General features: G+C 58.7%; 14 protein-coding genes and 2 long non-coding RNA genes across 21 annotated transcripts in view; 11 read left to right on the plus strand and 5 right to left on the minus strand.

The window, feature by feature from the left end:
* Positions 1-622, plus strand: part of EPO (erythropoietin) — a 3,036-nt gene extending 2,414 nt beyond the window's left edge. Inside the window, exon 5 of the mRNA XM_059490645.1 lies at positions 481-622. Coding sequence (XP_059346628.1) covers positions 481-606 — 126 coding nt within the window. The 3' untranslated portion in view covers positions 607-622. The remainder of the gene's footprint in view (positions 1-480) is intronic.
* Positions 623-2,304: 1,682 nt separating this feature from the next.
* TFR2 (transferrin receptor 2) lies at positions 2,305-9,351 on the plus strand. Its single transcript, XM_059490602.1, has 18 exons — positions 2,305-2,317; positions 2,906-3,012; positions 3,122-3,311; positions 3,422-3,611; positions 4,610-4,744; positions 5,060-5,165; positions 5,254-5,376; positions 5,452-5,502; positions 5,548-5,664; positions 6,205-6,341; positions 6,626-6,792; positions 7,239-7,358; positions 7,615-7,697; positions 7,774-7,837; positions 7,927-7,994; positions 8,093-8,168; positions 8,870-8,954; positions 9,314-9,351. Coding segments are annotated over exons 2-17 (1,662 nt in total). The 5' UTR covers positions 2,305-2,317; positions 2,906-2,979; the 3' UTR covers positions 8,872-8,954; positions 9,314-9,351.
* A 1,569-nt stretch (positions 9,352-10,920) lies between these two features.
* EPHB4 (EPH receptor B4) lies at positions 10,921-21,127 on the minus strand. The gene is given in 20 exon segments (XM_059490628.1): positions 10,921-11,520; positions 11,815-11,940; positions 12,341-12,513; positions 12,737-12,886; positions 13,235-13,306; positions 13,412-13,558; positions 13,786-14,033; positions 14,244-14,357; positions 14,788-14,843; positions 15,268-15,367; positions 15,852-16,017; positions 16,298-16,419; positions 17,099-17,375; positions 17,377-17,465; positions 17,764-17,919; positions 18,327-18,821; positions 19,416-19,531; positions 19,598-19,665; positions 19,966-20,036; positions 20,376-21,127. Coding segments are annotated over 20 exon segments (2,877 nt in total). The 5' UTR covers positions 20,428-21,127; the 3' UTR covers positions 10,921-11,441.
* Positions 21,128-22,510: 1,383 nt separating this feature from the next.
* Positions 22,511-34,854, plus strand: SRRT (serrate, RNA effector molecule). Its single transcript, XM_059490624.1, is given in 21 exon segments — positions 22,511-22,579; positions 22,910-23,035; positions 23,304-23,429; positions 23,947-24,102; positions 24,503-24,691; positions 26,879-27,048; positions 27,808-27,977; positions 28,108-28,224; positions 28,577-28,664; positions 29,417-29,529; positions 29,531-29,629; positions 30,029-30,090; positions 30,318-30,396; positions 30,840-31,094; positions 31,292-31,483; positions 31,762-31,915; positions 32,487-32,680; positions 32,928-33,087; positions 33,327-33,419; positions 33,847-33,952; positions 34,624-34,854. Coding segments are annotated over 20 exon segments (2,718 nt in total). The 5' UTR covers positions 22,511-22,579; positions 22,910-22,916; the 3' UTR covers positions 34,700-34,854.
* A 237-nt stretch (positions 34,855-35,091) lies between these two features.
* Positions 35,092-37,096, minus strand: TMEM256 (transmembrane protein 256). Its single transcript, XM_059490625.1, has 4 exons — positions 37,000-37,096; positions 36,834-36,871; positions 36,648-36,728; positions 35,092-36,240 (listed from the first exon to the last, which is right to left on the minus strand). Exons 1-4 carry the CDS (start codon positions 37,073-37,075, stop codon positions 36,097-36,099), a joined length of 339 nt encoding a protein of 112 aa, XP_059346608.1. The 5' UTR covers positions 37,076-37,096; the 3' UTR covers positions 35,092-36,096.
* A 4,278-nt stretch (positions 37,097-41,374) lies between these two features.
* NLGN2 (neuroligin 2) lies at positions 41,375-50,609 on the plus strand. Its single transcript, XM_059490636.1, is given in 18 exon segments — positions 41,375-41,480; positions 43,690-43,730; positions 43,732-43,747; positions 44,848-44,897; positions 44,899-44,967; positions 44,969-44,999; positions 45,632-45,735; positions 45,738-45,819; positions 46,194-46,489; positions 46,491-46,544; positions 46,546-46,842; positions 46,844-46,903; positions 46,905-46,990; positions 47,619-47,758; positions 47,761-47,879; positions 47,881-47,976; positions 47,978-48,160; positions 48,162-50,609. Coding segments are annotated over 18 exon segments (2,277 nt in total). The 3' UTR covers positions 48,609-50,609.
* Positions 50,610-51,341: 732 nt separating this feature from the next.
* AGFG2 (ArfGAP with FG repeats 2) lies at positions 51,342-54,162 on the plus strand. The gene is given in 10 exon segments (XM_059490603.1): positions 51,342-51,574; positions 51,848-51,872; positions 51,875-51,943; positions 52,026-52,141; positions 52,222-52,513; positions 52,602-52,714; positions 52,904-52,975; positions 53,115-53,173; positions 53,266-54,031; positions 54,156-54,162. Coding segments are annotated over 10 exon segments (1,752 nt in total).
* Positions 54,163-59,230: 5,068 nt separating this feature from the next.
* On the minus strand, positions 59,231-64,249 carry PCOLCE (procollagen C-endopeptidase enhancer). Of its 2 annotated transcripts, XM_059490631.1 has the most exons (9): positions 64,043-64,249; positions 63,586-63,703; positions 63,059-63,317; positions 61,690-61,767; positions 61,304-61,428; positions 60,851-60,987; positions 60,206-60,474; positions 59,533-59,709; positions 59,231-59,453 (listed from the first exon to the last, which is right to left on the minus strand). In XM_059490631.1, exons 1-9 carry the CDS (start codon positions 64,168-64,170, stop codon positions 59,311-59,313), a joined length of 1,434 nt encoding a protein of 477 aa, XP_059346614.1. In that variant the 5' UTR covers positions 64,171-64,249; the 3' UTR covers positions 59,231-59,310. The 2 variants fall into 2 exon arrangements, with proteins under 2 accessions (XP_059346614.1, XP_059346615.1); XM_059490632.1 differs by lacking the exon at positions 61,690-61,767.
* Positions 64,250-64,518: 269 nt separating this feature from the next.
* On the minus strand, positions 64,519-73,608 carry KIF1C (kinesin family member 1C). The gene is made up of 23 exons (XM_059490614.1): positions 73,288-73,608; positions 72,233-72,356; positions 71,901-71,977; positions 71,605-71,784; positions 71,454-71,519; positions 70,874-71,052; positions 70,677-70,788; positions 70,315-70,392; positions 70,160-70,225; positions 69,990-70,065; positions 69,111-69,189; positions 68,768-68,889; positions 68,251-68,369; positions 68,055-68,134; positions 67,854-67,929; positions 67,669-67,748; positions 67,488-67,585; positions 67,119-67,202; positions 66,609-66,771; positions 66,449-66,506; positions 65,990-66,277; positions 65,574-65,723; positions 64,519-65,238 (listed from the first exon to the last, which is right to left on the minus strand). The coding sequence occupies exons 2-23, from the start codon at positions 72,336-72,338 to the stop codon at positions 64,753-64,755; spliced, it is 2,823 nt and encodes a 940-aa protein (XP_059346597.1). The 5' UTR covers positions 72,339-72,356; positions 73,288-73,608; the 3' UTR covers positions 64,519-64,752.
* Positions 73,609-74,361: 753 nt separating this feature from the next.
* CAMTA2 (calmodulin binding transcription activator 2) lies at positions 74,362-83,137 on the plus strand. Its single transcript, XM_059490604.1, is given in 25 exon segments — positions 74,362-74,416; positions 74,881-74,970; positions 75,068-75,171; positions 75,499-75,566; positions 75,647-75,782; positions 76,215-76,286; positions 76,379-76,556; positions 77,031-77,171; positions 77,586-77,852; positions 77,907-78,373; positions 78,468-78,594; positions 78,693-78,821; positions 79,012-79,118; positions 79,321-79,523; positions 79,631-79,709; positions 79,889-80,123; positions 80,481-80,650; positions 80,783-81,039; positions 81,483-81,591; positions 81,593-81,688; positions 81,785-81,856; positions 81,967-81,987; positions 82,414-82,556; positions 82,642-82,716; positions 82,826-83,137. Coding segments are annotated over 24 exon segments (3,351 nt in total). The 5' UTR covers positions 74,362-74,416; positions 74,881-74,939; the 3' UTR covers positions 82,890-83,137.
* A 306-nt stretch (positions 83,138-83,443) lies between these two features.
* On the plus strand, positions 83,444-86,290 carry SPAG7 (sperm associated antigen 7). Of its 2 annotated transcripts, none has more exons than XM_059490605.1 (7): positions 83,444-83,601; positions 84,013-84,080; positions 84,195-84,283; positions 84,478-84,562; positions 84,891-84,980; positions 85,618-85,774; positions 86,103-86,290. In XM_059490605.1, the coding sequence occupies exons 1-7, from the start codon at positions 83,511-83,513 to the stop codon at positions 86,231-86,233; spliced, it is 711 nt and encodes a 236-aa protein (XP_059346588.1). In that variant the 5' UTR covers positions 83,444-83,510; the 3' UTR covers positions 86,234-86,290. The 2 variants fall into 2 exon arrangements, with proteins under 2 accessions (XP_059346588.1, XP_059346589.1); XM_059490606.1 differs by lacking the exon at positions 83,444-83,601 and adding an exon at positions 83,748-83,929.
* A 2,360-nt stretch (positions 86,291-88,650) lies between these two features.
* Positions 88,651-91,450, plus strand: PFN1 (profilin 1). The gene is made up of 3 exons (XM_059490610.1): positions 88,651-88,904; positions 90,275-90,467; positions 91,219-91,450. Exons 1-3 carry the CDS (start codon positions 88,773-88,775, stop codon positions 91,314-91,316), a joined length of 423 nt encoding a protein of 140 aa, XP_059346593.1. The 5' UTR covers positions 88,651-88,772; the 3' UTR covers positions 91,317-91,450.
* A 1,870-nt stretch (positions 91,451-93,320) lies between these two features.
* On the plus strand, positions 93,321-96,864 carry SLC25A11 (solute carrier family 25 member 11). The gene is made up of 8 exons (XM_059490608.1): positions 93,321-93,582; positions 94,224-94,376; positions 94,552-94,758; positions 94,844-94,934; positions 95,234-95,324; positions 95,426-95,525; positions 95,627-95,678; positions 96,141-96,864. Exons 1-8 carry the CDS (start codon positions 93,506-93,508, stop codon positions 96,294-96,296), a joined length of 927 nt encoding a protein of 308 aa, XP_059346591.1. The 5' UTR covers positions 93,321-93,505; the 3' UTR covers positions 96,297-96,864.
* A 68-nt stretch (positions 96,865-96,932) lies between these two features.
* On the minus strand, positions 96,933-99,312 carry PSMB6 (proteasome 20S subunit beta 6). The gene is made up of 6 exons (XM_059490609.1): positions 99,202-99,312; positions 98,637-98,704; positions 98,265-98,396; positions 98,049-98,178; positions 97,656-97,800; positions 96,933-97,135 (listed from the first exon to the last, which is right to left on the minus strand). Exons 1-6 carry the CDS (start codon positions 99,289-99,291, stop codon positions 96,999-97,001), a joined length of 702 nt encoding a protein of 233 aa, XP_059346592.1. The 5' UTR covers positions 99,292-99,312; the 3' UTR covers positions 96,933-96,998.
* A 2,020-nt stretch (positions 99,313-101,332) lies between these two features.
* On the plus strand, positions 101,333-102,092 carry LOC132085239 (uncharacterized). The gene is made up of 3 exons (XR_009420172.1): positions 101,333-101,413; positions 101,659-101,787; positions 102,026-102,092. It is a non-coding gene; the product is annotated as an uncharacterized LOC132085239 (long non-coding RNA).
* A 22,605-nt stretch (positions 102,093-124,697) lies between these two features.
* Positions 124,698-128,875, plus strand: LOC132085272 (uncharacterized). 4 transcript variants are annotated; one of them, XR_009420185.1, is made up of 5 exons: positions 124,698-125,501; positions 126,126-126,189; positions 126,887-126,962; positions 127,730-127,847; positions 128,442-128,875. It is a non-coding gene; the product is annotated as an uncharacterized LOC132085272 (long non-coding RNA). The 4 variants fall into 4 exon arrangements; XR_009420187.1 differs by having other exon boundaries at positions 124,699-125,501; positions 128,531-128,875; XR_009420186.1 differs by lacking the exons at positions 127,730-127,847; positions 128,442-128,875 and adding an exon at positions 127,080-127,611.
* The last annotated feature ends 3,474 nt before the right edge of the window (positions 128,876-132,349 follow it).

The raw sequence follows: 132,349 nt of genomic DNA on the forward strand, positions 1-132,349 counted from the left end.
AAATTGGGGTTTTATGGGGTTTGGAGCCTGGCGCGGCTGCTGCGGGGGCTGCCCGCGCCGGTAACACCGGGATTTGGGGCGAAAATGGGGGAAATTGGGGGTTTATGGGGTTTGGAGCCTGGCGCGGCTGCTGCGGGGGCTGCCCGCGCCGGTAACACCGGGATTTGGGGCGAAAATGGGGGAAATTGGGGGTTTATGGGGTTTGGAGCCTGGCGCGGCTGCTGCGGGGGCTGCCCGCGCCGGTAACACCGGGAATCGATGGGAATTTGAGGGATTTGGGAGGAATCTGGGCGGATTTGGGGTTCCTGGGGAGGTTTAGGGGGATATCTGGGGGTCTTGGGGGGGAGCTGGGGGGTCCTGGAGGGGTCTGAGTGGGATTCGGGGGGTTTGGGGATTTTTGGGGGCAGTTTTGGGGGGGTTTCGGGGGTTTTTGGGTTTCGGGGGGCGGTCCGCGCCCCCCTGACCCCGCCCCTCCCTCAGGCCCCGCCCCCGCCGTCGCCCCCCGCCCCCGTGCGGGTCCGGACCCTCCCCCGGCTCCTGGGGGTGCTGAGCCGCTTCGTGCGCGGGAAGGTGCGGCTCTACCTGGCCGACACCTGCCCCAGGTGAGCGCTGGCAATCAACGGAGACAGCCGTCAATCAACGCTGGAGACAGCTTTCAGTCACTGCAGGAGACAGCTGTCAATCAACGCCGGCCGACACCTGCCCCAGGTGAGCCGCCAATCAATCAACGGAGACAGCTGACAGTCATTGGATGCAGCTGTCAATCATCGCCAGAGACTCTGTCAGCCACCGCTGGGGAAAGTTGTCAGTCATTGCTCGAGGCAGCTGTCAGTCATCGCTGGAGACAGCTGTCAATCATCACCAGAGGCAGCTGTCAATAACTCCCCGCAGCTGTCAATCATCACTGCCAGCAGCTGTCAATCACCGCCAGAGACAGCTGTCAATCATCACCAGGCACAGCTGTAGTCCAGAGCAAGCTCTCTTAGTCAGCAGCTGTCAATCGGCACCGACAGCTGTCAATCATCACGGAGCACTGCCAGCCATCATTGCCATCAGCTGTCAATCACACACAGCTGTCAATCATTATCGATAACTGTCAGGACTGACAGCTGTCAATCAGCATGGAGAGATGCCAGTCATCAGCAGCAGCTGTCAATCATCACCATCAGCTGTCGGTCATCAGCAGCAGCTGCCAATCATCACAGACCCGCCCTTATCACCAGGTCTGTCAGCTGTCAATCACCAGCTTTGACAGCTCTCAGTCACCAGGACTGGCGGCTGTCAATCACCAGGACTGTCACCTGTCAATCACCAGGACTGTCAGCTGTCAATCACCAGCACCAGGAGCCATCAGCACCCCCTCCCCTCCCCCCGGCACGTTGCACGTGCCGGCAGGTGATTGACAGCTGTCAATCATCCCCCTCCCGCCTGAGCGCCCTGGGCTGCCCAGGCCCTGCGGGTGATTGATTGACAGCTGTCACTCAGGGGAGACCCCGCCCCCTCCCATGTAACTTAATGCAAACACGAGAATATTTATGAGAGCCCCGCCCAGCCCGAGAGAGCCTGCGCCGAACGGGACCCCAAAAATAACCCGGGACCCCCAAAATAACCCGGGACCCCCAAAACAACCCGGGACCCCCGAACGGGACCCCCAAAATAACCCGGGACCCCCCAAAATAACCCCGGGACCCCCAAAATGACCCGGGACCCCCAAACGGGCCCCCAAAATAACCCGGGACCCCCAAAATAACCCGGGACCCCCCAAACCCCAAATGGGACCCCCAAAATCACCCGGGACGGCAAATTGGGACCCCCGAACGGGACCCCCAAATCAGGACTCTCAAATCTTTTTGGGACCCCCAAAATCACCGCGACCCCCAAACCGGGACCCCCAAAATCTCACGGGAGCCCCGAATCGGGAGCCCCAAAACCTTCGGGACCCCAAAACCGGGACCCGCAATAACCCGGGATCCCCAAAGCGGGACCCCAAAACCGAGACCCCCAAACTCCACGGGACCCCAGAGGGGACCCCCAAACGCTCGGAGCCGCCCCCCGGACACCCCTGAGCCCCCCAGAGCCCCGAAATTCCCCCAAATCCCCCCAAAATCCCCCGAAACCCCCGCCCAGGCTCAGCCAATCCCCGCCGGGACCGGGCGGCGCCGGGGCGGGGCTTTCCGCGGTCCCGCCCCTCGCCGGCCACACCCATTTATTATCAAACCACGCCCATTTCCCAGCACCGCTGGCCCCGCCCCCGCTCAGGCCCCGCCCCTTTTTCTCACCTGTGTGGGCGGGGCCAGTGCGGCTGCGGCGGCTGCGGGTGAGCGGGGCCGGGGGCGTTTGGGGCAGTTTGGGGATTTTGGGGGGCCCAGGGGGGGTCGGGGTCACCCCGGGGGGGGTCGGGGGGAGTTCGGGGGCGGGGGGGGCCCCGTTTGGGGTGGGGGAGGGGCAAAATCCGCCCGGGGCAAAGTCTGACCGGGGGTGGGGGGAGGGGAAGGGCGGCACCTGCGGAGCCCCGGGACCCCCAGGGAGCCCGAAATGGCCCAAAATACCCCAAAATACACCCGGGGAGCCCGAAATGGCCCAAAATACCCCAAAATACACCCGGGGAGCCCGAAATGGCCCAAAATACCCCAAAATACACCCAGGGAGCCCGAAATGGCCCAAAATACCCCAAAATACACCCGGGGAGCCCGAAATGGCCCAAAATACCCCAAAATACACCCGGGGAGCCCGAAATGGCCCAAAATACCCCAAAATACACCCGGGGAGCCCGAAATGGCCCAAAATACCCCTAAATACACCCAGGGAGCCCGAAATGGCCCAAAATACCCCAAAATACACCCAGGGACCCTGAAATACCCCGAGAGACCCCAAAATACCCCAAACCACCCCAAAATACACCCAGGGACCCCGAAATACCCTCGGGACCCCTCCAGAGACCCCCAAACAGCCCCGCGCCCCCCAGACCCCCCGGTTGCCATGGAGACGCTGCGACGCTGCCTCCACGGACGGGTAAAGCCCCGCCCCCTCCTCCCCCTCCCCCATCTTGGATGGTCGTGGCCCCTCCCCCCCCTCAGTTCGGGGGTCCCGGCCCCGCCCCTCCCCAATTCGGGGGTCCCAGCCCCCCGGGGGCGGCCCCGTTTCCTATTCCCGGCACAGGAACCCCCGCGGCGAGGAGGAGGAGCAGGAGGAGGGGGCGGAGCCAATGGTGCGGCTGCCCCGCCCCCGGACACGCCCCCGGCGCAGACCCCGCCCCTGGCTCCACCCCCTGGCCACGCTGGCCCTGGGCTCGGCCACGGCGTTCCTATTGGGTACGGGACTGCGAGGCCACGCCCACTGCGGGATCCGCCCCTCTCTGACCCCGCCCACTGTGACCCCACCCCTTTCTGACCCCGCCCGTCCCCTCTGTCCCCGCCCCCAGGGCTGTTGGTGGCTGCCCTTGGCCACACCCCCTGCAGGGGCGGGGCCGTGGGGGCGGGGCCTCTGCCAGGAGGCTCCACCCCTGATCTGGTTTGGGGCGGGGCCAGCGCAGAGGCTCCGCCCCCCCGGCCCCGCCTAAGGGAGCTGCTGAGGCGACACCTGAGGGAGGAGAGGGTGGAGCAATGGGCCAGGTGAGTGACCAATGGGTGACCACTGAGTGACCACTGAGTGACCAATGAGTGACCACTGAGTGACCACTGAGTGACCAATGAGTGACCAATGAGTGACCAATGGGTGACCACTGAGTGACCACTGAGTGACCAATGAGTGACCACTGAGTGACCACTGAGTGACCAATGAGTGACCAATGAGTGACCAATGGGTGACCACTGAGTGACCACTGAGTGACCAATGAGTGACCACTGAGTGACCAATGAGTGACCACTGACCACTGAGTGACCACTGAGTGACCAATGGGTGACCACTGAGTGACCACTGAGTGACCACTGCCCACTGAGTGACCACTGAGTGACCAATGAGTGACCAATGAGTGACCAATGACCATCACTGACCACTGAGTGACCAATGGGTGACCACTGAGTGACCACTGACCACTGAGTGACCACTGAACATTACTGACCAATAGTGACTGTCACAACCATCACTGACCACTGAGTGACCACTGAGTGACCACTGAGTGACCAATGGGTGACCACTGAGTGACCACTGAGTGACCAATGAGTGACCAATGAGTGACCAATGAGTGACCAATGGGTTACCACTGACCACTGAGTGACCACTGAGTGACCAATGAGTGACCAATGGGTGACCACTGAGTGACCACTGAGTGACCACTGACCACTGAGTGACCACTGAGTGACCAATGAGTGACCACTGAGTGACCACTGACCACTGAGTGACCACTGAGTGACCAATGGGTGACCACTGAGTGACCACTGAGTGACCACTGCCCACTGAGTGACCACTGAGTGACCAATGAGTGACCACTGAGTGACCACTGACCACTGAGTGACCAATGAGTGACCAATGAGTGACCACTGAGTGACCACTGACCAATAGTGACCATTATTAAACATTGTTGACCATGAGTGACCACTACTCCCCCCTGTGACCCCTGTGACCCCTGACCCCTGAGTGACCCCTGTGTGAACCCGCCCCTCCCCCGCAGGGAGGTCAGCTCGGGGCCGCACGGGGCGGGGTCGGGGCGTGGCCGAGCTCTCGCCCAATCAGTGCTGAGCGCCCTGGCGGGGGCGGGGCTGAGCCGGGCCTGGAGCCGCCCCCAGCCCCTCCCCCTCCCAGTACGGTAACGGGGGCGATGGGGGGCGGGGTCAGGGGTCATCGGGGGTCATGGGGGGTCACCAAGGGGTCATGGGGGTGTCTGGGGGGGTAAGGGGTCACTGGGGATTATGAAGAGGTCACTTGGGGGGGGTCATCGGGGGTCACCAAGGGGTCAGCGGGGGAGATGGAGGGGTCAGGGGTCACTGGGGTCATGGCGGGGTCACTGGGGTGGGGGAGGGGCCAATTGGGAGGGGTCAAAAGCTCAAAAGTCCCTGGGGTCAGTGGGGAGGCAGAGCTTCTCCCCGACCCCTGACCTTTGCCCTTTGCCCTTTGCCCCCAGGGGGGCGGTGTCCCTGCGCTGGGTGGGGCCGGGGGGGGAGGAGCTCGAGCGGCTCCCGCTGGACCCGGAAGCGTTCTGCGCCTGGAGCGCGCCCGGGACGGCCACCGTGAGTGACCCCTGACCCCTGACCCCCGACCCGTGACCCCGCTGACCCCGCTGACCCCGCTGACCCCGCTGACCCCGCCGGCCCCCAGGGCGGGCTGGTCTACGGGCACTACGGGCGCCCCCAGGACCTGGCGGAGCTGCGGGCGCGGGGGGTGGAGCCGCGGGGACACCTGGTGCTGCTGCGGCTGGGGCGGGGCCGCCCCGCCCAGCAGGTGAGAGGGACACGCCCACAACACGGGGGACTGGGGGTGGGTGTGGGTGGGTGTGGCTCATTGCCCCTCCCCCAGGTGTCGGCCATGTTTGCCGCGGGCGCTCTGGGGGTGGGGGTGGGGGTGGGGGTGGGTGTGGCTCATTGCCCCTCCCCCCCTGTGCCCCTCCCCCAGGTGTCGGCCATGTTTGCCGCGGGCGCTCTGGGGGTCCTTTTCTACCGCGACCCCCGGGACACGGCCGGGCCGGGGGCGGGCCCCGCGCTGGGGGGGGGAGCCACGCCCACCCTGCACGTGAGTGGGGGCGGGGCTACGGGGGGATGGGGGCGGGGCTACGGGGGAGGATTTGGGGGGAATTTGGGGGGCTTGGGGGGCAGTCTGGGGGTGGCTTAGGGGGGTCTCAGGCGTGTTGGGGCAATTCGGGGGTGTTTGGGGGTCTCTGGGGTATCTGTGGGGACATTTGGACGTCTCTGGGGGCATTTGGGGTTTTTTGGGGGTGTCTGGGGTACTTTTGGGGAGGGGTCTTGGTCTCTGATGTCGTGGCAGCCATGTTGGAACAGCAGCCATGTTGGATGGGCAGCCATATTGATTGGCAGCCATATTGGGATGGCAGCCATGTTGGATTGGCAGCCATATTGGAACAGCCGCCATATTGGGATGGCAGCCATGTTGGATTGGCAGCCATGTTGGAATGGCAGCCATATTGATTGGCAGCCATATTGATTGGCAGCCATGTTGTCCTGATGGGGGTCGGGTCAGGGGGATATTTTGGAGTTATTTTGGGGGTCTCGGGGGTATTTTGGGGAGGGGTCTCGGTCTCATCTGCCCCCGCAGGTGCAGGATGGGGCGGGGGACCCCTTCAGCCGGGGATTCCCCTCCTTCAGCGGCCACGCCCCCCCCGGCCCCGCCCCGGGCGTGGCCCCGATCCCCGCCCACCCCCTGAGTGCAGCCACGGCCATGAGGCTGATGAGGTACCAAGAGACCCCTCCCCTAATTAACATAAACTCCTCCTCTAATTAACCTGGGACCCCCAGATTAACACAGACCCCTCCCCAAATTAGCATGGATCCCTCCACTAATTAAACATCAATCCTTAAATTAACCCAGGATCCCTCCCCAAATTAACGATTAACCCTTAAATTATTCATTAACCCTTAAATTAACCTGGGACCCCTCCCCACAACCCCCCTGACCCCTCTCCCCCTCCCCATTTGAGGTTTTTGGGGGGGTCTCACCCCATCCCCCCCCATTCCAGGTCCCTGGGCCCGCCCCTCGCCCCCCCGCGCTGGGGGGTCCCGGGGGGGTTGCTCCAGTTCCGGCCCCGCCCGGGGGGGCGGCGGCTGCAGCTGCGGGTGGGGGCGGGGACGCGCCCCGGGACCCTCACCAGCGTCTTCGGGGCCCTGCGGGGGCGCCTCGAACCCGGTGAGGGGCGGGGCCGCAAAGGGGGCGGGGTCAGGGTGGGCGGGGCCCTGCGGGGGCAAAGCGGGTGTGGTCAAACGGGGATATGGGCAGGGTGGGTGTGGTCAAAGTGAGAGTGGTCAGAGGTGGGCGTGGTCGGGGTGAGGGGAGGGCGGGGCAATGGGAATAATGGAGGAGGGTGGGGCGTGGCTGATCGGGTGTGGTCAAGGTGGGAGGGGCACTAAAGGGGTGTGGTCAGGCTGGGTGTGGTCATGCAAGGGGAGGAGCCATGGGAGGGCGGGGCAATGCAAAATGGGGGTGGTTGATGTGGGTGTGGTCAGTGGGGTGTGGCCAATGCAGGCTCGTTATGTGGGCGTGGTCAGAGCGGGTGGGACAATGAGAGGGCGTGGCCAATGGGGTGGAGAGGTGGTTGCAGGGGGCGTGGCCTTGCTGACCCCAGCCCCGCCCAGACTGTTACATCATCGTGGGGGCCCAACGTGATTCGCTGGGGCCGGGGGCGGCGGCCTCAGGCGTGGGCACCGCCCTCCTGCTGGAGCTCGCCCGGTTCTTCGCCGCCATTGGCCGAGAGGGTGAGAGAGGGGCGGGGCTTGGGCTGGGAGGGGCCGGGCGGAGCTGGGCGTGGTCCCTGATTTAGGGCGGGGCTGAATTTCGGAAATTTGGGGAATTTGAGGCTCCCCAAATGGAGGGGGGTTTGGCTTTACAGGGTGAGGGAGGGGCAATCAACAAGTGTGGGGGGGTTTTCAAAGTGGGGCGGGGCCTTCATTACCCCACCCTGTGTGGGGGTGTCTCCCCTCCCCCTGACCCCGCCCCCTGCCCCGCCCCCAGGGTTCCAGCTCCGCCGGACCCTCCTCTTTGTCAGCTGGGACGGCGCCGAGTTCGGACACTTGGGGGCCACCGAGTGGCTCGAGGTGACCCCGGTGACCCCGCTGTGACCCTGCCCTGACCCCAGTGACCCCTCGGTGACCCCCTCGCCCCTCCCCCCAGGGCTACCCCGGCCTCCTGCACACCAAAGTCGCCGCCTACGTCAGCCTGGACCGGCCCGTGCTGGGTGCGGCCCCGCCCCCTCCCTCATCCGGGGACTTGGGGGGGGGTCTCGGCCCCGGCCCCGCCCCCGCCCCCTGACCCCGCCCCCCCCAGGCGCCGATCGCTTCGTGGTCCGGACCAGCCCCACCCTGGGGCCGCTGATCGAGAGCGCCCTGGAGCAGGTGGGGGAGGGGCCAGAGGGTGGGGGAGGGGCCAGAGGGTGGGGGAGGGGCAGCCCCTCCCTCCCCCCCTCACGTCACCGCCCCTCCCCCAATGGCAGGTGGAGAGCCCCAACGAGGGCGGGAATCCCTGCTGGAGCAGCTGCGGCGGCCGGGGCGGGGCTGGGAGAGCGACGTGTGAGTGGGCGGGGACACACCTGGGGACACACCTGGGACACACCTGGGACACATCTGGGGACACCTGAACACACCTGGGGACAGCTGGGGGGACACACCTGGGGACATTGGGGACACACCTGGGGAGGCACCTGGGGACATTGGGGACACACCTGGGAAACACCTGGGGACACACCTGGACACACCTGGGCACACGTGGGGACACCTGGGACACACCTGGGACACCTGGGCACACACCTGGGGATACACCTGGGGACACACCTGGGCACACACCTGGGCACACCTGGGACACACCTGGGGACACACCTGGGCACACACCTGGTCACACCTGGGGACCACCTGGGAACACACCTGGGACACCACCTGGGGACATTGGGGACACACCTGGGGACACACCTGGGGACACACCTGGGCACACCTCGGGGACACACCTGGGACACACCTGGTGACAGCTGGGACACATGTGGGGACACCCCTGAGGACAGCTGGGGGACATTGGGGACACTTTGGGGACACCTGAACACACCTGGGACACACCTGGGGACACACCTGGGGACATTGGATACACACCTGGGGAAACACTGGGGACACCTGGGGGCACACCTGGGCACACCTGGGCACACCTGGGGACACACCTGGGGAAACACCTGGGGACACCCTACCGTGTCCCCCTGTCCTACCCGTGTCCGTCTGTCCCCCAGGATCCGCCCCCTGGCCCCCGAGAGCGGCGCCTTCCCCTTCACGGCGGCCGCGGGGGTCCCGGCGCTGGAGCTCGGCTTCGATGAGGTGAGACCCCCCAAAGTGTCCCCAAAATATCCCCAGGGTCTTCCCAAGGCATTCCCAAAATGTCCCCAGGGTGTCCCCCCGGCCCTGTGGCCCCTCTGTGACCATGTCCTGTCTCTGTGTCCTCCCCGTGACCGTGTCCCCAATGTCCCCAATGTCCCCAATGTCCCCAATGTCCCCAATGTCCCCGTGTCCTCTCCCTGCCCATGTTCCCTGGCTCTGTGTCCCCTCTCTGTCCCCATGTCCCCCATTGTCCCCGCAGGCCCCGGGCAGTGTCAGTGGCTCCAGGGCGGCCCTGGGGACACCCGAGGACACTCTGTCCCCATGTCCCTATGTGACAATGTCCCTCGATGTCCCTGCAGGCTGTGGGGGGCAGTGGTGGCTCCAGGGCGGCCCTGGGGACACCCGAGGACACTCTGTCGCGCCTCGGGGCACGGCTCCGGGGCCGCCTCCCAGCCGTGTCCCGCGCCGTGGCCGCCGTGGCCGCGCAGCTCCTGCTCCGCCTGGGCCACGACCCGCGGCTGCCGCTGGAGCCCGCGGCCATCGGGGACGCGCTGATGCGGCAGCTGGCACCGCTGCAGGTGGGTACGGACCAGTACGGACCAGTATAAACTGGTACGGACCAGTACGGAGCAGTACAGACCACTATATCCCAGTATATCTCAGTCCCTCCCACTCCCTCCCAGTCCATCCCAGTATAAACCAGTCTAGCGATTTCCCCCCCAGGCTCGGGGCCTGTCGCTGCAGTGCCCGTAAATCCCCTCCCAGTATAAACCGGTATAAACCGGTATAAACCAGTATAAACCAGTATAAACCAGCATAACCTTTCCCCCCCCAGGCTCGGGGCCTGTCGCTGCAGTGCCTGTAAATCCCCTCCCAGTATAAACCAGTATAAACCAGTGTAAACCAGTATAAACCAGCATAACCCTTTCCCCCCGCCAGGCTCGGGGCCTGTCGCTGCAGTGCCTCTCCTCGGCCAGAGGGGGCGTTGTGCGCGCGGCCGCCGCGCTCCGTCGCGACATGTCGGGATCGGACGGCGCCAACGAGCGGCTCAACCGCGGCTTCAACGCGCGCCTCATGGCCGTGAGTGTCGCCTGCGTCACCTGAGGGTCACCTGCGCCATCCCAGCGTCACCTCTGTGCCACCCCTGTCCCCGTGTCCCTCTCACAGTGTCTGTCTGTCTGTCTGTCCCTCACAGGCCGAGGCGTCGCTGCTGTCCCCGTTCGTGTCCCCTCTCGCGTCCCCATTCCGTCACGTCCTGCTGGGCCGGGGCAAGCACACCCTGGCGGCGCTGGTGGCCGAGCTGGGGACACAGCGGGGGACACCGGGGGACAACGAGGGGGCACGAGGGAACAGCACAAGGACACACAGGGACAGTGAGGGGACACTTGGGGACAGCCAGGGGACACCTGGGGACAATGTGGGGACACCTGGGGACAATGTGGGGACACCTGGGGACAACCAAGGGACATCTGGTGACAATGAGGGGACACCTGGTGACCATGGGGGGACACTTGGGGACAGTGTCCAGCTGCGGCTGGCGCTGCTGGCCTGGACCCTGCGTGGCACGGCCGGGGCGCTGGCAGGGGACAGCGGGGACATCGGGGACATCGGGGGCGGCCTCGGGGACAGCGGCGACTGCGGGGACATGGGCGGTGGCCTCGGGGACATTGGGGGCATTGGGGGTGGCCTCGGTGACATTGGGGGCCGTGGGGACATTGGGGGTGGCCTTGGGGACATTGGGGACATCAGGGGTGGCTTTGGGGACATTGGGGGTGGCCTTGGGGACAGCTGGGACAGCGAGGACAGGTGGGGTTATGGGGACAGCTGGGAGTGGGGTGGCCCTGGGGACACTCAGGGGCACCCTGGGGACAGGAATTGGGATTTTGGGGACCTTGGGGACACTCAGGGCCGGGTTGGCCCTTGGTGACACCTTGGGGACAGGTCGGGGCACAGCCACGCCCCCTCATTTGCATCAGCCACGTTTATTGGCTGTGACCAGCATTGGGACAATAAAAGCAATGAGGCCACGCCCATCAATGACCACACCCATTTATGGCCACACCCACATGGCCACACCCGTGTTGGCCACACCCACTCGTGTTTGTCCTCTCCCATTGGTGGCCACGCCCACACGGGCTCCACCCCTGAGATTGCCCCACCCATGAGTCATTGGTGGGTGGAGCTTTATTGTCCTGGCAGCCATATTGGAAAGGCAGCCATGTTGGATTGGAGGCCATATTGGAAAGGCAGCCATATTGGATTGGTGGCCACATTGGATTTGCAGCCGTATTGTCCCTGGCAGCCACATTAGATTGGCAGCCATGTTGTTCTGGTGGCCATATTGGATTGGCAGCCATATTGTCCATGGCGGTCATAGAGTCCTGGCAGCCATCTTGTCCTGGCAGCCGTCTTGCTCCCCCATCCATCTGCATCCCTTGGCGCCTCTCCCCGGCGGCCATCTTGCCGTGGGGGTGGCCAGGGGCGGTGTCAGCACTGGGGGTCCCCTTTGAGGGGGCTCTGCAGGCTCTGCTGCCCCGGCAGCGCCACCCCCATGCGCAGCAGGTCCCTGTGAGGGGACACGGGGGTCACTGCGGGGTCCTGAGCCCCCCGTGGCCCCCCCAGTGCCCCCAGACCCCCGGTGCCCCATGGCCCCCCAACTCCCAGTGCTCCCCCCCATCCCCTCCATATCCCCCCAATGCCCCCCAATGCCCCATTTGCCCCCCCAGTCCCCCAATGCCCCCCATTTCCCCCCATAGTCTCTGCTCAGGTGGGGCAGCAGCTCCAGCCCCCAGTCCCCCAATGCCCCATTTGGCCCCCATTTGCCCCCCCAGTCCCCCAATGCCCCCATTTCCCCCCGTACTCTCTGCTCAGGTGGGGCAGCAGCTCCAGCCCGGTGACCCCGAGGGGCTCCAGGTGCCCCCCCGAGGGGGGGGTGGGCGTGGGCTCGGCCTTGGGGGGGGCGGGCTCCAGGCAGGAGGGGGAGGGGCTGCGGGGAGAGAGGGGAGGGGTCAGAGCCACGAGCCGGAAACCCCCCCGGCCCAAAATCAGGTGTGCTGAGACCCCCCCCCAATGAACTCAGGTGTGCTGAGACCCCCTGCCCACAAATTCAAGGTGTTTTGGGACCCCTCCCCACAATGCACCCAGGTGTGCTGGGACCCTCCCCAAACTCAGCTGTGCTGAGACCACAACACACCCAGGTGCTCAGTGCCCCCCCCACCCCCCCACCCCCCAGGTGTGCCCTTCACCTGCGCCGGTCCAGGGCTCCCCAATGCACCCAGGTGTCTCAGGTGTGCCCCTCACCTGCACAGGCTCTAAGGGTGCCGGACGAGGCACACCAGGTACTCGCTCCCCCCCAGGTGTTCACTCCCCACCAGGTGTGCCCTCACCTGCGCAGGCTCTGCGGGTGCCGGATGAGCCGGTCCAGGGCGCGCACCAGGTGCGGGAAGGTGGGGCGGGCGTGGCGCTCGCGCTGCCAGCACTGCAGCATCAGCCGGTGCAGCGCGGGCGGGCAGCGCGGCGGCGGCGGCAGCCGGTAATCCTGCTCGATGGCGTTGATCACCTGCACAGGTAAATGGGACAGGTAAGTGGGATAGAACTCATAACAATGCTGCTCGATGGTGGTGATCACCTGGGACAGGTGAGGGACAGGAAAATGGGGCATTTATAACATTGATAATAATCCTGCTCGATGGCGTTGATCACCTGCACAGGTGAGAGGGTTCTGGGGGCCATTTGGGGGTTTCAGGAAGATCTTGGGGGTCCCAGATTTTTGGGTAACTCACGTCCTGGTTGGACATGTCCCAGTAGGGCCGCTCCCCGAAGCTCAGCACCTCCCACATGACGATGCCGTAGCTCCAGGCGTCGCTGGCCGAGGTGAAGGTGCGGAACGCGATGGCCTCGGGCGCCGTCCAGCGGATCGGGATCTTCCCGCCCTGACCGGGGCCCAAAATCCATCAGGGGGACCCAAAATCCATCAGGGGGATCCAAAACCAGCCAGGGGAACCCATAAACCGACAGAGGACCCGAAAAACCACCAGGAAAACCCTGAAACCCTCAGGAAACCCCAAATCCCATCCAGGAAACCCCAAATCCACCTGGGAAACCCCAAATCCACCTGGGAAACCTCAAGAAACCCCAGGAAATGCCAAAAACCCTCTGGGAAACCCCAAACCCACCCAGGAAATCTCAAACCTGCCAGAATTCTCCCAAATTCCCCCAAAACCTGCTGAAATCCCCCCAGAACCGACCAAACCCCCCAAAGCCTGTTCCCAGGGTCTCACCAGGGAGCTGGTGTAGGTGGGGTCGTTGTCCCTGTCCCCGTCCAGCGCCCGCGACAGCCCAAAGTCGGACACCTGGGGGACAGGTGAGCATCCAGAAGGGGGTTCCACACCCCAAAAACCAACAGAATGCCCCAAAACATCCGAAAATTGCCCCAAAATTCCCCCAAACCCTCCCACCTTGCAGACCAGGTGTGCGTCCACCAGGATGTTCCTCGCGGCCAGGTCGCGGTGCACGAACCCGGCCTCGGCCAGGTAACGCATGCCGGCCGCGATGCCGCGCAGCATGGCCACCAGCTGGAGCGGGGACAGGGTCCCCTCGCGGCCCTGAGGTGACACAGAGTGACACAGGGTGACACAGGGCATGGGGACATCACAGGGACATCGCACACAGAGCACGGCCACCAGCTGGAGCGGGGACAGGGTCCCCTCACGGCCCTGGGAGCAGAGAGCGTGACTCCGATGTCCCCCTGTCCCCAACGCCCCTGACACCCCCAACGTCCCCAATGTCCCCAATCCCCCCAGGGTCCCCAATGTCCCCCAGGTGTCCCCACCCTGAGGAAGGCGTCCAGGGCCCCGTGCATGAGGAACTCGGTGACGATCATGGCGGGGCTCCCCGCGCTGACCACGCCGCGCAGCCGCAGCACGTTGGGGTGCAGGAACTGCGCCATGCGCGCCGCCTCGCGCAGGAACTCCCGGCGCTGCCGCTCGCCCGCGCCGCCCTTGAGCGTCTTCACGGCCACCTCGGCCTCGGGCTGGCCGGGCAGGGAGAGGCGGCCGCGCCACACCTCGCCGAACTCACCTGGGGACAGGTAATACAGGTAAGTGTACCCAACATCCTGATAAATGCACTCAAAACCCCAATAAATGCACCCAAAATCCCACCCGCACCTCCCGGAACTCACCTGGGGCAGATGAGAACCCTCCAAAACGCCCGAAATGCCCCAAATCCCCCCAAACTGGAACCCCAGCTGTCCCAGGTGTGTCCCCCCAGGTGTGTCCCCGGTGCCACCTGCGCCGATGACCTCCTCGATGGTGACGCAGGTGACGTCGATCTCCTGCGCGAAATCCCTCAGGGCCACCTCGGGGTCCTCGTACGTCAGGGGGTCGATGTAGAGCTTCCCACCTGGGGACAGGGGACACACCTGGCTCACACCTGGGAGCACCTGGGGACACACCTGGGGACACCTGGGGACACACCTGGGGTCATTTGTGGGGATATCTGGGGACATTTCGAGGACATTTTTGAGAACAGTTTTGAGGCCATTTGGGGATATTTTTGGGGTCATTTGGGGACACTTTTGGGGTAATTTTTAAGGACTTTTCGGGGCCATTTGAGAACATTTTTTGGCGCCATTTGGGGCATTGTTTCAGGATGCCTTTAGGGCCATTTGAGGACATTATTGGGGAAATTTTTGAGGATATTTTTGGGGCCGTTTTTGGGAACCTTTTTAGGGACATTTTTGAGGCCTTTTGGGGCCGTTTCTGGGGTCATTTTTAGAGCCATTTGGGGCCATTTTTGGGGCCATTTGGGGCCATTTTTGGGGTCTCCTTACCAGCCCCCCCGGGGTTGGGCTCCCGTCGCTGCTTCTCCGCCCGGAGCCGCCAACGCCTGCGGGGACAGGGGGGGACACGGGGATGGAGACCCCAAAGGGACCCCAAAACCACCCCAAAATAACCCAAAACACCCCAAAATCCACATCAGGGACCCCAAAATACCCAAAACCACCCCAAAATAACCCAAAACAACCCAAAATCCACCCCAGGGACCTCAAAACCCCCAAATCCACCCCAAAACCCACCCCAGGGACCCCAAAACACCCAAATCCACACCAGGGACCCCAAAAAAAAACCCAAATCCACCCCAAAACACCCCCAGGAACCCCAAAACACCCCATGGAACCCAAATCCTCCCCAGACCCCTCCAGAGACCCCAATTCCCCCCAAATTCCCCCAAATCCCCCCCAAATCTGCCAAAATCACTCCAAATCCCCCCAAATCCCCCCAAAATCCCCAAACCCCCCAAATTTGCTCACCTGAGGGCGAGCAGGGCCCCCCCCAGCAGCGCCAGCACCAGGAGCCCCCCCAGGGCAGCGGCACCGGCCACGACCCCCCCGGGACCCCCCCGGGACCCCTCTGCGGGAACAGAGCGGGAAATCGGGGTGAATCGGGGGGAAACTGGGAAAATCGGGGTGAATCGGGGGGAAACTGGGGACATTGGGGTGAAAACTGGGGGGATTTGGAGTGGCTTGCGGTATTTTTGAGGTATTTTAAGGGTGTTTCCGGGGTTGGATCCAGGGCAGGTTTGGGGTGATTTTAGGGCAGTTTATGGGGTACTTTAGGGGTATTTTTGGGGTCGGTTTTAGGGCAGTTTTTGGGGTATTTCAGGGCAGCTTTTGGGGTATTTCAGGGTATTTTAGGGCAGTTTTTGGGGTATTTCAGATCTCTCACCGCTGCCCGAGGGACTGACCGTGGTCTCAGGGGTTATGGGGGTAATTTTGGGGTATTTCAGGGTATTTTAGGGCAGGTTTTGGGGTGGTTTTAGGGCAGTTTTTGGGGTGATTTCAGGGGTATTTTGGGGGTGTTTTTGGGGTGATTTAGGGGTATTTTGGTCTCTCACCACTGCCCGAGGCGCTGACCGTGGTCTCGGGCCCGAAGTCGCCGTAGCCGCCCTCGGAGCGGGCCCTGACCCGCACCCCGTAGAGGCCCCCCTGGCGCAGCCCCCCCAGCTCCGCCCGCGGCCGCGCCACCGTCACGAACTGGGGGGGCCCCTCCCCGCCCCCCACCTGCAAAAAACCCACAAATAGCCCAAAACAAACCCCAAAACACCCCCAAAATAAACGCCCCAAACACCCCCAAAATAAACCCCAAAAATAGCCCAAAACAAACCCCAAAACACCCCCAAAATAAACACCCAAAAATAGCCCAAAAATTAGCCCAAAATAAACCCCAAAACACCCAAAAAATGCCCAAAAAATAGCCCAAAATAAACCCCCAAAAACCAAAAAAAAACCCCAAAATAAACCCCCCAAATCCCCCCAAACTCCCCCAAAATCCCCCGCCCACCTTCTCGTAGACCTTCACCTCCCAGTCCAGCACGGGGGGTCCCGGGGGGGGGCTGGGCCAGGCCAGGGTGACCCCCCCGGGCCCCCCCCCCACCCGCACCACGTCCAACACGGGCGGCGGCACTGCGGGAAAACGGCACATTTTGGGTTATTTGGGGGGATTTTGGGGCTTTTTGGGGCGATTTGGGGCGTCCCAGATGGAGTTTGGGGGTGATTTGGGGGGTCTGGGGAGGTTTGGGGTGACTGGGGGGGAATTTAGGGGGGATTTGGGGGTCCTGAGTGGGTTTTGGGGATGGTTTTGGGGAGCTTTTAGGGTAATTTTTGCGGTAAGTTTGGGTGGGTTTAGGCTGGTTTGCGGCGAGTTCGGGTGATTTGGGAGAAGGTTGGGGTATTTTTGGGGTGATTTTGGCTGTTTTGGGCTGGGTTTTGGGGTGATTTTGGGGTGTTTTTGGGGTCTCACCGTCAGCCCCCGCTGTGACGTTGATCTCGGCCGCGGGGGCTCGGGGGGCGGTGACCCCGGGGGGGTTTTGGGGGTGGTTTTTGGGGTATTTTGGGGTGATTTTCACTGGTTTTGGGGTGATTTGGGCTGTTTTGGGCTGGGTTTCGGGGTGATTGTCACTGTTTTTGGGGTGATTTTGGGGGTTTTTGGGGTCTCACCGTCAGCCCCCGCTGTCACGTTGATCTGGGCCGCGGGGGCTCGGGGGGGGGTGACCCCGGGGGGGTTTTGGGGGTGGTTTTTGGGGTATTTTGGGGTGATTTTCACTGTTTTTGGGGGGATTTTGGGGTGTTTCTGGGGTCTCACCGTCAGCCCCCGCTGTGACGTTGATCTCGGCCGCGGGGGGCTCGGGGGGCGGTGACCCCGGGGCCGTGACCCCGCTGCGGGCAGTGACCCGGAAGCTGTAGGTGACCCCCGGCCGCAGCCCGGCCACGCTCACCGATTGGCCGCGCAGCCCGCGCGGGTCGGGGGGCGGCGCCCAGGCCACGCCCCCGCAGGGCCCGCACGCGGAGGGCGGGGGCGGGGCCTGGCCGCGGGGGGCGGGGCACGCCCGGCACGTCACGTGGTACCGCAGGTCCGCACGCTCCGCCCCCGCGCGGGGGGGGGCTCCAGGACAGACGGACGCGGGAAGCGTTCACGTGGGCCGCCAGCGCACGGGGGGCTGAGGGGGGCGCTGTGGGGCACAAAGGGATGGGGGGGTCAGGGCCAGGGGGGACAGCCCCGGGACCCCCCGGGTGAGAAACCCCCCCAGGAACCCCCAAATACCCCCCCGAGACCCCCAAACCCCCCAGGACAGACGGACGCGGGAAGCGTTCACGTGGGCCGCCAACGCACGGGGGGCTGAGGGGGGCGCTGTGGGGCACAACGGGGGTGTCGGGGTCAGGGGGGACAGCCCCGGGACCCCCCCGAGTGAGAAACCCCCCCTACTACCGCCCAAATCCCCCCGAAATGCCCCGGAACCCCCCCGTTACCGGAGCAGGGTTCCGCGGGTCCCTCCCCGTGCGCCCGGTACGAGCCCGGCCGGCAGCGGCACCCGGCGGCCCCGGGGGAGGGGGCTTCGCTCTGGGGGGGGCAGGGCCGGCACCGACCCCCCCCCGGCTCCGCCTTGAACGTCTGGGGGGGACACGCTGGGGACGGGGGGGGGACACAGACGGGGGGGGTCAATGGGGATGGCCAGAGACCCCCCAAACAGACCAAAACACACCAAAACACCCAAAAATGCCCTAAAAACACCCTGAAACACCGTAAAACACTCCAAAAAAAGCCCCTAATATACCCCATAACGTACCAAACACACCAAATCCACCCAAAACCATGCCAAAACACCCCGAAAAAACCCTAAAGGACACCGAAACACCTTGAAACACCCCAACACGCCCCCAAACCACTGCAAAAACGCAACAAAACCACAGCAAAAACACCCTAAACCACCTCAAAACACCAAAAATCCCACAGGGATTCCCCAAATACCTAAAACAGCCCAAACACCACCCCACAAACCACCCAAATTCCCCATAAATCACCCCAAACTCACGCCGACACCCCGTTCCTTCGCTCGGCTCCATCCCGACCCCGCACACGCATCCCAGCGCGGGCGGCTCGGCCCACTGCCCGTCCTCGCGGCAGTACATCAGCGGCGTGCCCTCGGCGGCGGGCACGGCGCCCGGCACGCACTCGCCGGGCACGGGCGCCACCAGCTCGGCGGGCACGGTGCCGGGGAAGCGGGCGAGGCGCGCGGTGGCCGCGGGGCAGCGGCGGAAGAAGAGGCGCACCGAGAGCAGCGCCATGCAGGCGCCCAGGTCCTGGAAGGCCAGGTAGAAGCCGGCGCGGCGCAGCGGGCCCAGCCGCAGCACCTTGCGGTTGACGCGGCCCCGGGGCCCGCCCGGCCGCGCCAGGTGCTCGGCCGCCACCGTGTCCACCTTCACGTAGGGGTTCTCCATCCAGGGCGGGGACGTGGCCGTGGCCGTGTCGGCGTCCGACTCGTGGTAGAACACCGAGAACGTCTCCTTGCACGTGCGGGGGGCGCCGCGGCGGCGGCGGGCGGGGCCCAGCGGGTGGAACGGGTGCGGATCGAGGGGCTCGGGGTGCTTGTCATGGAGATGGAGGGGTTCGGGGAAATTCCCATGGAGATCGAGGGGCTCGGGGTGCTTGTCATGGAGATTGAGGGGTTTTGGGTGCTTGTCATGGAGATGGAGGGATTCAGGGTGGGTGCCGTGGAGATCAATGAGCTTTGGGTCATTTCCATGGAGATCCAGGTGTTTGGGGTCATTGCCATGGAGATCAAGAGTTTTGGGATCACTTCCATGGAGCTCAATGAGTTTGGGGTAACTTCCATGGAGATCAACAGGTTTGGGGTGGTTTCCATGGAGATTGAGCAGTTCAGGGTCATTTCCACGGAGATCGAGGTTGCCACGGGCATCCCCATGGCCCGGGGAGTGCCGGTCACTGCCCGGTGTGCCCCGTGTCCCCCTGGGTCTGGCCCGTGTCCCCGCTGTCCCCGCTGTCCCCGCTGTGGCCCCGAGGCTGTCGCTGTCCCTGTCGCTGTCGCTGTCCGTGTCCCCGTCCGGTATCCCCCGTGTCCCCCGTGTCCTGCCCGGTGTCCCCTGTCCCCCCGGTGTCCCCCCGAGGCTGTCGCAGGCCATGACGGTGAACCGGATCTCGGCCATCACGGTGGTGGCGGCGCCGCGGGGCACCCAGCGCGACCGGAGCCAGCTGTTCTGGGCGGGGCCCTGGGCAGGGCTCCAGCTGTGCTGGGCGGGGCTCCGGCCCCGCGCAGGGGCGTGGTCCCGCTCGGCCCCGCCCCGCCCCGAGCACACCTCGAAGGTGCGAACGGCCCCGCCCAGCTCCGCGTCCAGCGCGCTCAGCTCCTCCCACTGCCGGACGGACACACGGACAGGGGGGACACAGGGGGACAGACAGACAGGGGGACACGGGGGGGACAGACGGTGAGCGGTGCTGATGACCTCCTGTCCCCCCCAATGTCCCCAGGTGCGTCCCCAATGTCCCCAGGTGTGTCCCAGGTGTGTCCCCAGGTGTGTCACCTGTCCCTCCCCAGGTGGATGCACCGTCCAGCGCTGGTCGCTGTCCCCAGGTGTGTCCCAGGTGTGTCCCCAATGTCCCCAGGTGTGTCCCAGGTGTGTCCCCAGGTGTGTCCCTGTCCCCAGGTGTGTCACCTGTCCCTCCCCAGGGGGATGCACCGTCCAGCGCAGGTCGCTCGTCTCCAGCCTCGTGTCCAGCAGCGTCTCTGGGGGGGGACAGAGGGCATCAGAGCGGGACCCAAAATATCCCCCAAAAACCCAAAATATCCCCCCAAAACCCAAATTATCCCCCAAAACCCAAAATATCTCTCGAAAACTCCAATTCCAGCCAAAACCCCCTAAAATCAGCCCAAACCCCCCTAAAATCAGCCCGAAACAGCCCAAAATCAGCCCCATACCCCCCCAAATATCCCACCAGAAACCACAAATCCGCCCTAAATTTCCCAAATATCCCCCCAAGGGGCTCCCGGGGGGGGTCGCAGGGGGGTTTTGGGGGGTCTCAGGGAGTTTTGGGGGGTCCCGGGGGGTTTTTGGGGGTCACTCACCCTCCTCCGCCAGCCCCAGCGGGACCCAGAGCCACAACAGCCACAGCCCCATGGCGGGGATGGGGGTCCCCAAATCCGGGCGGGGGTTCCAACAATCCAGAGGGGGTTCCCAAAATCCACAGGGGGGGTCAGAAAATCCGGGGGGGTCCCCAAATCCAGAGGGGGATCGTAAAAATCCGAGGAAATCAGAAAATCCAGAGGGGATCCGAAAATCCAGGGGGTCCCAAGAAAAATCTCTGGTGGTCCCCAAAATCCGAGGGGGTCAGGAAATCCACGGGGGTCCCCAAAATCCGGGGGAGATCCGAAATCCAGGCAGGCGTCCCAAAAATCCAGAGGAGGATCCCAAAAAATCCCGAGGAAATCCCAAATCCAGGGGGGGTCCCAAGAACCTTTTGGAGAGACCCCGAAAACTCCTTTGGGGGGGGGTCCCCAAAAAATCCCTGAGGGTCCCAAAAACTCCCGGAGGATCCCCAAACCTCCGTGGGGTCCCCAAAAAATCCACGAGGACTCCAAAAATCCGGGAGAGAGCCCAAAAACCCAGAGGAGGATCCCAAAATAATCCGAGGAAATCCCAAATCCAGGGGGTCCCAAAACCTTTTGGAAGGACCCCAAAAACGCCGGGGGGCTCCCCAAATTCCCCGGGGGGGCCCAGAGCCGGTTCGGGGGTCCCTTCTCCTCCGGGGGTGTCCTGGGGGGTCCCGGGGCGTCCCGGCCGCCCCCCCCCCCGCGCGGTTTGGGGGTCCCGGCGCCGTTTTTGGGGCGATTCGGGCTCGTTTGGGGCGGGCGGGGCCGCCCCCGCCCCTCCCCCCCCCCCCGCGACCCCCGCGACCCCCGGCGGGGGGGGAGGGGCGGGGTCCCCCCCCCACAGGAAAGGAGCCCCCCCCAAACCCCCCCCACAGGAAAGGAGCCTTTGTTCGGGGCTTCCCGGGAGGGACCGGGAGGAACTGGGAGGGACTGGGGGGGACTGGGGGGGCTGAAATGGGACTGGGAGGGAATTGGGAGGGACAGGGAGCACTGGAGGGGCGGTAAAATGGGACTGGGCAGCACTGGGAGGGACTGGGAGCGACTGGGGGGGAACTGGGGTGGCCTAAAGGGGGACTGGGAGGGACTGGGATCACTGCGGGGGGGTGGTAAAATGGAACTGGGGGGGACTGGGAGGGACTGGGGGGGACAGGGAGGGATTTAGGGGACACTGGGGGTCAATTTCTGACCTATTTTTGACCAGTACAGACCGGTACAAACTGTAACGGGCCTGCGCAGGCCAGTAAAACACCAGCACAAACCAGTACAGACCAGTACAGGCCTGCATGGGCCTGACAGACCAGTACCCAATGTCACCAGTCCCTGTGAGCATTCCAATGGTTCTGGGGGTGCACTGGGGGGGCACTGGGGTGATACTGGGAGCACTGGAGTGATACTGGGAGGGCACTAGAGTGATACTGGGAGCACTGGGGGGGGGCACTGGCAGCACTGGGGCTATACTGGGAGCACTGGGAGGGTACTGGGCACACTGGGGGAGCACTGGCAGCACTGGGGCTATACGGGGAGCACTGGGAGGGCACTGGCGTCACTGGGGTGATACTGGGAGCACTGGGGTGTTACTGGGAGGGCACTGGAGCTATACTGGGAGCACTGGGAAGGTACTGAGGGGGGCACGGGCAAAATGGCGGCGCCCTTGGCGGCCTCAGAGCCGCTCTGCGCCTGCGCGTAGCCCGCCGACGCAAAATGGCGGCCGTCCCGTGTCACGTGATGCGCGCGGAGAAGATGGCGGGGCCCGGGGAGGGCGGGGCCTTCCCGAGCGCGGGAGCGGCGGCCAACGGGAAGGCGGCGGGTGCGCAGGCGCAGTCGGCGAGGAGCCATTTCCCCCCCCCTCAGGGACCATAGAGAGGAGCGCGGGCGGAGCGGTCCCCGCGACCATAGAGAGGAGCGCGGCGCCGACCGCTCCAACGGCTCCCGGGAGCGCCTTGAGCTCCGCCTGGGGCCCCGACGGTTCCTTCGCACCGGAGCAGCCCCGGGTGAGGCTCCGCGGGCGCGGGGCAGCCCCAGAGGCGGCTGCGGTTCTCCCCCCGCCTCCACTCCCCTCTTTCCGCCGGCGCCATTTCGGCGGCGGCGGCGCCGCGCGACGTTACTTCCGGCGGAAGCGGCCCGGGCCGGAAGCGAGCGGGCGGCGAGCGGCGCGCGCGGGGCCGGGAGCGCGCGGGCAGGTCCGGGGGGTCCCCGCGTGACGTCACGGAGAGGGGCAGTGACGTCATAGAGGGGGGTGAGATGGGGGGGAGTCCCCAGGATCGGGGGTCTGGGGGAGGCCGCAAAGCATCACGGGAGGGGGTCCGCGGGGGGCTGGGGGGGTCCAGGTGGTCACTCCGGGGGTCTCAGCGACCCTTGTGGTGTCTCCATGTCCCCCCAGCATGGGTGGCAGTGACGATGAGTACGGGGCGGTCACTGTGGGGGTGCCTCAGTGCCCAGTGACCCCGTGGCGACAGAGCGGTCACTGTGGGGGTCCGTGACCCCTCGGTGACCCCTCGGTGTCCCCCCAGGCCAGCCATGGGTGACAGTGACGATGAGTACGACCGGCGGCGCAGGGACAAATTCCGGCGGGAGCGGAGCGACTACGAACGGTCCAGAGAGAGGGACGAGAGGAGGAGGGACGACTGGAGCGACCGGTACTGGGGGCACTGGGAGGGACTGGGGGCACTGGGGAGCGACACTGGGGGAACTGAGAGGGACTGGGAGGTCCCTGATTGCCGGTGTGAGGGTTACTGGTGAGTCCCTCACTCCCAGATTGCCCAGTTCAGATTCCGGGGGGTTCCCTCACTCCCAGTTTAACCCAGTTTTTTTGCAGGGACTGGGAGCGCCGCAGCCGCGATTACCGGGACTGGGAGGGTCCCTGGTTCCCAGTTTGCCCCAGTTTAACCCAGTTTGCTCTCACAGGGACTGGGAGCGGGGCCGGGAGCGCCGCAGCCGCGATTACCGGGACTACGACCGCACCCGGCGGGAGCGATTCTCCCCTCCCCGTCACGAGCTGAGCCCGCCCCAGAAACGGCTGAGAAGGGATTGGTGAGAGACCCCCAAAATACCCCAAAATCGCCCGAACATTCACTCAGATACACCCCAGAAATGCCCGCGCAGGGACTGGTGAGAGACCCCCAAAACAGCCCAAATTCACCCCAAATTCACCCCAGAATTATCCCAGATACAGCTGAAATACACCCCAGAAACGGCTGCGGAGGGATTGGTGAGAGATCCCCAAAACAGCCCAAATTCACCCCAAAATTATCCTAAATATATCCTGAAACTGCTCCAGAAACGGCTGCAAAGGGATTGGTGAGAGACCCCCAAAACAGCCCAAATTGACCCCAAAATTACCCCTGAGTGACCGCTGTTCACTCTCAAGTGACCAGTGTCCCCTCTGGGGCTGCGGGGATGACCACAGCACTGACCCCTGAGTGCCCCACCGTGACCAGTGTCCACTCTCGAGTGACCCCTGTCCACTCTGGCCGCAGAGATGACCACAGCAGTGACCCCTGACCCCTGTGTGACCCCTGTGTGACCCCTGACCCCTGTGTGCCCCCAGGGATGACCACAGCAGTGACCCGTACCACGGCGGGTACGAGCTGCCCTACGGGGGGGGCGGCGCCGGCCCCACCTACGGCCCCCCCCAGGCGCCCTGGGGACCCCACGAGATGCAGCAGCAGCTCCTGCAGCACCAGCTGCTGCCCATACAGGCCAGGTGAGCCCCAAAATGCCCCAAATTCACCCCAAAAAATGAGCCCAGACACCCCCAAATCCCCCTGAGAAATCCCGGAACTCCCAGAGCTCCCTGAGCCCCAAAAACCCCAGAATCCGCCAAAACCGGGCGGGATGCAGTCCCAGCTCCTGCAGCACCAGCTGCTGCCCATACAGGCCAGGTGAGCCCCAAAATATTCCAAATTCACCCCAAAAACTGAGCCCAGACACTCCAAAATCTGCTCCAAAAACCCCAGAATTCCTGAGCCCAAAACTGCCCCAAACGGCCCCACAACCGTGCGGGATGCAGTCCCAGCTCCTGCAGCACCAGCTGCTGCCCATACAGGCCAGGTGAGCCCCAAAATGCCCTGAATTCACCCCAAACGCCACTGTGGCCCCCCCAGGCTGGGCACCATCGCGGAGGTGGACCTGGGCATGGCCCCCCCGGTGATGAAGAGCTTCAAGGAGTTCCTGCTGTCCCTGGACGACGCCGTGGACGAGACGGAGGCCGTGAAGCGTTACAACGACTACAAGCTGGACTTCCGGCGGCAGCAGCTGCAGGAGTTCTTCCTGGCCCACAAGGACGAGGAGTGGTACGTGATGGAACGGGTTCCGGAATGTTCCGTGAGCCAGAAATGGTCAGAGAGCCCCCAAAAGTCCTGGGAGACCCCAAAAATCCGGTTCTGCGTCCCAAAAATATCCTGGTTCACAAGGGGCGGTACGTGCTGGAGGGGGTTCTGGAATGTTCTGTGCTCCAAATATCTGATTCTGCACCCCAAAAATGTCCTGGGAAACCCCAGAAACCCTGAGAGACTCCAAAAATACTGGCCCATGAGAGGCGGTACATGCCAAGGTGCGTTCCAGAATGTTCTGTACTCCAAGAATGTCCTGGGAACCCCAAAAATCCAATTCTGCACCCCAAAAATGTCCTGGGAGCCCCAAAAATGTCCTGGGAGCCCCAAAAATCCTGGCTCACAAAGAGAGGTATGTGCCAGGGGGTTCCGGAGCATTCTGTGCCCCAAAAATGGCCTAAGAGCCCTCAGGACCATTTAGGAGTGAATTTGGGGTGGATTTTGGGGTCTCTCCAGGTTTAACACTGCTCTTCTCCCCCAGCACCCTCAGGACCATTTTGGGGTGAATTTGGGGTAGTTTTGGAGTATCTCCAGGACTAACGCTCCCCCACCACTCTCGGGGCAGCTTTGGGGCAGTTTTGGGGCAGTTTCGGGATATTTTTTGGAGTCTCTGTCGGTTTAATGCTTCCCTTCTCTCAGCGCTCTCAGAGCTGGATTTGGGGCAGTTTTGGGGCTGGATTTGGGGCAGTTTTGGGGTATATTTTGGGGTTTATTTTAGGATGGATTTTTGGGGTCTCTCCAGGTTTAACTCTTCTCTTCTCCCCCAGCGCCCTCAGGACAGTTTTGGGGTGAATTTGGGGCAGTTTTGGGGCTGTATTTGGGGCAGTTTTGTGGTGGATTTTTGGGATTTTTAACACTTCCCTTCTCCCCCAGCACCCTGAGGAGCCGCTCTGGAGCTGCCGGGCGGGGCAGGCAGAGAGGGCAGATTTGGGGCGGTTTGGGTGGATTTTGGGGCAGTTTTGGGGTAATTTTGGGGTGTATTTTTGGGTTTAACGCTTCCCTTCTCCCCCAGCACCCTGAGGAGCCGCTCTGGAGCCGCCGGGCGGGGCAGGCAGAGAGGGCGGGGCCGCGCACAATGCGGCGAGGTCTCAGTGCAGGACGTAGCCAGGGACTTTTGTTATTTTATTTTTTTTGGGGGGGTTTGCCCAAAAAAAAACCGCAAAAAAACCAAAAAACCGCGGCCGATTTTCGGGGTTTTTAAAAGCGCCGCAGTTTTCGGGGCCCGGCGGACGGCGACGCTCGCGGCGAGTGTAGGTATGAGCATCCCCCCCGACCCCCCACGGGACACCTGACAACACCTGGAACACACCTGGAACCGCCCTCAGAGAGCCCCAAAACAGCCCAGAAACACCCCAAAAACACCCTGAAAACGCCATCCCAAAATACCCTAAAAGAGCCCAGAAATGCCTCAAAAGCGCCCTAGAAATGCTCTCAAGATATACATCAAAAACAGCCCAGAATCCACCAAAAATTATATTGGAAGTTACACTAAATTGCATCAAAATTGTGCGTAAACAGTTTGAAATGACCCCAAAATATGATAAAAACTGTAAAAACACCCAAAAGTGTACCTGAAAGCATCCACAAACCTGCATTCAAGGCAGGAGTAAAAACACCCCCAAAAACGCAAAAAGTAGCACTAAAAATGCCCCTGAAATGTCTTAAAACACCCCCAAAAATGCACTGTTAACAATGTTCCTGAAAACATTTCAAAACACCCCCAAAAATGCAAAAAACATCCCTGAAAAACATTCCTGAAAACGTCTCAAAGTACTGCCAAAGACGCAAAAAATCGGCCTGAAAAACATCCCTGAAAATGTCTCAATTCATCTCCAAAAATGCAAAAAACATCCCTAAAGAAGCCTCTGAAAATATCTCAAATTCAGACCCAAATTCTCCCCAATTTCACACCCAAATTCTCCCTATTTCAGACCCAAATTCTTCCGGTTTCAGGCCCAAAATTTCCCAAATTCAGACCCAATTTCAGACCCAAAATCGAGTCCCCCACCCTCCCCTCTCCCCGTTCCCCAAACTCTCCCTCCCCAAACCCCCCAATTTTGGGGGCTCCCCTCCATCACCGTGCGGGCTGGGGGTGTTCCTTGCAGCCCCCTGAGCCCCATTTTCGCCATTTTTCACCCCAATTCCCAGGTTTCGCTCCAAGTACCACCCTGACGAGGCCGGGAAGCGGCAGCAGGAGGCCCAGGCCGCCCTCAGGAACCGCCTGGGCGTGTTTCTGTATTTGTGGGAGCATGGCTGGTTCGACAATCTGCTGCTGGACATCGACCGCGCCCAGCAAATCATCAAAACGCTCGATGCAGGTACCCCCAGGGCACCCCCAGACTCAAAATCTCATTTTGGATCCCCCCAGAGACGCACAGTGGGGGTGGTGGCTGAAAATAGCTGGAGAAATTCACAGCGATGTGCACCAAATGGGTCATGAGGGGCATGGAAATGGCCACAAAGGGCCTTTGGGATGCACCAAAAATATCCTTGATGGCCCAAATATAGCCCTGATGTCCCAAAAATATCCTTAATGTCCAAAATATCCTTCTCTGACACCCCAAAAATCCCTTCCTGCCACTCCAGAAAAATCCCTTAAAATCTTCTTAAAAGCACTCCATAAAATCTTCCTGATGCCCCAGAAACATTTCAGACCCAGACTTCGGGGTTTTGGACCGATTTTGGGGTGGTTTTGCTCAATTTCTGAGTTTCTTGGCCTATTTTTGGGTGTTTCTGCCCCACTTCTGAACTTCCTGACCCATTTTTAGATGTTTCTAAGGGATTTGCAAGAGTTTTGAACTTACTTTTGGATGGTTTTAGTCCATTCTGGAGAGTTCTTGAAAACAGAAGCTGTGAGGGGGAAAAAAGGCGGGAAAACGTGAGGGGAGAAAAAGGCGGGAAAACGTGAGGGGAGAAAAAGGCAGGAAAACGTGAGGGGAGAAAAAGACAGCATGAGGGGAGAAAGATGAAATGTGAGGGGAGAAAAAGGGAGGAAAACGTGAGGGGAGAAAAAGGTGAGGGAATGGTGTGGAGGGAAGTCATGAGGACTTTTTCTCCACTTTTCCCTTTTTTTCCAGCGGTGATCAAGATGGAGGGGGGCACAGAGCACGACCTGCGGATCCTGGAGCAGGAGGAGGAGGAGGAGCGGGCTGAGAAGGCCGAAGGCCCCAAAAAGGAGGAGCCGAGGCCCCCAGAGCCCCCTGGGAAAGGCCCGGCTGAGCGCCCCGACGGCGACGACAGTGCCAAGGTTGGAGGGATTTGGGGGTCACGGGGAGATTTTGGGGTCCCTTTTGCCTCTGGGGTATTTTTTAGGGGTCTCTACTGGGGTCTCTTGTTCTTTTGGGGTCCCCTTTGACCCCCATGCTCTCTCCCCACAGGCTGAAGGGGCGGAGCCAGGAGCAGAGCCGGCAGCAGGGGCGGGGCCAGAGGAGGAAGAGGAGGGGCCAGACAAGGGGCCCAAGGCTGAGGAAGGTGACAAGGAGGGCGGGGCCAAGGTCAGTGACCACACCCCCAAGTGACCACACCCCACAAAGCTCCACCCCTGCCATTACCACAATGAGGCTGGTGAAGCCCCACCCCTTTCATAAAAGGCCACCCCCCTTTTATAAGAAACCACCTGTTCTATCAAACCACACCCCTTTTCTGTTAACCACACCCCTTTCTGCTAAGCCCCACCTCACCAACAGCCCCTCCCTATGGCAAGCCCCGCCTCAGTACACAACCCACACCCCTTGATGTGCTCCTCCCCTTATAGGCCCCTCCCACCCTCATTAAATCCCTTCAGTCCCTCCCCTTTATGCAAGCCCCGCCCCTTATTCAAGCCCCGCCCTCTGGCGCCCCCTGCAGGCGCGGCCACGTCAGCGCAGCCGGGACAGCGAGGACGGGGACAGCGACAGCGGGGACAGCGAGGGGACACGGAGAGAGCCCGGGAAAGGTGAGGGGACACTGGGGACATTCAGGGGGACACGGGGACAGCGACAGCGGGGACACGGAGAGCGCCCGGGAAAGGTGAGGGGACACAGGGGGCACACAGGGGACAGCGAGGGGACACGGAGAGAGCCCAGGAAAGGTGAGGGGACACTGGGGACACAGGGGGACACAGGGACAGCGAGGGGACAGCGAGGGGACACGGAGAGAGCCCGGGAAAGGTGAGGGGACACTGGGGACATTCAGGGGGACATGGGGACAGCGACAGCAGGGACACGGAGAGCGCCCGGGAAAGATGAGGGGACACAGGGGGCACACAGGGGACAGCGAGGGGACACGGAGAGAGTCCGGGAAAGGTGAGGGGACACTGGGGACACAGGGGGACACAGGGACAGCGAGGGGACACGGAGAGAGCCCGGGAAAGGTGAGGACACAGGGGGACACACAGGGGACAGTGACAGCAGGAACAACGAGGGGAGGGCACACAGAGGGGGCCTGGGGGGTCCGTGAGGGAACACTGGGGACAGTCAGGGGGTTTGGGGTCTCTGGGTGGGGTTTGTGGTCTCTGGGGTGAGGTTTAGGGGCTCTGGGGGTATTTGGGGTCTGTGGGGGGGTTTAGGTTCTCTGGGGGTGTATTTGGGGTGGGGGTCTCTGGGGTCTCTGCTATCCCGATGATTTGGGGGGGTGGGGGGGGGTCCATGCTGCATTTCCGGGGCGTCCCCATGACCCCCCGCCCCCCCCCGTCCGTGTCCCCCCCAGAGGAGGCCAAGGAGGACAAAGCCCCCCCCGAGGACACGGCCGGGACCCCTCCCCCCACGGGCAGCGCCCCCTCCCCTCCCCCCAAGGCCAAGGAGGGGCCGGGGGGGGCCCCGGGGGGGGGGTCCCGAGGCCCGGCCGAGACCCCTGCACAAAACGTGCTCGTTGTTCATGAGGAACATCGCCCCCAACATCGCCCAGGCCGAGATCGTGGCGGTGAGAGACTGAAAAAACACCCAAAAATACCCAAAAATCAGCTCTGGGACCCCCAAAAACCACCCCAAAATACCCCAAAGCAACTTGGGACCCCTGCACAAAACATGCTCGTTGTTCATGAGGAACATGGGAAAAATTACCCGAGAATACCCAAAAATACCCAAAACCCACCCAAAACAGCCTTGGGACCTCCAAGAATCCCCCAAACCACCCCAAAATAAGCAAAAACAGCCCCGAGACCCCCAAAAACCCCCTGGCATGCCCCAAAAACCAGAGATCATGGTGGTGAGGGGGTGTCCCGGGGAGGCTGGGACCCCCAAAATCCCCCTGAACCCCCCCAAAAACCCCAAAGGGCCCCCCAAAAAGCTCAAAAACCCCAAAACGCCTTTTTGCTCCCAGCTGTGCAAGCGCTACCCCGGGTTCATGCGCGTGGCGCTGTCGGAGCCGCAGCCCGAGAGGAGGTGAGGGCGGTTTGGGGTGAATTTGGGAGAATTTGGGGTTTTTAGGGGGGGTTCAGGAGGAGCTGGGTGGACTTTGGGGGATTTTGGGTGGATTTTGGGTGGAATTTTGGGGTTTTGGGGGCTCACAAAGGATCTTTTTCCCCATTCCCAGGTTCTTCAGGAGGGGCTGGGTGGATTTTGGGTGGAATTTTGGGGTTTTTGGGGCTCACAGAAAGTTTTTCTCTCAGGTTCTTCAGGAGGGGCTGGGTGACCTTCGACCGCAGCGTGAACATCAAGGAGATTTGCTGGAGCCTGCAGAACATCCGGGTGCGTTTTGGGGCAAATTTCATGGATTTGGGGTGCTTTTCATAGATTTTGAGGTTATTTTGGTGGATTTTGAGGTGATTCTGATGGATTTTTGTAGTTTTCAGCTCCATGAGTGCGAGCTGAGCCCCACCATGACCCAGGCTGGGTTTTGGAGTGGTTTTGAAGAAATTTTAATGGATTTTGGGGTGGTTTCAATGGATTTTGGTGTGATTTTGATGGATTGTGACATGATTCTGATGAGCTTTGAGGTGATTCTGATGAATTTTGGGGTGATTCTCACGGATTTTTGTGGTTTTCAGCTCCGTGAGTGTGAGCTGAGCTCTGGCGCCTGCCGGGACCTGACGCGGCGCGTGCCGAACATCTCGGGGCTGGGTTTTGATGTATTTTTGGGATGTTTTGATGTATTTTGATGGGGTTTTTTGGGTGATTCTGATGTTTTTCAGCTCCGCGAGTGCGAGCTCAGCCCCGGCGTGAACCGGGACCTGACGCGGCGCGTGCGCAACGTCTCGGGGCTGACGCAGCACCGGCCCATCGTGCGCCACGACATCAAGCTGGCCGCGCGCCTGGTGCAGGCCCTGGACGCCCGCGCGCGCCTCTGGAGCCCCCCTGGCGCCACCGCGGCCGGGGACAGCGCCGGGGACACGGCCGGGGACAGCGCCGGGGGCGACAGCGAGCCCCCGCCCGCCACCGAGCCCGGGGTGAGACGCGCGGACACCAGAGTGTCACCGGGGCCCTTCGGGGTGTCCCCAGGGTCCCCAGGGCCCTTCAGGGCGTCCCCAGTGTCCCCGGTGGTGTCACCAGGGGATCCCCGCTGTCCCCATTAATGTCCCCAGTGGTGTCACCAGGGGATCCCCGCTGTCCCCATTAACGTCCCCGATGCTGTCCCCCAATGCAGGCCCAGAACCCGGTGCTGCGGCACATCACGGATTACCTGATCGAGGAGGTGAGCGCCGAGGAGGAGGAGCTGCTGGGGCAGGGCCAGGGCCAGGGGCAGGGCCAGGGCCAGGGCGCGGCCCCGGCCGAGGACGCCGCCCGCGAGACCAACCCGGCCGAGGTCACTGTGGAGCGCGACGAGAAGCTGCTCAAGGTGCGTCCCCAGGGTGTGTCCAGAGCATTCCCAGAGTGTCCCCAGGTGTCCCAAAAGTGTCTTCAAAAGTGTCCCCAAAAATGTCCCCAAGGTGTCGCCAGGGTGTCCCCAAAAGCATCCTCAATGTCCCTCCTGTCCCTGATGTCCCCAATGTCTCCAATCCCCCCAGTGTCCCCAATGTCCCCAAGTGCTGGACCGGCTGCTGCTGTACCTGTGCATCATGCACTGTCCCCTCAGTGTCCCCAAAGTCCCCTCAATGTCCCCAACTGTCCCCCCAGGTGCTGGACCGGCTGCTGCTGTACCTGCGCATCGTGCACTCGGTCGATTACTACAACACCTCCGAGTACCCCAACGAGGACGAGATGCCCAACAGGTGCGGGATCATCCACGTGCGGGGCCCGCTGCCGCCCAACCGCGTGTCACACGGAGAAGGTGAGCTGAAAAATCCCAGATTTACCCCAAAAATAACCCCAAAAATCAGCACTAGAACCCTCCAAACCCAACTGCGTGTCACACGGAGAAGGTGAGCTGAAAAATCCCAAATTTACCCCAAAAATAACCCCAAAAATCCGCACTAGAACCCTCCAAACCCAACCACGTGTTACACGGAGAAGGTGAGCCAAAAACCCACAAATTTACCCCAAAAAAACAGCCTAGAAATCCCCCGAACCCAAACGCACGTCCCATGGGGAAGGTGAGCCAAAACCCCACAAATTTACCCCCAAATAACCCCAAAAACCGGCCTAGAAATCCCCTGAACCAAACCATGGGTCACACGGAGAAGGTGAGCCAAAAAATCCCAAAAAATAACTCCAAAATGCCCCAAATTCACCCCAAAACCTGTCCCCAGTGGCAGAGTGACAGCGTGGCTTTGAGGCGCGCCTGGCCCCGCTGCTGGCCCTGGCTCTGTCCCCGGGGAGGAGGCACAGTTTGAGGGGGATTTTTGGGGGTTTTTCGGGGTTTTTTGGGTTTTTTGTCACTCTGAGTGTCCCCGTGTCCCCAGTGGCAGAGTGGCAGCGTGGCTTTGAGGCGCGCCTGGCCCCGCTGCTGGCCGGGCCGGGCTCTGTCCCCGAGGAGGAGGCGCAGCGCCTCGGCCGCAAGGACCCCGAGCAGGAGCTGGAGAAGTTCGTGAGCGCCAACACGCAGGAGCTGGGCAAGGACAAGTGGCTCTGTCCCCTCAGCGGGAAGAAATTCAAGGTGGGGACACTGGGGACACCCTGGGGACAGTGGGGACAGCATGGGGACACTGTCAGGATCATTGGGGACAGACAGGGGACACCCAGGAGCTGGGCAAGGACAGGTGGCTCTGTCCTCTCAGCTGCAAGAAATTCAAGGTGGGGACACATTGGGGACACTGTCACAATCATTGGGGACACCCTGGGGACAATGGAGGGGTGATGTCCCCAATCCTGTCACTGTCCCCAATGTCCCCATGTGTCCCCAGGGCCCCGAGTTCGTGCGCAAGCACATCTTCAACAAGCACGGGGACAAGATGGGCGCCGTGCGCAAGGAGGTTTTGTTCTTCAACAATTTCCTGATGGACCCGAAACGCCCGGCCCTGCCCGAGGGGGGCAAGGGGGGACCCGGAGGGGGGCCCAACGCAGGTGAGTGTCACCTGAGTGTCACCCGAGTGTCACCTGTGTCAGCCCTGTGTCACCTGTCACCTTCTGTGCCATCCCTGTGTCACCCCCTGTGTCCCCCCAAGCGCCCGGCCCTGCCCGAGGGGGGCAAGGGGGGACCTGGAGGGGGGCCCAACGCAGGTGAGTGTCACCTGAGTGTCACCTGTCACCTGAGTGTCCTCTGTGTGACCCCTGTGTGACCCCATGACCCCTGTTTGACCCAGGTCTGAGCCCGGGGGGGCTCCCGTACCCCCCCCAGTCCCCCCAGGGGTTGATGCCCTACGGGACCCCCCGGCCGCCCATGCTGGGATACGGAGGTACCAAAACGGGGAGAATTGGGGAAATTTGGGGGAGTTTGGGGGGGCTTTGGGAGGACTTCAGGGAGTTGGGGGATTTCAGAAAATTTTGGGGGGGGGTTGGGAGGATTTTGGGGGCTTTGGGGGATTTTTGGGGTGGTTGGGGGGTTTTGGAGGGAGTTTGGGGGGGACATGGGGGATTTGGGGGTGGTTTCAGGGGATACTTTGGGGGACGTTTTGGTTGGTTTTTTTAGTTGTATTTTCGGTATTTTTGGGTGTTTTTAACCTGTTTTCCCCCACAGGATCCCACCCATATCCTCCCAGGCCCTATGGGGGCGTTTGGGGTTTTTTAGGGATATTTTTGAAGATTTTTTTGGGGATATTTTTGGGATATTTTGGCCGGTTTTGGGGATAATTTTGGGTACGTTTAACCCCTTGTTTCCCACAGGGTCCCACCCATACCCCCCCGGGCCCTACGGGGGTCGTGGCAGCTACGACACCTTCCGGGGTCAGGGCGGGGCCGGGGGGGGGTACCTGAACAAACCCCGCAGCAGGTGAGGCACGGGGACCCCGAAATTGGGATTGGGGGCACCGAAAATGGGGAGGGGGACCCCAAAAATGGGGGGGTGGGAATTGTGGGGTCCCTATTTGGGGTCTGGGGATGGGCCAGGGTGGATTTTGGGTTGGGTTTGGGGTGGATTTTGGGGTCGGGGTGGATTTTGGGGTGTAATTGGGGTGGATTTTGAGTGTATTTTGGGTTGTATTTTGGGTGATTTTGGGCTGTATTTCAGGGTGTATTTGGGGCTGTATTTCGGGCTGTTTTATGGATGGTTTGGGATGTATTTTGGGGATTTCTGAGCTTTATTTGGGCAGTATTTTGGGCTTTATTTTGGGGCGCATTTGGGCTGTATTTTGGGGCGTACTGTTGCTGTTTTGGGGAGTATTTTGGGATGATTGTGGGGTGATTTTGGGCTATTTTGGGGCTGTATTTTGGGTGTATTTCTGGTATTTGGGGTGTATTTCAGGCTGGTTTTAGGGTAGATTTCAGGCTGTATTTTGGGCTGGTTTTGGGTTGTATTTTGGGCTTTATTTTGGGGCTGTATTTCAGAGTGTATTTTGGCGTATATTTTAGGGTGTATTTTAGGGTGTATTACAGGTTATTTTGGGCTGGTTTTTGGGTGATTTTGGGCTGATTTTGTTCCGTTTTTGCGTTTTCTGCCCCCAGGATGGTGCGGGGCGACCCCCGGGCCATCGTCGAGTACCGGGACCTGGACGCCCCCGAGGACGTCGATTTCTTCTGACCCTCCCCCACCCGGGCCCCCCTTTTGATACGGCCCCGCCCATCCCCCCTTTGTATGGCCCCGCCCCCAAACCCCCAAAAAACCCCAAAATTCCCCCAATAAAGTGGCCCCGCCCACCCGGGGACACGGCGCCTTTCTGGGGGATTTTGGGGGAATTGTTTGGATTTTGGGTTAATTTAAAGGCAGTTTTGGGGTGATTTTGAGAGAATTTTTGGGATTTTGGGTGAATGTTTGTTTAATTTTGGGGAAATTTTGGAGCACTTTTGGTGGGATTTTGGGTGAATTTTTGAGATTTTGGGTAAATTTTGGGGGGATGTTGGGTGAATTTTGGGGTATTTTGAGCTCACTGAAAGCAGGGCCATCCCCAAGCCCCGCCCCATGATGAAACGCACTGTGACTAAACTCGATTGTTTATTGGTTCATGATTAAGGCACCGCGGCTAATCAGCGGCGAGGCCCCGACCTTCAGCCAATCAGGAGCAGGAGGGTGGAGGAGGCGGTGCGCCATTGGCTGTCGCCCAGCAACAGCCATGACGTCAGTGGGAGTGCATCACCACGCCCAATCAGCAGCGAGGATGTGGCAGGGAGTGCTCCAATTGGGTGGCATCTCCACCAATGGGAGGTGGGGGGTGGAGCCTTAGGTTTTAAAGGGGCAGCGCCCAAATGGGAGCGGTGACCTCCCGGTGACCCCGATGGTCACTTCCGGTCACTCCCAGTAACCCCCGCGGTCACTTCCGGTCACTCTCAGTGACCCCAGGCCCTTAAAAACTCTTAAAAAACCCCAAACCCCTTAAAAACTCCAAAACACCTTAAACATAAAAAAAAATCCTTCAAAAACCCCAAATCCCCTGAATTTCACCCCAAAATCCCTTCAGCCACCCCAGGGCTGTCCGAGCCCCCTTCCCCCCCCCCCCGATGAATTCTGGGGTCCTCCATGCGGGTTTGGGGTGATTTTGATGATTTTTGAGTTCCCATGGATGATATTTGAGTGGTTCCGATGATTTTTGGGCAATTTTTAAGATTTTTGGGTATTTTCGATTATTTTTCAGGCTCCTTTGACAGGTTTCAATGGTCTTGGTGGATTTTTTCGATGATTTTGATGATTTTTTCAGCTCCCTTGGCGGTGTTTATCCAATTTCTGGGCATTTTTGATAATTTTGCCCATTTTCAGGTGGTTTTGATCACTTGTCCTCCTTTTTTGATGATTTTTTGTCCATTTTTGGCTCTCAGAGGGCCATGGTGGCCCAGCCTCAGCAGGGTCGATTTTCAGGCAGTTTGGGATGATTTTTTGGTCCATTTTTGCCCTTTTTGATTATTTTTTGCCCATTTTCGTCCATTTTTTTCTCTATTTTTGCCATTTCTTGTCCGTTTTTGCTGTTTTTTTCCCGTTTTTGGCTCTCAGAGGGCCATGGCGGCCCAGCCCAGGATGAGCAGGGTCCCCCCCAGCGGCGCCGCCCGGTTGAATTTGGGGTCCCCGGTGAGGCCGTGGAAGTAAAAGGGGCCACAGAAGAGCCCCAGACCCGCCACGAGCAGGGAGCCGGCCTGGGCAGGGGAAATTGGGGAGAATTCAGGGATTTGGGGGGTATGGGAAGGATTTGGGGGGGAATTCAGGGATTTTTGGGGGGTTTGAGGGGAGTTTCGGGGGGATTTTGGGGGCATTCGGGGGATTTGGGGCAGATTTGGGGGGGAGTTTTGTGTTTTGGGGGGAATTAGGGAGAATTGGGGGGGTTGAGGGGAGTTTTGGGTGGGATTTTAGGGACATTTGGGTGGGATTTACGGGGTTTGGGAGGAGTTTTGGGGGATTTGGGGGGGTCGGGGGCATTTGGGGTGGAATTTAGGGGAATTTTGAGGTATTTCGGGGGCTTTCACCAGGTGTGGGCGGCGGTAGTGGGGGGCTGATTTTTGGGGTGAATTTAGCACATTTTGGGGGTAATTTCGGGGGCTCTCACCAGGTGTGGGCGGCGGCAGTGCGGGGTCGCCAGCAGGGCCAGGCTGTGCAGGAGGTGGAAGCGATTGGCGGTGTCGTAGAGCTGGGGGGGCGATTTTGGAGTTATTTCGGGTGATTTGGGTTTTTTTGATGTTATTTTTATGGTTTTTTGGGGTTTTTGGGTGGTTTTTCCCCCCTCCTCACTCACCTCTTTCTGATACTCGTCCCGGTCACTGCGGCGCATTCCTGGGGGGGGGGGGGAAATGAGGATCAAGGACCCCCAAATCCCCCCAAATTCCCCCCCAAATCCGCCCGAAATCCTCCCCAGGCCCCCTCAGAGCCCCCCGGGCCTCCCCGTTCCGCCCCCGCCCCACCGTGGGCCCCGTAGGCCGCGCCCGCCATGGCGGCGGCTCCGCTGAGGGCCCCGAGCCTGCCCCAGGCCGCCGCCATCGCTGCTGCCCCCGCTCCGCTTCCGCTTCCGCCCCGAGCGCTTCCGCCTTCCCCCGCGCTTCCCATTGGGCGAGCTACGCGTCAATCAAACGGGAGAGTGACCAATGGGAGCGCGCGGAGCGGGTCCCGCCTCCGGCGGAGTCACAGCGCCCCCTGGCGGAGCCGGGAGGGAGAGCAGCGACCCCCGGAGGGGCTGGGGGGGTCCCGGGGGGAGATTGGGGGGGAATTTAGGGGGAATTTGGGGGTCTTGGGTGGTTCTGGAGAGGATTTGGGGGGATTTTGGGGGGTTTGGGGGATCTGGGGTGTCCTGGGGGGATTTGGGGGAATTTGGGGGATTTTGGGAGTCCCAGGAGAGTCCTGGGGGGAATTTGGGGGGTCCTGGGGAGGATTTCTGGGGGGTCTCGATTTCATTTTGGGCAGATTTGGGGGTTTTTGGGGGGCTCCAACCTCCCCCAAAGGATCCCGAGTTCCCCCAAATGTCCGAACGGGAGGGGGAGGAGGATGATGAGGATGGAGACAATGAAGATGAGGATGATGAAGATGAGCCTGGGGAGATGCTGGGCTGGGGGAGTTGGGGGAGGATGAGGATACGGATGAAGATGATAATGAGGATGAAGAGGAGGATGATGAAGATGACGAGGAGGGCTGGGGATGGTGCTGATGCTGAGGATGAGGAGGAAGGCTGGGTGTGAGGATGATGAGGATGACGAGGAGGGCAGGGGCTGATGCTGTGGCTGCTGATGAAGATGATGATGGGGATGACGATGGGGATGATGATGAAGGCTGGGGATGAGGATGATGCTGAGGATGAAGATGATTCTGTTGATGATGAGGATGATGAAGATGATGAGGAGGGGCTGGGGATGATGATGCTGATGATGAGGAAGGCCAGGGGCCAGCCCTGGTGCTGGGATGATGCCGAGGATGATGAAGATGACGATGAAGGCCAGGGATGATGCTGATGAAGATAAGGATGCTGTTGACGATGAAGATGGTGATGAAGATGCAGGGTGCTGATGAAGGCCGGGGGGCCGTCCCTGTGCCGGTGATGGTGAGGATGCTGCTGATGAGGATGATGATGGTGAGGATGAGGATGAAGATGAAGGGAGGCAGCGATGATACTGAGGATGAATGTGATGAAGATGAAGATGATGAAGATGAAGATGCGGGCTGGGGATGGTGCTGGGGATGCTGCTGCTGACGATGATGATGAGGATGACGGCGCCGAGGAAGGCCGGGGGGCGGTCCCAGCGGCGGCGCCGCCCCCCGGAGGCGGCTCCCGGCGGGAGGGACCCGCGGCCGCTCCCGGTTCGGCTCCGTCGGCCCCCGCCATGGCCCCCCCGCCCCCCCCCGCCCGCGGCGCCCCGGTGAGCGCGACCCCCCCCGCCCCTCCCCCACCCCCCCCGCGACCCCCGGGACCCCCCCGGGGTGGGGGAGGGGCGGGGGGGGGGGATGGGAGAGCCCCGGGCCCACCGTGAGGGGGGAGGGGGGGGAGGGGCGGGATGGCCCCCCCCGGATGGGGGTGGGGAGGGGCGGGGGAGGATGAGGGGGGCAGAGACCCCCGAATTGGGGAGGGGGGAGGGGCCGGATTGGGGGGAGGGGCCGGGATTTGGGGGGGGGGAGGGGGCGATGCTGAAATTGGGGCAGGGCCCAAAGGGGGGGGAGGGGCGGCAAGGGGGGGGTCCCCATCCCCCCAGCGCCCCCCCCCGGGACCCCCGCGCCCCCCCCGGGATGCTCCGGAACTCCTCCGGTTGCCAGGGCGACGCTCCGGGCTTCCGTTCCCATGGCAACGGGATGGGGGGGGGCGCATCCCCTCAAACCCCCCCGGACGGGCCTGGGGGGGGAAATTTGGGGGATTTTTTGGGGAATCTCGGGAGTTTTGGGGGTTTGGGGGATTTTGGCGGATTTGGGGGATTTTTAGGGTTTTTGGGGGGGGGGGATTGGGGCTGGGGGGGTTCCGGGGTCGCGGGGGGGGAGGGCCAGGACCCCCCCGCTGATTGGTTCGTTTCGCTTCTTCTTCTCTCCCCCCCCTCCGCTCTCGCCCCTCCCCCCATTTCCATCGTCCCTTTGGGCACCGGACCACCCCCCCCCCCCCCCCCACGGCCTCCCCTCCCCCCCATCCCTGACCTGGGACCCCCCCAACTCCAAAATTCCCAAATCCCAAAATTCCCCAAATTCCCAATTCCCCAAATCCCAAAATTCCAAAATTCCCAAAATCCCCAAAATTCCCATTTCTGTCCCCAAATTTCTGCCCGAATTTCTTCTCCAATTTCTCCCAATTTGCCCCCAAATTCCCCCATTTCTCCCCCAATTTTCTTGTCCCATTTTCCCCTCATTTCCCATCTCCCCAATTTCCCCCAATTTTCCCTAAATATTCTCCTCAATTTCACCCCGTTTATCCCCAAAATTGCCCCTCAAATTCCCTCCAAAATTCTGCCCCCATTTCTTCCCAACTTCTCCCCAATTCCTTCCAAACTTCCTCCCCAATTCCCCCCCCTTTTTTTTCCCCATTTTCCCCCAATTACCCCCTAAATTTTCTTCCCCAATTTCTTCCCAATGTCCCTCACATTTCCCTAAAATTTCCCCCAAAATTTCCCCCAATTTTCTCGCCCCATTTCCCCCCCATTTCTTCATCTCCCTCTCCCCATTTCTCCCCAATTTCTCCCAAATTTTCTCTCCCATTTCCCCCCCTCCAAATTTTCCCAATTCCTCCCAATTTTCTTGCCCCCATTTTCCCCCCATTCCTCCCCAATTTCCTCTCCCATTTTCCCCATTTCCACCCCAAATTTCTTTCCCCAATTCCCTCCAAATTTCTTCCCTAATTTTCACCGATTTCTCCCAAATTTCCTCCCCATTTTCCGTGATTTCCCCAATTTTCTTCCGCCCATATCTCCCCTAATTCCCCCCTGAATTTGCTCCCCCATTTCCCCAATCCCCCCCAAATTTCCTCCCCCATTTTTCCCAATTTCCCCCCAAATTTCCTCCCCTTAATTTCTCCCAATTCCTTCCCCAATTCCCCCCAAATTTCCTCCCCCATTTCTTTCCCATTTTTCCCCAAAATTTCTTCCCTCATTTCTACCAAATTTCCCCAATTACCTCTGAATTTCTTCCTTCCTTCCTCCCCATTTGCCCCCATTTCTCCCAAATTGTCCTCAAATTTCCTCCCCCATTTCCCCCATTACCTCCAAATTTCCTCCCCCATTTTCTCTCCCATTTCTCCCAAATTTCCCCCCCAAATTTCGTCCCCTATTTCCCCCCCAAATTTCCCCCAAATTTCGTCCCCTATTTCCACCCCCTTTTTTTCCCAATCTCCCCCAAATTTCATTTCCCATTTCTCCCCCATTTCTTCCCAATTTTCCCCCAAATTTCTTCCCCCATTTTTCCCCATTTTCCCCAAATTTCTTCCCCTATTTTCCCCAATGCCCCCCAAATTTCTTTCCTCGTTTTCCCCCATTTTCCCCCCAATCCTCCACAAATTTCCTTTCCCATTTTCCCCCATTTCCCCCATTTCTCCCAATTTTCGTCCCCCATTTTTACCCAATTCCCCCCAAATTTCTTCCCCCATTTTTTCCCAATTACGCCCCAATTTCCTTTCCCATTTTCACCCATTCCTTCACAATTTCCTCCCAAATTTCTTCCCCCATTTTCCCCAAATTTCTTTCCTCACTTTCCCCCCATTTTTCTTCCCCCATTTTTCCCGATTCCCCTTATTTTCTTTCCTCGTTTTCCCCCAAATTTCCCCAATCCCCCCCAAATTTCCTCCCCCAATTCCCCCCCATTTTTCCCCAAATTCCCCCCACCCCACAGCCCCCCCACCACCACCACCCTCCCCCCCCCTCCCCTCCCCATAACCCCCCACCCCTCCCCCACCCCTCCCCCCCTCCCCCCCCCCCCCCACCATGCCCGCCCCTCCCCCCCTGGCCCTGGCCTTGGCCTTGGCCCTTTGGGCAGCGCCGCCCCCGGCCCCGGCCGCGCCCTCCGGCCCCTCCGGCCCCTCCGGCCCCTCGGGCCCCTCGGGCCAGCCGGGCCCGCCGCCCCCCGAGCCGCCCCCCGAGCCCGACCCGCGCTTCCCGGTGGTGCCCACGCAGTACGGGCGCCTGCGGGGCGCGCGCCGCGACCTCTCCAACGAGCTGCTGGGGCCGGTGCAGGCCTTCCTGGGGGTGCCCTACGCCGCCCCCCCCGCTCGGCCCGCGCCGCTGGGCGCCCCCCGAGGCCCCCGCCGCCTGGGGGGGGGTCCGCGACGCCACGGCCTTCGCCCCCGCGTGCCCCCAGAACCTGCGCGCGGGGCCGCCGCCGCTGATGCTGCCCCTGTGGCTCAGCGACAACCTGGAGGCGGCCGGCGCCTACGTGGCGGCGCAGAGCGAGGACTGCCTGTACCTGAACCTCTATGTGCCCACCGAGGATGGTAATGTACCTGTGACACACCTGCGACACACCTGTGACACACCTGGGTACACCTGAGATACATGGGATATACCTGGGGATGGGTCTGGGTGATACAGAGCAAGACGTGCCCACCGAGGATGGTAATGTACACCTGGGGTACACCTGGGGACAGGTGTGATACACCTGTGACATACCTGAGATACACCTGGGAGACATGGGATATACCTGGGGATGGATGGGAAATACCTGGGTGTGAGTGTGGGGCTGCGCAGAGCGAGGACTGCCTCTACCTGAACCTCTACGTGCCCACCGAGGATGGTAATGTACCTGGGGACAGGTGTGATACACCTGGGGATGTGTGTGACACACCTGGGAGAGAGCTGGGGTCCATGGGGTACAGCTGGGGATGGCTCCGGGGTGATACAGAGCGAGGATTGTCTGTACCTGAACCTCCACGTGCCCACTGAGGATGGTAAATTACCTGTGACACACCTGGGGACAGGTGAGGGGCAGGAACACACCTATGGACAGGCACAACACACCTGGGCACACCTGGAACATACCTGGGGATGTGTTTGACACACCTGGGGGCAGGTGAGGGGCAGGAACACACCTGGGGCACACCTGGGGACAGATGAGGGAGGGCTGGGAATGGCAGGAATGGGCGTGGCTATGGAAATGGGTGTGGTCAGGTTAGGGGAGGGGCTCTACCTCAGCTCTGCACCCATTCAAAGAACAGACATGTGGGCGTGGCCAGGTTTGGTGGGCGTGGCCAGGTTTGATGGGCGTGGTCAAGGAGGGAGGGGCGTGGCCAGCCCCACACAGGTGAGGGAAGGAATGGGGCAAAAAATGAGAAAAGTGGAGCAAAATGGGGAAATTGAGGAAAAAAGATGGTGGAAATTGAGGAAAGGGGCAGGGCCAAGGGAGGGGGAAGGGTGGCTCCACCCCCAAATCTCAGTCCAAAAAATGGGGAGAAAAAAGAGAGATTTGGGCAAAATTTAGTGGAAAACGAGTGGGAAACGGATAAATCAGGAAATGGGGCAAAATCCAGGGAAATTGGGAAAAACAGGCGGGAAAACAGGTGAGGGGCGTGGCCTGGTCTGGCCCCACCCCCAACTGGGGGGAAAAGAGCGGGAAAAGGGAAAATCTGGATGGGAAAATCTGGAAATTGGGATTTGGGGGAAAAAACAGCAAAATTGGGCAAAAAGGGGGCGGGGCAGCCCTTCTCAAGCCCCGCCCACAAACCACAGCCCCGCCCCCTGCTCGGGGTCCACTCAGTGTCCATCCCAGTATCCACTCAGTGTCCACTGAGTGTCCATCCCAGTGTCCACTCAGTGTCCACTCAGTGTCCATCCCAGTGTCCATCCCAGTGTCCACTCAGTGTCCACTTAGTGTCCTCTCAGTGTCCACTCAGTGTCCACTCAGTGTCCACTCAGTGTCCATCCCAGTGTCCACTCAGTGTCCATCCCAGTATCCACTCAGTGTCCTCTCAGTGTCCATCCCAGTGTCCATCCCAGTGTCCACTCAGTGTCCATCCCAGTGTCCACTCAGTGTCCACTCAGTGTCCTCTCAGTGTCCATCCCAGTGTCCACTCAGTGTCCATCCCAGTGTCCACTCAGTGTCCACTCAGTGTCCACTCAGTGTCCATCCCAGTGTCCACTCAGTGTCCTCTCAGTGTCCATCCCAGTGTCCATCCCAGTGTCCATCCCAGTGTCCGCTCAGTGTCCACTCAGTGTCCATCCCAGTGTCCACTCAGTGTCCACTCAGTGTCCATCCCAGTGTCCATTCCACCCCCCTGGCTCCTTCCCCAGTCCCATTTTTGGGCCCTTTTCCAAATTTTTCCCATTTTTCCAATTTTCCCCATTTTGGGGCTTTTCCCACCATTTCCCTCCATTTCTCCCATTTTCCAATTTTCCCCATTTTTCCCCCATTTCCAATTTTTCCCATTTTCCCCAACTTTTGGGGGCTTTTTTTCCCCCATTTCCAATTTTTCCCATTTTCCCCAATTTTGGGATTTTTCCCTCCATTTTCCCCTCCCCATTTTTTAATGGGGGAGGTTTCTGGAACGTTCCAACTCCTCTTTTTTTGGGGGGGTGGAATTTTGCCCCTCCCCCCCCAATTATTTTTTAAATTTTAAATTTTTTTGTTCTTTCCCCCGCCCCCGCCCCCAACCCCATTTTCGCTCCTTTTTGCCCCAAATTTTTTCCTTTTCTCTCCCCCCGGTCCAGGTTTGCTCGGCAAAAAGCGCGAGGACGGCGCGGCCGGCGGCCCCCCCCCCGGACTCAGGTATTTTCTGCATGTTTTGGGGCAAATTCCGACGTTTTTGGGTCTTTTGCATTATTTTTCTGCTTCTTCCCCCCCCCTTTTCTTTTTGGGTTTTTTAGGGTTTTTTTGGGTGTTTTTTTTCTTCCCCCTCCCCCCTTTCCCCTCCCCCACCCCCCAAATTCTCTCCAGTGGGGGGGGGAGGGGGGGGAATTTTTAGATCTTTTTTTTGTGCCTTTTTTTGGTTCTTTGTGGAATTTTTCTGGGGGGGGTTTGGTTCTTTTCTTTTTTCTTTTCTTTTTTTTTTTTTTTCTTTTATTGTCATTTTTTGTTCTTCTTTTTTTGTGGTTTTTTTTGGCTTCTTCGCAGGGGGGGTTTGGGGCAGATTTTTGGTTTTTTGGTTTTTTTGTTGTTTTTTTTTTTTGGTGTTTTGGTGGTTTTTGGGTTTTTTGGTGGTTTTTTGGATGCCCCTCCCTTCCCATGTCCCCCCCTCCCCCCTTCTTTGCTCATTGTCCCCAAGAGGGGGGGACGTTGCCATGGAAACGGCCCCGAAAAAGGGAAAAAAAACCCCAAATTACCCCAAAATTACCCCAAAAATGTCCCTAAATTGACCTCAAATGACCCCAAATTACCTCAAATTGACCCAAAGTGTCCCATGTGACCCCAAAGTGACCCCAAAATGACCCAAAATGTCTCAAAGCGACCCCAAATGACCCCAAAATTACTGCAAGGGTGTCCCCAGGGATGTCCCAAATCCCAGAGAGGTCCCCAAGGGTGTCCCAAGGGTGTCCCCAAGGGTGTCCCCACCCCCAGAGATGTCCCCAAGCTGTCCCCGTCCCTGCCCTGCCCTGTCCCTCGATGTCCCCAAGGTGTCCCCACCCTGTCCCCTGCCCTGATCTCCCTGATGTCCCCAATGTCATTTGGACGTCATTTTGATGTCCCCAATGTCCCCAGACATCCATGACAGCGGCAAGAAGCCCGTGATGCTGTCACTGCCCTGTCCCTGCCCCAATGTCCCCATATCCCCAATATCTCCAATGTCCCCAATGCCCCCAAGATCCCCAATATCCCTGATGTCCCCAGTGTCCCCACAATGTCACCTCAATGTCCTCTCGGGTTCCCAGACATCCGTGACAGCGGCAAGAAGCCGGTGATGCTGTTCCTGCACGGCGGTCTCCTACATGGAGGGGACGGGAAACATGTTCGATGGCAGCGTCCTGGCGGCCTACGGCAATGTCATCGTATGTCACCATGAACTACCGGCTGGGGGTCCTCGGTAAGGGCACTGGGGACACTGGGGACATTGGGGACACTGGGGACACTGGGGACACTGGGACATTGGGGACACTGGGACAACTGGGGACACTGGGGACATTGGGGGCATTGGGGACATTGGGGACACTGGGGACACTGGGGACATTGGGGGCATTGGGGACATATGGGGACACTGGGGACACTGGGGACATTGGGGACATTGGGGGCATTGGGGACATTGGGGACACTGGGGACATTGGGGACATTGGGGACAGGGAACATGTTTGATGGCAGCGTCCTGGCGGTGTATGGCAATGTCATTGTCACCATGAACTACAGGCTGGCCATGCTGGGTAAGGGCATTGGGGACACTGGGGACATTGGGGACATTGCGTGTCCTGGCCCTGTCCCCCAATGTCCTGGCACCATGTCCCCGATGTCCCCATGGTGTCCTGCAGTGTCCCCAATGTCCTGGCAGTGTCCCCAAACGTCCCTGAGAGTGTCCCCACCTCCCTACCAGTGTCCCCATGATGTCCCCAATGTCCCTCGGTGTCCCCAACATCCCTGGTGGTGTCTCCAACGTCCTCGGTGGTGTCTCCATGGTGTCCCCACGATGTCCCCACGATGTCCCCAATGTCCCCTCGGTGTCCCCAGGGTTCCTGAGCACGGGGGACCAGGCAGCCAAGGGCAATTACGGACTCCTGGACCAGATCCAGGCGCTGCGGTGGCTCCATGAGAACGTCGGGCACTTTGGGGGGCGACCCCCCAGCGCATCACCATCTTCGGCTCCGGCGCCGCCGCCGCCTGCGTCAGCCTCCTCATCCTCTCACACCACTCGGAAGGTACCGAAACTGAGGGAAATGGCCCCAAAATTCATATCAGGGACATATCAAGGACAAATCCAATCCCTGTGACCCCAATGACTCCAAACCCTAGTGGAACCCCAATCCGCACATCCCTGATGACTCAAATCCTGATGGAACCTCATCTCAATCACCCCAAACTTTGGTGGGAACCTCATCCCTATGACACCAAACCCTGGTGAAACCCCATCCCTATGACCCCAAACCTTGGTAGGACCCCATCCCCACATCCCCCATGACCCCAATGACCCCAAACCCTGGTGAGACCCCATCTCAAACACCTCCCATGACCACAAACCCCAATCCCACCCCACCCCACGCCCCCACTGACCTCTCCACGCCCCTTCGCCCAGGCCTGTTCCAGAAGGCCATCGCGCAGAGCGGCACGGCCATTGCCAGCTGGTCGGTCAATTACCAACCCCTCAAGTACACCCGTTTGCTGGCGGCCAAGGTGGGCTGCGAGCGCGCCGACACCGGCGCCGCCGTCGAGTGCCTGCGCCGGCAGCCCTTCCGCGCCCTGGTGGACCAGGACGTGCAGCCCGCCCGCTACCACGTGGCCTTCGGGCCGGTGGTGGACGGCGACGTGGTGCCCGACGACCCCGAGATCCTGATGCAGCAGGGCGAGTTCCTCAACTACGACATCCTCATCGGGCGTCAACCAGGGCGAGGGGCTCAAGTTCGTGGAGGACTCGCTGGAGAGCGAGGGACGGCATCTCGGCCTCCTACTTCGACTTCACGGTGTCCAACTTCGTGGACAACCTCTACGGGTACCCCGAGGGCAAGGACATCCTGAGGGAGACCATCAAGTTCATGTACACAGACTGGGCGGACCGCGACAACGGCGAGATGAGGAGGAAGACGCTGCTGGCGCTCTTCACCGACCACCAGTGGGTGGCACCGGCGGTGGCCACGGCCAAGCTGCACGCCGAGTACCAGTCGCCCGTGTACTTCTACACCTTCTATCACCACTGCCAGACGGACGCGCGGCCCGAGTGGGCGGACGTCGGCGCACGGCGACGAGATCCCCTACGTGTTTGGGGTGCCCATGGTGGGAGCCACCGACCCTCTTCCCATGCAACTTCTCCAAGAACGACGTCATGCTCAGCGCCGTGGTGATGACCTACTGGACCAACTTTGCCAAGACAGGTGGGTGGGGCAAACGGTTCGTGAAGGGTTGGGCAATGGTTGGGCCAGTTGGGTGGTTGAGTGGTCAGTTGGTTTTTGGGTGGTCAGTTGGATGATTGAGTGGTCAGTTGGGTGGTTAGATAGGTGGTTGAATGGTTGGTGGTGTGACTGGTCAGTTTGGCAGAGAGGAGTTGAGTGGTTGAGTGGTCAGTTGGGTGGTCAGTTGGGTGGTTGAGTGGTCAGTGGGTGGTTGAATGGTTGATTGGGTGAGTGGTCAGTTGGATGAAGAGTTGAGTAGTCAGTTGAATAGTTGGGTGATCAGTTGGGTCGTTGGGTGGTTGAACGATCAGTTGGGTGGCTGGGTGATCTCTTGGTTGAGTGGTCAGTTGGCTGGTTGAATGGTTGGTTGGGTGAGTGATCAGTTGAGTGGTTGGATGAACCGTTGAGGGGTTGAGTGATCAGTTGGTTGTTGATTGATTCCTTGGGTGCTTGCTCAGTCATCGGTCGGTCAGTTGGTCACTCAGTCAGTTGGGTGATCTGTTGGTTGGTATGGGTGATCAGTTGGGCGAGATTGATCAATGCGTCAGTCATTGATTGGTCACCTGGCTATGTGCTCAGTTGGCCGGCTGGTCAATCGGTCACTCTGCCCGCAGGGACCCGAACCAGCCGGTGCCGCAGGACACCAAGTTCATCCACACCAAGCCCAACCGCTTCGAGGAGGTGGTGTGGACGCGCTTCGACGGCAAGGACAAGCGCTACCTGCACATCGGCCTCAAGCCGCGCGTGCGCGACCACACCGCGCCAACAAGGTGGCGTTCTGGCTGGAGCTGGTGCCGCACCTGCACAACCTGCACCAGCTGCCGCCCTCGTCCACCACCACGCGCCTGCCGCCGCCCCCGCGCCGCCCCCCCGCCCACGCGCCGCCCCTCGCCCACCACGCCCGTGCAGAACGGCGGATTTGGCGGCGGCGAGGATGACGACGATGACGGCGACGGGCGCCGGCGTTTCGCGCACCTTCCCCGGAGACTCGCGGGACTACTCCACGGAGCTCAGCGTCACCGTGGCCGTGGGCGCCTCCCTCCTCTTCCTCAACATCCTGGCCTTCGCCGCGCTCTACTACAAGCGGGACAAGCGCCCCGTGGGAGAGGGGCTGCGGGGGGGGTTGGGGGTGGGGCCTCGGCGGCTGAGCCCGCCCAACGGCGCCCACGTCATCGTCGGGCCGCGTGGTGGCCACCAATGACCTGCTGGGGGGTCACCACGGCGGGGGCGGGGCGGAGGAGGAGCTGGTGCAGCTGCAGCTGAAGCTGCCGGCGGTGGGGGGAGGGGTGGGCATGATGATGGGGGTGGGGGGGATGGGGGTGGGGCTGGGGGGGGAGGGGAGCCCCCGAGGTGCCCCATCGGGCCCCCCCGATTACACGCTGGCCCTGCGCAAGGGCCCCCGAGGACGTGCCCTCCCCCACCGCCGCCCACGCCCCGCCCCCCCTCCAGCGCCGCCCCGCCCCCCTCGCTGCTGCCCCCGCCCCCCACCACCATCACCATGGTGCCGGGGGGGGCTCCCGGCCCTGCACCCCTTCGGGGCGCCCTTTCCCCCCCCGGGCCACAACAGCGCCCTGCCCCACCCCCACTCCACCACGCGCGTATAGGGGGAGGGGCCAGGGAGCCCCGCCCCCGCTCCTGCCCCGACCCCCGATCTTGCCCCGCCCCCACTCCCCGTCCTGCTCCACCCCCACCGCTCCTGACCCCGCCCGGAATGGACTCAAGGGGGGGAAACCCCTCCCCCACCCGCCCATCCCCCACCCATTCCCCTCCCCCACCCCTAAAATTGCGGGGGAAAACCCCAAAGATGGGGGTCACCCCTCCCCCACCCGCTGATGATTTTTGGGGACTCCACTCCCTTTCCTGCCCCTCCCCCCACCCCGTGGGGGGGCTGAGCCGCATGGGGACCCCTCCCCCACCCTGGGGACCCCTCCCCCACCCTGGGGACCGCCCCTCCCTCACCCCCCAAAAATAAACAAATCCCGCATGGGAATCCGCCCCTCACCCCACCCCAGCCGGAATTATGGGGGGGGGGGGGGTCGCCCCTCCCCCCATACCCCGCTCCTCCCCCACCCCCCCCAAGAAAACACGGGGGAGCCCAAAATGGGGTGGGCGAGGGGCTGACCCAGTGGGGGAGGGGATTTGGAGACCCTCCCCCCAAAAAAGCTGCATGATCCTGATTGGCTGGGCCAGAACGAGGCCAAACCCTGGGGGGGGGAGGGTCCCATCCCCGCCCCTCCCCACCCACGATTTTTTTTCCAATTTTAGATTTTTTGGGGGGGTTTTTTGCCGCTTTCTTGGACGGAGAAATTGTGCCAAACGTGGGGGGAGAGGTGGCCCGGCCCCTCCCCTCTTCCCCTCCCCCCTCCCCCACCCAACCGCTGCCCCTTCCCCACCCCGGGGACCTCTCCTCCCCCACCCCCCCCATAAAAATGGCCGTGACCTTTGACCCCAGAACGTCGCCATGGAGATGGGGGGAGGGTGGTGATGACGCGTCATCGTGGGGGGTGTCACCCCACCCCCTGTGACGTCACTGCTTCCCCATGGTGATGTTACTGCTGTGACGTCATCAGTGGCCCTATTATGTCACCGGTTGCCATGGTTATGCCATCCTGTGATGTCACTGGTTGCCACAGTGATGACATCTTGTGATGTCATCGGTTGCCATTATGACATCATAGATTGGCATGATGACATCATCCCATGACCCGGCACTGGTTATCATGGTGATGTCATTGGTGACACTGTGTCGTCCTAAATCATTGTGGTGGTATCGCCCGATGATGTCACTGCCCACAATTGTGATGTCACTGCTATGACGTCATTTATCTCCCTGTGACGTCACTGGTTGCCATGGCAACAGCGCCCTCTGGCGTCAGTGGTTGCCATGGTGATGTCGCCCCTGTGACATCTTATGTTACCCCAGTTGCCACGATAATGTCGCACTATGACATCACTGGTTGCTATGGTGATACAACCACCGTGAGGTCAACATTGCCCTGTGATGTCATTGGTTACTCGAGTGATATCACCTGATGACGTCACTGGCTGCTATGGCGACATCGCACTATGATGTCATTGATCCCTATGGCGACATCATCCTATGATGTCATGGGTTGCCATGGTGACACCATCCCTGTGATTTCACTGGTGACCCTATGACATCACCAATGGAGTCAGTGATGTCACCTCATTGCATCACCCATTGCTACATTGACGCCACCCAATGATGTCACCGGTTGCCATGGAGACCGCCCCGTTGCTCTGGCAATGTCACCTTGTGGTGTCACCGGTTACCATGGTGATGCAACCACCGTGACGTCATCGGTATCCCCTATGACGTCATTCATCTAATGGGTGATATTGCCTGATGATGTCACCGGTTGCCATGAAGACCACCCCCGTTGCCGCGGCGACATCACTGTGACCCCTCCCCGGTTGCCATGGAGACGCCCCTCCCCCCTCCACCTTCTCCCCCCGCCCCTCCCCCACCCCAGAGCTTCTATTTTTATTCCCGGGGGGGCCGCGGGGGGACGGGAGGGGTGGGGGAGGGGCGGGCGGGACCCCCAGCGTGAGGGGGGAGGGGCGGGGGTTTGGGGAGGGGCGGGGGGAGGGGCGGCCCCGCGGGCGTTTTTAATTAAAAAAAAAAGAAAAAAAAATTCCGGAAAAAATCCTAAAATTCGGAACCCTAAAGTGATGGACATGTGTGCGCCTGCGCTGGGGGCGGGGCTGGGAATGGCGAGATCCCATTGGCTGAGAGGAGGGGGGGTGAGGGGACTGGGATAAACTGGGAGAGACTGGGGGGACTGGGATTGAACTGGGATAAATTGGGACGGACTGTGGGAGACTGGGATTGAACTGGACGGGGACATGGATTGAACTGGGGCGAACTGGGATAAACTGGAAAGGGCCGTTTTTCCGTGAAATCAGCCCAAAATGAGGCGTTTCCAGCCAAGGGGCGGTGAATCCCCTCTGGGCGATGGGAGGGGCGGCGCTGAGGGGATGGAAAGGGCAGGAAGAGCCAGAGGTGGGAGACCCCCAAAGCCCCGTCCCTCACCGCGGGAGCAGCCGGGACGCGGCGCTGGTGGAAAATGCTGGTTTTGGTGATGAAAAATGCCGGTTTTGGTAGTGGAAAATGCCGTTTTTCCGTGAAACCCGCCCAAAACTAGGCGTTTCCCGCCGAGGGGCGGCGAATCCCCTCAGGGCGGTGGGAGGGGCAGTGCTGAGGGGACGGAAAGGGCGGGAAGCGGAGGCGCGCGGGACGCCAGGGGGCGCTGCGTCAATCAGCCAATCAGCGGCGGCGCTGCGGCGGAGAGGGCGGGGCCTGCGACAGCGGGAAGATGGCGGCGGGCAGCGCCGGCACCGGGCCGGGAGCGGGGCCCGGCGGAGGCCCCGGGGCCCGCAGGGGCAGCGCGAGCCGGGACGCGGAGGCCGAGGTTTGGTGCCGGCGAGTGCGGGAGCTGGTGAGCGCGGTTCCCGCCAACCGGCTCTGCTTCGAATGCGGCCAGCGCGGCGTCACCTACGTGGACATCAGCGTGGGCAGCTTCGTGTGCACCGGCTGCTCGGGGGCGCTGTGAGCGGGGCGGGGCCGGGGGCGTGAGGGCGGGCCCGGGGGAGGAGGGGGGCGGGGCTAATTCGCACTGAGCGTGGTGGGCGGGGCCGCACTTCGTCAAGGTGTCATTGATTGGCTGTTCCTTTTGTGGGCGGGGCTCGGCGGAGGGGGTCGTGGCCGTGGGCACGTGGCTTCACACGCTGCGCTATTCGGGCGCCTCTTTTGGGGTAGAAAAAGCTCATTTTGGGTGTTTACGGGCGCAGGGGGGCGCTGACCCCCCGAATCCCCCCGCAGGCGGGGACTGAACCCCCCGCACCGTCGTCTAAGTCCATCTCCATGACCACGTTCAGCGAGGCCGAGGTGCTGTTCCTGCAGGCGCACGGCAATGAGGTAAGGGGATGGCTGCTGGGGTGGCTCTGCCGTGTCCATCCCACCCTGTCCCCGTCCCCACGGACCCTCCCCGGCCCCCCAGGCCTGCAGGAGGGTCTGGCTTGGGACCTTCGACCCCCGGACATCGCTGCTCCCCGACTCCCGTGACCCCCAGAAGGTGAAGGAGTTCCTGCAGGAGAAATACGAGAAGAAGCGATGGTAGGAGAGGGGCTGGGGGCGTTTTTACGGGGGGCAGCACGGGTGGTGACCCTGAGATGATGTGTTCCCTCTCATGGCAGGTACGTGCCACCAGAACAAGTGAAAGAACAAGTGAAAGAACAAGTGAAGCCCTACCAAAGCACCTCAGCAGAGCCTGGGCCCCCCAGCTCCTCCACGGGGACACAGGGACGCTGCCACAGGTGGGACCGGGCCCCTCCTTGGGGTGCTGAGGTGGGAACAGCCCCCCCTGACCCTGCGGTGCTCCCCAGCCTCGCCCAGCTGCCCGAAAAGCCAGCACCGACCTCCTGGCTGACATCGGGGGGGACCCCTTCGCCAGCCCAGCCCCTGCCCCCGCCTTCGCTGCCTTCCCCGGTGAGCTCGGGGTCTGGGGGACTCGGGAGGGGAGCACGGGGGTCTCCAGTGACCTGGTAACCCCTGAGTGACCCCAGCTTTGTCCCAGGCCCTGCCCCCAGCCCGGTCTGCCTTCCTGCTTTTGATGCCTTTGGAACCAGTCCTGAGCACCCATGTTTGGGGGGCTGTGCCCCCCTTCCACATTCCCCCCCAGCACCACAGGTACCCAAGAGCCCCGGGACTCTTGGAGAGGGACCAGGGAGGGGTTTGGTGCCCCCCCCCCCAGGTGTTTGGGACACCTGGAATTGATGGGCAAGGGTGGGATTGGGGTCTCCCCATCCCTTGGGGTGCTGGGGAGGGGGCTTGGGGTCCCACCATCCCTCCACGGTGACACCTGTGCCCACCCCCCAGGCTACACCAACCCCTTCACGGCTCCTGTGGCCCCCAGACCCTCCACGAACCCCTTCGAGATCAACGGGCCTGGTGAGTGACCCCCCTGAGCCTCCCCAATTCCCTGAGCCCATCATTCCCTGACCAGAGTGGGGTCTGGGACCCCCCTGACCCCCCAGTTCCCTGACCAGGGTGTGGTGTTTGGGTCCCAATCCTCTGTCCCCTCTCTCAGGTGCTGCTTTCACCTTGCCCCTGTTCCTGGGGGCTTCCCCAGCCCCTTCCAGGCCGATGGTAAGAGCCGGGCAGGTTAAATATTGTTAAATTTTATATATTTATAAACTGTCCACCCTCCTACTGACCCCTCCCCATTTTCCCCCCCTCAGGTTTGCCTTCCTCTGGGTTCAGCGTTGCCAAAGCTTCCACCAACCCCTTCGTGGTGAGCACCGGGGGGTTGCGGGGGGGTCCGGGCCCCCTTTCCCTGCCGCTGACACCCCCTGTGCCCCCCCAGACCGTCCCCGGCCCCCGGTGGCACCGTTCGGGATCCGGCACCGGGCCACCAACCCCTTCCTGTGACCACAGCTGCTCCTGGGGGCCCCGCAGGGCACGGCCCCTCCGCCGGGACCAGGTTTTATTTTTGTTCCGAGAGATTTATCGCGATCTTAATATATATTCGGTAAAAACGGCTCCGATCCCCCGTCCCGCCTGCGTTGCCGCGCCGAGACCTCCCCTCACGGCTGTGCCTTCGGTAAAGATGGCGGTCAAGGGTGAAGCCTCCCCTCGCGGCTTTGCCCTTATTAAAGAGGGTGCCCCTATAGCTCCCTATCCGCCCTCAGCCAAGATGGCGGCCCAGGCCCACCCCCTGAAGGGGCGGCCATGGCAGCCTGCCCTCAACAAAGATGGCGCCAAGGGAAATTACCGGGACACCGGGGGTGACAGGGGGAGAACGGGCATTAACGAAGGCACCGCAGGGGGGTGGGGAGGGGAATTAACGGAGGCACCGGGGGGGTACGGACGCCCCCAGCCCCTCCTGCGGGGCTCGGGCCCGGCTCGGCTCCTCCCGCACCTGCTGGGGAAGGGCGGAATTAGCAGGCGGAGCTTTGGGGACGGGGGGGGGAGGGGGGAACACAAGGGGCGGCACAGCACAGCTTGGTGTGGGGGGGCGGGGGGGCGTCCCCTTTTGGGCACAGAAATTGGCGAAAACGGACAAAAAGCTGAGCGGTGGCAGCAGGAGAGGGGCAGGACTGAACGCCCCCACCCCGGGGTTTGGTCCCAGCCGGTGATCGGTGTCACAAAGGGACAGGGATGTACCAAGTCTGATTTTGAGGGGCATATCAACACTCAGAAACAAAATTATTACTGTTATAATAATTAGAGCGACAGCCCTATAATAGTTAAATATAATAATTTAATAATAATAATTAATTACAATAAATTTGGTCATCCTTATTTTAGTGTTCCCTCCGCCATAATTAAGTTATAATTAACTGTAATAATTAACTTATTATGTTCACAGTCCTGTATAACAACTCATTATAATACCTCATTATTATAATAGTGACAACTTATTATAATAATAACTCATTATAACAATAAAACTCATAATAATAACTCATAATTAATTATAATATGAATAATTAATTTCACACCCCCAGGGGGGGCACGGGGTGTTCAGCCCCTCCCCCTTCCCTGCCTCAGTTTCCCCAGCATTAAGGCACAAGACAAAGGGGGGGGGGACGAGAAAAGGTGCAAAGATCGGGACCCCCCTGGGGGTTTGGGGGTTCCCCCGGGTCCGGGGCGGCTCCCCCAAGTTCTGGGGGGTCCCTCAGCAGCCAAAGAGCGCGCGGTGCGCGGCCAGGAGCAGCGCCATGAGGAGGCCGTAGAAGAGGGCGAAGAGCAGCCCGGGGGGGGGGCGCCGGGGGTGGGGGGGCTTCACCTGGGGGGGGTGGACCTCGCGTCAGCCCTGGGAGGGTGCGGAACGCCCCCCCCCAAATCAACCCCACCAGGACCGCCCCCCAAATCAATCCCACCACCCCCCACCAGAACGGGACCCCCCCCCCAAATCAATCCCACCCCCCCCAGCTCGGTACCTCGGAGGGCGGCGGTGTCCGGCGGGGGCTGGGGGGGCTCTGGGGGGGAAAAGGGGGAGTCAGGGGGGGTTTGGGGGTCATTTTTGGGGTTGGGGGTAAAAATGAGGTTTGGAGGTGATGGGGGGTCAGGGGGTCAAAAAGGGGGTTTGGGGGGTGTTTATTGTGGGTTAGGGGGTAAAAAGGGGGGCTTGGGGGCTGTTTTGAGGTACTTTAGGGCAGTTTTGGGGTCTCACTCACAGCCCAGGGCCACAGCCGCGCAGGCAGTTTTGGGGCTGTTTTAGGGCAGTTTTGGGGGCAGTTTTGGGGCAGTTTTAGGTCTGTCACTGACCGCCCAGGGCCGCAGCCGTGCAGGGCAGATTTGGGGCAGTTTTGCGGGTTATTTTGGGGTGTTTTAGGTCTGTCACTCACCGCCCAGGGCCGCAGCCGCGCCGCCACGCGCCCCAGCAGCTCCAGGTCCCCCCCCAGCTCCTCCGGCAGCCGCAGCTGCAGCAGTGCCTCGAGGCTCTGCGGGGTGGGGGGCACAGCAGGGACCCCCCGAGCGAGTCAGGGGGGCACAGAGCCGCAGACCCCCCAAAATACCCGGGGAGGGGATGGGGGCGTTACCTGGCGCAGCTCAGCCATCAGCTGGTCGGGGTCCGGGGGGCTGCGGGGACATTTGAGGGGTCAGGGGGCACTGGGGAGGGGTCACAGGGAAGTTTTTGGGGCCGGGGGCTGGGGAGGGGACACTTTGGGGACACTGTCCTACCTGGCTTGGTGGCACTGTGCAGAGGAGGAAGAGGAGAGGATGAGGAAGGGCTGGGGCAGGCGCTGGGTTTTGGGGGTCCGGGGGCTCCATCAGGGTCCTGGGGGGGTCTCCCGGGGGCGGGTCCTGAGGGGGTGAGAGCAGCCAGTGCCCGGCCCGTGTCCCCCTCTCCCAGCCCATTCCCAATCCCATCCCAGCGCCCCAAATCCCAGTCCCCATTTCCCAATCCCAGATCCCAAACCCCAGTTCCTAATCCCTGACCCCAGTTCCCAGTCCCCAATTCCCAGTTCTCAGTCCCCAGTCCCCAATTCCCATTCCAGTCCCAAACTCCAATTCCCAATTCCCAGCCCCAGTCCAGGTACCTGTCCCAAACCCCATTCCTGTTTCCCATTTCCCCTGTACCTGTCCCGGCTCCTCTCCCTCTCTCTCTCCATCCACACCTCCAGGTTCTTGGGGGTGCCGCCGGCAACTGGGGACCCCCCCTGCAGGGACGGGGGGGGGGGGATGCAGACCCCCACAGACCCCTCAGACCCACACAGACCACCTCCCAGAGCCCTCAGACCCATCTCGGAGCCCCCAGACCCATCCCGGAGCCCCCCAGACCCCTCACCTGCTGCCCTCAGGGCTGTCACCTCTCAGGGTCTGGCTCTGCTGCTCCTGGGGGGGGACAGAGTGGGGGGTCAGCATTGGGGAGGAAGCCCAAAATTTTGGGAGGGGGATCAGAGATTTGGGGGGTGACATCACCTCGGGCGAGGGCTCCTCCTCCAGCTGCTCCGGGTCACTGTCACCGGCTGTGGGGACATGGGGGTGACAGGAGGGGTCCCCAAAAGGTGACAGAGGGTCCTGGGGGTGTTTTGGGACCCCGGGTGGGGTTTTGGGGACCCCCTCCCCTCACCTGCCCCGCCGTGCATCTCCCTGTGCTGCCGGGATGGCTCCGAGGACTCATCTGAGCACTGAAACGTTGCCAAAGGGAGTGCAGGGTTAGGAACACCCCAAATCCCCCCGAAATTCCCCCAAAACGCCCCCAAATCCCACCTCGTTCCCCGACCAGCGCTTGCTGCCGCTGTCCACGCTGTGGAAGCCGGAGTCCAGCCCCCCCGCTGCCGGAGGGGACATGGCTCGTCCGGGGGGCTGCGGGGAGGGGGCAAACAGCGCTCAGAGAGACCCCAAAAACCCCCAAAACAGCGGGGCGACCCTCCCCGAGCGCCCCCTTTACCATGCGGGCACGGGATGGGCAGCAGCCTCGGCTTCCAGGTACTTGAAGATGTGGACTTTGCCCTTCAGGCAGATCTGGGGGCACAGAGCGCTCAGCCGCAGCTTTTGGGGGGGTCGGGGGGGCTCCTCGGGACCCTCCTCACCTGCGCAGGGGGGGAACTGGAGCGGGTTGTTGTCCGCCAGGAGCGTCTGGAGGTGCCGGAGGCGGCGGAAGCAGCGCGGAATCGCCACCACCCGGTTGCAGGAGAAATCCAGGCGGACCAGGGGCAGCTCCGAGAGCTCTGCCAGGGGGACACGGGATGGAGGGGACCCCCAAAAGCGGCGGGACCCCCTTCTCAGGACCCTCTCCCACCCTCGGGCAGCTCCGAGAGCTCTGCCGGGGGGACACGGGATGGAGGGCAAATCGAGGGGACCCCCCCAGGACCCTCACCCACACCTCGGGCAGCGCCGCCAGCTGGTTCCGCCGCACGTTGAGGTCCCGCAAGCGCCCGCAGCTGCCCCAGCCCCGGCGGCAGCGCCCGCAGCCGGTTACAGCCCACGTCCTGCGGGGCGAGACGGGGCTCAGCGGGGCCCGGCGCGGCCCCGCGGGGTCCCTCGGCCCGGGCCAGGCTCACCAGCTGCCGCAGCGTGCGGAGGGCGCCCAGGTTCGGCGGCAGCCGGGCCAGGCGGTTGTTGCTGGCGTTGAGGACGCGGAGCGGCAGCAGGCACAGGCAGGCGGGCAGCGAGCTGAGCTGGTTGCGGCTGCGGAGGGGACACGGCGGGCTCAGGGGCACCGCTGGAGCCTGCCGGTCACACTGGAGGGGCTGGAGCGTACCTGAGGTCCAGGTGAGCCAGGGCCTGCAGGTTGGCGATGGCCGGGGGGACGCTGCGCAGACAGTTGTGGTGCAGGCTCAGCCCTTCCAGAGACACCAGGCGGCAGGCGGCCTCCGGCACCTCCCCGAAACGGTTCCGGGACAGGTCTGGAGGGAGCCGCGGGCAGCGTGTGGGACAGCGGAGGGGACCCGCAGGGACGGGGCATTCCCGGGAATAGGGAACGACAGGGACAAGGCAGCCTCAGGAAGGGACTAATGGGGATAAAGGACGCCTCGGGGTAAGGACAGGGGACGCAGATCCGCGGGGACAGCGGTGCTGATGGATCCCGAGCCGCCCGGCTGAAGCTCGGGGACGCTGAAGCCGCCGGACCGCCCGGACCGGGAGCTCCGGCTCGTCCCGTCCCGGCGCCTCCGGCAGCTCCCGCGGGCCTCGGGCTCCTGGACGCGCCGAGGGAGGCGGGGCAGCCGCAGCTTCCTCTGGGAAACACCCCGAGGGACCCGGGGCTGTGGGCAGGGGTCGGGGGTCCTGCCCTGGGGCCGCGGCCTCACCGGCCTGAGTGGTGTCGCTGAGGTCCCAGCGCCGCGCCGCCGCCGCCGGGAAGGCGCGCAGCCGCCGGCCGGCCAGGCTGAGGGTACCGGAGGCCTCTGCTTCTTCCAGGGCGCGCTCCGTGCCGGCTCCTCCGGGCAGGCGGCCCGGCAGCGGCGGCGGCTCAGCCGAGACAGTCCCCAGAGCCCCCGCCGCCATGGCGGACCCGGAGCTCCGCTCGCCGCGGCCGCCGCTGCCCGACTGAACCCCAGACGCTTCCGGACCCCGCTGCGGGGGCGGGGCCAGAGTGGCAGCCAGTCAGAGCAAGGGGCGCGCGGGGACGCGGCGAATCGGAGAGGGACAGTGGGTGGCGCTGCCTGGAGAAATGCGGAAGTTTGGTCTTTGATTGATAGGTAGGTTGAACAAATCGTCGTCAAGTGATGTGGGATGCTGCCCAACTGCAGCCAATCACAAATAAAGCACAATCTCCACCAATCGCGGGGAGCTCGTTGCCTGGCAACGGCAACGAAAATTTTGGCATCAGCCAATCGAAATAGAGGAGGTGGGAGCAGCGCCCGAGATTGACGTGGCGCCAACCAATCGCGTTTGACGCAAAAGCGGGATAATAAAAACCCTGCGCGTGGCCGGGGCGTGGCGGCTCCACCAATCAGGAGTTACGGCAATGATTGACAAGCAGGGAAGGCTTGGAGGCCACGCCCCGGCCCTTCAGCCCCGCCCACCGCTCCTCTTAAAGGAGCCGCACCTTTTAAAAGGGGGGGGGGGTGTCCCCATTTTGAGGGTCCAATTTTGAGGTCCCATTTTGGGGTTTCCATTTTGAGGATCCTATTTTGGGGCTCCCATTTTGAGGTCCCACTTTGAGAATTCCATTTTGGAGTCCCTATTTTGAGGTCCCACCTTTGATTGCGTCGCCCGGCCTCTCAGTCCCCAGACCCCTCACACACACGCTCCATCTCTGCACCCTTTATTACCGAATGCTCGGGGGGCACTCCCGCGGCCCGGGGCGGGGGTCTCAGGGCCGGGGTCCCTCAGGGGCTCCCCCGACACGGCCTCTTGCTGAGGTTGCCCAGCACCTGCTGCTGCTGCGGGCGGTAGGGCACCACGAAGGCGTCGGGCGGCAGCAGCGCCGCCCCGTCCGTGCCCAGCCGCCCCATCAGGACGTAGCTGGAGCCTGGAAGGGATTTGGGGAGGGGGCGTCAGGGCTGGGGGGCCCGAGCAGAGCCCCGCGGGCGCCCCCCGGGCACACGCACCTTTCTTGAGCGCGGGGCAGAGGCGGCAGGGCATCTGCACCCGCAGCGAGGAGCCCTTGGCGGGCTGAGGCAGCCCCAGCGCCGCCGCCGCCTTGTACACGCCGAGCACGGACAGCACGGCCCAGCCCGGCTCCTGCGCAGGGCCCCGCGACACCGACTTCACCGTCCCGGTCAGCACTGCAGGGACGGGAACGGGGTAAGAACCCTTAAGGCTCGGGGTTGGGGGTTTGAGGGGGCCCGACCTCACTTTCCCCTCACGGTTCTGGGGAATTCTCCAGCGCCCGACCTCAGGTTCCCCTCACGGCTCTGAGGAATGCTCCAGAACTTTCTGGGTGCTCCCTGCCTCAGTTTCCCCTGTCGTTTTTGAGGGATGCTTCAGACTCCCAGCCTCAGTTTCCCTTCATGGTTTTGAGAATTCTCCAGAACCTTCTGGGCACTCCCCGCGTCAATTTCCCCTCACAGATTTGGGGAGTTCTCCAGTGCCCAGCCTCAGGTTCCCCTCACGGTTCTGAAGAATTCTCCAGAACTTTTCGAGCGCTCCCTGCCTCAGTTTCCCTCACGGTTCCAGACTCCCAGCCTGACTTTCCCCTCACAATTTTAGGGATTCTCCCCCCCCCCCCCCCCCCCCCCCAATTTCGAGCTCTCCCCGCTGTGTTTTCGGGGTGTTTCTCACCGAAGTCGCTGCTGCAGAAGTTGCTCTGCAGGGTCCCGGCGCGGCGGCAGCGCTGAGGGCAGGGGGCGGCCGTGGGGACGGGCTCGGCCTTGGGGCCGGGGGGCGCCTTGGCCTTGGGGCCCCCGCGGGGCTTTGGGGCGGGGGTCTCAGGGGTCTCGCTGGCCCCCGCGGGGTCCCGCAGGGTGTAGGAGGCCGAGAAGCCGTCGGCGGTGACGCTCAGGTCGGACACGAACTGCACCAGCAGCTCCGGGGAGCTGGACACGATGGGGCTGGGGGATTTGGGGGGTCAGGGGTCTCAGGGGGATTTGGGGGGTGCTCAGGGGGTCCCGGGTGCATTTGGGGGGATTCCGGGTGGGTTTGGGGGGGTCCCAGGTGGGTTTATGGGGTGCTCAGGGGGTCCCGGTTGCTGTCAGGGCGGATTTGGGGGGATCAGGAGGGTTTAAGAAGGATCGGGGCAGTTTAGGGGGGGAATCACACGGGGTTGAGGGGATGCTCAGGGGATCCCAGGTGGGTTTGGGGGGATCCCAGGTGGGTTTGGGGGGTGCTCAGGGGGTCCCGGTTGCTGTCAGGGGGTATTTGAGGGGGTTTAGGAGGGATCGGGGCAGTTTGGGGCGGGCCGGGGGCGCTCGTGGGGAGGGGGCTCACCCGGGGGTCTCCTCCCCGCAGAAGCGGCCGAGGCGCCGCGCGTCGTCCCGCGCCCCCCCCTCGAACACGGCCACGTAATCGTAGCGGCAATGCGGGTCGGGCTCCACGTCGAACTTCCCGAACCGCAGCTCCACCACCTGCACATTCCCCCCGACCCGGGACCCGTGCTGAGACCCTCCCCGGACCCCCCTGGGTTCCCCCAGACCCTGCAGACCCCTCCCCAAATTCCCCCGACCCTCTCCAGTCTCTGCTCAGCCTCCCGTGACATCCCATTGTGACCCCAAAAAAGAATTTCTGACCCCTCCCAAAGGATTTCTGACCCCCCAAATTCCTCCTATCCCCCCCAAACCCCCCCGTGAACACCCACAAATCCCTCCTGACCCCCCCAACCCCCAAATCTGAACCTCCCCTAATCCTCCTGACACCCCAACCTCCCCCCCAAACCCCCCAGACCTTGCCGGGGGGCGCCACGATGTGCCAGGAGCAGCTGATCCCGGGTGGATAATTCTCCTCGGGCCAGTTCGGGGTGCTCAGGCTGCCCTGGGGCTTCTCCAGCCTCCCGCCACAAAACTGATGCTCTGGGGGGGGTGGGGGTCGCGTTTTTGGGGGGCACAAACACCTTCGGACCCCCCTTCCCTCCCCACACCGCCGGCGTCTCCTCTGTCCCTGAGATCCCCCAAAATTTTGGGGGAAATGTGGGGAGGGCTCCGCCAAAACCACCCTGGGACTGTTGAGGAGATGGAATCTGGGGAGTGAGACCCCCTCCGGGGAATGTTTTTTGTAATTTTTTTAATTCTTTAATATTTTTGGGGGGGGGGGGGCGGGGGGGTCGTACTCACCGTCAAAATAGTGCCAGGACTCCCCGAAAAATTGGGGTTTATTAAAGACCCCCGAGCGCCGCCGTCCCTGGGGGGGCCCTGCAAAAGGGTTGGGCTGGGTTGGGGGGGGCCTGGGGGGCTCCACGGCGCTTTTTGGGGTGGCTTTGGGGTTTTTTGGGGCGGTTTGGGATGTTCCATGCGGCTTTGGGGGGTCTCTGTACGGATTTGGGGTCTGGGTGGTTTTGGGGTCTCAGTGCTCCCTCTCAGCTTTTCCCTCCCTTTTGTGCCATTTTTTTGTGCCAATAAATGAAGTTTCCTTCATTTTGTGCCATTTTTTTTTGGCCAAAAAAATGAAGTTTCCTTCATTTTATGGTGACGTTTTGCTCCATTTTCCTCTCTGGCTTTTCTTCTCCAACTTCTTTCTTTTCACTCTTTTTTTCCCTCAGTTTTTAAATTTTTTTCTTTTCAGTTTTTCTCCCCTCATTTTTTCTATTACTTTTCTTCTTTTCCTTTCACACTTTCCTCTCTTTTTCTCCTCAGCTTTTCCCTCCTTTCCTCCCTTGCACTTTTCCGTCATTCCCCTGTTTTCTCCTCAAACTTTCCCCCCATTTCCTCTCTCCCCTTTTCAATTTTTTCATCACACTTTTCCTTCATTTCTCTTTTTTTTTTTTATTCTCTCACTTCACTCCCCAATTCCCCATCGGAATTGGTTTCCGATTGGTTTTCAGTTTCACACTTTTCCCTCCTTTTCCATTCACACTTTCTCCTCATTCCCACTGTTTTTTCCTCATTCCCGCTGTTTTATTTTTTCCTCATTCCCACTGTTTTCTGCTCATTCCCACTGTTTTGTTTTCTCCTCATTCCCACTCTTTTTTCCTCATTCCTGCTGTTCTCATTACTGGTGTTTTTTATTAAAACAGTGTTTTAATAAAATAAAGTGTTTTAATAAATAAAGTGTCCTAGTATTCCTCATTCCAATGTTTTGTTTTCTCCTCATTCCCACTGTTCTCATTCCCGCTGTTGTTTTTTTCTCATTCCCACTGTTTTTCCTCATTCCCATTATTTTCCACTCATTCCTACTGTTGTTTTTTCCTCATTGCCCTCTTCTGTCCTCATTCCCACTTTTTTCTCCTATGAAATTTCCCAATTTCACCTGTTTTTCCCTCTTTCCCATCTCCCTCTTTCAGGGAGGCCTTTTGCCCTCTCATCCCTCAGATTTTGGGGCTCTTTGTGGCACTTTGGGGTCTCTACCAGATTTTGAGGGCATTGCTGTGAGGTTTTGGGTCTCTGCACATTTCCAGGGTGGTTTTGGGGCGTCCCCCGGGCCTGTCCCTGCTCCCCGCCGGCGGTGCTCCCCGTTTCTGCCCCGGGGGTCTCCCCCATTACCCACCGTGGCTCGGGGGGCTGCCGGCGCTGAACCAGGCCAGGAAGCCCCGTCCGGCCGTGGCGCCGTCGCTCTCCATGGTCAGGCGCAGCCGGTTCTGGGGCGCCCGCAGCGCCCCGGGCCGGAAGGTGCCGCAGAAGCGCCCCAGGAGCGGCGCCGCGGGGCCGTGGCCCCCGAACACCGACAGGGCGTCGAAACGGCACCGCGGGTCCGGCTCCAGGTCGAACACGCGGAACGAGAGCGTGGCCACCTGGCCCTCGGGCACCTGGGGACATTGGGGACACCAGTGGGACACTGCGGGGTCACCACCTGGCCCTCGGGCACCTGGGGACATTGGGGACACCACCAGGACCTGGGGACACTGCAGGGTCGCCCTATCCGGGGAGCCCCGGGTGACCAGGTGGAGGTTGTCGGGTCTGGGGAGTCCCCCGGGGTGTCGGGATGACCGTGCGGGTGTCCCCGGTTCCGGGGGTTCCCCCGGGTGTCGGGGTGACCGTGCGGGTGTCACCGGGGAGCCCCCCGGGGGTCCGTACCGTGATGGTCCAGGTGCAGTTGCTGCCGGGGGGGTAGTGCCGGGGGAAGCCCTCGCTGGCGATGAACCCCGACTCGCCGCGATGGTCCCCCCCGCACGGGAACACCGGGAACACCGGCCTGGGGGGCACACGGGGGAGTCAGAACCGGGGGAACCCCGGCGGTGCGGGGCTCCCGGTGCCGGGGGGTTTCGGGGCAGCCCCGGCTCCGGTTCTGGACCGGACAGCGAGAGGCTCCCGGTGCCCGGGGGCGGTCCGGAACCACACGGGGCTCCCGGAGCGAGTTGTCCCGAACCGGGAATGTCCCGCTCCGGGCCCAGCCCCGTCCGTGGGGGTGGGGGTGCCACGTTCGGGGGGCGGTCCTGTCCCGGGGGGGTCCCGGGAGTCCCCTGCCGGTGGGGGGGGGTCCCGGGGTGGTCTCGGGGCTGCCGTCCCGGGGGGGTCCCGTCGGTGCCGTTACCTGGTGGCGTTGGGCCGGGGGCTGGGCGGGGGGCTCGGGGGCGGCTCCTGCCCCGCGGCCCGGGGTGGGCTCAGCGCCCCCAGCGCCCCGAGCAGCAGCAGCGGCAGCGGCGGCCCCAGGCGGCTCATGGCGAACGGGGCCGGGGCGAACGGGGCCGGAACGGGACAGGAACGGGGCCGGGGGGGACCGGGGGATGCAGGGAGGGGGGACCGGGGGGCGGGAATGAACGGGAAAAGGCGTGGCCCTGCGGCGACACGCCCCAAAGGGGCGGAGCGCACGAACCCAGCTCCGCTCTGCCTGCGTGGAGGGGCGGGGTTTTCCTAAAGACCACGCCCACAAACAGAAAGAGGCGGGACCCTAGGCGAGTGGGCGGAGACGCCGCTTGGCTCCGCCCCAAGAGGCGTGCTCAGGGCGTGGCCTAGACATGCCAAGCTGGAGTGGACGTGGCCAGCAGAGAGGAGGCACCAGACTTGGCGGGGGGCCCATAATTGAGGCGCTTCTGTTTAATTAGCGGGATCGCCATTAATTAAGGACTCCCCTCTAATAGCGGGGGCCCTCCTGACCGAGGACCCCTCCCCAGACACACACACACACGGGGGGGTGGGGCAGTGTGACAGCAGCTGGGGGCTCCCCAGGGCGGGGACACCCCCCAAATGTGGGGAGAGGGCTGTGATTGTCCATTTGGGGAGGGGGCGCGCCCCCAAAACCCCCTAAGGGATTTGACCCCGCGCCTTCAGGTCGGGAGCTGAGCGCTGGCGGCGGACCCGTGGCGGGGGCGGGGACCCCCCATCCAGAGACCCCCTGCGGGGCCGCCCCGAGTGAGGAGGGGGCTGCAGTGAGGGGAGGGGGCTGTTGTCAGCTTGGGGGGCGTCCCCCTCGCCCCCTGCCCAGGCCAGGCGGTGCTGGGGGTTGCTCTTGAAGGGGAAGCGCAGCTTGGGGTCCTGCTGGAAGCGCGGGGGGCGCCGGGGGGGCTGCAGGAGGGGCTGCGGACCCCCGCCCGCCATCAGCCGCGCCTGCTCCTGGCGCAGCCAGCGCAGCCGCCCCCGCCGGAACGCCGGGTCCTGCTCCATCAAACGGCACAGCCGTGCCGCCGCCGCCCCCGGGGGCGAGGGCGGGTCCGCGCGGGGCCGGGGGCGGCACGGGGAGGGGTCCCGGGGAGCGTCCTGGGGGGGTGGATCGGCATCGTCAGCGTCGTCCTAAGAGGGGATTGAGAGGGGGGATTAGAGGGGTCTGGGGGGGGCACAGGGGGGTTAGAGGGGTCTGGGGGGCTGTGGGGCTGGGAGAGGGGGAACTGTGGGGTGTCAGGGGATGGGGTACTCGGGGTGTCAGGGGGCTCCATGCGTCTCTCAGGGTCTCCTTGGGTCCCTCTGGGTCTCTGTGGGGTTCCCCGTGTCCCTCAGGGTCCCTCCCCATGTCTGTCTGTCCGTGCTCACCAGGGGGATGGGGACGATGCGCTCCATCTGCCCCACGCGTGTCCCTCAGTCTGTCCCTCCCCGTGTCCCTCAGTGTCCGTCAGTCTGTCAGTGCTCACCAGGGGGATGGGGATGACGCGTTCCATCTGCCCCACGCGGTCGCGCAGGGCTCGGATCTGCTCGTCCTTGGCGCTATTCTGGCGCCGCACCTCGCTCAGGATCCCGGCCAGCCTGTCCAGGTGCAGCCGCAGCCCCTCCACCTCACTCACCTGGCACACCAGGTGTGCATTTTATCAAAAATCCTTTCTTTTATCAAAAACCCTTCCCTCGTCTGCCTGAGCTCACTCCGGATCCCCCCAGCCTGTCCAGGTGCAGCTGCAGCTCCTCTTCCTCCCGCCACACTCACCTGCTCACCGCCTTCATCCTCCTCCTCCTCCCGCCACACTCACCTGCTCACCGCCTTCATCCTCCTCCTCCTCCCACCACACTCACCTGCTCACCGCCTTCATCCTCCTCCTCCTCCCGCCACACTCACCTGCTCACCGCCTTCATCCTTCTCCTCCTCCTCGCGCAGCCGCAGTGCCGGCTCCAGGCTGGGCTCGGTGCTGATCCTCAGGGCTGGCGATGATGACGATGACGATGATGATGATGATGTCCCCGGTCCCCGGCGGCGCTGCGGGATCTGGTAGACGCGCAGCGGCTCCCGGCGCCCGGCCCGGCGCGGCCCCGAGGGCACCACGGAGGGCACTGAGGGCACCGGGAGCGGCCGGCAGCCCGGCCCGGGGCACGGAGGGGGCCCGGGGCACACGGGGGCCTCGGGGGGCTGCGGGGAGATGGGACAGAGATGGGGGAGAGGCTCCAAGGAGGCGGGGGAGCCCGGGGGGACACCCAGGAGACCCCGAGACACGTTCATGACAGTCACGAGACACTGAGGGGACCCAGGAGACACCCAGGAACCACCAGGATTCCCAAACGCCCCCCGTGCCCCCCTCACCTGTGTCTGCTCCGACCCCTCCTTGTCCCCCTGGGGTTGGTTCTGCAGCTCCTGCAGCCTGGGCAGGGGGGGACACGCAGGGTGAGCCCCTCCAGGGCTGATCCCGGGGGTCCCCAGGCCCCGTGCCCACCTGTGCGGGGGTCTGGGGACCCGTGCCCACCTATGCAGGCGCATGTCGATGCCCTGCTGCTCCAGCAGCTCCCTCTGGGCCAGGTTCCAGTCCAGGGGGGGCCCTGGGGACGCCCCCTGCTCACGCTGCCGCCGCGCCTGCTCGGGGTGCGTGAAGCGGAACACGTGGTTCTGCCCCAAAATCAGCCTGTTCCCTGGGATGGAGGTGGTTAGAGGGGATTTCAGAGGAGATTTGGGCAGGTTCTGCCCCAAAATGAGGGTTGGGAGGGGGTTAGGGGGGTCACAGAGGGGGTTTGGGGCAGATCTGGGCAGGGTCCCAGGGAGTTTTGGGTGGATTTAGGTGGAAAACAGGGCTTTGAGGGCGTCATAACAAACTCCAGAGAAAATCTGGGGGCGACACAAGATTTATCAGTGGTCAAAGAGAATTGGGGGGGAAAAATTGGGATTTTTGGGGGGTTTCAAGTGAGAGCCACGTGGATCTTGGGCACAGGGGGATTTTGGGGACACACACAGGGATTTGGGGGGCTTTGGGGGTCCCTACCCGACTTGAGCACCACCGGCTCCGTCACCTGCTTCCCGTTGACGTAGGTCTCAGCCCCCTCACACGGCTCCAGCGTCACCACAGCTTCAGGGGGGGACAACGAGGCAAGGGGGGGTCACCTCCATGCTGAGGGAACCCCAAATCCCAACCAAACCACCCCAAAATCCCCCCAGGAGCCTCGCGGTACCTGGGGGGGCGGCGCTGACCTGCTCCAATTGCAGCATTTTGGGGAGAAATGGGGTAAAAAAGGAGTTAATCTGTGCCAGGAGGGGGCTGGGCAAGGGAGGGTACCCCAAAATCCGGCAGGGCACCCCCAGAATTCGGCAGGGATCCCCCAAAATCCATCAGGGACCCCCCAACACCCCGTACCTTCCCCCGAGGAGGGGTCGGGGCAGCTGCGGAAGAGGCAGTGCTGGTCCTGGATGGACGGTCCCGAGAGCTTGATGTCCACGTCCACCCGTCCCACCCTGCCCGGGGGGGAAAACACAAATTGGGGGGGTCCCAAGGGGGGTCCTGAGGGGGTTTGGGGGTCCCACAGCCCCCCACCCACCTGGTGACGCCGTCCTTGATGTGGTACAGGAGGCACTCGGACATCAGGGGGTCCTCGTTGAGGTTCACCAGGTGCGGGGTCTGTTTGGGGGGTTTGGGGATAAAAAGGGGGGTCAGGGGTTGGGGGGAACCCTCAGGGTGAGGCAACCCTCCCCCCCTCCCAGTTTAAAAAAGTTAAAAATTTGCCTTTTTGGGGGAAAACACCCCGACAGTGCCGCCGTCCTCGCGCAGAGCCACCCCCATCTCGGCCAACAGCGCTTCCCTGGGGGGGGCACAGGAATTCGGGGGGGAAAAGGAAATTTGGGGGGCTCAGGAATATTTTGTGGGGGCTCAGGAATATTTTGGGGGGGTTCAGGAACATTTTGGGGGTCCAGGGCCCCCCCTCACCGCTCCAGCCTCAGCGCCTCCGTCCGTCTCAGCTTCTCCTCCCACGTCTCGTTCAGCTCGGCGATGATTTTTTCCGTTTCCTGGGTTGAAAAACAATCTTGGGAGGGGTCCCTGTGGATTGGGGACCCCCTCAGGCTCCCCAGGGAGCAGGGGAGGGGTTTAGGGGGTTTTTGGGGTTTTTTTGGGGGTTTTTTACCTGCAGCCGCTCCATGGCCTCGGTGGGGCCCAGGGGGGGCTCCAGCCCCGGGTCCCCATTGAGGGTGGGGGGCGCCGTGCTGGGGGGGGCGCTGGAGGTGAGGGAGGGGTCGGTGAGGCCTGGGGGGAGATGGGGGGGCTCTGCGTGAGGGGGGGGGGGGCACCTGCTGCACCCCCAAATCTCATCTCCCCCCAAATTCTCTCTGCAACTGACACCCCAAATCCGCCCCCCCTACAAAATCCCCTAAATCTGACCCCCAGACCCCACAAACCCCTTCAACCCCGTCCTCAAACCCCAAATCCCACCAAATCCCCCCTCAGAGCCCCCAAACGCCCCAGATCCCCCCAAACCCCCTCACCCTGGGCGCTGAGCAGCTCAAACTCCCCAAATCCCCCCTAAATCCCCTCAAAGCCCCCAAATCCCCCCAAACCCCCCAGCCCCTCACCCTGGGCACTGAGCAGCTCCCGCAGCCTCTCAGGAGCCCTAAAAACCCCCAAGTTTCACCCAAACCCCTCACCCTGCGCGCTGAGCAGCTCCCGGAGCCGCGTCACCTCCCGGCGCAGCTCGCGGATCAGCCGCGCGTTCGGGTCCTCGTTGATCACTGCGTGGCACCGGATCTGCTTCGTGCGGTCCGCGTACCTGGGGGCACAAAACGGGGAAAAACGGGGAAAAAAGGGGAAAAAGGGGGATGGGATCAGAACCAGGACCCCTCAAAACCTCCCCCCCCGTGGCACCGGATCTGCTTCGTGCGGTCCGCGTACCTGGGGGCACAAAACGGGGAAAAACGGGGAAAAGGGGGAAAAAGGGGGGTGGGATCAGTGCCGGGACCCCCCCCAAACCCCCCTGAGCCCCCTCCTCACCGCAGCGTGCTCAGCGTCTCCTCATAGCTGCAGTCGGCCGGGCTCAGCGCTGCGATCATGGCTGTGCGTGAGTTCCCTCCTGTTTATATGCATTTATATTTATATAAACATTTATATATTTATACATAAGTACATATAAATTTATATCTACATAAATCTATATAAACAGGAGAGAACTAAATATATAAATATATACGTATAATATATAAAAACAATATATAAAAATTGTTATATAATAAATTATTTAAAATAATAGATATATTTAAATAATGTATATAAAATAATATATATTTATACTATAATAGACATAAGAATTATTTTATATATAACAAAATATATAAAATAAAAATGTAGATTAATATATAAATACATATAAATACGAGAGAACTAAACACATAAATATATATAATAATACATAAAAACTATATTGTATGTAATAAATTTATTATTTAAAAAAATAATATATATTTAAACATATATAAAACAATATAATATATATTTACATATAATATATAGAAGTTATTTAATGTATAGTAAAATTATATATGGAAGTAGTATACATAAGTAAATATATATTTTAAAAAACCACATATATTTCTACATATATATATATATATATATATATATATATATAAATATCCTGAGCCCCCCAAAATATTTTGGGTATTCAGTAGTTGTTTAGATAAAAGGACTCTGTAATCACCTGCAAATTGTGGTGTACATTTGGCAGCTATGCCACAATAAATACAAACAAACACACATTTTCTAACTTTAAGCTGTCAAAGAGTTTTTGTCCCTCACAGCTGGATATTGGTACTACATCAATATCCATATTTTGGTACTAGATAAATATCCGCATTTTCAGTAAATCAAACCCACCCAAGTTCTCCTTCAGCAGCCACGTCAGCACCGAGTCCCGGTACGGGATGAACTCCGGCTTCTTCTTCTTGCTGGTCTGCCCGGGAGGATGAGGAGGGTGGTGAGGAAGGTCGTGAGGGGTCCCCAAAAACAGAGGGGACCCCTCCGGGGATGGGGGACCCCAGACTCACCGCCTCGGCCAGGGCAGAGATGACCTTGCCCAGCGTGGTCAGGGACTTGTTGATGTTGGCGCCTTCCTGGGGAGGAGGAGGAGGGGAGGAAGGCTCAGGAGGGCTCTGGGGGGTAGGGGGGAGTGGCCCCCTCTTTTTTGGGGGTCCCAGCCCACCTTGAGGCGGATGCCCTTGGCCCCCGAGGCGTCGGCGCGTTCGCTGCCCGCCAGGTCCACCAGGGAGATGCGGCTGACCTGAGGGGATTTGGGGGAAATTTGGGGGTGTTTGCGGAATTCTGGGGGTGATTTGAGGGAGCGGAGAGAATTGCGGAGTGCTGGATGAAGATAACGGCGAATTTTGGGGGGATTCAGGAGATTTCGGGGGGATTTCAGGGTGATTTTTGGGGGATTTCAGGAGGGATTTCAAGGGACTTTCAGGGGATAATTTCAGGGTGATTTCAGGGCGATTTCAGCGGGATTTCAGGGTGACCCAGAACTGGTGTGGGATGGATTTGGAGGTCACTCCAGGCCCCCCCGACCTTCTCAGTGGCCAGCTCGCTGAGCGGGTCCTGGCGGCGCTGGCTGAACACGATGCTGAACACGGCGTGCGAGCGGCTGCTGGTCTCGTTCATGTTGGTGGCCGCCACCGTCCTGCAGGGGACCGGGACGGGACCCTCGGTGCCTGGGGGCGGTTCTGGGGGGTCCAGGCCGCCCCCACACCCCGCCCTGCCCACACCTGGCCTTGTTGCCGCTGTCCATGAGGTCAGCGATGTCGGCGAAGGAGGCCACGGCCAGGCGGGACAGGTCCTGCACGTAGGGCCCGAGCAGGGGGTGCTCCCGCACCCGCAGCCCCCCGCGGCTCTTGGGGTTCAGCAGGTCCCGCACGCGCTCGCAGTAGATCTCCAGGTAGCTCACCTGGGGGGGAGACAGGCTCAGGAGGGACCCCAAAACTCAGGGGGGGGTCGGGGGTGAATGATCCAAACTGGGGGGCAAATCGATGGGGATTTTGGGGGGATTTCAGGGGTGATTTCAGGGGGGAATCCCCAAAATGGTGACAGGGGAAACTCCCAAAGTGCTCAGCTGAGCCCCCAAAATGTTGGGGTGGCTGAGCCCCCAAAATGTTGGGGTGGGTGGCAGATGAACCCCCAAACTGTTGTGGGGGACATCTGGTGACTCTGTAGGACTCAGTGTCTGAACTTTGGCGTCTGAGCACCCAAATTGCCCAAGCGGGGGTGTCTGCAATCCAGGGTTCACGCTCTGACCCCCCAAACCCCCCTGACCCCCCCCAGAGCCCATGAGACCCTCCCCAAACTCACCTCCACAGAGAAGGACAGCTCCGGCGACCCCTCCCGAGCCATGCGGGCGAACAGATCCTCGCAGAGCTGCGGGAGAGGAGGAACCTTGAGCCGGGATCCGGGGGGGCTCCAGCCCTTCCCGAGCCCCCGGGAGCCCCCCCAGCCCCCGGACCTGCGGGATGATGCCGCGCTGCCCCGGCTCCTGCCGCCCCATCATGGTGTAGGACTTGCCGGCGCCCGTCTGGCCGTAGGCGAGGATGCAGACGTTGTAGCCCTCGAAGGCGTGGGCCAGCATCTCCTCGCCGATGTCCTGGTACACGCGGCGCTGCGAGGCGAAGTTGGGGTCCTCCTCCTGCGGGTGGGGCACTCAGGGACCAGCCCCTCTTTTTTGGGGTCCCAGCCCCTCTTTCTGGGGGTCCCAACCCTCTTTTTTGGGGTCCGAGCCCCCCAGAGGCCCCGAGCACTCACCGAGGTGTGGGACCAGTAGGAGTAGTCGAAGGTGAAGTGTTTGGTGCCGTCCTTGGGGAGCTTGGGGTTGGTGATGCCTGTGGGGTGGGGGGGTGACACCGGGGTTGGGGTGACCCCCCCACATCAGCCTCACCCCCCCCCCAGCACCCTCACCCCCCCCCAAACCCTCCCCGTTGCTATTTTTAGCCCAGGGCAGCTGCACTCCGGGCCCGGGGCCAGCACGGGACAAGGACGGGGACAAGCGGGGGGTCCCATATCGTGATTCCCCCCACCCCTCACCCCTGGGGGTCCCTCCCCTGTCCGGACCCCCCCCAGGGACGCCCCCCACTCACAGGTGGTGTTCCCCCGCATCTGGATGACACACTTGGCCTGGCGGCTGCTCTCCCTGGCGCTGAAGGGCCGGACCCGCACCGCCACCTTCACCGAGGCGCCCGCCATGCCCGCGACAGCCTCAGCCTGTCGCGACAGAGCGGCGTCACCGCCCCCTCCCCTCCCGTCACCGCCACCCCTCGGCCAGGTGTGTGTGCCAGGTGTGTGTGCGACCCCCGGGAAGGGCAGGGCAGGGCAGGGCAGGGCAGGGCAGGGGGGCTCCGTGTCCCTCCCCCGGTGCCGCCCAAGGAGAGCCCCAAAAATAAACCCGGGGGCGGTTCACGAAAAATAAAAACCAATAAATAATAATAAAAAAATAAAAATAAAACTTAATAAAAATACAAATACAATAAATATGAATATATAAAAATAAATACAAATATAGGGAAATATATAAATATAAGAATATAAATTATATACACATATAAATATATATACATATGTATAAATATAAAACAAAATAAAAATAATAAAATTAAAAATAATAATATGAAAAATAAAATAAAAATAAAACATGTAAATATATAAGTACAACTATAAATATGAAAAATATAAGTATATAAATATACATATACACTTATGCTTATATATAAATACAAATTATATATAAATATATAAAATCAAATAAGAATAATAAAAATTAAAAAAAAAAATAGAAAATAAAACCGGGGGAGGGGGTGAGCAAAGAGCCCCCAGTCCCCGGTCCCAACCCTCCTCAGCGCACCCCAAAATTCAGGGGGAGCCCCGGCAGGGTCAGAGGTCAGGGATGGGGGCACAGGGAGGGATTTGGGGCAGGGGGGTGCGATCCCTCCCTGGGTTCCCCCCGTCAAATCCCAGGTGACTCCAGGTCAGCATAAACAGCACATGACACCCCCGAGCGTCACTGAGACCCCGGGACGCCCCAAACCCCCTTCCCACACCCCCAGGACCCCCAAACCCGCCCCTACTCCCCTGTGAACCCCCCCGAATTTGCTCCCCGACCCCCGACACCCCCCAACCTCTCGCCGTTCCCGCTCACCGGCCCCGCGGTGCCGCATCCCCTCGGCCCGGGGGTGTCCGGGGGGTCCGAGGGCGGCCCGGGGGTGTCCCGGGGAGCTCCCGGGGGGTTCCGAAGTTTTCCCGGTGGTTCCCGGCGGTTCCCAGCGGTTCCCGGCCGTTCCCGGGGAGTTCCGAGGGGGTCCCGGGGAGTCCTGGCGGTTCCCGGGGGGTTCCCGGGGGTGTTCCGGGGGTTCCTTGGGGGTTCTTGGGGGGTTCCGGGGGGTTTCTCGGGGGTTCCGGGAATGTTCCGGAGGTCTCCCGGTCGTTCCCGGGGCTCCGCGGCGGCTCCGGGGCTGCGGCCGCGCCCGGGCCCGGCGGGGCGGGGCTGGGCCGGGGTCTGGGGCGTGGCGCGAGGGGCGGGGGCCGATGCCCCGCCCTTTCTTAAAAGGGCAACGCTGTACAGATGGGGCCCACATCTGGAGCAGCTTTTCCCGCGTTTTTACCTCAGGATTTCCTCCTCATGTTTCTCTCTCCTTTTTCCCTCAGGGTTGTGTTTTCCGCATTTTTTAACTCACACTTTTGTCTTCTTGTGAAATGATTTCCTCCGTTTTCTTTTCGTTTTTTTCTTTCTCTTTTCTTTGTAAAAACTGTAGGTTTCCCTACATTTTTTTTTGCCCAGAAAGGCTCCAAATCCTTAAAATGGCCCCAAAAAGACAGCCCCTAAATCCTCAAAATGGCTCCAAAATCGCCTCAAGAAAGTTTATTTTCAGTACTAATGGTATTTTTCATGCAGTTGGAAGCCTTATTTCAGAGTTGTGTAGTCTGAGAGTACAACTGGTGGTATAACCGTAAGGTTTATTGTGTTGGCAGGACAGAACGCGTGTGATTCGCCCATACAATCATAAAAAAGGGAGTGACAGCAAGGGAATTGCACAATTTAATTAACAAAGTTCATCGCGCCACATCTCCCCGCCCACACGACCCCGAATGCCCCCAACCCAACCACGCCCCTTTATGCGCTAGCCACGCCCTCTCCCGGTGGCGCGCCGACCACGCCCCCCTGCGCGCTGACGTCAGGCGCCGGCGGCGCTGGCCCGCGGCGGGCGGGAAGATGGCGGCGGGCGGCGGGGGCGGGGGCGGCGGCGGCGGCGGCGGCCCTGAGGCGCCAGGTGGGGCCGGGGGGGCCGGGGCGGGGCCGGGGGCGGGGCCGGGACCGTGTGGGGCGGGGATGGGGGTTGGGGGGGGTTCCGGTGGGGGGGGGGGCCGCTGTGGGGCGGAGATGGGGGGGCGGTGAGCGGGGCTTGGGGGGGCTGTGGGGAGGAGATGTGGGGGGAATGGGGCAGAGATGAGGGGTGCCATGAGGGGGGGGATGTGGGGGGCAATGGGGCGGAGATGTGGGGGGCAGTGGGGCAGAGATGTGTGGGGCGATGGGGGAGATATGTGGGGTGCGATGGGCAGGGGATGTGGCGTTACAGTCCCCTGTCGCCCCATTGTCCCCATCAGCTATTTTTGGGGGTCCCTGATCCCCTGTCCCCCCCGATGTCACCCCGCAGTCCCCCACCCCATCAGCCATTTTGGGGGTCCCTCCACTGTCCCCTGCCCTGTCACCCATTTATTTTGGGCGTCCCTGCAGGTTGCAGCGCTTGCTGTGCCCCCCTCGGGGAGCCCTGAGGGCCCCACACGCCCCCCGAGATGAGCAGCAAGGACCCCCCCGAGGTCTCAGGTGAGGGCAGGGGGACACGGTGGGGGGACACAGGGGACACTGGGGGGTTGCTGGGGACAGGGAGGGGACACAGATGACACCGAGCCCTCCCCCCCAGCAGAGAGGGGACACCTGAAGGTTTTCCTCCCCCGGAAGCTGGTGGAGTGTCTGCCCAAATGTCCCGTGCTGCCCAAGGAGCAGCTGCGCTGGAACACCAACGAGGTGGGCACTGGGGGTCACTGGGGGGAACTGGGGGGCACGGGAATGGGGATGGGAGGGATGTGGGGTGGGCAGGAGGGACTTGGAGACATGGGAGGGGATGTGGGGACGCAGGAATGGGGATGGGAGGGACTGGAGCTGTGGGGACACAGAAGGGGCATCAAAGGGACACAGGAGGGGGCTTGGCTGGGGATGGGGGCAAAATGGGGGACAGGGGCAGGACAGGGGGCACCAGGACCACGGGACAGCAGGGGTGGCACAGCAGACTGGTGCAAGGGCTGAGGGACAGGGGACACAAACTTGTCACTTGTCACCTGTTCCCCTCCCCAGGAGATTGCCTCGTACCTCATCACCTTTGAGAAACACGACGAGTGGCTCTCGTGCTCCCCCAAAACCAGGTCTGGGGATGCCCTGAGGGGCTGGGGGTGGCCTGGGGGCTCCCGGGGGGCTCCCGGGGACCCCCTGACCCCGTGTCCAGGCCGCAGAACGGGTCGGTGATCCTGTACAACCGGAAGAAAGTCAAGTACCGCAAGGACGGCTACTGCTGGAAGAAACGCAAGGATGGTAAAACCACCCGCGAGGACCACATGAAGCTGAAGGTGCAGGGAGTGGAGGTAGGGGGACCCCAAACACAGCTTCCCCCCTCCCCAAAAAACCACGTGGTGTCCCACAAAGAGCACCCATTGCCCTAAAGGTGCTCATGGTTCGGGTATGGGCAGCTGGGGATGCAGCTGAGGGGGGCGTCAGGACACACAGAGGGGGGACAGAGGGTGCTGGGTGCCCTCAAGCGACAGTTTTGGGGTGCTGGGGACACCCAGTGGGTGGTTTAGGTGGTCCAAGATTCCCAGTTGGGGGTTTGGGGATGTTGGGAGATGCCCAAAATGGGGTTTGGGGGTGCCAGGACCAGCAGGGGGTGGTTTGGGGGCATCTATCTCCTGCAGCCCAGGCAGCTTGAGAGTCTGGCTTGCATGTGAGATCCCCACAGGCTGCAGGGACCCCCCAAAATCTGCCAGAGCCCCCCCAATCCCTGCTGTGTCCCCCCCCAGTGCCTCTACGGCTGCTACGTGCACTCCTCCATCGTGCCCACCTTCCACCGCCGCTGCTACTGGCTGCTGCAGGTAACTGGGGAGGGGGCCAGGACCCCCTCAGGACCCCCTGGGACCCTCCCAGGACCCTCCCAGGACCCCCGCAACCCGCTGTGCCCCCCCAGAACCCCGACATCGTGCTGGTGCACTACCTGAACGTGCCGGCCATGGAGGAGTGCGGCCGGGGCTGCGCCCCCCGGCTCTGCAGCCCCCCGCTCTGCTCGGGGGCCCCCCCGCTCTGCGACCCCCGCGAGTGGCTCAAGTGGTCCCAGGAGGAGCTGGTGGCTCAGCTGCGCCCCATGTGTGAGTGGGGGGCGCCCTGGGGGGCTTCTGCACCGGGGGGTTTGACCTCAGAGGGGCTGGGGCAGTGGGAGGGAGGGAGAGTCACCAAAATTCTCATTTTTTTGGCAGATTTGTTGGTTTTTTTTATGAAACTTTGCAGGGTAAAGTGGGGCTGGGGAGGGGGAGGACACCCCAAACCCAGTTCTAGAGGAATTTTGTGCTTTCCCACAGGATGGAGTGGGGTGGGGGCTCTGTGGGGCTGTTTGGGGGGTCAGGGAGGGCGTGCCCCCCAGCTCTGTGTCTGAGGGGTTCCCCCCTCAGTCCTGCAGTCCATGGGGTGAAGTGGGGCTGTGGCAATGGGGGGAAATCAGAGGGTGGGGGGGCTCTGTGGGGCTGTTTTTGGGGGCTGGGCAGGGACTGCGGGGCTGTTTTGGGGGGTCAGGGAGGGCGTGCCCCCCCAGCTGTGTTTCTGAGGGGTTTTCCCCCGTCCCGCAGTCCATGGGGTGAAGTGGGGCTGCGGCAATGGCGGGGCCGCGCCCGGGCTGTCCCTGGAGCAGCTGGTGCAGCACGTCCTGGAGAGGCACCAGGCCCGGCCGCCCCCCCGCACCCACGCCTGCCTCTGCGCCGGGGGGCTGGGTGAGACTGACCCCCCCGGGACCCCCCAAATCCCGGGGAACCCCCCAAAACCACAGGGAAACCCACCCAAAATCACAGGGAAACCCCCCAAATCCCGGGGAAGCCCCCAAAACCACAAGGGAACCCCCGGGACCCCAGGGGAACCCCCGGGGAACTCCCCGCGACCCCTAAAACCCCTGGGGAACCCCCCAAAACCCCGGGGAATCCACTGGGACCCCCAAAATCCCTTGAGAATCCCCCAACACGCCAGGGAACCCCCCCCCGGGACCCCCAAAGAGCCCCTGGGACCCCAGAATAGCCCCTTGTGACCCCAAAATCCCGCTGTGACCCCAAAATCTGCCGCCACCCCTCCCAAAATCCCCATGTGACCCCCAAATCTGCCCCCCGCTAACCCCCCCCGTTTTGCCCCCCCAGGCACCCCCGGCCATAAATGCAGCAGCACCAAGCACCGAATCATCTCCCCAAAATTGGAACGGGCGGGGGTCGCCGCCCCCGCTGGGGACCCCCACCCCAAACCCGCCCCCTCCTCCCCGGACACCACCCAGCCCTCCCCGGCGCCCCCCGAGGGACCCCCGCGACCCTCCCCATTTCCCCCCTCCTCATCCTCCTCCTCCTCCTCCTCCTCCTCCTCGGCGGGTGCTGGGGGGGCTCTGCCCCTGCTGGTGGTCGCCAGTTTAGGGGGTGGGGGCGCAGCGGCGCCGGGGGGTCCCGAGCAGCCCTGGGGCTGACCCCGAGCCAGCACCTGGTGGGGACCCCCGAGGGGGTCGTGCCCCACGGCGCCGCCCCCGCTGCAGCCCCCCGCCGCCGCCTTCGATCCCGACTGCTTCCTCAACAGCCCCCGCCGCGGGCAGACCTACGGCTGCGAGGCCGACCCCCCCCCCGGCGCGCCCCCCCCGGCCCCCCCAAACCTGCAGCAGGAGGAGGAGGAGGAGGAGGAGGGAGAGGAGGAAGGAAAGCGGGGGGCTGCAGCCCAGGACCCCCTCCCTGCCACCGCGCCCCCTCCCCAGCCCGCCTTCCCCCTGCCCTTCCCCGAGCTGCTGCTGGGGGGCGGGGGCGACACGGGCGGGGTCCCCCCGACCCTGCGCGACCCCCCCCACGCCCCCCCCCACCACCAGCTCCCCTCCTCCCCCTCGGGCCCCCCCAGCGACCCCCCCCCCGCCGTGGCCATCACCGATTTCTCCCCGGAGTGGTCGTACCCCGAGGTGAGCGATTTGGGGAGGGGGTGCTCTCTCCCAGACCCCCCTCCTGCCCACCCCGGGGGTCCCCGGTGACCCCCCCGGTGTGCCCTCCCGTCAGGGCGGGGTCAAGGTGCTGATCACGGGGCCCTGGGGGGACCCCGGTGCCTCCTACTCGTGTCTGTTCGACCGCACCTCGGTGCCCGCCGCGCTGGTCCAGCCGGGCGTGCTGCGCTGCTACTGCCCCCGTGAGTGCCCCCCGCCCCATTTCCCGCTGCGCCCCCTCCCCACGGGGGTCTGCCGGTGTTCTGACCTGTTCTCTCCGTGTCCGTGTGTCCATCCGCAGCCCACGAGGCCGGCGTGGCCGCCCTGCGCGTGGCCTGTCCCCCCCGGCTGCTCTCGGCCGCGGCCCCGTTCGAGTACCGGGCACGGGGGGCGGCCCCCGGGGCACAGCTGGACTGGCTGGCACTGGACGGTGAGTGGGGGCCCCCGGGACCCCCCCAGAACGGGACAGACCCAAACACCTGGGTTCATTTTGGGGTCCTGTTGTTGCGACCCCAGACCCGCCCCTCTCTCTCCGTGGAGCGACGCTCTTTGGGGTCAGGGCGTCTGGGGGGGCTCTGTCTGTCAGGGCGCCCCCCTCACCCAGTGCCCCCGCTCTGCAGAGGCCCAGTTCCGTCTGTCCATCCTGGAGCGCCTGGAGCAGCTGGAGACGCGTCTGGGGGCCCTGCCCCCCCCACGGGGGGCTCCCGCCGAGACCCCCCCCGAGCAGGTGAGGCCATCCCTGGTCCTCTGTGTCCCCTGATGTCCCCAGATGTCCCCACTGTGCCCCCCATGTCCCCTGACATCCCCAGATGTCCCCACTGTGCCCCCCATGTCCCCTGATGTCCCCACTGTGCCCCCCATGTCCCCTGACATCCCCAGATGTCCCCACTGTACCCCCCATGTCCCCTGACATTCCCTGATGTCCCCAGGGGCCAGGCTCCTCCTTCGAGGCGCGGGTGGTGGCCGTCTGCGAGGCCATGATGGCGCGGCCGGGCTGGTCAGCGGGGACAGCGCCGGGGACAGCGGGGACGTCGCTGCTGGCGCACGGGGTGACGTTCCGTGGGATGACTCTGCTGCACCTGGCGGCTGCCCAGGGCTACGCCAGCCTGGTGGAGGCTCTGCGGCGCTGGCGGTGAGCAGGGACACCTGGGGGCACCTTGGGACACTTGGGGACACCTGGGGCAGTGTCCCCAAGCAGAGGTGACCCTCCGCAGCCTGTGTCCCCTCCTGTCCCTGCAGGGCGCTGGCAGTTGAGAGCCTGGAGCTGGAGCAGGAGATCGACCCCCTCAACGTGGACCATTTCTCCTGCACCCCCCTGGTGAGGGGACACTGGGGACATTGGGGACACTGTGGTGGTGACACTGTGGCAGGGCTGGCAGTGCATCCCAAGGTCATGGGGCACAGCGTGGTGTCGCAGGCAGGGCTGGGGGATACCGGGGGTGGCACCTGGGCACAAGTGACACCCTGGGGACAGCGCTGTGCCCTCGTTGTCCCCAGATGTGGGCGTGTGCCCTGGGGCACCGGGAGGCGGCGGAGCGGCTGTGCCGCTGGGACCGGCGGGCGCTGGCCGTCCCCGACACCCTGGGCCGGCTGCCCCTGGCCCTGGCCCGTGCCCGCGGCCACCTGGCCCTTGTCACCCGCCTGGAGGAGCTGCAGGTGTCACCCGTGTCCCCTCGCTGCCACCTGCCCGGCCTGCGCGTCCCCTCCCCACTGTCCGCCAGCCCCGACACAGGTATGCCCCCTTGTGTCCTCCCTGTCCTCTGGAACTCTGTCCTGGTGTCACTGTGTCCTGTCCCTGGCCACCACCCCCTGGTGTGGTCACTGTCCCTTCACTGTCACTGTCCCTTCTCTGTCACTGTCACCATATCCTCCCCCATCCCCTTCTGTGTGCCTCCAGGGTCCCCTCCAGCCTTTCCCCCCTGTGTCCTCCCCATGTCCCCTGCTGTCCCCTGTCCTCCCCCAGCATCTTTGTGTCCCTGGGATGTCCCCATGGTGTCCCCTGTGCTCCTGCCATGTCCTCCATGTCCCCTCGAGGTGTGTCCCCCCATCACTAACCCCCCCTGTCCCTGCCATGTCCCCGTGTCCCCAGGGCTGAGCACAGCCAGCAGCCTCTCGTCCCCCTCGGGACTCTCCGAGGGTCCCGGCTCCGTCCCGCTGCCCCCCGGCCCCCCCGGGCCCCCTGACGATGACGCCTGGGGGGTGGCAGTGCCCCCCAGCCCCCCTGAGGACGCCCTGACCCCGCCCTCTGAAGCCCTGCAGGTAAAGGAGGGGGGACGGGGGCCAGAACCCTGGTGTCCCCAGGCCGAGGTGGGGACACCCCTGGGACAGACCCCCGATGTCCCCCTGTGTCCCCAGGCCGGGGTGGGGACACCCCTTGTCCTTTGTCCCCAGGCCGAGGTGGTGACCCTGGCCCGCCAGATCATCGAGGCCACCCCCGAGCGCATCAAGCAGGAGGCGCCGGGGGGGCCCCCGGGGGCACTGGGAGCACTGGGAGCACCGGGGGGGACCCTGGGCACAGCGGGCACAGCGGGGACAGCAGGCACAGCGGGGACAGCGGGGACAGCGGGGACAGCGGGGCTGGGCGCTGCCATGGCCTGGCTGGCCACGTACCTGGAGAGCGTGGACCGGCCCCCCGCACCTGGGCACAGGTACCCTGGGCTGGGGGGGGGTCCAGGAGGGTACCCCGGGCTGGGGGGGGCCAGGGGGTCACCCTCAGCTCCCTGGGGTGGTCACCCCCAGTCAGCAGCACCCCGAGGGGGTCTCGGGGATCCCCTTGGGAGGGTCCTGTGCAACTCCAGTGTCTCCATGGGGGGGGGGGGAGTCTCCCACATCCTCCACACCCCAGAGTCCCCCTGGGGGCACCCCCTGGTCCCTGGGTGACAGCCTGTGACACTCCTGGGTGTGTCCCCTCCCTACCGCCCGTCCCCCTGACCCTCCTGTGCATGCCCGCCCCCCCCAGGGCAGAGGTGGCCTCCTCGTGGGGGTCCCTGGGGACATTTGGTGACACTCAGATCCCCTCCCGTGTGTGTCCCACCCTGGGTGTGTCCCTCCCCATCCCCCTGACCCTGCCATGTGTGTGTGTCCACCCCAGGGCAGAGGTGGCCTCGCGGGGGTCCCCGGGGGTCCCCGAGCGGCCGCCCCCACCCTCGGCGGCAGGCTGGGCCGAGTTCCTGAACGCCTCCGGGGGGGCCCGGGGCGAGGGGGGGGGCCGTGGCCCTGCTGACCCTCAGTGACCAGGAGCAGCACGAGCTCTACGAGGCCGCACGGCTCGTCCAGGGGGCCTTCCGCAAGTACCGGGTGGGTGCCCCCTCCCTGCACCCCAAAACACCCCTGGGGCCCCCCCGGGGGCTCCCCAGCCCCGCTGACCCCCCAAACCCCCCCGGGTCCCCCCAGGGCCGGAGGCTGAAGGAGCAGCAGGAGCTGGCGGCCGCCGTCATCCAGCGCTGCTACCGCAAGTACAAACAGGTACCCCAAAACCCCCGGGACCCCTCCTAGGCAGCCCCCAGAGCCCCGGGGACCCCAAACTCCCAGGGACCACGCAGAACCCCCCTAACCCTCTATCTCTGCCCCACAAGCTGACCTGGATCGCTCTGAAGGTAACGGGGGCCGTGTTGCGGTCACTCAGATGTTTGGGGCTGTTTTGGGGTCACCCAGGTGTTTGGGGTCACCCAGGTGTTTGGGGCTGTTTTGTGTTTTGGGGTCACCCAGGTGTTTTTGACGCAGGGGTGCTGTGACACTGGGGTGACAGTGAGGGTGCTGTGACACTGTGGTGACCTTGGTGACACCGGTGTCCCTTGCAGTTCGCGCTGTTCCAGTGGATGATGCAGGGGTACTGGGTTACTGGGGTGACATTGGGGTAACTGAGGGTGCTGGGACACTGGGGTGACACTGGGCTCTCTGTTTGAGGGTGCTGTGACACTGGGGTGACACTGGGGTCTCTGAGGGTGCTGTGACACTGGGGTGACACTGGGGTCTCTGTTTGAGGGTGCTGTGACACTGTTGTGTCCCCGTGTCCCCCCCAGTTCGCGCTGTTCCAGCGGATGACGCAGGCCGCCATCCTGATCCAGAGCAAGTTCCGCAGCTACGCGGAGCAGAAGCGCTTCCAGCGCCGCCGGCGGGCGGCCGTGCTGATCCAGCAGCGCTTCCGCAGCCTCCGCCAGCACCGGTGCGGCCCGGGGGGCTCCCGGGGGGCGTGGGGGGCACGGGGCGGGGGGCACGGGGGTCTCACCTGCCCCCTCTGTCCCCCCCAGGAGCACCTTCCTCACCCTCAAGCAGGACCAGGCAGCGCGGAAGATCATGAGGTTCCTGCGGCGCTGCCGCCACCGGTACGGGCACAGGGGGAGGGAGGGGACTCGGGAAGGTGTTCCCAGGGCTGTAGGTGCAGAGTCCCAAAAAAGCCTGATCCCACCCCAAATTTGCGTGTCCCTGGCCCAGGATGGAGGAGCTGAAGCAGAACAAGGACGTGGAGAGTTTACAGACGCGGGGCCTGGCCTCGTGACCCCCCCCACGGGATTGGGGGACCCTCAGTGCCCCCCCGGGGGGGAGCTCCCCTCGCTGTCCGCCCTCCCCAGGCGTGTCCGTGTGTCCGGCTGTCCCCGTGGGGAGGGGCAGGAGGGGGCAGAGCCGCCCCGCGCCCCCTCCCCATCGCCCCCCGCCCCTCCCCCGCATGCCCCCACCGCCCCCCCCACCCCGTGGGGGCTCTTTGTACAAAGTTCCATTAAAAAACGAGGAAGCGGGAATGGAAAATGCGGTGAGTTTGTGTTTGTGGGTGGGGAGGGGACACTGGGGGGACATGGGGGAGAGGGGACACTGGGGGGACACGGGGAAGGGAAGGAGGGAGGGGACATCGCTGGGGGAACATGGCGGGGAGGGGACACTGGGGGGACATCGCTGGGGGCGCGGGAAGACCCCGCGGAGCTGGAGGTTCGGGCCCTTTAAATACAGGCCACGCCCTCTGGGCCAGACCGCGCCTCCTAGCCCGGGCCACGTCCTCTGGCCTGCCACGCCCGTTCCTCGCTCCGCCCACGCCCCTTCTACGTCCCCGGACGTGATGACGCAGGCGGACGCCGAGGACGTGTCCCGCGCGCGGCGGCGACGTTACGCATCGCCCCGTCGCAAGATGGCGGAGCTGGACTTGCTGGGCTCCATCCTCAACTCCATGGAGCGGCCGCCCGCCGCGGCCGACGGCGAGACGCGGCGCCGGGCGCGGGGTCAGCAGGGCCAGGGAGGGCGCGGAGGCTCCGTGGCAGCGGCTCTGGGCGGGGAGCGGCGCGTCCCGGCCCGTCCCGGCCTTTCGCCCTCAGAACCCCCCCCCACCCCCGGCGCCCGCCCTCAGGCGAGGCCCCGCCCCCAGCGCCATTGGCACGCCCTCGCGGTGCTGATTGACAGCGGGGGCCGTATGGCCACGCCCCCGCCATGTCCCCCGCGTGGCGCTGTTGGTTGCAGGCCACGCCCACCGCAGGCCACGCCCCTGCACCGGTCGGAGGGCGCAGGCCCCGCCCCCTCCGCCCCCCGAGAGTTTTTTGGGGGTCCCAGGAGGTATTGGGGGTCCCTGAGGTTTTGGGGCTCCCCTGATGTGTTTTTGGGGTTCCCCTCTCCGTGACCCCCCCTGTTCCCCCCAGAAGAAGCCGCTCGCATGAAGAAGCTGCAGGAGCAGGAGAAGCGCCAGAAAGTCGAGTTCAGGAAGAGGGTGAGTGGAGGGGCTGTGCATTGCTGGGGCATTTTGGGGGGCTCCCCTGCCCTGTCCGTGCAGCCCCCCTGCCCTGTCCGTCTGTCCCCCCCCAGCCTGTCCGTCTGTCCCCAGATGGAGCAGGAGGTGTCCCAGTTCATCCAGGCCACGGGGGAGCCCCGACGCCGCTTCCAGCCCATGACCAAGATCGAGAGGAGCATCCTGTGAGCACTGGGGAAACTGGGAGGAACTGGGGAGGCACTGGAGGTACTGGGAGGGCACTGAGGGAGTAGTTGGGGGGCACTGGGAGGGCACTGGGGACACTGAGGGTGTACTGGGGCAGCTGGGGAGCCCCCTGGGGAGGGCAGGGACCCCCCCAGGGCCCCCCACTGCCAGCAGCTCCCTGCTGTCCCCTCAGGCATGACGTGGCCGAGGTGGCCGGGCTGACATCGTTCTCCTTCGGGGACGACGAGGACAGCCGCTACGTGATGGTGTTCAAGAAGGTGGGGGACGGCTGGGGGGCGTGCTGGGGGGGTGACAGGGCCCGGGGTGACACTGCTGTCCCCCCTGGGTGCTGGCTGTCCCCTCGGGGTTCCAGGGGAGGTGACAGAGCCCCGGTGACCCCGCTGTCCCCCCTGGGTGTCCCCCGTGGGTGCTGGCTGTCCCCTCGGGGTTCCAGGGGAGGTGACAGAGCCCCGGTGACTCCGGTGTCCCCCCTGGGTGTCCCCCCTGGGTGTCCCCCCTGGGTGCTGGCTGTCCCCTCGCGGTTCCAGGGGAGGTGACAGAGCCCCGGTGACCCCGCTGTCCCCCCTGGTGTCCCCGTCCCCCCAGGAGTTCGCACCCTCGGACGAGGAGCTGGAGGCGTACCGGCGTGGGGAGGAGTGGGACCCGGCCCGGGCCGAGGAGCGGCGCCGCCTCCGGGTAGGCGGGGCTTAGAGTGGGCGGGGTGTTGCCTTCTGATGCAAGGCGAGGCGACCCACTGCCCAGGGTCACTCGGGCTAAGAATACACGCAGACACCAGCATGGTGGACGGTTTAAGACTTTTATTGTCCCGTCTCGTCGGGTTTTATACTGGGAAAGATTTTCTCTACGTCAGGGGTTCTTACCTTACTGTAATTGGTTAGTAAGGAGTGGAAAGTTACTAATGTTAGGGGGGACTACATTCTTGGGTGATCTTTTATCACTAGGCGTTAGGGGGAGAGGAATTCTACTGCTTTCCGTGACATCGCGAGATTTTCCGAGCGCCTGACCCTATCTACTACAGTGGGGTTTAACTGGGATATGGGTGGGGCTCAGCAGGGCGTGGCCACGTGGGTGGGGCATGTATGGGTGATGGAGGGAGGGATTATGGGTGTGGCATGGGCTTGGTGGGTGTGGCCCGGGTAGGCGGGGCTTAGTGTGGGTGGGGTTTCACTGGGATATGGGCAGGGCTCAGCAGGGTGTGGCCAGGTGGGCAGGGCATGTAGGTATGATGGGGGAAGGGCTTATCTGGGTGTGGTGTGGCCTCAGTGGGTGTGGCCCTCGTGGGCGGGGCTTGTTGCTGACTGCTCACCTGCAGGAGCTGGCGGCACAGCAGGAGGAGGCGGAGCTTGAGTCTGGCCCCGCCCCTCCGGGCCCCCCCAACGATTACAAGGACAAATACCGGCACCTGATTGGCTGCGAGGCTGCCAAGGCCGCCGCCCGCACCATGGAGGCCAACAAGGCCTACGGCTGTGGTGAGAGGGGGGTCTGGGGGTCCTGGGGGTATCCATGGGGCTTGGGCAGCCTGGGGGGGGTCGCTGAGGGTCCCTCCCGTGCCCGCAGTGCCCATGGCCAACAAGCGGGGTCCCGTGGAGGTCCTGGGGGTCTCTGGGGGGCTTGGAGGGGGTCTCTGGGGAGGTTCTGGGTGTCTGGTCCTTTCCCCAAATACCTGTGCTGTGCAGGGCTGTCTGGGGGTCTCTGAGGGTCCCTGCTGTGCCTGTGGCCAACAAGAGGGGTCCCATGGAGGCCCTGGGGGATTTGGGGTGTCCGGGGGGTCTCTGAGGGTCCCTGCTGTGCCCCCAGTGCCTGTTGCCAACAAGAGGGACACGCGCTCCATCGAGGAGGCCATGAACGAGATCCGGGCCAAGAAGCGCCTGCGGCAGGCGGAGGATGAGGGGGGGGCCGGGGGGGGTGCGGGGGGGCCCTGTGTGTGATGGGGGGAGGGGTGGCGGGGTTGACCCCCTCCCAGGGGTATTTAACAGCGGGGGGAGGGGGATGGGGCTCGCAGAGGGGGTGATAAAGAGCCTCGTTCTCCTGTCATGGTGCCCGTGTCTGCTTTGGCGGGGCGGTTTTGGGGAGGGGGGCACCCCCACATCCCAGATTGTGTGTGTGTGCATCCCACTCCCCAGAAAAAGCATGGGTCAGGAGCTCCTGGTACTTTACAAAGGTTTTTGGGGTGTAGAAACCCCCTTGGTGTGGGGGCCAGGATGCCCTTCCCCCTCCTTCTTGGCCCTGGGGGGTTTTGTGCCCTCCCAGCTTGGCCTCCCAGTGCCAGCAGTGCCTCCCAGTTCTATCAGAGGCCCTCCCGGTTCCGTCCCAGTGCCCTGCAGCGCCTCCTCGTCCTGCTCGGTGTCACTCTCCTGCCTCCCAGTTCCGTCCCTGGGGTGTCCAGGCCCCAAATCCCTCCCAAGAGCCCGCACATGGATGCACCTTGGCCAAGGGTCCATGGGCATCCAGGCCCCAAGACCACCCCTCCAAATTCCTCTCCTTCCACGGGCAGAGGGACCCCGGTGCCCCCCCTCCACCTCCTGCCCTTTCCCACCCTTCCCCCACTGACTTTTCTGCAATTACCAGAAATTCGTGATGTGACCCCAAAACCCCATCACCTCCTGCCCTGGGGCCCTCCGTGTCCCCAACACTCCTGAGCGTGTCACCACAACCCTGAGCCCCCTGCACACCCCCAGGACCCCCCCTCACCCCAGCACCCTCCCTGCCCCTTGGCTGTGAACAAATCTCTGAGATTCCCGTGGGAATCCGGGGTCTCCTGGGTAGATTTGGGGGGGTCCGGGGTCAAGGCCAAAGTCCTGGGGGTCCCAGCCCAACCCTGGACCCCACAGACTGCCTCCAAAAATGGGGAGAACCCCCCATGTCCAGTGCCCTGAGCTGACCCCAAGCCCTCCCCCCCATCCCACGGGGGACCCTCAGCGACCCCAGACCCCCCTCAATTCCCGGGACACCCAGAGGGGCCCGGGGGGATTTGGGCCCTTCCCACCCGGTGCTGCCCCCCCCCCCCCCGGAGGGACCGGGGTCCCATTCAGCCCCCGCCGGAGGAGGGGGAAACGGGGCGGAGCCACTTGAGGGGGTCCCCACGTGTCGCCCCCGGGTCTGGGACTGTTTTTAGCCCCCCTCAAAGGATAACGCGACCCCCAGCCGGGGGGGCTGCAGCGCCGCCCGAAGGCGCTGGGGGGAACAGCAGCCCCAGAGGGGAGGGGGCAAGCCGGGGCGGGGGGCACACGATTTTGGGGGTGCAAAAGGTCCTTTTGGGGGGTGAGCTCAGCCCCTAAGGAGTCCAGGGGTGGGGGAGGGGGGAGCTGAGCCCCATGGGCCCCACAGTGGGGGAGGGGCAGTGGCTTTGACCACTTCCCGGGGAAGTTCTCGCCGGGGGGGGGGGGTCGGGGCCGGTCCTTTTGTGGTGGGGATGGAAGGGGCACCCCACGAGGCCTCGACCTCCGCCCCAGCCCCGTTCTGGGGGTCCCGGTACCCTCGGCCCCCCTCGCGGGAGGGGAGATGATCCCGAGCTCCTCGGTCCCCCCCCTCCGCTTTCCCCGTCCTCAACCGCCGAGCCCCTCCCCCACCCCGGGGCAGGAAGTGAAACCGCTGCCCCTCCCCCCGGAAAGTCCCGCCTGGGTCTGACTCAAACTGAGCCCCGCGGGGGGAGGGGCGGGGGTCCCGCACCCCCCGACTCACACCGAGCCGTCGCGACCCCCCCCCCTCCCCCCCCAGCGACCCCCTCGAGAGGCCCAGAGCGGGGCGCGGTGTCGCGATAAGGGCGTGTGTGTATCCCGGAATAACCGGGAATCGCGATATACAGGGAGGAGGCGCAATAACGAGGGATTCGTTATCAGTCTGGGGGGGTCACGAAACCCGTGGGGGTGTCGCGATAGCGAGGGAGGGGGTCGGAATAACAGGGAAGAGGGGGTACAATAAAGGGTGTGGGTCGCGATAATGGGGGGGATCCTATTTACGGAAGCGAGCTCCGGGATACTGAGGGAGGGTTCGAATTTCGATGTATCGTGATAATCGCGGGATGCAGAATAGGAAGGATCTGGATTGAGAGGGGCGGCGGGCGCAGCGGGGCAAGGGCTCGCGGGAAAGGGGATCGCGGTAACGGCGCGGGCCGGGCCATCGCGGGGGACCGCAATGGGCGGGAGATGTCGCGATAGTGAGGGGAGGGTCGCGATAAAAAGCCCCCCCATTCCTCCCCCCCACCACCCCCCCAAAGCGGCGCGCGCCCTCGGCGGCACGCGGGACGTTCCGGCCCTTGGCTCTGCCCCCTTTAGCCCCGCCCCCGTGAGCCCCGCCCCCTGCGGCCCCTATGAAAACCGCCGCGCGGCGCCGCCGCCGGTCCTCCGCCGCCGCCGCGCCTCGACTGCACCGCGCAGGCGCCGAGCGAAAAGCCCGCCCCTTTCCCCGCCGAAAGCCCCGCCCCCCCGCGGAAGGCCCCGCGCCCCGCCCGCCCGCCCCGCCGCCGCCATGAGCGGGTGGGCGCCCTACGTGGAGACGCTGCTAGCGGACGGCACCTGCCAGGATGCCGCTATCGTCGGCTATCGCGACACCCCTGCCGTCTGGGCCGCCGCCCCCGGCAAGACCTTCGCCAATATCACGGTGAGCGGCGGGCGCCGGCGGGGCCGGGGGGGGGCAGCGCGCTGAGGCGTTTCCCGCCCAAGCGCGGGGAGGGCGGGGGGACCCGGCGGCCTCTGAGAGGCGGGGCTGACCCCCCCACCCCTCCCGCGACGGGCTCCGGGAAGGACAAAAAAGGGAGAAAAACGCAAAAGCGCCAGCGTGGAGCGCGGCGGGGCGGGGGATGGGGGGGGGGGGGGGGGGGCTCGGGCGCTGCCCGTGGTGCCGGTACCGGGGGAAGGCCGGTACCGGGGGGGCCCTGCAGGCCGGGGAGGGGCCCAGCGGAGGGGCAGCCCCCTCCTCAACCCCGCTCCGAGCGTTTCGGGGGGTCGCAGTTGGGCGGGGAAGGGGGGGATGGGCGAGCACCACGTGCTCCGGCGACCTCCGTCCCCGGTTCCTGTCGCTTTTATGGCTCTGCCGGGAGTGGACGGCGGGGGTCTCGTGGAGGGGGAGGTGGGGATGTGGAGGAACCCCTCCTCACTTAAAAACCCTCTAAAAATGCGCGGAATGCGGCCACTTCCCGGTGGAGGAGGGGCGGCCGGGGCTTCCTGTGGGGGAGGGGCGGCGCGCGCGCACCCCCCTTCCCCCCTCCCCACTTCCCCCCACGGAAATTTGGGGGGAGGGGAGGGGAGAAATTTGGGGAAGCCCATGGTGGGAAAGCGGGGGCTACCGAGCTCTGGTCCCTGTCTGGGGTCACGGGGGAGTTACGGGGGTCCCCGGGATGGGGGGGCACCCCAGGGACGTAGTCGGGGCTCATTGGGGTCCCCCGGGTCTCGGTGGGGGTGTCTGGGTTCGGTGTGGGGTCCCGGGGCTGTTCGCTTGAGGGCTCCTTTCTGGGGTTCCTGCGGGGCTGCTTTTGGGGTTCGTGACCCGTTCTCCCCCGTGGCAGCAGCGGGTGGAAGTGCTGGCCTTGGAGGGTCCCGAGTTTGGGGAGGTTTGGGGGATCCCTGGATGCTCGGGCCCTCTTGTGGGGACCCCTCGGGGATCAGGGTTCTCTCATGGGGTCTTTGGCGGGAGTCACGGGGGTCCCGGGACACCTGGGTCCCTTTTATGGTCATGGAGTGGGAGTTATGAGAGTCCCTGTTTGCCGAGCGCCCTGCAGGGGCCCTGCCCGGGGCTTTGGCTTTGGGGGGTCCCTGGGTGGGGGTCTTTGGGGTTCCCCTGACCTGTCCCCACCCCATCCAGGCTTTGGGGGTCCCCTTGGCCTGTCCCCACCTCTGCAAAGCGACAGGCTATGATCAGGGGGGCTATAGCAGTTCCTCACGGGTGGCTCTGGGGGTCCGAGCTCTGTTTCTGGCGGCTCCCCACGGGTGGTTTGGGGGTCTGGGCTCCATTCCTGACCCCTGTCCCCACAGCCAGCGGAGGTGGCGGCGCTGGTGGGCCCCGAGCGGGGCCCGCTGCTGGTGCAGGGGCTGACGCTGGGGGGGCTGCGCTGCTCCGTCATCCGCGACTCGCTGCTGGTGGAGGGCGAGCACAGCATGGACCTGCGCACCAAGGGGGCTGCTGGAGCGCCCACCTACAACATCACGGCTGCCATCACCAACAAGAGTGAGGGACCCTGCTGCTGACCCTGTCACCCCGGAAACTGCCCCTTGTCACCCCTGCTGCTGGCCCCTGTCACCCCTGAAACTGCCCCCTGCCGCCCCTGCCACTGTCCCCTGTCACCCTTGCAACTGCCCCATGTCACCCCTGCCACTCTGTGTCACCCCTTCCCACCTCCCTGTCACCCCGTGTCACCTAACCAGTTCCTGTGTCACTACCCCCACCTGTCACCCCATGTCACCTCGTGCCCACCTCCCTGTCACCCTGTGTCACCTCCCTGTCACCCCATGTAACCTCCTGTCCCTCCAGTCCCTGTCACCCCTCATGACCCCAAGCCTCCCATGTGTTTTATGCCATCACAGTGTCACCCGGTGTCACTCCTAGCTCTTGTCACTCCCCAGGTGACCCCCCCCCCCCTCCCCCAGTACCACCCTGTGTCCTCTCCCCTGCACAGCCACGTCACCTGCCCTGTCACCTCTGTCACCCCTGCCCTGCTTCCCGTTCCTGTCCCCCTCCCCTTTGACCCACAAATTACCCCGTGCTAAGTCCTGCCATCCCTGCACCCCTGCCCTGTCTGTCTGGGGAGCCTGGGTGTGACCCCAGCCTTGTCCCCTTCTCCCCTTTGACCCAGCTCCCCACAAATTACCCTGTGCTGACTCCTGCCATTCCTTCATCCCTGCCCTTTTGCCCCCCCATCTGTCTGTCTTGGGGTATGGGGAGCCTCGTGGTGACCCCCACCATGTCCCCATCTCTGCAGCCATCGTGCTGGCCATGGGCAAGGAGGGCGTGCACGGCGGCTGCGTCAACAAGAAATGCTACGAGATGGCCAACCACCTGCGGCGCAGCCAGTACTGAGGGGCTGGGGGCCACCCCGGGACCCCCAGGGACCCCCAGGGACCAGCCAGGGACCAGCAGGACCCCGTCCCCCTCCCCCTGCCCGCCCCCCGATGATCCCCGCTGCCGGCAGCAATAAAGTGCCCTTGTGGGGATCCCTGTGCCTCGGGGCTTTTGGGGTGGCGGGGAGCTTTGGGGTGCGGCTCTGCCTCCGCCCAGGGCGGGTGCCCGGGTCCAAGGGTGCTGCCGTGCCCTGGGGGGACAAAGTCCAGGCTGGGGCGGGGGTGACGCCGCAGCTGCTGCCCCACGGGGCCCTCCCCGCCACCCCCCGACTCTCAGAAGGCAAAGTTATGGGGCAGAGGCTTTATTGGAGGGCTGCACTTGTGGGGCAGGCTGCGCTGGCAGCGAGGGGAGGTCAGATGGGGGGTGTAGGATGGAATAAAGGGGGGTGGGGGATATTTGGGGGGGTGGTAGGATGGAACAAGGGGGCTGGGGGACATATAGGGGGAACAGAAAGGGCAGTGGGGAATTGGGGGTCAGGAACCCTAGGTATCCTGGCAGGTTGTGGGGCAGGGCCCTTCCCCCCAGGTGTTCAGGGGGTGGTGGGGGGCAGAGGCGGGGGTTGGGGAGGTGCTGGGATGGGTCGATGTGGGGGATGGACTGGGGCAGGGGGAGATGGGGGGGGTTGGTGTGGGGTGTGAGGAAGGCGTGTGGGGCGGGGATGGGGATGTGGGAAGGGAGTGTGGGAAGGCTCTGTGGGGTACAGCAGGAGATGTGCAGCACAGCAGGACCTGGGCAGGCGGAAGCAGCTCCCGGTGCCGTCGAGTCGAGGCCTTATAAGGGCAATGTGGTGGCTCCGGCGCTTCCTGCACTCCCCCCTCACCCCCCGTGTGACTCACGGGAACGGGGAAAGGGCCCGCGGCTGCCCCACGGCGGGAATTGGGGCAGATTTGGGGTATCAGATTGGGCTGTGGGGCAGATGGGACTGTCCTGTCCCTTCACCCAGGTGTGGGGGGTTCCCACCGTGCCTTTACCCCTGCTGTGAGGTGACCCCCATGGCTGTGAGGTGGGGGCACACCGTCACCCCATCACTGTAGGGCCATGGCACCCCTGCATCCTGCAGGACTGTGTCCTTGCCCCCCTCCTGTGTCCCCCCTGCAGGACAGTGTCCTTGCCCCCCTCCCATGCCATGTCCCAGTGATTCTGTCACCTGTGAAACCTGTAAGATGTCCCCTGTGTCATCCATGCCACCGTGTGCCCCCTGGTGTCCCCAAGACCTCAGGTGTACCCCGAAACTGGTGGAGCTGGAGGAGAATGGAAGCGCTGGGGAGGGAGTGGCGTGCAGTACCCAGCACTTCACCAGTGACTCCCAGTTAAATCCAGCAGTAGAGGTCAGCGGGATGTGCCAGCATGAGTAGGGGGACTCGGAGTGACCCCATTGCTGACTCATGCAGGCAAGATCGCCCCCAGTACAGCCAGGCATCCTTCACTGCCCCACAGTGACCCAAATATGCCTCGAAATGTCCCCATAGTGCCTCCCAGTGACCCCCAGTGCGCTCCTCAAAGCGCCTCCCAGTGATCCCCAGCGTACCAAGCGCTTCCCCTCACAGCCACAGAGCCTTCCAGTACCTGACAGCGCCCTCCAGTGTCCTAAACGCTTCCCAATATCGCCCAGCCCGCACCAGTACCCCCTACCCAACACTCACCGGCTGGAACAGCACGGGACAGGCATCGCCCTAGAGCGCAGTGCAGCGGCGGGACCGAGTTCGTGAGGCGCCGGCCACCGCTCCCTCCCGCCGCCGCCAGCACCCCTCAGCCCCCTCAAGCTAGCGAACTCTCGCGAGAGAGGGGCGGGGCTACTCCGCCCCAGCCAAACCCGTCGCTTACCGAAGAACTCCCCTTCCCGCCTAAACGCGCTCCATCAATGAGAGGCGAGAGTGCAGAACACGCCCCCCTTTAGAGGCGGAGCTTCCCGCCCAGCCGCGCTCCCTGCGCGGGGCCCCCCGCCCAGGGCGGCGCGCACGCGCCTCGCGCAGGCGCACTGGCGCCGCGCCCCCCCCGAGTCACCTTGGGGCGCCGCCGGTGCCGGACCCCGGACCGGACCCCGAAACCTCCCCGGGACCGGACCCCGAGACGCCCCCCGGGACCGGACCCCGCAACCCCCCCTGGACCGGACCCCGCGACCCCCACGGTACCACGGTTCGGCCGAGATGGCGGCGGTACCGGCAGCCGAGAGGCCCAAGACCTCCCCGAAATCCGTCAAGTTTCTTTTCGGCGGCCTGGCCGGGTGAGAGACCCCCCATATCCCCCAAATTCGGGATACCGCACTCCCAAACCGAGAACCCCCCCTGCCAGAGCCTTCAGAGCGCCCACAAAGCAACCCCGGTGCCCCTCCTAACCCCTCAACCCCCCCAGGCCCTTTGACTTCCCATCACTGCTCCCCAGAGCCTCGCCCCAATCCCTTCTGTGCCTCTCGAGTGCTCCCCAAACCCCCTTCAGACCCCCTCGATTCTCCCCCAAATCTCTTCTGTGCTCCTCCTAACCCCTCAGCCCCCCCCAAAGCCTTTAACGTCCCATCACTGCCCCCCAGAGCCTCCCCGAAATCTCTTCTGTGCCCCTCCTAACCCTTTAAGCCCCCCCCAAGACCCTTTAACTTCCCATAATTTTCCCTCGGAGCCTCTCCAAAATTCCTCCTGTGCCCCTCAAGTCCTCCCCAGACCCCCTTCAGACTGACCCAACCCTCCCATCACTAATCAACCCTTCTCCAAAATCCAAAATTCCATCCAGCTCCCTTCAAATCCCCGCCATAGATCCCCAAAACTTCTTCAGGCTTCCTCATCCCCCCAGGTTTCCCCCGAGAGGACTGTGGGTGGGTTTTGGGGGCTGTGAGTAATTTTTGGGGCCCTACTTGACCCTTTTTTCCTTCAGGATGGGGGCCACGGTGTTCGTGCAGCCCCTGGACCTGGTGAAGAACCGGATGCAGCTGAGCGGGGCTGGGGCCAAGGGCCGGGAGTACCGGACATCCCTGCATGCCCTGGGCTCCATTCTGCGCCACGAGGGGCTGAGGGGCATCTACACCGGGTATGGGCCCCCCGGAACACCCCTGAACCCTCAGACCCCCTGGGAGTCACTCCCATGCTGCAGGGGGTTGCTGATCACCTCCATGAGATACAGCCCCCCCCCCAAAACCCCAAGCACCTGCCAGCCTCGAGCTCTTTCCTGCCCCCCTCTCCTGCCATTCCCTGTGTCCCCCCAGGCTGTCGGCGGGGCTGCTACGCCAGGCCACCTACACCACCACCCGCCTGGGCATCTACAGCGTCCTCCTGGAGCGTTTTGGGGGGGCTGACGGGACCCCCCCTCCCTTCCTGGCCAAAGCAGCCATGGGCATGACCGCGGGGGCTGCGGGGGCTTTCGTGGGGACCCCGGCTGAGGTGGCGCTCATTCGCATGACAGCTGATGGCAGGTAAGCCCCCAGCCCTCCTGAACATACCTGCAGCCCCGAGTCTGCTTTTTTGACCAAAATCGCCTTTTTTTGCCCCAAATCCCAGGCTACCCCCCGGCGAGCGCCGTGGGTACCACAACGTGTTCGACGCCCTCGTGAGGATGGCGAGGGAGGAGGGGGTGTTCACGCTGTGGAGGGTAAGTGGGGGCTGTGGGACCCCTGCCACGACCCCCCTGCTGCCTCCCCGGGGATGCTGGGGGTGTCCCCATGCTCTGGGGAGGGGCATTGGGGACCCCCAAAGTGCCATGTGCCACACCAGGGCTGTACCCCACTGTGCTGAGGGGCTCTGTGGACTGATGTGGGAGGTCTGGGGGTGCACAGCTTACCCAAACACTCCATTTTCCTCTAGAGCTGTGTCCCCACTGTGGTGAGGGGGCAGATAATGGTCTGTGGGGGGTCTGGGGGCACTGCTTACCCACACATCCTTTTTCCCCAGGGCTGCATCCCCACCATGGCCCGTGCCGTGGTGGTCAACGCCGCCCAGCTCGCCTCCTACTCCCAATCCAAACAATTCTTGCTGGACTCCGGTGAGTTCAGGGGGAGGGTCTGGCTGTGGGGGAATCCTAAATCCCAGTGCACTCTCCTCCCCTCCCCACCGTTCCCCTTTGATGTTTTGGGGTGCCCCCAGGGCATTTCCGTGACGACATCCTGTGCCACTTCTGCGCCAGCATGATCAGCGGGCTGGTGACCACGGCTGCCTCCATGCCCGTGGACATCGTCAAGACCCGGTGGGTGCATTGCTGGGGGGGCGTCCCCTTCTCCCCATTAGATATCCACAGGTCGGACACCCCAAACACCTCCTGTTTAACCCCCAAATTCTGCCCGACAGGATCCAGAACATGAGGACAATAGATGGGAAACCCGAGTACCGCAACGGGCTGGTGAGTGAGGATGACACCATTTGGGACCCCCCTTTAATTTAGGGGGGAGCTTCTTTAGGCCCCCTTTAATTTGGGAGGGGGCTCCTCTACCATTTTGGGAATTCCCTTTCACGACTGGGGGATTGGGATAAAGGCTGTCAACCCACGACAGTTCCACACCATTTTGGAGGTGTTTTCTCTGTCATTGGAGGTGGGGGGGAGAAATTCAGGTCGTTTTGAGGAGATGCCCATAATTTTGGGGAGCTCCCCTGGCATTTTGGGAAGCTTCCCCATTATTTTCTAGGGGGAATCCCTGGCATTTTTGCTCATAATTTTGGGAGGATTCCCCATAATTTTGACAGTGTCCATGTTATTCCAAGGAAGTTTCCCATCCTTCCTATGGAAGGGCATCCCTGGATTATATTTTTAGGGGGCTCCCCTATGATTTTGGGGGGGCTCCCCTGACACTCTGCCCTCCTGCAGGACGTGCTGCTGAAGGTGGTGCGCTACGAGGGCTTCTTCAGCCTCTGGAAGGGCTTCACCCCCTACTACGCCCGCCTGGGCCCCCACACCGTGCTCACCTTCATCTTCCTCGAGCAGATGAACAAGTGGTACCAGCGGCTCTTCCTCACAGCCTGACACCCCCGGGGGGGAGTCGGGGGGCATCTGACCCCATACCGTGGGCTCTCCAGGGGCACTTGACCCCCACTGAAGGGGTTTTGGGGGTGTCTGACTTCTCCCTCAGGTGCTGTGGGGGTGCTTGACCCTCCCCCCACACCACCAGGGGCTGGAGGGGAGGTGGCTCTGCAGGAATTGCCTGACCACCCCCATATCAAGGCTATGAAGTGGTCCTGGGGCCCTATGGAGGGGTCTTGGGCCCTGTAGGGGTGCAGGACCCACTCCTTAGGGCTGTAGGGATCCCTGGGGCCCTGTGAAAGGGCCCTGGACCTGATGCAGGGGTGCTGGATCCCTCCCATGGGGACACCAGGGGATGCCTTGTCCCTGTGGGGCAGCCCTCTCTAAGGACTGGAGGTGCCCTCCCCCTGTGCTCCCCTTCCCACCCTCTGGGGGTTTTGTTACCAGCCAATATCAAGGTCACAGTGTGGGGCAGGAGCTCCCCAAAATTTCCCCCCTCCCTCCCCATCTACCCTGTGCTTCGTTAACGAATCATGGATCGTGATCATGTAATTAAAGCAAGACCCACAAACACCAGGGGGTGATTTATCTCTGCCAGGGACACACTGACAGCAGGGGACCCCAAAGGCACACCCCAGCAACATTCAGCAGAGCTGTTTATTATGTCCCCACACCAAACTGGGGGGTCTGGGGGGGGGCTCACCCTCACACAGCGGGGCCACCATCACCCCAGGGCAGGTCTGATCCAGCCAGGACTGTCCGTTCCACCCCCTCCTCTGTGATGGCTGCCAGCCTGATGACACCCCCGCTGGAGCCATCCCTCACCATCGCCAGGGCCAGGCCTGGGGGAGCACAGGTCAGCACCCCCCAAACCGCCTCTGCCCCCAAATCCCCTTCCAGGGTCCCCCAAGCCCTCCATATTCCCAAAATCCCCTCCACGTCCCTGAAATCCCCTCCCAGGACAAGCCCAAACCCCTAAGTGTCAGCCAAACTCTCCTCTGTGCCCCCAAATTGTCTTCCAGGGTCCCCAAAATCCCCTCCATGTCCCCAACATCTCCTCCCAGGACACCCCTTAGTGCCAGCCAAACTCTTCTCTGTGCCCCCAAATCCTCTTCCAGGGTCCCCCAAACCCTCCATGTCCCTGAAATCTCCTCCTAGGACATGCCCAAACCCCTCAGTGCCCCCCAATCCCCTTTCAGGGTCCCCCAAACCCTCCATGTCCCCAAAATCCCCTCCCAGGACAAGCCCAAATCCCTCAATGCCAGCCAAACTCCTCTGTGCCCCTGTCCCCTTCCAGGACCCCAGCCCCCCTCTCACGACCCTTCCCCATATCCAAATTCCCCAAAATGCCCCAAAACCCACCACGGGCGACGAATTCCTGGCACTGGGAGCGGCTCATGCCAGGCTGGAACGTGGCATCCAGGAATCCATAGATGTAGGAGCTGCCTGAGCCCCCCACGGCGAAGGGCTGGCGCAGGAGGAGCCCTCCCATGGGCACCACGTACACCTGGGGGGCACAGAGGGGGCTCTAATGTGCTGTGGGGCAAAGGAAGGGCCTGTGGGGCAGAAAGGAGGGGGGGGCTGTAGGGAGAACTGGGGGTTATGGGGCAGAAGGGGGGGGGCTGTGGGGAGAACAAGGGGTTATGGGACAAAAAGGGGGGCCTACAGGGTGGAAAAAAAATGACATTCCAGGGCAGAAAGGGGAATGCTGCAGGGCAGAAAAGGGGACACGCTGGGGCAGAAAAGGCAGCCCACCTGTCCCCCCCGGCGCGGGTCCCAGCCTGCCACGATGATGCCGGCACTCAGCTCCTCACGGTAGCGGTAGCAGCTCTGCTGGAAGAGGCGTGCGGCCGTGCGCACCCGCGGCGGCTCCTCCAGCTCCACGCTGCGGGGCAGGGCCGGGTGTGGGGCTGGGGCCACCTCCCCCAGGCCCCCCGGCCCTGCCCCGCGCCCCGGGACCCGTGGGGGTACCTGTGGAAGGCCAGCTGGTAGGCCACGGCGTCGGCCACCGCCTGTGTGTCGGCCGCTGAGCCCGAGCGGCAGCAGAAGATGCGGTCGTGGACAGGCGTCAGTTTGTCCGTCACACGGTTGGCGATGTAGGCCCTGGGGACACGGGAGTGGTGTCACTGGGTGAGCTACTGGAGGTGGCACCACAGTAACAGGCCCTGGGGACACGGTGGTGGTGCCATCAGGAGAGCCACCCAGCTGCTGGAGGTGGCACCACAGCGACAGGCCCAGGAGAGCCACCCAAGGTGGCATCACAGTGACACCCTGACAAGAGTGACAACCCCATGATGTGGTCCCAGACCCTCGTGACGTCACTGATTGCATCACAGCACTCACCCGGTAGTGGTTCTGGAGTCGGCCCCTATCACGACACCTCCATCGAACTCCACGGCCATGATGGTGGTCTGGGGAGAAGGGAGGGGAGGGAAGGGACTGCGCTGAGACCCCCAGCCTCACAGAAATCCCCTGCCGCACGGCAGATCCAGCCCCACCGCACAGAAACCAACCCGTGCCCCGCAGAAATCGTCTTCCCCAAGAACTCCCGGCCCCACAGCAGTTCTCCCCTCCCCAGAGGAACCCCCCCTGTGCCCCCCTCTCCAGGGGGCTTCCTCTGACCCAAATTCCCCTTCCCGCACTCCTCAGGGAGCTCTGCTCCCCCAGCCCCAATTCCCAGAGGAACCACCCCGTGCCCCCCTCTCCAGGGAGTTCTCTCTGCTCCCACATTACCCTTCCCGCACTCCTCGGGGCGCTCTGCTCCCCCAGCCCCAATTCCCCCCTGAGCCGCACGCCGGAGACCCTCTGCCCCACAGCGCGCCCCTCCGCCTCACGACGTTTCTCTTGGCCCATAACGCCCCCAAGGCGACTCCGCAGCCGTCCAGGAGTGTCTCCCTGCCGCACTCACGCCGGTGCTGACGGGCTCCGCCGTCCATTCCCGGTGCAGCCCGGCGGGGCCCGTCCCGGCCCGCGGCTCCCACACCGTCACCGCCGCCATCTTCCGCCGCGCTTTACGGCGGCGCGGCCGGGGCGGCGGGCTTGGCTCTGTCCTTTACGGCAGCGTCACAGCAGTAGGGGGGGATATGGCGGCCGGCCGCCGTGGGGATCGCGCTTCTCCTTGGGAATAAAACTCTGCCGCTTCTCCTCGGAAATAACACACTGCCGTTTCCCCCGCGCCCCAAGGCGTGATTAACCCGCCATCTGACCGCTGCGGAGGCGGCGGTTGCTGCTGTTGTTGGGAGTTACCTGGGCACACTTAAGCTGCTGAAGGGGGAATTCCCAGGGGGGGTCTCTCAAGGAAGGATGGTTGAAACGTGCTCGGTTGCACCTGGGCACGGAACAAAGCTCCAAAGAAAAACCGCGCCTTTTCCTCGTGTTAAGGGGTTCACTTGAAGGAAGCTCTGAGTTTTTCGGCATTTTAAGGGTTAGGGGTGCAAAGGACACTGGGTACCAGGTAGGGTTAGGGTACAGGTGTACCCTTATGGTAGGAAAGACCCAGAACCCTTCCAGCAGATCCAGGCGGTTACCCCAAGGCTTGAGGGTGGCAGAGGCTGGGAGCTGAGGGAGGAGCAGGGAGAGGGGACAGTGGGTGACACACAGAGATGCTGAGGGTGGCAGGGGCAGCTGGAGGGTGACACCGAGAAGCTGGGGGCTGAGGGGCAAAGGAGAGGGATTAAGGGTCACACAAAGAGCTGAGAGGCAGCTGAAGGGGCCTTGAGGGGCACAAGGGGAACTTGAGGGTGACGCACAGAGCCTGAGGGCTAGGGGCAAAAGGAAAAGGGCCGGCATTGCTGTTCGGGGCCTGTGGCCCGGAGAGGCCGGCTGGCTCCTGAAATTCTGCAATACACAGGATGCTTCCCAGACCCAAGCTGGCACCTGTGCCAACTCGGGCTGGTTTGACAGTGCCAAGCATCTCCTGCAATCTGCTGTCAGGAACCTGGGACAGTTAGTTTTGGTTGCCAGGGGAAAGGGCCAGCACTGCTGTTCAGGGGCCTGTGGCCCAGAGTGGCTGCCTGCATGCTGAAAATTGTGCATTGCGCCGGGTGTCTCCCAGACACAAGCTGCCACCACCGCAAAGTCAGGCTGCATTGTGAGTCTTAAGTGCCTCCTGCAAACCTTCCCCAGCTGTCCCTCATTGTTAAGGGTTTTGATTGAGGGAAAATTTTCTCTTTTTTCATTGCTGGAGGGATTTAAATTGAGGAGAACCCTTCTTTTCACAATATTTTTGGAGAATAAATTAAAGGGCAGAATTGGTTTATTTGCCATTTTATCAGTTTCAGCGGAGCAGCTAAACTGCCCTGGTTTCTCATTTTTATGGGTTCACTTGAAGGAAGGTCTATATTTTTCAGCATTTTAAGGATTTAAATATGCATTTCTGGGCGCTTCTTTCTTTACCTTTGGACCAGCTATCTTAGAGAAGGGTGAGCCTGGCATGTACTTAACCCTTACAGTGCCCAGGAGATTTTTTGTTTTCAATGTACATAGGCCTAATTAGGAGTTCCAAGGAGACTTAGACTATTTACATCATTGGCATTCTTCTCCACACGACTTAGTCACACAAAGTACTGATGTACTACTTGATGTACTACTTAGCAATCACCAAGGAATAATTATGTAAGTTAACAGCAAATTACCCAATTTATCTAACTATGCTACCTAAACAGAAAGTTTTATTTCTTGCCAGTTTTCTGCCCTTTTGCTCCAAGTAGTTGCTGCAAAAAAGAAAGTGCTGTTATTTTTCTGAAGAATTTTCTTCTACAACAAGCCCTTTACTGCCCTTGAATTTGAGTCAGAGGAGCCAAACAGCTGCAGGTGCTCTGAGGGCTTGGTGGGATTTGCCCCCTCCCTTTTCCTGAGTGCCATGGGAACGAGAGGCGGGGCACAATCAGGGGTATATTAACCCCAGCCTTGGCTGAGGGGCTTCATTCCCTCTCTGGGGTGTGCTGGGGTAAGAGCTCTCCTCATTTCAGTGAAGAGGCTTTTCAGCCCATCTCAGCTTCTTTTCAGCAGGTGTTTCTGGGCATCTAAAGCAACAGAGGCTTGGAAGATTCTGTGAAGAAAACAACATGGAATACAGGGAGGATTTAAGCTTGTGATTTTTGATTGCATACTAAGGAGTGGTAAGGTGCTTTTGTAATTTTTTATTTTTCTCTTTTTTTTTCTGTGCTTTTTTTTTGGTTTTTTGGGGGGTATTTTTGTTTTCTTTATGTTTTGTCTTATTTTTGGGGGCTTTTTGGGGGGATTTTTGGGTTTTTTTTCTGGTTTTGGGGGGGTTTTGTGGGATTTGTTTTTTTTTTTTTTTTTTTTTTTTTTTGTTTTGTTTTGTTTTTGTGTGTTTTTTGGACTTTTTTGTTGTTTTTTTTAGGCTTTCTGAGGAGTGCAGCTCCCTGAAATTCCAAGTTGTGTAAAGCACAACACTTTTTTCGGAAGATTCATCATGTCACAAGAGGGATCTGCCCAGTGTCGAAGATGATGTTTGAGATTGAGGCTTCAGGTGAGTTGAGGATTGTGATTAGGAGAGGGAGGGTGAGCAGGTATCCAGCTAGGAGTTATTGTGGGCTGGGGAAGGTTTGCAGGCAGCAGGGTGAGAAAGGGTGTTTATTTGTTTATTTGAGGGCCCAGCACACAAGGCTTTTCAAAGCCAAGCAGAGGCATTGCCATGTCTTAGAGCACACAAGGTCATCCACTGCACTCACAGCAATGCCATTTAACTTTGCCTTTCTCTTACCCAGGTACCACTCCTAATAAAGGCCACAGTCTTGGAATCAGGATGAAGCTGGAGCCTGAGGGAGCCAGGCACACCCAGGAGAGGGCAAGTAGCTGCCTTGGTGGGATTTGGCCCACATAACTCTGGACTCACACTTTGGTTTCGGTTTTCTTTATTGTAGCTGACAGAGAGGCTCACAGGCCCTCTGAGGCAGACTCATTTCAGGTGCAACGTGGATCCACATCATCCAAAAGATAAGTTGGGGGTCATGGCTTGGAGATGGGATGATGGGAGAGTAGTGGGTTGGGAGTTCTTGGGGCACATTTAAAAATTAGCAGAGGGAAAAGCAATCTTCTCCAAGGGCCTCTTAGGACAGCTAAAGGGAGAGGCTCTACTTTTGATGGCAGCTTTCAGGCGGGCAGTGCAGAACAGCTCCGGTCTGTGTCGTGTTGTCCGGTGTTCTGTGTTCCCTAGTGTGTCTTTGGGGTCCCTTTTCCCTTCTCCCCTCAATCCCCTCACCACAAGCATGATGTGTCGTGTTTCTTGTCCCCCCTGTTTGTCACGTTCTGTGTCACGGGTGTGTGCACATATTTGTGCCGGAGCTGCTCTGCCCTGCTGCCATAGCCTGCTGCAATAGGAGAAGCCTGGGGAGATGAAATTTGTAATGTGGGCTGTACTTGGGCTCTAGATGCTATTCCTAGATTGGCATAAGGTGTTTGCAGCTTGTGAGTTATCCTGGTGGTGTTTGACATATGTTCTAACTTTCTTTCAGGTGCAGATGCATTCCACGTTTGGCAGAGGGTCAGGGTTAGGAGGTGCCGGGCCTTCTTAGGAGCACTGTGAGTAGCAGAGTGGTGGGGTTTTGGCTGATGCAGTGACAAGATCAGGCACTGATGTTTGGTTTTCTTTACTACAGTTGTGTGAGAGACGCCAGCCCGATGCCAGCAGGAACTTCCCAGCTGACAGGGTGGCCTCTCTGTGCACCTGAGACCAGCTTCCCCAGATCTATGAGAGATAAGTGGAGGGCTAAGACCCACAGAGGGGATGAAAGCAGGGTGCGGGTTTGGGAATTACTGGGAGAGGTTTTTGAGTCCCCTTCAAGGTGGGAGCTGTTCATGAAGTAGCCCCTTAGGCCCCAAAAAAGCACAGTCTCACTTTTGATGACAGTACTGAGGTGTGCAGCAGGGCAGAGCAGTCCCGGTGTGTCACTTGTCTTTTGCGTATTATGTGTTGTTTGGATATCTCATGTCTTTTACCTCGGGCCTTTGAGGGGCCTGTCAGAAACCTTGGCATCGTTGTTAGCATCAGTGATCTCTGCATTCCTTGGCCTGGCACCCAGGCCATAGATGCGATTCTGATACCTGTCTGAGCTCCCCAGTCAAAAGTTCTCTCTTTAGAAGCATCCAGTCAGATGTCTTGTTGGGTCTTGTTCTGGGCTGTATGGACAGCTATGCCCCACCTGGATCCATTATGGTGGATTAGGACTTGTAAGAATGTGAGGGCAGGTAGAGGATTCTGACAGTAGGATTCCTAGGCATCCATCTTTGCAGTTCTTGGAATAAATCCTTCAGTTAGCATCTTCTTTCTCCAGGGTTCAATGAGCCTCATCAGCTCATAATCAGTCTCAGTTCAGTCATCTCCTTTTGCATTCTCTCAGTCCTCGCAGCCATTTTTCTTGCCTAGAGGTTTTTGTTCCTGTTGTGTCCCCATTGTCTGTCATGTTCTGTCCTGTGTCACGGGTGTCAGCACACATTTGGGACGGGGCTGCTCTGCCCTTCTGCATAGCCTGGCACGATAGGAGAAGTCCCGGGGACTTGGGATTTGTAATGTGGGGTGTAGTTGGACTCTAGATGGGATTTGTAGATGGACACAGGATATCTGGAGCTCTTAAGTTATCCTGCACCAGTTTGACTCTTGTCCTAACTTTTTTTTCAGATTCAGATGGATTAAATCTGTGCCAGAGGGCCCCATTCCGGGTGAGGCTATCCCCCCAAGCAGGTGAGGCCCCGTTTGTCTCTGCAGCAGAAGTGTATGTGGTGACTGTTTTACAGCACTGTTCTTTGTCTTTCTTTTTAGGAAGTAACTCTGGATACCAGCAGTCAAGGTGAGCAGTGGAGAAAAGTAGTTGTTATTGCTCCGCTCTCAAGCACAACAATTTCTCAGCTGATTCGTCATGTCACAAGAGGCATCTGCCCAGTGTGAATGATGATGTTTTAGATTGAAGCTTCAGGTGAGTTGAGGGTTGTGACTAGGAGAGGGAGGGTGAGCAGGTATCCAGTTAGGAGTGCTTGTGGGTGGGGCGGGGTTTGTAGGCAGCAGGGTGATAAAGGGTGTTTATTTGGGGACACCCCCACACAAGGCTTCTCAGAAGCCTAACAGAGGCATTCCCATATCTGACAGCACACTAGGTGATCCACTGCACTCACAGCAATGCCATTTAACTTTGTCTTTCTCTAACCCAGGTGCTACTCCTAATAAAGGCCACAGCCTTGGAATCGGGATGAAGCTGGAGCCTGAAGGAGCCAGGCACACTCAGGAAAGGGCATGTAGCTGCCTTGGTGGGATTTGGCACACATAACTCTGGACTCACACTTTGGTTTTGGTTTTCTTCATTGTAGCTGACAGAGAGGCTCACAGGCCATCACAGGGCCCTCCGAGGCAGACTCATTTCAGGTGCAACGTGGCTCCACATCACCGATCATCCAAAAGATAAGTCGGGGCCACAGCCTGGAGATGAGAGAATAGTGGGTTGGGAGTTCTTGGGGCAGATTTGAAAATTGGCAGCAGGAAAAGCAATCTTCTCCAAGGGCCTCTGAGGAGAGCTAAAGGGAGAGGTTCTACTTTTGATGGCAGCTTTCAGGCAGGCAGTGCAGAACAGCTCCGGTCTGTGTCGTGTTGTTCAGTGTTCTGTGTTCCCTAGTGTGTCTTTGGGGTCCCTTTTGCCTTCTCCCCTCGAGGCCCTCACCACAAGCATGCTGTGTCGTGTTTCATGTCCCCCCTGTTTGCCACGTTCTGTGTCACGGGTGTGTGCACATATTTGTGCCGGAGCTGTTCTGCCCTGCCGCATGGCCTGCTGCAATAGGACAAACCATGGGGAGCTGGAATTTGTAATGTTGGCTGTACTTGGGCTGTAGATGCTATTCCTAGATTGACATAAGGTGTTTGCAGCTTGTGAGTTATCCTGGTGGTGTTTGACATATGTTCTAACTTTCTTTCAGGTGCAGATGCATTCCATGTGTGGCAGAGGGTCAGGGTTAGGAGGTGCTGGGCCTTCTTAGGAGCGCGGTGAGTAGCTGAGTGGTGGGGATTTGGCCGATGCAGTGACAAGATCAGGCACTGATGTTTGGTTCTCTTTAATATAGCTGTCTGAGAGACCCCAGCCCTGGTGCCAGCAGGACCTTCCCAGGTGATGAGGTGATCTTTCTTTGCACCTGACAGCGACCAGCATCCCCTGATGTCTGAGAGATAAGTAGAGGGCTGTGACCCACAGAGGGGATGAAAGCAGGGTGCTGGTTTGGGAATTCCTGGGAGGGGTTTTTGAGTCCAATTTCGGGGGGGGGGGGTGGTGTGTTCATGAAGTGGCCCCTTAGGCCCCCTGAAAAGCCAAGTCTCTCTTTTGATCACAGTGCTGAGGTGTGCAGCAGGGCAGAGCAGTCCCGGTGTGTCTCGTGTCACTTGTCTATTGTGCATTATGTGTTGTTAGTGTATGCCATATCTTTCACTTAGGGGGGGCCTATCAGTACCCCTGGCATCATTGTTAGCCTCTGTGATCTCTGCATTCCTTGGAATGGCGCCCAGGCCACAGAACTTTTGACTCAGGAGCTCAGACAAGCATCAGACTCTCTTCTCTCTTTGGAAGCACCCCATCTGATGTCTTTTCAGGTCTTGTTCTGAGCTGTACGGACAGCTATGCCCCACCTGGATCCATTATGGTGGATTAGGACTTGTAATAGTACGAGGTTAGGTAGAGGGTTTTGACTGTAGGATTCCTAGGCATCCATCTTTGCTGTTCTTGGAATAAATCATTCAGTTAGCATCTTCTTCCTCCAGGGTTCTCTGAGCCTCATCAGCTCACCATTGGTCTCAGCTCGGTCATCTCCTTTTGCATTCTCTCAGTCCTTGCAGCCATTTTCCTTGCCAAGAGATTTCTGTTCCTCTTGTGTCCCCGTTGTCTGTTCTGTCCTGTGTCACGGCTCTCAGCACGCATTTGTGCCGGAGCTGCTCTGCCCTGCTGCACAGTCTGGTGCAATAGGAGAAGTCCCAGGGACTTGGGATTTGTAATGTGGGGTGTAGTTGGACTCTAGATGGGATTTGTAGATGGGCACATCATATCTGGAGCTCATCAGTTATCCTGCAGCAGTTTGACTCTTGTCCTAACTCTTTTTTCAGATTCAGATGGATTAAATCTGTGCCAGAGGGCCCCATGCCAGGTGTGGGGATTCCCCCGAGCAGGTGAGGCCCTATTTGCCTCTGCAGCAGACTCTGTTACACCTCTCAACTGACTCTGTTACACTGCTGTTCTTTGTCTTTCTTTTTAGGAAGTAAATCTGGATGCCAGCAGTCAAGGTGAGCAGCGGAGAGTAGTGGTTGTTATTGCTCAGCTCTCAAGCACAACAATTTTTCAGCTGATTCATCGTGTCACAAGAGGGATCTGCCCAGTGTCAAGGATGATGTTTGAGAGTGAGGCTTCAGGTGAGTTGAGGATGGTAACTGGGAGAGGGAGGGTGAGCAGGCATCCAGTTAGAAGTTCTTGGGAGGGGGTTTGCAGGCAGCAGGGTGAGAAAGGGTCTTTATTTGTTTATTTGAGGGCCCCTCCCATGGCGTCTCAGAAGCCTAGCAGAGGCATTCCCATGGCTTACAGCATACAAGGTGATCCACTGCACTCAGAGGAATGCCATTTAGCTTTGTCTTTCTGTAACCCAGGTGCCACTCCTAATTAAGGCCACAGCCTTGGAATCGGGATGAAGCTGGAGCCTGAAGGAGCCAGGCACACTCAGGAGAGGGCAAGTAGCTGCCTTGGTGGGATTTGGCCCACATAACTCTGGACTCATACTTTGGTTTCGGTTTTCTTCATTGTAGATGACCGAGAGGCTCACAGGCCATCACAGGGCCCTCCGAGGCAGACTCATTTCAGGTGCAACGTGGCTCCACATCACCGATCATCCAAAAGATAAGTCAGGGGCCACAGCCTGGAGATGAGAGAATAGTGGGTTGGGAGTTCTTGGGGCAGATTTGAAAATTGGCAGCAGGAAAAGCAATCTTCTCCAAGGGCCTCTGAGGAGAGCTAAAGGGAGAGGCTCTACTTTTGATGGCAGCTTTCAGGCAGGCAGTGCAGAACAGCTCCGGTCTGTGTCGTGTTGTCCAGTGTTCTATGTTCCCTAGTGTGTCTTTGGGGTCCCTTTTGCCTTCTCCCCTCGAGGCCCTCACCACAAGCATGATGTGTCGTGTTTCATGTCCCCCTGTTTGTCACGTTCTGTGTCACGGGTGTCTGCACATATTTGTGCCGGAGCTGTTCTGCCCTGGCGCGTGGCATGCTGCAGTAGGACAAGCCTGGGAAGTTGGAATTTGTAATGTGGGGTGTACTTGGGCTGTAGATGCTATTCCTAGGTTGGCATAAGGTGTTTGCAGCTTGTGAGTTGTCCTGGAGGCGTTTGACATATGTTCTAACTTTCTTTCAGGTGCAGATGCCTTGCATCCCTGGCAGAGGGTCATGGTTAGGAGTAGGAGGTGCCCGGCCTTCTTAGGAGCACTGTGAGTAGCACACTGGTGGGGTTTTGGGTGATGTGGTGCCAAGATCAGGCACTGATGTTTAGTTTTCTCTATAATACAGCTGTCTGAGAGACACCAGCGCGGTGACAGGAGGACCTTCCCAGCTGACGAGGTGGCCTTTCTTTGCACCTGAGACCAGCATCCCCTGATGTCTGAGAGATAAGTAGAGGGCCATGACCCACAGAGGGGATGAAAGCAGTGTGCTGGTTTGGGAATTACTGGGAGGGGTTTTGGAGTCCCCTTGGAGCTGGGGGTGTCCATGAAGTGGCCCCTTAGGCCCCATGAAAGCCAAGTGTCACTTTTGATCACAGTGCTGATGTGTGCAGCAGGGCAGAGCAGTCCTGGTGTGTCTCGTGTCACTTGTCTATTGTGCCTTATGTGTTGCTTGTGTATCTCATGTCTTTTTCCTTAGCCCTTTCAGGGTCCTGTCAGAAACCCTGGCATCATTGGTAGCATCTGTCATCTCTGCATTCCTTGGCCTGGCACCCAGGCCATAGATGCAATTCTGATACCTGTCTGAGCTCCCCAGTCAAAAGTTCTCTGTTTAGAGGCATCGAGTCAGTTGTCTTTTCAGGTCTTGTTCTCAGTTGTATGGACAGCTATGCCCCACCAGGATCCATTATGGTGGATTAGGACTTTGTAATAATACGAAGTTAGGTAGAGGCTTCTGATTGTAGGATTCCTAGGCATCCATCTTTACAGTTCTTGGAAGAAATAATTCAGTTTAGCATCCTCTTCCTCCAGGGTTCTCTGAGCCTCATCAGCTCACCATCGGTTTCAGCTCGGTCATCTTCTTTTGCATTCTCTCAGTCCTTGCAGCTGTTTTCCTTGCCAAGAGATTTTTGTCTGTGTCTTGTGTCCTTTGTTTGTCACGTCTGGTCTGTCCTGTGTCACGGGTGTCTGCACATATTTGGGATGGGGCTGCTCTGCCCTGCCACATAGCCAGCTGCAATAGGAGAATCCCAGGGACTTGAAGTTTGTAATGTGGGGTGTACCTGGACTCTAGATGGGATTTGTAGATGGACATAGGATCTCTGGAGCTCTTCAGTTATCATGCAACTTTTTGACTCTTGTCCTAATTTTTTTTTTCAGGTTCAGATGGCTTAAATCTGTGCCAGAGGGCCCCATCCCAGGTGAGGGGATTCCCCCAAGGAGGTAAGGCCCCATTTGTCTCTGCAGCAGAAGTGTGTATGGTGACTCTGTTACAGCTCTGTTCTTTGTCTTTCTTTTTAGGAAGTCAATCCGGATACCAGCAGCCAAGGTGAGCAGCGGAGAGAAGTAGTTGTTATTGCTCAGCTCTTAGGCATAACGATTTTTCAGCAGATTCATGGTGTCACAAGAGGGATCTGCCCAGTGTCAAGGATGACGTTTGCGACTGAGGCTTCAGGTGAGTTGAGGATTGTGACTGGGAGAGGGAGAGTGAGCAGGTATCCAGTTTAGGAGTTCTTGGGAGGGGGTTTGCAGGCAGCAGAGTGAGAAAGGGTGTTTATTGGAGGGCCCCCCCACACAAGGCTTCTCAGAAGCCAAATAGAGGCGTTCCCATGTCTTACAGCATACAAGGTCCTCCACTGCACTCAGAGGAATGCCATTTAACTTTGCCTTTCTCTAACCCAGGTGCCACCACTAATGAAGGCCACCGCCTGGGAATCGGGATGAAGCTGGAGCCTGAAGGAGCCAGGCACACTCAGGAGAGGGCAAGTAGCTGCCTTGCTGGGATTAGGCCCACATAACTCTGAACTCACACTTTGGTTTTGGTTTTCTTTATTGTAGCTGACCAGAGGCTAACAGGTGATCATGGGGCCCTCCGAGGCAGACTCATTGCAGGTGCAACATGGATTCCCATCACCTATCATCCAAAAGATAAGTCGGGGGCCACGGCCTGGAGATGGGAGAGTAGCAGGTTGGGAATCCCTGGGACAGATTTAAAAATTGGCATGTATGTAAGCATGTCGCCTTATATTGTGTGTACTTACACTCTATGTGGACTTGCACTGTATGCATCAGCTTATATTGTGTGTACTTACACTGTACCACTTATGATCGCAGCTGCCCTGCCCTGGCACGTAGTCACAGTTAGGTAGAACAGTTATAACAACTTTACTGTTCATCTGTCTTTCGTGGGATTTTGGGTAGAAAATTTATCAGTCCAGAGTGGGGACAAGTCCTAGCTGTCAGCCACCTGTTGACCCTTCCTGTTGTCTCACAGGTCCTCGTGGCTGCTGTTTTCCCCAGGATCTGCCATTTACCTCAAGGAGCGGCAGCCAGAAGATGTGTCAAAGCACCTTCTTCAGCATCTCAGGTAAGGGCCACAGTGAGCATGTAAGTGGAAGGAGTATGTGTGAGAGCACGTGGCTGTGTCTGTCTGCTCGTCTCTGCGTGTGTGAGCGCATGCTGACTGGATTTAACCTTGTGTGTGTGACTTTTGCTTTCCAGGTTTTGCAACTCCTTGTTAAATTTAGAATAAAAAATCCCCAGCTGCCTTCCACCCTGGCTGATTTTTTTTTTTGGTCCCGGCCAAGTAAAAACCCAGAAAAATACCACAAGATAGGCTAGAAAAGAACCAAAAAACCAAGAAAAAAAACCCAATATGGGTGAGAATACCGAGAAAAAAACCCCCAAGATGGGCAAGAAAAAAATGCAGAAAACACCCACAGAAAACCAAGAAAAAAACCCCAGGATGGGCAAGAAGAATCCCAGAAAAACAATGCTACATGGACCAGAAAAAATCCAGGAAAAAGCAGAAAAAAAACCGGAAAAAAAAGGGAAAAAAATCCCAAGATGGGCAAGGAAAAAAACCCCCCCAAAAAAAACCACAAGATGGGCAAGGAGAAGATCCACAGAAAACCCAGAAAAATCACAGAAAAACCCCCAAGAAGGGCAAGAAAAAACCCAGAAAACACCCACAGAAAACCAAGGAAAAAACCCCAAGATGGGTGAGAAAACTCCCAGGAAAAAAAACCAAGATGGACCAGAAAAAACCCTTAAAAAACCAAGGAAAAAAAAAAAAAAAAAAAAAAAAACGGAAAAAAACCCAAGGATAGGCAAGAATACTCCAGAAAAAACCTCAGAAAAAATCCGCAAGATGGTAAAGAAAAAACCCAGAAAAAAACACAAAAAAAACCCCCAAGATGGGCAAGAAGAAATCTGGAACAAACACCCCAAGACTGGCAAGAAAAAACGCCAAGATGGGCAAGAAAAAACTGACGTAAAACCGGCCGCAAAGCGCGACTGTCGTAAAACCGGCCGTAAAAAGCGACTGTCGTAAAAGGTGCCGTAAAGCGCGACTGTCGTAAAAGGTGCCGTAAAGCGCGACTGTCGTAAAAGGTGCCGTAAAGCGCGACTGTCGTAAAACCGGCCGTAAAGCGCGACTGTCGTAAAACCGGCCGTAAAGCGCGACTGTCGTAAAAGGTGCCGTAAAGCGCGACTGTCGTAAAAGGTGCCGTAAAGCGCGACTGTCGTAAAACCGGCCGTAAAGCGCGACTGTCGTAAAAGGTGCCGTAAAGCGCGACTGTCGTAAAAGGTGCCGTAAAGCGCGACTGTCGTAAAACCGGCCGTAAAGCGCGACTGTCGTAAAAGGTGCCGTAAAGCGCGACTGTCGTAAAACCGGCCGTAAAGCGCGACTGTCGTAAAAGGTGCCGTAAAGCGCGACTGTCGTAAAAGGTGCCGTAAAGCGCGACTGTCGTAAAAGGTGCCGTAAAGCGCGACTGTCGTAAAAGGTGCCGTAAAGCGCGACTGTCGTAAAAGGTGCCGTAAAGCGCGACTGTCGTAAAAGGTGCCGTAAAGCGCGACTGTCGTAAAAGGTGCCGTAAAGCGCGACTGTCGTAAAAGGTGCCGTAAAGCGCGACTGTCGTAAAACCGGCCGTAAAGCGCGACTGTCGTAAAACCGGCCGTAAAGCGCGACTGTCGTAAAAGGTGCCGTAAAGCGCGACTGTCGTAAAAGGTGCCGTAAAGCGCGACTGTCGTAAAAGGTGCCGTAAAGCGCGACTGTCGTAAAAGGTGCCGTAAAGCGCGACTGTCGTAAAAGGTGCCGTAAAGCGCGACTGTCGTAAAAGGTGCCGTAAAGCGCGACTGTCGTAAAACCGGCCGTAAAGCGCGACTGTCGTAAAAGGTGCCGTAAAGCGCGACTGTCGTAAAAGGTGCCGTAAAGCGCGACTGTCGTAAAACCGGCCGTAAAGCGCGACTGTCGTAAAAGGTGCCGTAAAGCGCGACTGTCGTAAAACCGGCCGTAAAGCGCGACTGTCGTAAAAGGTGCCGTAAAGCGCGACTGTCGTAAAAGGTGCCGTAAAGCGCGACTGTCGTAAAAGGTGCCGTAAAGCGCGACTGTCGTAAAAGGTGCCGTAAAGCGCGACTGTCGTAAAAGGTGCCGTAAAGCGCGACTGTCGTAAAAGGTGCCGTAAAGCGCGACTGTCGTAAAAGGTGCCGTAAAGCGCGACTGTCGTAAAAGGTGCCGTAAAGCGCGACTGTCGTAAAAGGTGCCGTAAAGCGCGACTGTCGTAAAACCGGCCGTAAAGCGCGACTGTCGTAAAAGGTGCCGTAAAGCGCGACTGTCGTAAAAGGTGCCGTAAAGCGCGACTGTCGTAAAAGGTGCCGTAAAGCGCGACTGTCGTAAAAGGTGCCGTAAAGCGCGACTGTCGTAAAACCGGCCGTAAAGCGCGACTGTCGTAAAACCGGCCGTAAAGCGCGACTGTCGTAAAACCGGCCGTAAAGTGCGACTGTCGTAAAAGGTGCCGTAAAGCGCGACTGTCGTAAAAGGTGCCGTAAAGCGCGACTGTCGTAAAAGGTGCCGTGAAGCGCGACTGTCGTAAAACCGGCCGTAAAGCGCGACTGTCGTAAAACCGGCCGTAAAGTGCGACTGTCGTAAAAGGTGCCGTAAAGCGCGACTGTCGTAAAAGGTGCCGTAAAGCGCGACTGTCGTAAAAGGTGCCGTAAAGCGCGACTGTCGTAAAACCGGCCGTAAAGCGCGACTGTCGTAAAAGGTGCCGTAAAGCGCGACTGTCGTAAAGACAGCCGTAAAGCGCGACTGTCGTAAAAGGTGCCGTAAAGCGCGACTGTCGTAAAAGGTGCCGTAAAGCGCGACTGTCGTAAAAGGTGCCGTAAAGCGCGACTGTCGTAAAAGGTGCCGTAAAGCGCGACTGTCGTAAAAGGTGCCGTAAAGCGCGACTGTCGTAAAAGGTGCCGTGAAGCGCGACTGTCGTAAAACCGGCCGTAAAGCGCGACTGTCGTAAAACCGGCCGTAAAGTGCGACTGTCGTAAAAGGTGCCGTAAAGCGCGACTGTCGTAAAAGGTGCCGTAAAGCGCGACTGTCGTAAAAGGTGCCGTAAAGCGCGACTGTCGTAAAACCGGCCGTAAAGCGCGACTGTCGTAAAAGGTGCCGTAAAGCGCGACTGTCGTAAAGACAGCCGTAAAGCGCGACTGTCGTAAAAGGTGCCGTAAAGCGCGACTGTCGTAAAAGGTGCCGTAAAGCGCGACTGTCGTAAAAGGTGCCGTAAAGCGCGACTGTCGTAAAAGGTGCCGTAAAGCGCGACTGTCGTAAAACCGGCCGTAAAGCGCGACTGTCGTAAAAGGTGCCGTAAAGCGCGACTGTCGTAAAAGGTGCCGTAAAGCGCGACTGTCGTAAAAGGTGCCGTAAAGCGCGACTGTCGTAAAACCGGCCGTAAAGCGCGACTGTCGTAAAAGGTGCCGTAAAGCGCGACTGTCGTAAAAGGTGCCGTAAAGCGCGACTGTCGTTAAACCGGCCATAAAGCGCGACTGTCGTAAAAGGTGCCGTAAAGCGCGACTGTCGTAAAAGGTGCCGTAAAGCGCGACTGTCGTAAAACCGGCCGTAAAGCGCGACTGTCGTAAAAGGTGCCGTAAAGCGCGACTGTCGTAAAAGGTGCCGTAAAGCGCGACTGTCGTAAAACCGGCCGTAAAGCGCGACTGTCGTAAAAGGTGCCGTAAAGCGCGACTGTCGTAAAACCGGCCGTAAAGCGCGACTGTCGTAAAACCGGCCGTAAAGCGCGACTGTCGTAAAACCGGCCGTAAAGCGCGACTGTCGTAAAACCGGCCGTAAAGCGCGACTGTCGTAAAAGGTGCCGTAAAGCGCGACTGTCGTAAAAGGTGCCGTAAAGCGCGACTGTCGTAAAAGGTGCCGTAAAGCGCGACTGTCGTAAAACCGGCCGTAAAGCGCGACTGTCGTAAAACCGGCCGTAAAGCGCGACTGTCGTAAAAGGTGCCGTAAAGCGCGACTGTCGTAAAAGGTGCCGTAAAGCGCGACTGTCGTAAAACCGGCCGTAAAGCGCGACTGTCGTAAAAGGTGCCGTAAAGCGCGACTGTCGTAAAACCGGCCGTAAAGCGCGACTGTCGTAAAAGGTGCCGTAAAGCGCGACTGTCGTAAAACCGGCCGTAAAGCGCGACTGTCGTAAAAGGTGCCGTAAAGCGCGACTGTCGTAAAACCGGCCGTAAAGCGCGACTGTCGTAAAACCGGCCGTAAAGCGCGACTGTCGTAAAACCGGCCGTAAAGCGCGACTGTCGTAAAACCGGCCGTAAAAAGCGACTGTCGTAAAAGGTGCCGTAAAGCGCGACTGTCGTAAAAGGTGCCGTAAAGCGCGACTGCCGTAAAACCGGCCCTAAAGCGCGACTATCGTAAAAGGTGCCGTAAAGCGCGACTGTCGTAAAACCGGCCGTAAAGCGCGACTGTCGTAAAAGGTGCCGTAAAGCGCGACTGTCGTAAAACCGGCCGTAAAGTGCGACTGTCGTAAAAGGTGCCGTAAAGCGCGACTGTCGTAAAAGGTGCCGTAAAGCGCGACTGTCGTAAAAGGTGCCGTAAAGCGCGACTGTCGTAAAACCGGCCGTAAAGCGCGACTGTCGTAAAAGGTGCCGTAAAGCGCGACTGTCGTAAAGACAGCCGTAAAGCGCGACTGTCGTAAAAGGTGCCGTAAAGCGCGACTGTCGTAAAAGGTGCCGTAAAGCGCGACTGTCGTAAAAGGTGCCGTAAAGCGCGACTGTCGTAAAAGGTGCCGTGAAGCGCGACTGTCGTAAAACCGGCCGTAAAGCGCGACTGTCGTAAAACCGGCCGTAAAGTGCGACTGTCGTAAAAGGTGCCGTAAAGCGCGACTGTCGTAAAAGGTGCCGTAAAGCGCGACTGTCGTAAAACCGGCCGTAAAGCGCGACTGTCGTAAAAGGTGCCGTAAAGCGCGACTGTCGTAAAGACAGCCGTAAAGCGCGACTGTCGTAAAAGGTGCCGTAAAGCGCGACTGTCGTAAAAGGTGCCGTAAAGCGCGACTGTCGTAAAAGGTGCCGTAAAGCGCGACTGTCGTAAAAGGTGCCGTAAAGCGCGACTGTCGTAAAAGGTGCCGTAAAGCGCGACTGTCGTAAAACCGGCCGTAAAGCGCGACTGTCGTAAAACCGGCCGTAAAACGCGACTGTCGTAAAAGGTGCCGTAAAGCGCGACTGTCGTAAAAGGTGCCGTAAAGCGCGACTGTCGTAAAACCGGCCGTAAAGCGCGACTGTCGTAAAAGGTGCCGTAAAGCGCGACTGTCGTAAAAGGTGCCGTAAAGCGCGACTGTCGTAAAAGGTGCCGTAAAGCGCGACTGTCGTAAAAGGTGCCGTAAAGCGCGACTGTCGTAAAAGGTGCCGTAAAGCGCGACTGTCGTAAAACCGGCCGTAAAGCGCGACTGTCGTAAAACCGGCCGTAAAGCGCGACTGTCGTAAAAACGGCCGTAAAGCGCGACTGTCGTAAAAACGGCCGTAAAGCGCGACTGTCGTAAAAGGTGCCGTAAAGCGCGACTGTCGTAAAGACAGCCGTAAAGCGCGACTGTCGTAAAAGGTGCCGTAAAGCGCGACTGTCGTAAAACCGGCCGTAAAGCGCGACTGTCGTAAAAGGCCGTAGGTAGGTTCTAGATACAGTTCTAGGTCTAGTTCTAGGTGCGTTCTATGTATGTTCTAGATGTAGTTCCGTACACTGAATATGGTCTGGGTGTGGTCTAGATTACGTTGTAGGTGCATTCTAGACTGCGTTCTAGACTGCGTTCTAGGCATGGTCTGGGTTACGCTCTAAGTTTGTCCTAGAGCGCGTTCTAGGTACGTTCTAGATTGCGTTCTAGGTGTGTTCTAGATTGCGTTCTAGGTGAGCGCTAGATTGCGTTCTAGGCACGTTCTAGACTCTAAATTGCGTTCTAGATTGCTTTGTATTGGCCTCTAGATTTGCGTTCTAGGTGCATTCTAGACATGTTCTAGACTCTACGAATCGTTGTAGATTGTGTTCTAGGTATGTTCTGGGTTCCGTTCTAGGTACAGTTCTAGGTACGTTCCAGAATGTTATGTTCTGTATATGTACTAGATATGTATTAAGTATGCTTCCGGATATGGTTCTAGGTATGGCTCTATGTTATATAGAATTATGTATAATATATATTAATAATATATAATACATACAATATATAATTCTATATAATCTATATAATACAATATATAAAGTATATATTCTATTTACAAATATTAATTGGTTTCACTCCAAGTATGAATTGAATTTGGCTGCTCAGTCATGCAACAAGCTGGTCCTTCATCTGAATGGATGTGCTTGCTTGAATGCTGGCCAGTGCCTGATGGCTGGAAGGCAAATGAAACTTTCCCTCACAAAATTGTGCAGTGGTATCATGGGTTGACTGGGAAAAAATAATGTATTTTCCTATGCCCGTTTCAGTTACTGTTGATTATTTTCAGATTCAGAATAGAAGCATAAATTGTCAAAGCAAAATACCAGGTGAGAATTCTCTGAGGAAGAAGGAAAAGCCAGGCGTTTTTATAATCCCTAAAAGTTTGTTCTTTAGAAGAATCCAAACATAAACTTAACTCTTGAGCATTTATGTTTATACAATTCATTGTACTCACAGGAAATAACATTAGGAATTGATTACTGCTGGTATCACCCCCTTCATAGCTGTGTGGACTAAGTTGATTCCAGTCATGTACAGAACTTGTGGGATTTTACTTCTTCAATTGTAATTGTTGTCCCAACCTCAATTTGAACCTGAAATGTCACCAGACTATCCTTTTTAGGTTAAAATAGAAAATAAAATATTGGAGCCTTTTGACTTCAGTAGTCTAACTCTGCTGAGTTTCCAGGATCCATCTGTAAATTAGTTTGGCTTTCAGCTTCCACTGTCCATAACATGTTCACTGTTCATAATTTTAACTTCAGACAGGGAACTGATGTTCAGGCAAAAATGGATGGTTTAACACATAGCTCTAGATATAGCTCTAGATATATAGAATTAGATATAATATATAATAATAATAATATATAATATATAAAATATATAATTATATATAACAATAGATATAATATTATCTATAAATTATATATTCTATATAAGATATATTTCTATGAATACTATATATTTATATACATATTTTCAACTGCTTCTCAGATGAAAATTATTCAAGAACACTCCTCTTTCCAGACCAGTGACAAAATTGGATTTTCAGCAGAACAAAACACGTGTGAGCTCTCAGGTGGGGAGCTCCAGAGTCCTGAGCCCCCAGCTGATTCCAGTGCTGCCTTCTGTCTAATCCCAGCCTGTGTTGGCAACCTGCCCTCCCATTTCAGCAGAAATTCAGAGAGGTGAGCTGGAGTCACTGGGCACAGCACAGTGGCTGGAGCTCATCAGCCTGTTCCATACAGAAACCAGCTCTAGCAGAGTTATTCTGCTCCTGTGGTGTGCTCAGCTGGGCTGAGGTGAATCAGTCTGTTTGAATGGATTGCCTGGGAGCATCATGCAGTAATAGTCTCAAAGTGCATTGTCACCATATCCTTACCTGCTCAAGGAAAATTCCCTGGAGCTTTGAGTGCTAAGAACATGGAGTGCATGGAGGAATGGTTTCCTTCAGGCTCTCTGGTTTCCCAATATGTTTTTGGTGGCGACTGGTTCATGGAGAGGATGAGAAACAAGTATGATGTTCTGTAGAAGAAGGTTTATTAGTTCTGTTGGTCTCTGACTATATTTCTGTTATTAATCTGTTTTAGTTAGTAATTGGACAGGTCACCTGTGCATAGGACTGGGAGTTGTTATAACTCCTCTAGGTGAGGCTGTAGCATGTTTCTTCAATCCTTGGCATAGAGAGGAGTCAATACCATGTTATTTAATGGAGGCTGAAGAGTGTTTGTGCTCCTAAAATATTTGAGACAAGGAAGATCCTGTCCATAGTGATTTGATAAAGGACAGGGATCCTACCCTTTCTGTCTGTCAGTGCTGACTCACATGTGTTTGTTATTTGCACCATACCACTGCCTGTGTAGCTCTTAAGACCCCCTTAGGCATCCAGACACAGTCTGTATCTCAAACAGCCTAAAAATTCAATGATGGGATGAATTCTTTTGGAGACTATTTTTCTCTTATTAGGTTCCTATCTCAAGTGAACAAACTGCTTGATTTACAGCACTGTTGTTTGAGAGGTTCCCTTGTGTAGCTGAAGATTCGTGTAATTGCTACTTTGCAGCAAATAAAAAAAATTTCTCTGGTTCAAACTGCAATTTGACTATTTCTGATGTGTAGAGCCCATTATCAGAGCCTTGATGAGGCGCAGAACAGATTTGGATGAAAATGATGAGATTTGGATGAAATGGCCCTCCATCAGGGCAGGCTACAAAGATCCTCCTCTTTGAGGTATTGGCCCTTTTGATGCATAAAATGCATGAAAATTTGCTTGAAAAGTGCAAGTTGATGAGTAAAAGAGAATTCACAGTAATTGTAGTGAAATGAAAAAAGAAAACAGGCAAAAGCATTGGAAAGAATATGTTTAATTGCATGCAATTACTTGATGTGGGTTTCAGTCAGGGAAAAAGGAAAAAGGAACATGCTAAATAGCGCTGGTGTGGCAATTACTCTTTGATGATTTTCTCAAATGACTGAACTTTGTGTATTATTAAAAAAAATAAAGATACAGCGACAACAAAAACAAAAAAAAAAACCCAACCAGGAAAACCACACACACTACTTTATGTTGTAAGAACTTTGCTGTATCAGTCAAAATGCTCTGCCACCTCATGATTTTTGCATGTGTAGACAAAATGAACTTTGTTTCCTGGTAATGCTGTGTCAACATGCTAGGTGGGATGCAAGTTTAATAGTTTTAACTATCAGGGTGTGAGTAAAACATTGCCTGGGTTATCTGATAGCCTAAGCACTTTGAGATGGAGCTTCACAGTTGAACAATTTTTTGACATGCCAGGTTTGCTGACAAACAAATCTGAACAAGTTGCAGTCTGGTGAAATAAAAATACAAGAGAAGCAGAAATAGAGGTCCAATAGAGGTGGGACAAGGTTCCTAGCACTAATTCAAATGGTTTTGTCTCTAAACAAGTAATCAGACTGTGGTGGTGTTTGAGGGTCCCCAGGACAAGGGAAGAAATGACATCTGATAATGCCTCATCTTCCCTGAGGAGGCTTCCAGTAAGGAAAGGACAAATGCGGGAGTCTGGGGCTTCCCTTCTGGGAAATTGAAAATCGAGGAAGAAAACTAGATAGGGACAAAGAAAACTGATGCTATCCTTCTGATAACAGAACTGAACTCATAAATGAATTTAGGACTGGTCCTCAGCATCTTTTAGGATTCTGTCAATGCACCTGTGACTGAGACTGGCAGTGATTTTCCCAGGTACAAAAATACAACTTCATTTCAATGTGAAGGATTAGTCAAGGTCCAGCTGTATTTTGCTTGGAAAAAAATTCTGCCTGCTATATCTGCACCAGAACAGGCTTATTGGTGGAATTCTTTTCTGCAGATGTGGCAATTTTTGGGGGGGCTGTTTTTGGTCCTAATCTGGATTATTTCTTCTGGTTTTTGTGATAACTTTCACAGATAGGCAGGTAACTGGTAGTATTCTCCCAGTCTAAGTAGGTTTCTAGGAAAATGGAGTAGTAATAAAAAAGTAGGCATAGCAAGCTAAAGAAAGAAAAGACCTGTGCTGCATCTTTGTAGCCTTTTTTTTATTTCACTGTGATGGAACACCACTCAGCTGAGTAGGGAAATATTGTCCAGTTCAGACTGTAATTGAGTAGAATCTGACTTATTTGGGGCTGAACACAAAAGTGAGGATAAATCAAGGAATTAACAAGACCGAGAGAACAGACTCTACTTTCCAAATCCCAGAGTGCCAGTGCTGGAAAGTTTATTGTAATGGAATTTCAAGCCAGGATTTCCAGGCTCAGGAGGTTTAGTTATTTTGGATGCATTTCAGATCAGCAGTGCCTGCTTGGCATGCTGTCTGCTCCTGTTGCAGCATTTAGTTTTGTGACAGGTTCTGTGTGAGAAACAAGAATGGCCCATATCAGCACACCTTGGCAGCTTTATTTCAGCTGTAGCATTTTCAAGGAGAAGTTCCACAGCTGTTATTCCTTGTAACCCTGGGCCGGTGCCTTTGCTTGAAATGGTTGAAAAGGACGTGCAAACTGAAGGCTCTTCCCCATAGAAAGGTGTCAGCTCAGCTGCTGTCGCTCCCAACGTGTGCAGAGTTACAAACACAGAGCCCTGGGGCAGCAATGCCATCAGCTGGCAGTTCAGCAGTTATAATTTACCACAGGGGATGGAATGGTTTTTTTGTGAGGGTTATCTTAGCAAGGCGCTCACTGGGGGACCCATCTGTTTCTGCTCATGTGCTTCCAAGGGTGACGTTTGCTAGCAGGGCCAAAAACCCCCCGGGAAACTGCATGTGAGCACAGTTCTCATGCGTAACCCATTGTAACTACATTTCCTCCTGTCTGTGATCTGCAGAACTCATCTGATAGGGAGTTTCTTTCCCAGTACTTTGGGTGAGTAGACTCACTAAATCCTGCTTCCTCTGTTTCTGCACTAGGGTTCATCCAGCACTGAGTACTGTGGGAATGTGTAAAATCAGAGGGGTTTGGGAAAGCTGCAAAAGGCAGGCCTCAGAGACAGCAGAACTGTGATCAGAGCTGAGCAGCAGCCATGAGATTGGTCAGCAGAAAAACTATTTAAACTGTGGAAAAGCAAGGACAAATAGAACAATGGTCTGTGTATTAACACTTGCCTAGAATGACTCCCTAAGCTACAGAAAGTTTATCTAGCAAGATATTAGGAAGTTCTAGGCTTAATACTGGAGCTCTGTGCATTGTGTTTAAGGCTCACAAGCAGGTATTGTATTTGAAATAAGCAAGCATTGTTTAACCAAAGGTACCTGTGCTTACAGTGGTTGGATAGAGCTACTGTCAATGTGCTTTTGCTTTGTGTGATTGGGCAAAAAACTGATAAAGTGAGTTGTGACATTGAGTTCTTGGTCTGCTGCCTGGGATGTGAGCTGGTGGCATCTTCCCATTGCCGTAACCATGGAATGAGGCTGATGCTGGAAAATCAAACGGCTCAAGGCAGTTCCCAGCAGCCCTGCCCTGTTTGTGATTTGTGCACAGACCCCTGCCAGTGTCAAGTACTTGGCACAGAGCTATGGTGAGAGGCACTGTGAAACTCCTGATCTCCTGCCTTCCTGCTTCCTCCCCATTTCCCTGATCCCTGAAAGCGTTTAGCCATGACAGCACTTCTCTTCACTTTAGCCATGACAGCACTGCACTTCATGTCCTAACAAGTGTTGGTTGCACAGAGGTAGTGCTGAAACTGTTGATGGTGCTGTTATTAGATGACCCCTGACACTCACCAACTAACTGAGAAACTGGAGACCATGAATTTCCCATTTCTCCTGAAATCACTTTCTTTCAGAAACTGCTGCACAGTCTTCCACACAACGCATTACTTAAAGGCAGAGATGAGAATTCAGGGAGTGGGGTCTGACTTCCAGCTGAGGTAATTGTGCAAGGCTACTGCCAGGGAAGAAGGGAGGCAATCCTGACTGGATTGAAAGCTGCCTCACTGTGAGCAACCCCTGAACCTGGAGAGAACATCTGAGTGCTTGTTAGGCTGCTGAGAGGTGGGTCTGACAGCTGCTCCTTGTGTGCATAAAGACACAGAAAGCACACAGTCCTGAGGAAGGGAAAGTTGGATGTTAATTGGCTCCGAGTGACTTCTGGTGCCAGGAATGCTCAGTATGGGATGATGCTGGGGATGTAAATGGCAGGAGAGAATTAATTGCATATTGTGAGTGAGGAAGGACTATGGTGCTCAGAAATGAGTTTAGCTTGTTTTGTTGGTTTTCTGGTAATTTTTCTAATTTGGGTTAATTTTGTGGTAGTGATTATGCCTAAATATTGTTCTAAGTCTGAAATTAGTACTGTGGTTATCTGTTGAAAAAGTTCTTAGTCTCTTATCAGGTTTTTTTTGTATATATATATTTGTATATATTTATTTAATTTAAATAAATATAAGTAAAAAAATATGATACAGAAAATATATATCTATTATTATATTAGAAGGTATTCTCTCTAATATATATAATATCTATGAATAAAATAAATAAAAATATCCATATAAATATCATTAAATTTTGAAAAATAAATTTACTTTCTAAATTTTAAATCTGGTTCAAATAAAGGGGTGTCCTTGGTTTTTATTTGGTTAGAGGCAGGAGTTTTATTTTAAATAATATAAGTAATATAGAAATGTGGATCTTAAGATAGAAATATATAATAAATATATAAAGAGAAATTGCTAAAGTATGAATATAAATTTATATATAAATATATGTAAGTAATAGGAAGAGTTGTAGTATAGAATATAAATAACATTATATGGGAATATAAATATAAAAATATGTAAATATAGTTTAAAAGAAAGGGAATGTTTTGGCTTTTATTTAAGTAGAGGCAGGGGTTTTATTTTGAATATTATAAGTGTTAGAGAAGTAAAAATCTTGACGCAGAAATATTTAATCAATGCATAAAAATATGTATAAAAATATATAAATATCTACTCGCATCAGATGTAATATAGAATATAAATTTATTTATAACTTGACATTGGTAAAGATAAATGTATAAGTAAGCAATAGACATTAATATATATTATAAATACAAATATGAATATAAAAATCAGACATAAGGATAAAACATATTTAAATATTTTTTAAAAGAAAGGGTTGGGGTCTTTTTTATTATTGGGTTAGAGGCAGGGTTTTTATTTTAAATAATATGAATGTAGATATTATTGTTATATATTTCTAAATATTGAGATATAAAATCAAGATATAAATATATATATATAAACACAAAATTTAAGTAAATATAAATAATAGGAAGAGATGTAATGGAGAATACAAATAAGAGTATACATTAGTATACATTTTAAATGTAAAAGTGAATATGAACCTGAAAAACAGAATTTTAAAAAATATTTAAATACAGTTGAGAAGACTGAGGTTCTTTTTGGCTTTAATGTGGGTAGAGGCAGGGGTTTTATTTTAAATAATGTAAGTGTTACAGATGTAAAAATCCTAACACAGAAAGATATAATAAATATATAAAGATATGAATAAAAGTATATAAAAATATAAGTAATAGGAACACATGTAACATAGAATATAAATTTATAAATAAATCGCTAAATATAAATGCAAAATCGATCATACATCAGTAAACATTTTAAATATAAATTTGAAAAATGTTTTTTTAAAAAAATTAAATACAGTTGAGATGAAAGGGGGTTTTATTTGCCATGTATGGGGTAGAGGCAGGGGTTTTATTTTGAGTACTGTGAGTGTTACAGAAGTAAAAATCCTAACAGAAATATATACTTACTATGTAAAAATATGTATAAACATATAAAAATAAATTTAAGTTTTAGGGATATATGCAATATGGAATAGAAATGTATTCATAAAAACAAATGTATAAATGGACAGTGTACATCAATATACATTGTAAATAGAAATGTGAATATTAATATGAAAAAAATATTTTTTAAAATATTTAATTTTTTTTTTAAAGAAATTGTTGAGGTTTTGTTTTGTTTTGTTCTATTAGATTAGAGGCAGAAGTTTTTTTTTTCCTCTTCCCGGTTGTTTTGGGGCATTTATTTCAGAGCAGTTTTCGGCGGGGATCGCCCCTGTTCTTTTTTGCCGCCTTCGCTGCCCGCAGCCCCGAGGCGCGCTGCGCCCCCGGCTGGGGCGGGCGGCAGTGCTGCCGCCTTGTGGGCAGAGCGCGGTACTGCAGCCCTGCACCGAGAGGCCGCCACCTTGGGAGTGGCGCGTCGCGGATGTCGCGGACTTTTGGTTGACCTTCTCAACAGGGCGGCGAAAAGGGCGGGGAAGTGGAGGACCGGGGTGGGTGTCACTGGACTGCCTGCATGGAATACCGACCCCGGCGCGGCTCCGGTGGTATTTTCTGTGGCGTTTCAAGTGTACCCGACACATGCTGTGGTCTCAGCGGCGCCGCGGGCGGGCGTATTTCGGCGGGTTTGTGACAGGCATGTGGGGAAACGCCTCGCTGTGCCGGGGTCCTCTGACAGCCGCTTTCCCGCCCTGAGGGAGCCGAGCCGGGCCGAATTGTTCCGAAGAGCCGAGTGTGGGCGAAAACAGCCGAGTTTCCCCGAAGAGCCGAGTGTAGCCGAAAACAGCCGAGTTTCACCGAAGAGCCGAGTGTGACCGAAAATAGCCGAGTTTCACCGAAGAGCCGAGTGTGGCCGAACACAGCCGACTTGAGACGAAGAGCCGAGTGTGGCCGAACACAGCCGACTTGAGACGAAGAGCCGATGATAGCCGAGTGTAACCGATAGCCGACTGTAGCCGACATTGGCCGCATTTAGACAAAGAGCCGAATATGACCGACTTTAGCCCAACCGGGCCGAGTTCAGCCGAAGAGCCGGAAAAGCCGAATTTAGACGAAAAGCCGAACCGAAACGATTTTAGACCTAAGCCGAACCAAGCCTAATTTAGCCGAGTTTATTTACACAGAACCGAACGACGCCGCAGCGCTCTGCCTGCAGAGCGCCGGTGCAGACGGCAGGGGGCGGTGTATAAAGCGAGTATAAAATATCAACTGTATATAAGAAGGAATAAAAAGCTCTGTGTCATGTGCAGCAGTAGAAAATTTCAGGCTCCCAGGGAATAAATAGTTTTCTTTCAATCATTATAGTTTTGGGGTTTTTTTTACTCCCAGGTAGCCTGAAAGTTACTACTGCTGCTTTTTGATTCTAAAGCTAGGAAGGAAAACCAAGATTACAAATACAAGAAAAAGAAAGGGAAAGGGAAGGGGAAAAAAAGGAAAGGAAAGGAAAGAAAGCAGGAGAGCAGAAGGGAAGGGAAGGGAAAGGGGTGAAAAACAGCGTTAAAAAAAGAAAAAGAGTTGGAGGGGAAAAGAGAGGGCATTCGGGAGGAGCGGTCCTGCCTCAGGTCCTTCCCCGCCCTGGGGCGAAGGACCCGTTTGATGCCCGGGAGGGACTGCAGCTCCCGGTGGCGGGGGACGGAGCCGTGGCTGTCAGCCCGAGACTCCAACTCCCGGCAGGCCCTGCTGCCGGCGCGGCGTGTGACGCAACGGCTATCGCGGCACATGAGTGGCTACCAGCCCGAGACTCCAACTCCCGGCAGGCCCTGCTGCCGGCGCGACGTGTGACGCAACGGCCGACGCTGCCCGGCATTTTTCTCTAAATCGGCAGTAAATACAGCTGAGTAAAATTAGCTTGGTTTTCTTCCTTCTTTTTTAACTGAATTGTTTTTATTAAAAATACTATTTGAATATGTAGAAAAAGTGGGGATGTCCTGTACTATATCCTAGCTTTTCTTGTTTATAGGGTGCTCAGAAAACATGCGTCCCTTAGAGTCCCTCAGAAAGGTTCTCAGTGCGATCTCTACCAAGGTATGTATTTACTAATAAGTGATCCCTTTAGATATTTGCCTGTGTACCTTTTCCTGTAATTCAGAGCTTGCGTTCTGTGGGTTTTATGATAAACCTGTAAAATATGTAAGAATGCTTTTGCAAGTCTGAATCGTTGAAGGCAGCAGTAAGTGGATTTAGAGCCTGTTCTTGACCAGACAACGGGAAAAAGTGTGACTTTGATGCTGAACTTGTTTTTTTCATTTTTCATTTGACTTGTCTGGAATGATTTAGGAATAGAGAGAGCTAGAAAAAGAGAGAAATAGAATTGATTATTGAGCACTCCTCAAATGCTCACCACGATTCAGTGTAGAGCCGAAGTGAAGGGTGATGGAACAGAGCTCTGTGCTTTAGAAGGAAATAAATTTAAACCTGACCTCCGCACAGAGTCTCACTAACTTCTTTTGTTTTAAAATACAAAATATTATTAGGAAGTGTTGGAAGTTAGTGTTTTGGGAAAGAAACGGCAGTTCCACAGAACATTCCATTTAACAGAGGCTCTGGGAAGGATTCATGTTGTAACTGCTGTCACTGCAATCAGTTGGTGGTTCAGCCTTGAAATGTGCACTTGCCCTTCTATAAAGCACTGTTTTGTTTGCCTTTCAGTGCTATGAGTCTTGATAAATTGGAGAAGAGCCCAAGAGAAATTTTTCATCCCTTGATATAAAAGGTAGGAAGTGACTTTTTTTGGTTTGGTTCTTTTTCTTTATTATTTCCTGGAAATAAAAGTAATTAAGTATAGGTACTACTGGTTTGTTTCTTCCAGTAGCAGATGATAACAATAGCAGTAGTAATAGTAAAAATAATAATAGAAATAATAATAATAGCAATGTAATACTACCTAAACTGTCTTTATCCATTGAACTGGCCATTTCAAATCAAAACTTCTAAACACAAATCAAACCATCATCCTCGTAGAATCTTTCACAGCAGTGGGCTATAGATCCTGGTTTTGTTGACAGGATTTATTGGTTCTGGAATAGCAAGAGGGAAGTACAAGCCTAACTACTTCTAGCTCACAGACCCATCCAGTGAATACTGCTTTGTGTTTTGGTGGGCTTGTGATGACTTTGAAATCAATTGCTCATTCCAGTAAAAAAAATTAATGTTTTTTTGAACCTGACAGCAGAAATAACTTTAGGCACCAACTTAATAATAACAGATCACCAATTTAAGTTCATAATTTTATGCTGTACTATCAAAGTTTAAAGGTAAATTTTTACTTATTAGGAGGTGGTATAAAGTGTATGTTCCAATGTGTTGGATGTATGCAAAGGTACATACGTACCCGAAAGTCCTTAGAGGAAACAAATTTTTACGTCTGCTGTTTGATTGTTTATCATACAATATTTGGTTTTATTTCCCAGGGATCGGTGAATTTTAACTTTGGAGTCCTCTGTGCTAAGGATGCTCAGCCTACAGATGATGAAATGTTCAGTAATGGTGAGTTTTTCACCTTCTCTTTAATTGCTATGCTGATCTGAATAAGAAAAAAACAAAAGCAAGAGAAAAAAAAAGGATGGTTTATTATTTTTTACGCTGTTATGTTTGTTTCCTCAGTATTTGCTGCAGCTCTGCGAACCCAAGCTTTGGGTTCCTTCTGTCCCACTGGGAGTTGCCCAGTTTGGTTGCATCTGGTGAAATTCACCCTGAGACCTTACAGAGCTAGCTCAAACTACGTGAGAGCCATTTGCAGTTCTCTCCAGACACCTGGAGAATGGGTGATGTTTCTGAGGGTCTGGCAAGTATACTTGTATCAAAACTCAGTCTGTGAAATTTCTGGGGAAAACCCTTCTGTGTCCTGAAGGGTTCAAACTCTGGTGAGGATCCAGTTATCAGGTGCTCACCTGGATGGTTCCAGCTCTTAAAGTGAACACTTGTACTCTTACCCTGTAGTTTACATCTATTGTATTTTTGTTATTTTGCAAGATTTTACGGCTTTGCAAAATATTGTGCATTTCACTCTTTGGAACCTCTCAGATCGTTCTTTGGTGCAGCACCACCTCATGGGACACTTGGCTGCCGTCCTGAAGGGGTTGGTCGCTAGAATTGTAAATCCTGGAGAGTTTGTAAGTCTTCTGTCCCCAGGGAGGTACCATGCTTTGTTTACCTTTGTTCTGTTTGTTAGGCGCTGCTTCTCATTGGAAGTATGAATTTCAAACTACCCTGTTCTTATTTTAACTGTTTTCCTGGTTCTCTCCCTACGGCAGGGAAAGACTCTCGTATCCTTGTCGTCGGGCTCGGTGCTGTCCAAGAAGATGCAGAGACTAAAAAAATCATAAGAAGCAAAATATGACTGCAGGGAAAACAAGCTGGAGAGAACAAAAGGTGATATTGTTATCCTTACCCTGTATTAGAAACATCCGCTGTGCTTTGATGCTGGCAGCTGCCAGGGGCTTGTTAGCTCTTTGTAGGCAGGTGTAGGTGTTCACTTGTAGGTTTTTTCTCTGGACAAGTCAATTCAAACTTTGCTAAGCTTATATTTGCAAATTACTCTCTAGCACAGTCCAGCATGACATTTTTGAATGTTGTAAAAATACCATGTTACTTGGAAATTGCTAATGATGAGAAGCTTTAGGGAAAAATAAGATGTCAGGGTTGGGAGATGTGAGAAGAATTTTGAGGGGATGTTAGACTGAAATAAAGCACACTTGAAGCTGGACTGGCACGCTGGCAGATCCCCTATTAAACAGTAGTGCTGAGATTAGCCTGGGGGTTGCCCGTTGTTTCTGTAGAAATCAATGTTTTCTGGTCTTCAGAGGTAAGCTGCTTTGAAAAGCTGGAAGGCACAGCATAGTGACAATCCGTGTGCTTCGCATTAAAAATAGATTTCAGAAGGGTCCTAGGCTTTTGTCTTTTCCTAGAAGTCGATGTAATCCTATTGAGGAGTTTTTAATTCTGTGCTGCCATGTCATCGATCAGGGCCCTGTCGTACTAATCATCATACAGATGCAAAACAAAAAATCAGACCCTGTCCCGACCACTTAGAGCCCAGAACACGATTTCCTCAGGCTGCCATTTGTGTGCCATCGGTACTCACCATGGAAGCGAGCTGGGGATTGTTGCACCCGTTGGGAACAAACCGCTTCTCGTCACACAGAAATGGAATTGGGACGACGCCTCAGCCGGCCTCTCTCTCCTGAATCTGCAGCAGAGCAGTTCCAGTCCATGCGGGCAATCCAGTTCCTGACGATCTGAGCGCACGGAGCAGCGCTCAGCTGCTGTGGGGGGCTCAGGGAGGGCAGAGTGTGCATTGTCATCTTCCTGAACCTACAGACGCGAATCAAAGTGAGAAGCCACAGGGTGGAAATCAGTCGCATATATGCTAAATAAAACTTGCAGGTTTTTTTTAAGAATTGTTTTTGCTTGTTCTTTGTTGTGCTTCTGTGCTTAGAAAACCTCCCTTTACAATCAGTTCAATTCATCAATTGAACCTTTGTTTGCAGACTCTCACTGAGCAGAATTTGTTGCAGACTCAGTGCACGCTGTGCAGGCCTCCCGGGAGTGTGAGGAGCTCACGTGCGCTACTTTTTGCTTTAGGACGCTCTGAGGTATTTATTCCTTTTGGGATACATGATGAGAATTCCCAAGAGAGGTAGTTATAAGGTATGACATCGGGAAAAAGCCTGTGTGGTTGGAATGTTGTTGCTGTCAAAAGTTAATTTTTTCTTAGCCAGTAGTTAGCTTTTTGCTTTATTTTTGTGGTATCAATATTTTATTGTTTAAAAAATTCCTTCAAAATAACTTCAGTGGTCGCCCACCAGTACCTTGTTCAGATTTGCCTATTTGCTTGTAGCTGAAATGTTCACATCTTGTTTATCATTCTATTTAAGAAACTGCTGCCCAGCCAACTAATAACTGAATATCCATCTGTCTAGGACACGGGGAGAGGATTTAGGTAATGTCTTTATTTCCAGAAAAAAGTTCCAGTGTAGTTTCTAAATAGAGGAGAAGGGGGTGAAGACTCGGGGCTCTGATGCCGTTGGGGCACCCCAAGGTCCCCAGGAGAGGGGGCCCCACTGCGGTGCAGGAGCAGGTGTGTTCTCATGTAATATTGAACAAATTATAAATATAAATATGAAAATTATAAACATGAAAATATTTTTAAAATACTTAAATAAAGCGGGTTTTCTTTATTGGTCAATAGGCAGTGTTTTGATTGTAAAAATTATAAATGCAAATAATATAAAGGTAGAAATCTAAGTTTAGAAATATATAATAAATACATACAGATAAATATAAAAATTTAAAATATCAGAAAAAATTAGTTGTAGCAGTAGATATTATACATAATTTAAATAATAATTTAAATATATTTTAAAATTTTATATATATAATATATCATTATTAATGTAATACATCCAAAGAAACGATAAATTAAAATATGAATGTATAATTATACAAAGTATAAATAAAAAATATTGCAGTATCCTTTAAAAGAAGGGTTTTTTTATTTATTTGGTTAGAGACGGGGTTTTTATTTGGAATAATGGAAGTATTATAGAAGTATAAAATTAAATATAGAAATATACAGTCAATATAGAAAGATATTTGTAAAAACACGAGCGAACGACGCCTCCTTCGGCCGAACCAAGGCGAGACCGGCGGAACCTGACGGCCTCGAGCGAACCGAGGCCAGGCTTGCGAGGCTGCCTGAACGGAGCCGAGCTCAGCCGAACCGAGCCCGCTGCTCTCGTGCGCGCTAATTAGCGCGAGTGCGGTCACAGCCCAATGAGCTCCTGTGCCACGCCGCGCTCCCGATCGTGTCCGTGCGATGGCCGGGCCGCCCGCGGGACGCGGCAGCAGGAGAGCCCCGAGCCGGGCGAGTTTAACGTGAGGCGGCGCCGCTTGCCCGCCGTCAGGGAGCCGAGCCGAGGCGAGCTCAGCCGAACGCGGAGAGAGCGGCTCCGAGTTGGGCCGAAGCGAGCCGAGCCGCGCCGGGCGCACAGAGAGGCTCCGAGTTCGGCCGAAGAGAGCCGAGGCGCGCCGAGCGCACTGAGAGGCTCCGAGTTCGGCCGAGGCGAGCCGAGCCGCGCCGAGCGCAGAGAGCGGCTCCGAGTTCGGCCGAAGCGAGCCGAGCCGCGCCGGGCGCACTGATCGGCTCCGAGTTCGGCCGAAGCGAGCCGAGCCGCGCCGGGCGCAGAGAGCGGCTCCGAGTTCGGCCGAAGCGAGCCGAGCCGCGCCGGGCGCACAGAGAGGCTCCGAGTTCGGCCGAGGCGAGCCGAGCCGCGCCGGGCGCAGAGAGCGGCTCCGAGTTCGGCCGAAGCGAGCCGAGCCGCGCCGGGCGCACTGATCGGCTCCGAGTTCGGCCGAAGCGAGCCGAGCCGCGCCGGGCGCACTGATCGGCTCCGAGTTCGGCCGAAGCGAGCCGAGCCGCGCCGGGCGCACAGAGAGCGGCTCCGAGTTCGGCCGAAGCGAGCCGAGGCGCGCCGAGCGCAGAGAGCGGCTCCGAGTTCGGCCGAAGCGAGCCGAGCCGTGCCGAAGGGTCGAGTCCAGCCGAATGCAGATGACAATGGCCGAGTTTAGCCGATTACAGCCGCATTTAGCCGAGCAGCTGTGAGCCTTGCACGCTTGAGGTGAGCGTGCATCGTTGCCGGCCTGGGATTGAGTGAAATGCACTAAGGAAACCAGCTCTGGGGAGGGAGGCAGGGAAATCCTCTCTTAACGTTTACCAATTCGTCCGTCAAACTCATCACGGCAGGACAGAGTGAAGACTGAAAGTGTAAGAAGATGTGGAGGGAAACAGAGAATCTGGCAGGAGCATCGAACGCACAAGTGCACGAATTTTGCTTTTTGCTTGGATGTAAACTCAGAAGTTGTAAGGAATTTGGGAAGGAGAAGGGACATTTCAGAAGGAGAAGAAGTTGTTGTTGGAGTCTTGGCAAAAGCTTTAAAAAAAAAAAAAAAGTGGTTTCTTTTTTCTTCACTATTATATTCTTTGGTGGTATATGGTGTGCTGTTTTATTTCTTGGTGTTATTAGCTCTGTGTAAATTGTTTATTGAGTCAAGCTAACTTTGCATGGGTTGTTTTGTATTTGAGGTAGGATCAATTTCAAGAGGTTTCTTTCACGGACTTCTGATAGGTATTACTGGGATTTTGGTTTTGTTTACTGTATGCATAAACATAGAGATTTGGTAGGGCCAGCTGGGCTGCTGGAGTTTTGGGTGTGAATTTATTAGATGGCTTTTGGTAAACACAGAATAATTATGTAAGGTAACAGCAAATTACCCAATTACCCAATTGATCTAGCTATGTAACCTTACCACAAAGTTTTATATCTTGCCAGTTTTCTGTTCTTCTGCTCCAAGTAGTTGTTGCAAAAAAAGAAAGCACTGTTACTTTTCTGAAAAGTTTTCTTCTATAACAAGCCCTTTACTGCCCTTGAATGTGAGTCAGAGGAGCCAAACAGCTGCAGCTGCTCTGAGGGCTTGGTGGGATTCGCCCCCTCCCTTTTCCCGGGTGGCATGGGAACGAGAGGCGGGCACAATCAGGGGTATATTAACCCCAGCCGTGGCTGAGGGGCTTCATTCCCTCTCTGGGATGTGCTGGGGTAAGAGCTCTCCTCATTTCAGTGAAGAGGCTTTTTCAGCCCGTCTCAGCATCTTTTCAGCAGGTGTTTCTGGGCATCTAAAGCACAGAGGCTTGGAAGATTCTGTGAAGAAAACAGCATGGAATACAGGGAGTATTTAGGTTTGTGATTTTGGGTTTTGTGTTTAGGAGTGGTAAGGTGCTTTTGTAATTTTTAGTTTTGCTCTGGTTGTTTTTTTGGTTGGATTTCTTTTGGTGGAATTTTTGGTTTTTTTTGGTTTTCATTTTGGGGTTTTTAGTT

This window comes from Ammospiza nelsoni, chromosome 29 (genome assembly GCF_027579445.1).
Source record: "Ammospiza nelsoni isolate bAmmNel1 chromosome 29, bAmmNel1.pri, whole genome shotgun sequence".
NCBI classification, from domain to species: domain Eukaryota; kingdom Metazoa; phylum Chordata; class Aves; order Passeriformes; family Passerellidae; genus Ammospiza; species Ammospiza nelsoni.

Coding starts and splice junctions, on each gene's coding strand:
- KIF1C (XM_059490614.1), bottom strand. CDS start 72,338: ATGGCGGGCGCCTCGGTGAAGGTGGCGGTGCGGGTCCGGCCCTTCAGC. Junction 67,586..67,668: donor ATCAAGGACGGCGTCACCAG/GTGGGTGGGGGG, acceptor CCCCCCGGGCAG/GGTGGGACGGGTGGACGTGG. Junction 66,278..66,448: donor AGGGGTCGGAGCAGACACAG/GTGAGGGGGGCA, acceptor ATCTCCCCGCAG/CCCCCCGAGGCCCCCGTGTG.
- PSMB6 (XM_059490609.1), bottom strand. CDS start 99,291: ATGGCGGCGGTGACGGTGTGGGAGCCGCGGGCCGGGACGGGCCCCGCC. Junction 98,705..99,201: donor CGGAGCCCGTCAGCACCGGC/GTGAGTGCGGCA, acceptor CCTTCTCCCCAG/ACCACCATCATGGCCGTGGA. Junction 98,397..98,636: donor GACTCCAGAACCACTACCGG/GTGAGTGCTGTG, acceptor CCGTGTCCCCAG/GGCCTACATCGCCAACCGTG.
- PCOLCE (XM_059490631.1), bottom strand. CDS start 64,170: ATGAGCCGCCTGGGGCCGCCGCTGCCGCTGCTGCTGCTCGGGGCGCTG. Junction 61,429..61,689: donor GTCCTGGCACTATTTTGACG/GTGAGTACGACC, acceptor CACCCCCCCCAG/AGCATCAGTTTTGTGGCGGG. Junction 60,475..60,850: donor TGCGGGGAGGAGACCCCCGG/GTGAGCCCCCTC, acceptor CAAATCCCCCAG/CCCCATCGTGTCCAGCTCCC.
- PFN1 (XM_059490610.1), top strand. CDS start 88,773: ATGAGCGGGTGGGCGCCCTACGTGGAGACGCTGCTAGCGGACGGCACC. Junction 88,905..90,274: donor AGACCTTCGCCAATATCACG/GTGAGCGGCGGG, acceptor CTGTCCCCACAG/CCAGCGGAGGTGGCGGCGCT. Junction 90,468..91,218: donor GGCTGCCATCACCAACAAGA/GTGAGGGACCCT, acceptor CCATCTCTGCAG/CCATCGTGCTGGCCATGGGC.
- TMEM256 (XM_059490625.1), bottom strand. CDS start 37,075: ATGGCGGCGGCCTGGGGCAGGCTCGGGGCCCTCAGCGGAGCCGCCGCC. Junction 36,729..36,833: donor GGGACGAGTATCAGAAAGAG/GTGAGTGAGGAG, acceptor TCGCCCCCCCAG/CTCTACGACACCGCCAATCG. Junction 36,241..36,647: donor ACTGCCGCCGCCCACACCTG/GTGAGAGCCCCC, acceptor TCCCCTGCCCAG/GCCGGCTCCCTGCTCGTGGC.
- SPAG7 (XM_059490605.1), top strand. CDS start 83,511: ATGGCGGAGCTGGACTTGCTGGGCTCCATCCTCAACTCCATGGAGCGG. Junction 84,284..84,477: donor AAGATCGAGAGGAGCATCCT/GTGAGCACTGGG, acceptor CTGTCCCCTCAG/GCATGACGTGGCCGAGGTGG. Junction 84,563..84,890: donor ACGTGATGGTGTTCAAGAAG/GTGGGGGACGGC, acceptor CCGTCCCCCCAG/GAGTTCGCACCCTCGGACGA.
- SLC25A11 (XM_059490608.1), top strand. CDS start 93,506: ATGGCGGCGGTACCGGCAGCCGAGAGGCCCAAGACCTCCCCGAAATCC. Junction 93,583..94,223: donor CTTTTCGGCGGCCTGGCCGG/GTGAGAGACCCC, acceptor TTTTTCCTTCAG/GATGGGGGCCACGGTGTTCG. Junction 94,377..94,551: donor CTGAGGGGCATCTACACCGG/GTATGGGCCCCC, acceptor GTGTCCCCCCAG/GCTGTCGGCGGGGCTGCTAC.
- TFR2 (XM_059490602.1), top strand. CDS start 2,980: ATGGAGACGCTGCGACGCTGCCTCCACGGACGG. Junction 5,377..5,451: donor GGGGCCGCCCCGCCCAGCAG/GTGAGAGGGACA, acceptor CCCCTCCCCCAG/GTGTCGGCCATGTTTGCCGC. Junction 5,665..6,204: donor GAGCCACGCCCACCCTGCAC/GTGAGTGGGGGC, acceptor CTGCCCCCGCAG/GTGCAGGATGGGGCGGGGGA.